The sequence below is a fragment of the Equus asinus genome, chromosome 17 (genome assembly GCF_041296235.1).
Source record: "Equus asinus isolate D_3611 breed Donkey chromosome 17, EquAss-T2T_v2, whole genome shotgun sequence".
NCBI lineage: Eukaryota > Metazoa > Chordata > Mammalia > Perissodactyla > Equidae > Equus > Equus asinus.
Window position 1 is genome coordinate 27,661,833 of NC_091806.1, and position 144,179 is coordinate 27,806,011.

A 144,179-nucleotide genomic window follows, 5' to 3' on the forward strand; every position below is an offset into this window, starting at 1 on the left:
CCCCCATCCCCAGCAATAAAGAATGATCTGGCCCAAAAGGTCAATAGTGCTAAGGTTGGGAAACTCTGATATAAGGGAACAGCAATCACAACAACAAAAAAAAGGTAGCTAAACTCACTAAGGTCAGCCATGAATAGAAGTGTCTCATTTTTACCCTCTCCTCCCCACTCCAACATCAGAGGGAATAGAGAGGAAAGCACCTGCAGTCACTAGGCCAACTCAGGCAAGGTTTTTGGCAGGGTGGGAAAAGATTTAAACTGAATACTAGGTTGATTTTGTAATAGCTTCTTAATTTAAAAGAGCTTAAGACTCGCAAGAATTCCAAAAATTATGGTATAGAGTTCCCACGTACCCTTCACCTAGTTTCTCCTTCTCCCAATAACGACATTACATAACCATAGCACACGGTCAAAAGCATAAAAGTGACTATGATACAAAACTGTTAACTCAGGTACAGACATTTTTTGGACTTTACCAGTATTTACATGCCCTCTTTTTTTTTTTTTTTTGGGTATACAGTTTTTTAAAGTTTTGTCACATGTATAGACTCAAGTAACCACTACCATAATCAAGACACAGAACTGTTCCATTGCCACAATGAAACCCTCTCTCCTGTTACCCCTCAATAGTCACATCCTTCCCCCAGCACTTATCTCTGATAAGCATTGATCTGTTCTCCAACACCACAATTTTGTCACCTCAATCATGTTATGTAAATGGCATCATATAGTATATAGCCCTTTAAAGGTTTTGTTTTTTCCACTGATCATAGTGCTGTTGTGAGTCATTCAAGTTGTTGTATGTTTCAGTAATTTATTGAAATACTTACTTACTGATGCATAGTGTTCTAGTGTATGGATGAACCACAGTTGGTTTAACTGTTTCCTTGTCGAAGGACATCTAGGTGGTTTCCAGTCTGGGGCTATGGTAAGTAAAGCTGCTATGGACTTTTGTGTTCAGGCTTTTATGTGAAAATAAGTTTTCATTTCTCTAGGACAAATACTCAGGAGTGCAGTTGCTGCATCACTCATATGATAAGTGTACATGAAACTTTATAAGAACCTACCAAACTGGTTTCCAATGGATCTGTACCATTTTACATTCCCATCAACAATGCATGTGAGATCCACTTATGAGAATGATGTTTTAAAATGAAAAATGGTACTCACTAAACAAGAAAAAGCTCACATAAGCAACCTCAAACGACACCTAAGAGAACTAGAAAAAGAAGAACAAACAAAGCCCAGAGTCAGTAGAAGGAGGGAAATAATAAAAATAAGAGCAGAAATAAACGATATTGAAACAAAAAAGACAATAGACAGGATCAATGAAACAAAGAGTTGCTTCTTCGAAAGAATTAACAAAATTGACAAACCTTTAGCCAGACTCACCAAGCAAAGAAGAGAGAAATCGCAAATAAATAAAATTAGGAATGAGAGAGGAGAAATCACAACAGATACCAATGAAATACAAGAGATCATAAGAGAATACTATGAAAAACTATATGCCAACAAATTGAACAACCTGGAAGAAATGGACAAATTCCTAGACTCCTACAATCTCCCCAAACTGAATCAGGAAGAAATGGAGAATCTGAATAGGCCAATCACAAGTAAGGAAATAGAAACGGTAATCAAAAACCTCCCCAAAAATAAGAGTCCAGGACCAGACGGCTTCTCTGGAGAATTCTACCAAACATTCAAAGAAGACTTAATACCTATTCTTCTCAAACTGTTCCAGAAAATTGAGAAAGATGGAGTACTCCCTAACACATTCTATGAAGCCAACATCACTCTGATCCCCAAACCTGACAAGGACAACACAAAGAAGGAGAACTACAGGCCGATATCACTGATGAACATAGATGCAAAAATCCTCAACAAAATTTTGGCAAACCGAATACAGCAATACATCAAAAAAATTATACACCATGATCAAGTGGGATTTATACCAGGGACACAGGGATGGTTCAACATCCACAAGTCAATCAACGTGATACACTACATCAACAAAATGAAAAACAAAAACCACATGATCATCTCAATAGATGCAGAGAAAGCATTCGACAAGATCCAACACCCATTTATGATAAAAAATAAATAAAATATATCAATAAAATGGGTATAGAAGGAAAGTACCTCAACATAATAAAGGCCATATATGACAGACCCACAGCCAACATCATACTCAATGGACAAAAACTGAAAGCCATCCCTCTGAGGACAGGAACAAGACAAGGGTGCCCACTTTCACCACTCCTATTCAACATAGTACTGGAGGTGCTGGCCAGAGCAATTCGGCAGGAAAAAGAATAAAAGGAATCCAAATAGGTAACGAAGAAGTAAAACTCTCGCTGTTTGCAGATGACATGATCTTATATATAGAAAACCCCAAAGAATCCAGAGAAAAACTATTAGAAATAATCAACAACTACAGCAAAGTAGCAGGGTATAAAATTAACGTGCATAAATCAGTAGCATTTCTATACACTAACAATGAACTAACAGAAAAAGAACTCAAGAACTCAATCCCATTCACAATCGCAACGAAAAGAATAAAATACCTTGGGATAAACTTAACCAAGGAAGTGAAGGATCTATACAATGAAAACTACAAGACTTTCTTGAAAGAAATTGATGATGACATAAAGAGATGGAAAGACATTCCATGCACATGGATTAGAAGAATAAACATAGTTAAAATGTCCATACTATCTAAAGCAATCTACAGATTCAATGCTATCCCAATCAGAATCCCAAGAACATTCTTCACAGAAATTGAACAAACAATCCTAAAATTCATATGGGGCAACAAAAGACCGCGAATTGCTAAAGCAATCCTGAGCAAGGAAAACAAAGCCGGCGGAATCACAATCCCCAATTTCAAAACATACTACAAAGCTACAGTGATCAAAACAGCATGGTACTGGTACAAAAACAGGTCCACAGATCAATGGAACAGAATTGAAAGCCCAGAGATAAAACCTCACATCTATGGACAGCTAATCTTCGACAAAGGAGCAGAGGGCCTACAATGGAGAAAAGAAAGTCTCTTCAACAAATGGTGCTGGGAAAACTGGACAGCCATATGCAAAAGATTGAAAATTGACCAGTCTTTTTCACCACACACCAAAAAAACTCAAAATGGATCAAAGACCTAAAGATTAGGCCTGAGACAATAAGTCTTTTGGAAGAGAATATAGGCAGTACACTCTTTGACATCAGTTTCAAAAGAATCTTTTCGGACACTATAACTCCTCAGACGAGGGAAACAATAGAAAGAATACACAAACGGGACTTCATCAGACTAAAGAGTTTCTTCAAAGCATGGGAAAACAGGATTGAAACAAAAAAACAGCTCACTAATTGGGAAAAAATATTTACAAGCTACTTATCCGACAAAGGATTAATATCCATAATATACAAAGAACTCACACTGCTTAACAACAAAAAAAACAAACAACCCGATCAAAAAATGGGCAGAGGACATGAACAGACATTTCTCAAAAGAAGATATGAATATGGCCAATAGACACATGAAAAGATGTTCATCATCGCTAATCATCAGGGAAATGCAAATCAAAACTACACTAAGATATCACCTTACACCCGTTAGATTGGCAAAAACATCCAAAACCAAGAGCGACAAATGTTGGAGAGGTTGTGGAGAAAAAGGAACCCTCATACACTGCTGGTGGGAATGCAAACTGGTACAGCCACTATGGAAAACAGTATGGAGATTTCTCAAAAAGTTAAAAATAGAAATACCCTATGACCCAGCCATCCCATTACTGGGTATCTATCCTAAGAACCTGAAATCAGAAATCTCAAGAGTCCGTTGCACCCCTATGTTCATCGCAGCATTATTTACAATAGCCAAGGCGTGGAACCAACCTACATGCCCAGAAACTGATGATTGGATAAAGAAGATGTGGTATATATACACAATGGAATACTACTCGGCCATAAAAAAAGACAAAATTGGCCCATTCACAGCAACGTGGATGGACCTCGAGGGTATTATGTTAAGCGAAATAAGCCAGTCAGAGAAAGACGAACTCTATATGACTACACTCATAGGTGGAAGTTAGTATATTGATAAGGAGATCTGATTGGTGGTTACCAGGGAAAAGGGGGGGTGGGGGAGGGCACAAAGGGGTAGTGGTGTACCCACAACATGACTAACAATAATGTACAACTGAAATCTCACAAGGTTGTAATCTATCATAACATTAATAAAAAAAATTAGAAGAAAAAAATGAAAAATGGTATATCTTAATAGCCCATTGAGACTTTTTGTTTTGTTTTTTGAGAAGCATTAGCCCTGAGCTAACATCCACCACCAATCCTCCTCTTTTTCCTGAGGAACATTGGTCCTGAGCTAACATCTGTGCCCATCTTCCTCTGTTTTATATGTGGGACTCCTGCCATAACATGGCTTGTTAAGCAGTGCATAGGCCTGCACCAGGGATCCAAACCAACAAACCCCGGGCCACCCAAGCAGAGCACACAAACTTAACAGCTGCACCACCAGGCCAGCCTATTGGGACTATTTTAATAACTAAAATGACTGTACATCTAATGCATATAAATGCAATCATATTAATGGAACTCACTGCCTACCCAGAAAGAGAAGTCCCAAAGAGCACAGGAGGTAGCAGTTATTATAGAAAATAAAACTATTTATCTTTATATCTAAACAAGTAGAGACTTCACGATCAAACATTCTGTCAGTAAATGCCATTTTCTTTGAAAGGGAAATTTCTGTTCCCAGTTTTTATTTCTTAAGGACAAACATGACTGCCACTTGGAGGTTCTGGTCACCATGTGACAACTCATAGTATTGTCCAGAGATCAACGAATTCCAGCCAAGCGCAAAGAACTTGGCTTCTTAGTGAGTCTGGTTGACCTTATGTGAAAAATTAGTGCTTTTAATAAACTTGGAAACAACTGGAGCTGCAGTTAATGATATGAGTATCATATCATACAGGATAAGCTATTTAACCTCACCAATCTAACACAAATTGTAACAAACGATAGTTCCCACATCATACTTTTTGGGCAATTTGATAGTGTATAGAAAGCAGTTAACACAGTGCCTCAGACATAGTGAATATTTAATAAATGTTTTCTATTTTCAGGAGAAAATGTCATGTAATAGGGGAGAATAAAAGATTAGAGAGGTTTTGATTCCTGTTAATGAATAATGCATTCATAGTGAAAAAGATGTCAGAACGAGCTGTTTTATAATAGGGTTCAATTAGTTTTGAGGCACATTGAGTATAATTTACTAACTGTTATCTCCAGCTATGAGGAAATAAATATTTATATCTTCACTTATCCAGTGCACTAGCCACTACCCACAAGTGGCGATTTACATTCAAATTTGAATTCACTAAATTAAATCAAAATTTATTTTCACTAACCACATTTCAACACTAGCCACATTTCAAGTCCTCAATAGGCATATGTAGCTGGGACCTACTGTCTTGGATAGCACAGTTATAGAACATTGCTGTCTTGGCAGAAAGTTCTATCGGTCACAGCAGACAGATCCTCAGACCTTTAATCATACTTTTAAATACTTGAACTTTTTAATAATATTATGTATTTTGCTTTGTGTTTAAAAGTATTTCCCAGAAGAATTCCATAGGCTTTACCAGAGTGCCAAATATGATTTAGAGCCACAGTAAAAGATAATAACTAGAGGTAGAGATGTTGACATACCTTTGTGGTGAAATACTGAGAGTCAACACTATTGCACAAGGAGAAAAGGTACAGGCAAAGGAGGCAAAATCTTAGGAAACACTCACCTGATGGGAGGATAAAATAAATGATGGGAGCAGGCAAAGAACCAAGAGTACTCAGTATCCAGAAGCCAGGAGAGGAAAGAATTGGGTGGTTAACTGGGTCAGATGCTACATGGAGATGAAGAGGTTAAATATGGAGCAGGGGCTCCTGGTTTGAACAGCTAATCAGTCATGGTAACCGAGGGGAGAAATTTCTGTGTTTGGTGGGTGTAGTAGCCAGTTTACATGGAAATAAGTGGGTGCTTAGGAATGGAAGCAGTACCTGAAGACTATTCTTTCAAGAATTTGGCAAGAATGAAGGAAAATGAGGAAGGGTATAGAATGAAACATTTTTTAATGGACTTGCAGTTATGTAGAGACAATGGAAAATGTGCTCATAGTCAAGGAAATACCAAGAATGTTCTATTGGAGGTTGGACAGAGGGGAAGAGAGTAGGCTGTGTTACAGCCAATATTTCTCCACTTGCCCCTCATCTTTATGTGAAGGAAGCCTCTGACCTTGGGGCCATCCCTGAAAGATAGATTAGGCTAGAAGCCAGTGATCATGTTCCAATACTAGCTTTACAGGACAAATCTTTCATTTAGGAAACTCCATTTCCAAAAAGTCTGCTCTGAGGCCTTTTCATTCTTCACAATTCGGCTTAGGGTCTCCTCCATCAAGGCTTCCCTGAATTCCCAAAGACAGTTTTGGGCCTTCTCTTTCTGTGATACCGATAACATCCTATAAATGCTTCTCTCTCACCTTGAACCAAGATGCTTGAGAGTTAGTGTTTCGTCTTGTTTTTATTGGTCTCCTCAGCATCCAGCTTGTAGAAGGAGCTTGGCAAATATTTGTTGAATAAATAAACTAATGAACATTATGTCTATATATTTATCCCTTTAGCCTTTCAAAAATCCTTCTTGGCTATTGTGCATAATACCACAATGAACAAGGGGTGCATAAGTCTCTTTGAATTGTTGATTTACAGGTCTTTGGGTAAATACCCAGTAGTGAGACTTATATATAAGTGGTGTACACACACACACACACACAATGGAATACTACTCAGCCATAAAAAAGACAAAATCGTCCCATTTGCAACCACATGGATGAACCTAGAGGGCATATGTTAAGTAAAATAAGCCAGACAGAGAAAGACAAATACCATATGATTTCACTCACATGTGGAATATAAACAAACTTACAGACAAAGAGAATAAATTAGTGGTTACCAGGAGGAAGGAGGGTGGAGGGTGGGCATAAGGAGTAAAGGGGGACACTTGTACGGTGTATGACAAACAATACTGTACCACTGAAATCTCACTATGTTACAAGCTATGATGACCAAAATAAAATATGTGTATATTACCAACCCCTCAAAAAACATATTCCATCTTTGCCAAAGGGAATTCCTTTTACCAACTTGGACTTACTAAGGCCAAGAAGAGGCAATTATTAAATTTTTAATGAAAATAACGAGCATAAATTCTCAAATAGAAATTTGATAAAATGTGTCAGTAGCTTTAAGAACAAATATTTTGATCCATTATTTCTCATTCAAGACATTTCTCCTACAGAAATAGTGCAGAAAAGTACTTACCTAAAAGGATTTCCTTACTTCATCATTAATAATGGGAACAATTTCACAATCACTTAATCAATAATGGGGATATAGCAAAATAAAGAATGTTACATCCTTAGTGTGGAATGCTAGTAGTAATTTAAAGTGCTTCCTTCCAAGAATATTTTACAGAGCTGAAATGATGAGGAAAAATATTCTAAGTAGTCAAAAGCAGGAAACAAAATAGCATACATCATTTAATTGGCCCATTTTTATTAAAAGATATAAATACATATGTGCATATATATGTACATATATGTATGTGTGTGTATATGAGTGTATATAATGATGCATCTAAAAGGGAGATGGCCAGGGCGAGCCTGGTGGTGCAGCAGTTAAATTCACATGTTCCACTTCAGTGGCCCGGGGTTTGCCAGTTCAGATTCCAGGTGCAGATCTATGCACCACTAGTAGAGTCATGCTGTGGCAGGTGTCCCACATATAAAGTAGAGGAAGATGAGCACAGATGTTAGCTTAGGGCCAGTCTTGCTCAGCAAAAAGAGGAGGATTGGCAGTGGATGTTAGTTCAGGGCTAATCTAAAAAGAAAATTAAAAAGTTAAAAGAGAGATAGCCATCTCTGTGTGGTAGAATTAATGGTAATTTATTTTCTTCTTTTTATTTTCGATAGAGTCAGACATCTGCTGTTTCATTCTTTGCTCTACTGGCAATAGTACTCACACATTTTCCTTTGGGTAACTACCTCTCCTGGATTGACATGGTGTGACTCTAGGGAGCTAACTTCATCAGGTGGATTCATGACTTCTTGGGCTCAGTTCATGAGCAGGGTTCGAGATCCAGGTCTGTGGACCTGGTTTCTCTCTTCCTGGTGCCATAGAATGAGAGTCAATCCAGGTATCTTTTTCGTGCTATTGGTAAGGAGCTTATCTTTGTATGGATTTAAAGCTCAAACTACCAAAGAAGTAATATGCCTGAGGGCAACATGGAGAAGAATGAAGTTGGACAATGAAGAACAGAAACAAGGACTAAGTCTTGAAAAAAATTACTTTTTCCCATTAGATCTAATCATGCTTAAAGACATGTGTAGCTCTGGAATTTTCAGTTTTTTGAGCTAATGAATTATCTTTTTTTATTAATTTTGGGGACATACATTCCATTTTTTTAAAATCACTTTGATTTGTGTTTTGTCTTTAAACTCATGGAGTCATTACTGATATGGATACTCTTTTAAGCGTATAGGACAAGTTATTGAATCAAGGGAGACAGAGGTCACTTCCAGCCTGAGTGATTGCTAAAATCTTCTCAGAGGAGAAATCATCTGAGCTGGACCTTGGAGAAATGAAAGAGACAGCAAGTATAAGAAGCAGACGTAAGCTGGGTTTTGTAGGGGTGTAATGTAAGGTGGTAGGTAAGATGTTTCTTCTGAAGTAGAGAATGTGTGGCGGAGCAATAAGAGATAGGGTGGAGCCAAAATTTTGACTACTAGCCTAATGTGTTTAGAAATTATCCTATAAAAAATTAAAGCTCCACTAAATGTTTTTAATAAGGGTATGTGACCTTTTGAAAATTATCCTCCAAGAAAAATAATTTAGTGAGAGTGCTACCTAATAAAAGTGTACAATGGGGGTTTCTCTTTGGCACCCTCGTTCACGCTTCCCTTCAGTCTATGATCTCTTCTCTAGGAAATTTACCAGGTAATCTCCTAGCCTTCAATTTACTCTTTGATTTATCCTCCATACTTTTTTTAGATGGACCTTTTCAAAGGTCTAATTGAGACACCTGAAAAACCAAGATGTTTCTTAATGTATATTCTGCAACATGAATAAATCTCACAATAATTATGTTGAGTGAAAAACAGCCAGACTGCCCCACCAAAAACACATAGTGTATGGTTTCTTTTATATAAAATTCTATAAAAATAAAAGAAAATTGATTAGGGATTGCCTGGAACTGGGATAGGTCTGGGGGTTGTGCTTGTGAGAATGATTACAAGAGGGCATGAAGAAACATCTGGGAGTGATGCACAGGATCACAATCTTGATTGTGGTGATGGTTTCATAGCTGTATACATATGTCAAAACCCATCAAGTTGTACCCTTTGCGTATGTTCAGTTTAGTCTATGACAATTAACTCTCAATAAAGCTGTTTGAAAAGAAAAAACAGCCAAGATGACCATGAGGTCTAGTTTTAAAGCAACAAACAAAAGAAACGCTCTACAACTAAAAATTAATTTTCAAAATAGTTCTTGCATTTCTTGAACCCTATAGCAATAACTCTCTAAAATACTCCTATTCTCTTTTGTTCCCATGTCTTCTGGATCCCTCAGGTGCTCATACAGCTCTTTATTTTAAATTCCCTGAAAATTTCACCTTCAGCCGCCAGTCTAAGTATATTCTGTATTTTTCTAAGTTGTATTAAATCCACTTCCAGACCTCAAATTTTGGCAAGAATGTCCCAAATCAAGCATTTTTTTAGTGCTATTCTTTGCCCTTATATGGCATAAGAATCCCAAGGTTTACTTGCTTCTGATGGAAATGAAATGATAGAGGATGCCCCAGCATCATTTCGTGGCAGTCACTCTCATTACTGTGGAGCATTTTGTTACACAAAACTATTTTTAGCAGTTAACATTTACTGATTCTTCCATTGTGCCATTCACTGAGCTAAATGCATTTTCTTACTCCTCATAAGAACGCATAAGAAAGGTGCACAGTACCTCCCACTCACTTGCTGTGTAACCTACGGCTGGTCTCTTGCCTTCTCTGATCATCAGTTTTCTCTTGTAAAGCAATATGAAACTAGGTATCTCTTCCAATTCTGGCACTGAATTTTTCTCTCTTTACTACAGATAAAAATACCAAAAAAAGAGACTGTAACAAAGGAAGTGGGAGGATTCCATGCTATAAAATGGTCGCGTTTTTCTGGGCTGGCCATATATGGACATTTATTGGTCTAAAGTGACTTCATCACTTGTGCAACATGCAGTGATCCTCTCAGGACAGATTGGGACCACAAGGAATTCTCTGGAACGATAGGCACAGTCACGTTCTTAGAGACTTTCTGATCACTCCAAGATCTTGTTTTCTAAAAACAGTATCATATTAACATAAACCAAATGGTTAATTCCAGGGGAGGGACAGGAAAAGTGAACCTGGTACATCTTTGTATGCCAGGAAGTAAGGATGTGCTCAAAAGTTGATGGGGATATATCAAAAGAACAAGAAGTCAAGTTGAAAGATCTTCCTTTGCCCATAACTGGTAAATTTGCAAGATGAATAATGATAAGAATGGATAAAAGTCCATTGATTTATAAAGAATCCATGAGTTCTTACTCATACAAATAAATTAGATAGATAAATAAGTAGATAGATAGATACATAGATAGATAGATAGATAGATGTGTCCTTACACATGCAGTGTGAAAGAAATAAAGCAAATGTGGTAAAATTTTGACAATTGGTGAGTCTAGATGACAGGTATAGGAGTATTCACTTCTCTATTCTTGGAACTTTTATGTATGTTCCAGATTTAAAAACGTGAACATTTGAGGAGAAAATTAAATCCAGTGATTTTGTTCTTAAATGACTGTGAACTATGGGCTTCAAAAACTCTCTGGAAATGATAACATTTCTTCTCTCTGTAATGCCAAGAGATCCAAGAGATGTAATGATCATTGATCAATAAAATCTCACCCTGATCACCCACAAGTCCTTTCTGAATTTTAATTAACTCTTTCATACAGACAACCTTCCTGCTCCATTTTGCAAAAATGTTAAATTTTGCCATCTTTAATTCTGATAAATTATTTTGTTATGATGATTAGAAAATGCATAGTATGTATCTTAACTAATAAGTTTCTAATTCTATGCCCAGAGTTGATATGATAGAGGTGCTGAAAATGAGGTAAAAAATGTTGAATTCCAAATAACCAATAAATTTATTTTAATTTACATTGTCAACAAGCCTCCATCTATCATATGAATCACCATAATGGATTCCTATCTTCACACACAAAGACCTGTCTAGATTTTGCCTGCAGAGAAGCTGAGTCTGGTCAGTTAAATCTTCAGTCTTCATTGTGAAACACAGACACACACATATACTTCTTACAGATGCACTTAGGGTAAGTACCATTGAGATCTTCAGAAAGACAGTGATAGTTTTCTCTTCACTTGAATAGACATGGTGAAGGGGACATACCTTACTAATCTCTGAAAGGTCCACAGAAAGGAAGATAGAAAGGATAATGAATAAAAGAAGGAGGAAGAGGGGAGGAAAAGAAGGAGAGAGAGGGCAAGGTGCAGAAGGAGAGAAGAAAAAGGTAAGAAACAGGTAAGAAGAAGAATCAAGACCTCACTTGTGTGATGGAGTCTGTTTCAAGAAATCAACATGTTCCAATAATATTTGCACACAAACTTGGCCCCAGGCATCCACAGTGGATATGTAGGAGCGGTGTGAAATACCTCTAAATGTGGTCTACACATTCTAGATGCCAAATGACGTTATGCGACGCTCGTCAACCTGGGGAGCACGAGCCAAGTGTCTAATGAAACCACACGGTATACCTGCAATATCTTCCAAAATTGAGATGAGAATATACTAGCTACTATTGAGCAGGAATCAAACTTGCGATGAAGTTTAAAATAAAACTGAATTAGCCAACGATTTGAAGTTACTTGAAGCTTCACCACCAGGGCATGCGTTTATTTTCCTTGAATATAAGAGTCATTAGGAGAAAAATTAGAAGAGGCCAGCTCCATCTCCACCACTTTTGAGCAATCTGACAAAATATTTAATCTCTCTGAATCTGATTTCCCCTGCCTAAGACTTGGAGCTAATAATACTTATCACATACCAGTATTGTGAGAATTAAGTAAAATGAGGTAAGAACATATGACAAATGCATGCAAATGCTTGAAAGAGTGTCTCTTATTCTCCCTCTTTCTCACTACAAATCAAGTCCCTGAGAGACCAACTAAAGGTCATTGGCAAACCATTGGCAAACCTTAAACTTGGTCCCAGCCCCCGGTCATTCATTCACGCATTTGTTCACTTATTTAACAAATATTTAGGGAGAATCTAATCCTAGGCCAGACTCTACAAATAGGATGACAAACCAAACAGACAAAATTACTGCCCTCTTGGACCTCAGAATTTAATTCCCTGCTCTATCCTCTAACCATTCTCATCTCTTCTTTGATGAGTTCAGCAGAAGAAATCTTGGCTGTTCACATTTTCCTTTTCAGGATTACATCTCCATTTCTCCCTTCTCTACATGAGATAAGGCAGTAGCTGAGACAACAAAAGTAAGTTATTTTGATGAAGCTGTGAGAATATGAGGCCATGCTGCCCCACTTGAATCCTGCTCATGGTAGGACCAGAGCCAGCCAATCACCAGCTGTCAGAGGTCCAGCTGAGTGCTAGGAGCCTCTGTGACTAAAGCAGTCCTTCCTGAATGTCTGCACTGAAACCATGAGACTCTTCAAAGCCAAAGCACCAGTAGCTAGCTGGGGTGCTTTTCAGACAAACATTGTTGAAATGATAAGGTACCTGGGCCTTAATAATGATGGTCATTTAAATGACATTTTTTTAAAAAAGCAAATAAAATCAAGTGAAGCCCAGGGAACTGAGAGAATAACTAACAGACACAGGTAACTACATTCCTGAGCAAAACTTGAAAAATGTACAATAATAATAATGGCAGCTGTTACATCTTGAGTAATTACAGGTATTAGGCACTAGATTAGCTTCTTGCCATATTAACATAATTTAATCATTTCTACAAATTTATGAGTATAGTTTTTGTTCACCCCTTTTTATAGAATAAGAAAGCTGAAGTACAAGGATAATAAGAAGCTGGTGCAAAAATACTCAGCTTAGATATTTCTGGCTCCAAAGTTTATGTTGTTTCTAGTAGTATAAACATCCTCTGCCTCCAGCATAAAGCCAGTACAAATATTTTAAAGGAATGGATAGCTATCTCTGTAGTCTACTTGATATCCAAGCAGGCACAGACAGGAAACTAACAATTACAGAACCCCTGCTATGCACCAAGTGTTGCCAATGGCAACACCAGAGGAGGGATGTGAAGGTCTTTAACTAACTCCCTCAACACACACACACACACTTCCCACCAGTGTGTCTGTGTTTTGTGATATGACAAAAAGACTTTATCTGAAGATTACCTAAATGTCAACCAACTCCCCTGGACAAGCCCCTTACTTGCCCCCAGCAAACTTCCAACCAGATTGTTGCCCTAAAAACTTTGCTTACAACGAAATTCTGGAGTTATCCTGAATCTATGTATTTAACCCACCAAATATACCAAATGTATATATGATGGACTTGTGAGACTCCCATATGGAAGTCATGGAAACTACTGAGGGTTTTTGTGTAAATACCACAGCACTTACGTTAATTTACTGTAATCCTGAGAATTGTGCTTATTCTTTCCTTTTACAGATGGGAAAACTAAAGCCCAAAGAAGTAAGGTAATTTGCATGGTGTTCTATAGTTAATAAGCGGTAGAGCTGAAATAGTAACCCAGACCCATCTAGCTCCAAAATCCATGCTTTTTCTTTCTTTCTTTGGTGCCCTATTTTATATTTTCTTAAAAACCTTGCTTTAGCTAATTATAAAAATGACACATATTCATTTGTAGAAATTCAGAAAATATCATAAAGAATAAGAAGAAAAAACTTCAATACTACTATAGTCCAAAGAGAACTAATGCCAACATTTTGGCATTTTTCCTTCCAATAATATACTATTCAGTATGTAGAATTTTATCAACTGATTTTTTTCACTTGTATTGCAAACATGAGATCATAACATTAAGAATTTTATAAAGCTTTGTTTTTAATATCCATATAATATTCAATACAGACATAATTGATCAGCCTTCTTCCTTATTGTTAGACATTTAGGGCAGTTCTGATTGTTAACAATTATTAATAGCACTAGAATAAAACATTTAGTACATAACTCTTGGCCTGAGTTACTACAGATTCACCTGGCACTGATTCCCAAATACGAGAAAGGGCTTTTTCTATTATTTCATGCTGCCTATTTTCTTCAAATTAATGTAAAATTCTCCTACCTCCCACCCCCACCACTCTGGAATGTCTCCTTCTTCCTCCTTTCTGAACCACTGAGCCAAGCTATTGTTACATGTATATGTCTAGACCCTAGGTTTGGAGGATAGAGTGGAAAGAGTTTGGGATTTGGAATCAGAAAATCTGAATTCATGGGCAAGTTTACTTCTCACCAGCCGGGTGACTCTGGCAGTTGCCTGAGGTTTTCAGCCTATGTTTTCTCACCTGGAAAATGAGACTATAATAGCACCTTCCTGAAAACATCAATTTGAGAATTAAGTCAGATAAATTATGTGACAAGGGCTGTGTAAATCATCATGTATTCTAGCAAATGTCAATTGCTATTACCTTTAGGCATATTGACAGATTTAGTCAGCTTTCAAAGGGAAGTAAAAGAGATAAACTGGTTTACTCTTGATTTTCTTTTTGGATAATGTTTTTAGAGAAATGTTTTTAAGGACATTTAAAAACCCTCACATGTTAAATTAACAAATCTAAATGTCTTCATTCACATGCAGGTCAGAGAGCTGCTGAACCCAAACCAGCAAGACACAGAACAGGCGAGTCATGTGACCCAAGCCTAGCCCCTCCTCCCTGTGGCATGACACAGCATTCAGCCAACTGCCATTGGCCCCAGATCTTTACTAAGGGATATTTAATGATGAAGGAGGATGCTACTAAGAGATCAGCCAGGAGGGAGAGAAGTGAAGAGAGACAGGTGGTCCAATTGCCCAGGAGAAAAGGGGGCACAGCCTCCATCACGGCAGAAAAGATTCAGGACAGACAGAGAAGTTAGAGGCTGGGAAGTTGTTCACTCTCAGGTTTGTGAGGAGACAACTAAGCTAAAAAGTTTTCTGTGGAGGTATAACATGGCAATGGAATAAAAGGAGAGGAAAAGGGTCATTTTAATGTTCCAGTCAGAGGTGAGGATTAGAAATTTCAGGAGTCAACTCAGAAAGCCTTCAATGGAGGTGAAGTTTGAAGAAAAAAATGAGGGCAATGAGAGCCTTGTAGGAAATGGTCGGCCCTACCTGAGTCAGAAGCTGGGGAACTGGAAACCAGAGGCAAATGAGAAAGCCGAGCCTTCTGTAAAGCAGGAGGCAAATGGGAAGTGTTGTGACATGCCCAGAAAAATGCTCAACACCTACAGCTGGCAGGAGATCCAGAGTCACAAACAGAAGGCAGATCAGTGGCTGGTAATCAATCGCAAGGTCTATGATGTCACTGGCTGGGCCAACAGGCATCCAGGTGGGTCCCGGATCCTCAACCACTATGCCGGGGAAGATGCTACGGTAAGGAAATCAAAGCTCTGCCCTCTCTCTCTTCCAGCTGCTGTGTGGTTAGGACCTTGGTTCTCTTCCCAAGAGTATTTCGAGAACATGTTCAAGCTCCACAATCGCTCCTCTCCTCCCAAACCAATTTTTCAGGATTTCTGTCCAACAAGAATTTCAGTGCAAATTAAGCCTGAAGGTCTATCACCAGTGATGGACTCAGATATTGATGTTGGATACTATGTTTGTGTATTCTCAGTTTAGTTCTGTTCTTGGTGTTTTGTTTTGTTTTGAAGTGGAGTCACTGTTTTGTAAGAAGAAGTTTACCAATAGGTGAGTAAAATCCAGACAAATATGTCTGCACACAAGTGGAAATTTCTCAGACTCTTATAATTGGAGTGTCTAAAGCAAAGACAGAAGTTCATCTGTTAGGCATCAAAAGGTTGTTAATAACAATAATGAAAACCTAGAATTACATAGCCTTTTAGACTTTGTAGAGCTGTCTTGCGTCCTGCAGCTCACTCAGTGTAATGCAGATGAAGAAAATGAAATGAGAGACATTAAGTGACTGACCCAAGGTCACCCAGCAGAAGATCTAAGATTCAAAATTTATCTTTCTTAAATTTCAGTCTTTGCACTTTTCTTCACAGCTTCTTCTCATCACCCTCCCCCACCAAAATGGCTAAGAAAAAAAAAAACTATAGATTTATTGGATGCCTAGAATATCCTAGACACATTCAAATGATTCACCTCACTGTGGCCTCACCATGAGGATGGTGGTTATTATCCCATATTACAGATGTGAAAATTAATGTTCAAAGAGGTAAATAGTGTGTCACACAGCAAGCAAGTAATAGTGCCAAATTTTGAAATCAGGTAGGTTTTTTGATCATAGAGGCTTTTATAGCTGAGTCCTTACCAAATTAAATTTCCATTTACTCTTTGATGGGGAGGTCTCTCAAACCCTTAATTCATTTAGGAATCTCTTTTACACTATTCTACAAGTAAGTTTGTTTTATCCCAGTTAGGAATTTTATTCTGCACATTGTACAGATAGAGAAACAGAGAATTAGAGGAGCTAAATAAATAACCCAAACTCAGAAAATAATAAGTGATCAGGCAGAAATTTAAACCTGGATTTCTTTTTAATTTGCTGCCTTTGTTGTTTTCACAGTGTAGTATACAAATTCCCCAGTTGGTTTCAAAGCATGGGATTGAAAACAGCGATTCACTAAGCACTACTCTATAAATGGTACCATGCTAATGATAGCAGAATAAACAATCACCTAGCAAATTTGCAAAGTAAGCAAGATTTTGTCTTTTTATGGTATCAACATCTTTTTTTCCGCAATTGCTCATCTCCTTTCTGAGCAGGATCTTCTTCTAACTTCCTGTCTTGATTCTTTAGTCAGATGTATTCCTCTATGAACATACCTTGCTACTTCCTCACCACTTCTGTCAGATCTGATATTTCTTAAACAAAGTTCAACCTTTTGCTGGGAAAATGAGCATGAGCTTGTAGCCAGTGATAGGAGTATTGTGTCTGTCAGGAAGATATTTTCTGTGTAGGAATCCAGAGAGCTGAGGGTAGAAGAAGCAAGGCAGAAAGCATTTGTGCAAAAGTAATAGGAGAGAGGGGCCGGCCCAGTTGTGCAGTGGTTAAGTTTTCAGGTTCTGCTTCGGTGGCCAGGGTTCACAGGTACAGAATGCGGGCATGGACTTGTACACCTCTCACCAAGACATGCTGAGTCAGCATCCCATCTAGAAAATAAAGGAAGATTGGCACAGATGTTAGCTCCAGGACAATCCTTCTGGCCAAAAAAAAATATTAAAAAACTAAAATAAAAGTAAAGAGTTTAAAAAGAGAGAGAAAAAAATACTACAGATTCCTATCTAGCCCATCCCCTCATTCCCACAACTTGGAAATAATGTGGATAATGCTTTCCTAACACAAGTCCGAGAATAAGTTCAGAGGATATGTTGGCAAAGACATGGCCCTTCAATAAACATGGAGAAAACTGATAGACTCACTCATCTTGAGGCAGCTCAGCTGATAAAACTGTAATTTCCTGATGACTTTCATCTCCCAGAACTTAGGAAAAGACCATGATTCTGCACCCAATTCTAGCCAACCAGGAGGAATTGATTAATAAAATAGAAATCACCAGAACCTTATGGAAAAACTATCCATGGCACTTTAGGATTCATATCTTTAGAATGAAAATTCTGAGCATGGTCAGCCATGTACCTTAGACTTTAAGGATATAAAGCCAAAAATGTTCATAGAAAATATGCTCCAAAGGAACATGGCTCAAGAAGAATGGGAAGGTGCCAGGAAAATTCTGACAAGCACCATACTCCAGGACTACTCAGAGTATGGCGAGCCTGAGATTTGGAATCAGTTATGTGAACCTGGGAAAATTATTGAAATGCTCTGAACCTCAGTTTCATCATCTGCTAAGTGTTAATGATGTTCCCCGTCTAACTGGTTTATGGTAAATAAGGCTAATGCTTATAAAGTGCTTAACATAATGTCAGACACTTAATAAAGATTATTAAATTGTAATTATTATTATTCATATCACTGTCATGTGTAGCCTCAGGATGTGATATTTACTTCCTGTTTACTACCCCTCTTAAAAATCTGATTATATTTTGTATCATCTGATTTGGAACAGAGGGGTCCTTGAGGGGTAGAAGGCATCATGATCTCTACTTAAGGGGGGCAGAACATAAAGCCAGAGGACCTGAGGTCCAGTGCTTACTCTAGAACTTAAGAAGCGTTTACAGGTTGCACCTTGCAAGGCAAATATGGAACAAACTATGGACTCTGTGTGCCAGCCCTGGACCCATGGCTGCATCTGCCCAGAACGAGTACCCTTTTCTTATTTACACAGAAATAGTCTTCAATCCTCCATCCTCATCAAAGGTGAATAATGATACCTAAGTACTGTGTCCCATAGCGTCATTAATTAATTCATTCATGTAGTCACCATTCTAAAATCCTTATTAGGTTTCCAGCCTTGTTAAGCATGAAGAGTAGAGGTTTGGGAATGAAACAGGACTGATTTGTATCTGGGCTCCATCACTAGGAATCTCCTGAGGAGGTTACTAAAGCTCTTGGAGCCTTGGCTCCTTTCTCTGGAAAGTGGGAACAAGAATACCTTTATCTCAGTATTGTTATAAAAATCAGTGGAGATAAAATAAAGTGATCCCTTTGGTGCTTGGCACAGATTAAACACTCAAAAAATGCACCTCTTGTGTTTTATTATTAATTACTTCTCCTGAGATTGGTGGTAATTTTCTCCAAAGACCATGCTGAGGAAAATAAGTTCATAAAACAAAATTGGCACATCAGCTCTTACTATTGCACATATGAGTTATCTGATCTTTTTCAAACTACATGATTTAAAGCTACCAGCCTAGAGCTAATAGAGCCTAGGCCAGGTCTTCCTACCTGGAATAGCTCAACTCAGAAAAGTCAGAAACAACCTATAAGACCAAGAACTGATTATATGGATCACAATATATCCACATGTTGGGCTATTTTGTAATCATTACAATGAGGATCACGAAGCATTTGATGACAGGAAATACATATAAATAAATAGCCACAATAATTTTTTTTTGCTTCTTTCCCCAGAAATGCTTGAATTTAATCAAAGATTTTTTTAAGTGGGATATAATAACGTATACAAAACAGTTGCAGTTTTCTTAGAGAAATTTGGGCCCATGCGTTTCTTTTCCTTTAAGTCATTTTATTGAGGTAATGTTGACTTATAAAATTGTGTAAATTTCAGGTATACATTATTATATGCCAGTTTCCATGTAGACTGCATCACGTTCACCAGCAATGGATAAAGAAACAGATAGATAGTTACCAGAGGGCAAGAGGTATGGGGAAGGGCAAAAGAGGTAAAGGAGCCCATACATAAACTAGCCGCAAGTTTTATATACAGGAATGGTGTGTTCCAGCCTCCCTGAAAGAGATAATTGCAGTCTTGTGATGTGTGTCCATGAGCAGCACGTTTGGAACAAAGGAAGCAGGTTTATGATCCTATGTGCTGATCAGCCCACACCTGTCTCTGGACACCACAGTCAAGGAGGGACACTAAGAAACTCAAGTTCTTTCTCATGACAGCCAAAGCTCAATATAATAGGGAAGGGAAGACAAAAACTTAGAGGAAATACAGCAAAGTCCATTTCAACTATTTGGAGGATTTATTGTGAAGGAGGGTAGATTTGTGTACAGCTCCAAAAAAGAGAATTCCAAATTGCTTGAAATGAGTAAAACCAATAGAGGCAAGACTAGGGCAGTGGGAAGAGAGGATGTGTACAAAGGTGGACTACACATATGATTTGTGTCATGAGTAAGCACACAGCCAAAGTGGGCATCTCAGCTTAGACACTCCCATAAAAGGAAGTTTATGGATGCCACTTTGTCTTAGCACAATATCAGCAAATAGTATGTCCTCAGTGAATGTCAGTGACTGTCATGGTGTGAGTATGAAAAGAGGAGAAGAAGGAGGAGAAGATGAACCGAGGGAAGAGGTGGGGGAAGAGTAAAGAGAAGGAGGCGAGGGAGGAAGTGTCTTGGGTGCTGAGCTAAGCAGTCTGCATTTTATCCTGACTGTATGTCTTCCTCTCCTTCAGCTACACATGACATTTCTCTAGCACAGCATCGCCCCCTCCATCCACAATCATAACAACAAAATCCACCAAGGTTTCTAGGCTGTTGATGAAAGGAAAGCTATAAGTGCATCTCCTCTGGGTTGTCAAAATGTCTTAAATACTCCGATTCTCGTTTGAACAGTGGTTCAAACTGAAAAGTAGGTAGAGCAGTAGAGAGAGAAGTACCAAAGGGCTAATAGGTGAAAGTGAGCCATGAGAAGACGCTGCCTTTCTGACAACGCAGCCTGGCAGTTAAGAGAAGAGTCATTCAAAATGAAGGAAGGAGTCCAGGGAACATGTTGAAGGCCTGAGGAAGGCATGTGCAACAGTAAGGGAGAAGACGGGATAAGTGCCAAGGATATCTAGGAGACATAAATTATAACAAATGATGAGGGAATGGATGAGTAAACAGGCTGGAGGAGTCTAAACAGACATGAATATCTGGCTTAGGTAACTTCACCATTCTAGTTAACCTTATTCACTCTAGGAGCACCTTCTTATGAATAGAGTTGTATATAATTCTTCTTATACCATTTGAAGATGGAAGACTCATTATGTTCACTAAGTCAGAACTCACTCTCCATTAGGCACTCAGGTTTAGGAGTAAAATCTCTGGATTGCTGTATTGAACAGATGGTAGGCAGTGAGTTCTTATCACTAGAGGTATAAATATAAGAAAGATAGCCATTATACAAGGAGAATTTACTATATGCAAATCAGATTCTAATTAAGTCACATAATCCTTACAATAACTTAATGAACTGAATTATTTTTATCATCACTCCCATGTTGGAGAAGACAAAATACAAGCAGGGACAGGGCAAGAGACTCATCCACCATTACAGAGCTAGTAAGTTGCCAAGCCAGATTTTAGATGTAGGAAGGCTGCGCCAGGTTACACTTTCTTAGTATTATGAAACACCAGCACTCCAGAGTAATGTCTGTGGCTTCCACGTACTCCAGTTACAACATTGGTCATATTTCATTTTTAATCACTACTGTCCCCAGTGCCATAATAGCAAGAACTCTAGCATCTTTCTCTTAGAGAATCAGCCTTCCCCCAAAGCCATTTAAATCCATAGGCTGGAAGAGAATTTCTCTTCCTTCCAAACATAAGCAGGAACCACTATATAGGAACCACTGCTGCTTCTCATAAGCCCTTGTTGTTGCTACCTACCATGGGACCTGAGAGAGAAAAATCCTAAATGCAACAGAAATACATGGAAGAGTTGTAAACAACGGAATGAAATATAGTTGGTCAACTGTGTTCTGTGCCTGATTGTCACAAGACCCTGCAGAGACTGCCCTAGTGCTTTTTAGGAAGAGTGAGAAGACTCCCTCAATGACAAACTTAGCCAAGAATGTGCTATTTTGGACAACCTAGAGCTCAAGGGCTTTGCTCCTAGGCTCTCTTATGCATTTGTTTTAAGCTACCATCATCAAATTTAACCTTTCTTCAGAAAGAACTTAATTCAAGAGTCTCATTCCCCTGGGCTTTTAGCAAGACACAAGAAGGAGACTTTGGTGGGAGATATGATTCGCACAGACAGTCTTGGTTGCTGCATGCCTCAGATAGTGTAAGCAACTTCCACACTAACCCTGATGTTGGACGTTGAAGTTTCATCGTGGCCCATTAACTGAAGCCAACAATTTCTTCTGGTGCTCAATAAAATGATCAGTGATCTCTTCTAACACTTGGGGATAACCTGGCTACGTTGGACTTGCCTAGTGAAGCAGTGAATTCAGTAGGTGGATCTCCACCATGAGGTTTTCAGAGAGGGTTTCCAAGGGTAACATTGATAAACTTGAAGCATCAATCTGGAGTGAGAAACAAATCCTCTATAACAGAGCTGGTATTGGTTTCGAAGTTGGGCAGAGGATGAGATAAGGAAGGGGACTAATCTATGGAGCAACAGGTCTCTTTTAAGCCTCTAACAATCCTCTCTGATTTACAGGATGTCTTCAGAGCCATGCACCCGCAGCTTGACGTTGTGCAGTTGTACCTTAAGCCCCTGCTCATCGGAGAGCTTGCCCCTGGAGAGCCCAGCCAGGAGAGAAACAAAAATGTGAGTGAGGTCTAAGGACTCAAGAGTATGGAGAGGATGGGGACAAGGTATATTTCAGGGCCAAGTTATCATTTTCTGTGAGAAATCAGTCAACATGCCAAGGTGGACCTACCATAGCATGAAGGAGTGGATTCTGCATGTATCAAAAACAATGTCCTCTTCCTTAAACCCTCAGAGCTCTTAAACCTCTGTAAAACAAAGGAATGGAATTTTTGGTTCCCAACCAAACAGTAACTGCAGGTCTCTAAGCATCTGCTTGATGTCAGGCAAATTAAGGCTGTATTTTTTCCCATGACTGCTTGTAATTATTTGTTGAATGTTTGTATCTATGTTTTCTGTGAAACGAAGGTCCATGAGAGCAGAGAATATGTCTGTTTTGCTTATATCTGTCTTCAGCATCTATCGGCACAAAATCAGACATTCACTAAGAACTTTATAAATAGCCACTGAATGAAAGATGTGAGTATCTTATCTACAACCCTTTTTACATTTGAGAAATTATAGTTCTGGGGAAATAAATCACTCTATGAAATTCCCAGAGCTGGTGTGTGAAAGAATTGAGACTCCGAGTCACTTATTTCTGGACCAATTCCTTAGATATTCCCAAGGCAGGGCACCACTCTTTCTTTGTCTAACACTTCGGCTACCTGATATACTATCTTTCAAAGGAAAGGGTCATTAGAAGACTAAAAATTCCCTAGGATTGTTTTACATTAACCTTAAAGGGATTTTTATTAATATTGAACATTTCATTTTATAACAATGTGTTTTTTGAATTAGCTTACATTTGTATAATTCTTGTAAAATAATTTTCACAAAGTGCTGATAATATATCACTGTGAGGCAGATAGAATAAAGATTATGTTTCTGCTGTAGGAAATGAGGAAACAAGCTCACACAGGGACAGGAGGCATCGGAGGTCACAGAGCTGGTTAACTGCAGCCCTGAGAGGAACACTCAGGCTCTCTCCTTAGCTCCACATGCATCCCGTTCATCCCGCGAGGCTGTGTGTCAGGAAGCTCAGCTCTATATTTAGAAGAGTGTGCTCTGTGAGTGGACAGCCTGGACTCACAACCCAGCTCAGTCACAAGTTGTGTGGGTTTAGGTCAGCTACCAGACCTCTCTGTGATTCTGTTTCTCTGTCTATAAAATCGCAACAACAATAGCACCAAACTCACAAAAGTTATTGGGAGATTGTTGAAAGAGTTAAAGGCATTTAAAGCACAGGGTCTGGAACATAGAAACTGCTAAGCAGATTTTAGGTCCTGTCAATAACATGAACTCAGTGGTGGTACTAGTTGTCGATAAACCTCTAGATATGTCTCCATCATTTAGGGCAGGTAGTCCTAGGTTAAGAATGGAAGAGGATGCAAAGCATAATTATTTTTCAAAGAAATTTTTTCTATGGAAAAGAAATCCCCACTAGTGGCTGAAAGCTATGAGATGATCATTCATTATCTAAAACAGTGTTGGACTCTGGGGCTAAAAGTCTACCATAAATTTTCTTTAATACATCTCTATATATACAGATAGAAACATGTATATAGAGGGAAAATTACTGTTTGAGCATGCAACTCAGGATCAGGAAGCATAAGTTTAACTCCAGGATCTGTCACTGACTTGTTGATAATTTCAGATCTGTCACTTTTCTGGGCTTTGGTGATCCCCTGCTGTGTACAATAAATGGGTTGGAAAAGATGACCAGGCTGAGAGGCACTCTAGACATGACATTATAATTATCGATGGCCATCAGAATTTCAAGGTTGATGGGGGCTTGAGAGATGAGCCCATCCAGACTTTTCCAAGGCAGAGGATCTTATTAAAGTTCCATCAGTAAATTTTGAAATAAAATTTTTGGCTTCTAGAATTATTTTCATAACTCTTTCTTTTTCTGTTTCAAATTTCTCACCTTTCTTACATCTGAAGAATCCTGCCCTCTTTCTTATACCCTGGTCACTTTCTCAACTGTCCTGATTTTAAACCCATTCTAGTCATTAAGCTAAGAGAGATTTCTTTTCAGCCTTGGCACTGACTCTCCAGTATAATGTGGCAAGCTTGTAAACAAATGCTAGCATTATACATACACACACATGCACATATGCACACTACATGACCACAGGACCAGGACCCCTCCAACCAGCAGACCAACATTACTTCCACTGGTGACCCTGTGTCTTGTTTCTGGAGATCCGTTGAGCAGTTCACGGGAAAGTCATCCTTCGAGCTAATCTAACTGAATTACATTTGTCTTGTTCATCATCTATGCAAGAGCCCTGTGCACATATCAACAGGTGATGACATTGAAAACACTTGTAAACCATACCACTAACTACAGTAACACAGATCCATATAGAGAACAGAGTTCCCCAGAGCATAGCCAGAGATCACTCAACACCTGAAATAATACTGATGATTTTAAAGACAACTGTTAGACTTATGTATGTCTTTACTGACCAACCCCCATTCAGTAAAAGAAACTGATTCTAACAGAATTCTGTAACAGTTTGAGGACGGTTTACAAATCACTGCTCATCTTTCTCTTCTCGAGAGAAAAAAAATTTATTATAACCCTGTGTGCGTGTGTGTGTGTGAGGAAGATTGGCTCTGAGCTAACATCTGTGAGCTCTATCTGTTTTTCAACTAATTTTATTGAGATCATACTGCTTTATAACAATGTGTAATTTGGGGTGTACACTGTTATTTATCAATTTCTGAGTAAACTGCATCGTGCTTGCCCCCAGTAGCCTGATTTTTGTCCATCACGCTACATATGTGCCCCTTTACTTTTTGCCCACTCCGAACCCCCTTTCCCTCTGATAACCACTAATTTGTTCTCTTTATCCTTGTATTTGTCTTCTACATATTGTTGAAATCATGCAATATTTGTCTTTCTCTGTGTGGCTTATTTCTCTTAATATCATAACCTGAATGTCCACCCATGTCGTTGCAAATGGGAAAATTTTTGTCTTTTTATGGCTGAGTAGCATTCCATTGTATATATATATATACGCACCACATCTTCTTTACTCATTCATCAGCCGATACGCACTTGGGCTGCTTCCATCTCTTCACTATTTTTAGTGCTGCAATGAACATAGGGCTGCATAAGTCTCTTTATGTTGTTGACTTCAAGTTCTTTGGATAAATACTCAGTAGGGGGATAGCTGGGTCATATGGTATTTGTATTTGTAATTTTTTGAGAAACCTCCTTACTGTTTTCCATACTGCCTGCACCAGTTTGCATTCCCACCAGCACTGTATGAAGGCTCCCTTTTCTCTACATCCTTTCCAACATTTGTTGCTTTTCGTCTTGGTAATGATAGCCATTCTGACCCATTTGAGGTGGTATCTTGTTGTAGTTTTGATTTGCATTACCCTAATATTTAGTGATGTTGAACATGGTTTCATGGGTCTGTTGGCCATCTGTATATCGTCTTTGGAAAAATATCTGTCCATATGCTCTGCCATTTTCTGGTTGAGTTGTTTGTTTTTTGATTGTTGCATTCTATGAGCTCTTTATATATTTGGGAGATCAATCCTTTGTTGGATAAATGATTTGCAAATATCTTCTGCCAGTTGGTGGGTTTTTTTTTTTTCATTTTGTTCATGGTTTCCTTTGCTTTGCCGAAGACTTTTAGTCTGATGTAATCACATTTGTTCACTCTTTTGTTTGCTTCACTTGCCCGAGTAGACATGGTATTCGAACAGATGTTGCTAGGACCAATGTCAACTTGGGTACTGCCTATATTTTCATCTAGGAGTTTTATGGTTTCAGGTCTTACATTCAAATCTTTAATCAATTTGAGTTAATTTTTGTGTTTTGTGCAAGATAATGGTCTACTTTCATTCTTTTGTAGGTGGCTGTCTAGTTTTCCCAACATTTATTGAAGAGACTTTCTATTCTATATTGTACGTTCTTGGCTCCTCTGTCAAAGATTAACTGCCCATACATATGTGGTTTTATTTCTGGGCTTTAAATTCTGTTTTCTTGATCTGTTTGTTTCTGTGCCAGCACGATGCTGTTTTGATTACTATAGCTTTGTATTATATTTTGAAATCAGGGACTGTGGTGCCTCCAGCTTTGTTGTTTTTGTCTCAAGATTGCTTTGCCTATTTGAGGTCTTTTGTTGCTCCATGTAAATTTTAGGATTGTTTGTCCTATTTCTGGTAAGAATGTCATTGGGATTCTGATTGGGATTGCAATGAATCTGTAGATTTCTTTAGAGTGTGAACATTTTAACTATGTTTATTATTCTGACCAACGAGCATGTGATATCTTTCCATTTCAATGTATCTTCTTCAATTTCTTTCAATAATGTTCTCTAGTTTTGACTGTACAGGTCTTTCACCTCTTTCACTAAGTTAGTTCTTAGATATTTTAATCTTTTTGCAATTTTAAATGGGATTGCGATATTTTATTCTGTTGCAATTGTAAATGGGATTGTATTCTTGATTTCTCTGTCTGGTAGATCATTGTTAGTGTATAGAAATGCATCGAGTCTTTTAAATTGATTTTGTATCCTACAAATTCGCTGTAGTTGTTGATTATTTCTAATAGTTTTCTGGTGGATTCTGTAGGTTTTTCTATAAATAGAATGATGTAATCTGCAAAGAGCAAGAATTTCAGTTCTTCCCTTCCAATTCTGATATCTTTTATTTCTTTTTCTTGCTTAATTCTTCTGGCCAAAATCTCCAGTACTATGTGGAATAGGAGTGGAGTGAGTGGGCACCCTTGTGTTGTTCCTATTCTCAAAGAGATGGCTTTCAATTTTTAAGCATTAAGTATGACGTTTGCTGTGAGTTTCTCATATATGGCCTATATTATGTTGAGGTAATTTCCTTCTATACCCATTTAACTGAGAGTTTTTATCATAAATGGATGTTGGATTTTGTCAAAGGCATTCTTTGCATCTATTGAGATGATGATATGATTCTTATTCCTCATTTTGTTAATGTGGCATATCACATTGATTGATTTGCATATTTTGAAACATCCCTGCATCTTTAGAATAAATCCCACTTGATCATGGTGTACAATCCTTGTAATGTATTGCCATATTCAATTTGCCAACATTTTGTTAAGGATTTTTGCATCTAAGTTCATCAGCAACATTGACTTGTAGTTTTCCTTCATTGTGTCATCCTTGTCTAGTTTTGGTATCAGGGTAATTTCAATCTCATAGAATGAGTTAGGAAGCATTCCATCTTCTTCTGTGAAATACTTTGAGAAGGCTAGCTATTAAATCTTCTTTGAATGTTTGGTAGCATTCTCCAGAGAAGCCGTCTGGTCCTGGTCTTTGTTTTTTGGAAACTTTTGGATCACTGTTTCAATCTCTTTCCTCATGATTGATCTATTCAGATTCTCTATTTCTTCTTGATTCAGTTTTAAGTGGTTGTATGAGTCTAGAAATTTATCCCTTTCTTCTGCGTTATTCAATTTGTGGGCATAAAGCTTTTCACAGTATTCTCTTATGATCCTTTGTATTTCTTTAGTACTGTTGTAATTACTTTTCTTTCATTTCACATTTTATTTATGTGAGGATTCTCTCTTTTTTTCTCGGTGAGTCTGGCAAAAGGTTTGTTTGAGTTCTCAAAGAACCAGCTCTTAGTTTCCTTAATTCAATTCTACTGTCTTTTAGTCTCTATTTCATTTATTTCTTCTCTGGTTTTCATTATTTGCCTTCTTCTGCTGACTTTGGGCTTAGCTTGTTCTTCTTTTTTCTACTTCTATCAGGTGCATTTTAAGATGACTTACTTGGGATTTGTCTTTCTTGTTGAGGTGGCCCTGTATTGCTATAAATTTCCCTCTTATGGCAGACATTGCTGCATCCCGTAAGAGCTGGTATGTTGTATTTTCATTTTCATTTTCATTTTTCTCCAGGTATTTTCTAGTTTGCTTCCACTTTGATTTCTTCCTTGATCCAATGGATGTTCATAGCATTTGTTTAGTGTCCACCTATTTCTGCCTTTCCCAGTTTGTTTCCTGTAGTTGATTTCTAGTTATATAGCATGATGGTTGGGATGATTTCAATCTTCTTAAATTCATTAAGGCTTGCCTTGTTTCCCAACATATGGGAGAATTATCTTCGAGAATGATCCATGTGCACTTGAGAGGAATGTGTTATCTGCGATTTTTGGATGGAAAGATTTGCATATATCTAAGTCCATTTAATCAAGTGTTTCATGTAAATCCACTATTTCCTCATGGTTTTTTGTCTGGATGTTCTGTCCATTGATGTAGTGGACTGTTGAGGTCCCCTACTACTATTGTGTTGCTGTTAATTTCCTCATGAAGTCTGTTAACAATTGCTTTATGTACTTTGGTACCCCTGTGTTGGGTGCATATATATTAACAAGTGTTTTCTTCTCTTGGTAGAATGTCACTTTTATCATTATACACTGCCCCTCTTTGTCTCTCATTGTCTTTTTTAACTTGAGGTCTGCTTTGTCTGATAGAAATATGTAGACATCTACTTTCTTTTTTTTGCCATTTGCTTGGAGTACTGTCTTCCATCCCTCCACTCTGAGCCTATGCTTGTCTTCAGAGGTGAAATGTGTTTCCTGGAGGCAGCATATTTTTGGGTGTGATTTTTTAATCATCCTGCTATTCTGTGTCTTTTGATTGGAGAATTCAATGTATTTACATTAGAGTGATTATTGATATATGAGGGCTTAATACTGCCATTTTATCCCCTGTTTTCTCATTTTTCTATGTTTCCTTTTTTTCTCTTCCTTTCTATTTCTGACTGCCATTTCATTTTTGTGGTTCTCTGAAGAGGTTTTCTCACTTTTCCCTCTTTTTGTGAATTGTAGCTCTGCTCTGATTTTTTCTTTGGTGGTTACCACCAGGATTGTATAAACGATCTCATAGATGAGATCATCCATTTTCTCATAGCCTCTTATCTCCATTAATCTAACCAACTTCTTTCCCTTTCCTCTCCCCTTCTGTGTTATTGCTGTTACAAATTGTTCTGCTTTTAATGTTCTGAGTTTTTGAGACTAAGTTGAAGTGTTTATCCTTACTTTTGATGCCTACTTTCCATTTATCTCTTAACTTATAATGGAATCTTTGCCTCCCTGTTCTGATACAGGGCTGCAGTTTTATGATCATGTCTATTTGTCTCATTACTCAGAGCTTTGTAGACCTTTGCCTTTTTGTTACTGGAGTGAGGGCATCTTTAATTATTTCTTGTTGGTGAAGTCTAGTGGTGATGAAATCCCTCAGCTTTTGGCTATCTGGCAAAACTTTTTTTCTTCATCAGATCTGAAGGGAAGTTTTACTGGATAACGTATTCTTGACTGAAAGATCTATCTTTCAGTATTTTGAATATAACATTCCATTCTCTCTTAGATTGTAGGTTTTTTTTCTGAAATATCTGCTGAAAACTGGATAGGGTATCCTTTGAAGGTTGTTTTCTTTTGCCTTGCTAGACTCAATATTTTTCCTTTGTCATTGACTTTTGCCATTTTTAGTGTTATATGCCTTGCGGAAGGTCTTGTAGCATTGATGTAATTAGGCATTCTATTAGCTTCATGTATTTGTAAATCTGGAACCTTCCCCAGGTTTGAGAAGTGATGAGCTATTATTTCTTAGATCAAGCTCTCTGCTACTTTCTCCCACTCTTCTCCTCTGGAATACCTGTAATCATTATGTTTCTTTTCCTAATTGAGTCAGATATTTCTCAAAGAATGAGTTCCTTTATTTTAAATCTTAGTTCCACCTATCTCCTCCTCCACTTATAGAATTTCTATAATTGTTGTCTAAATCACTAATTCTTTCCTCCATACATCAGCTCTACTTCTTAAGGAATCTAGATTACTTCTTTTCTCATTAATTGTCTTTTTCATATCCAGAATTTCTGCTTGATCTTTTTTTATACTTTCAATCTCTTTGTTGAAGAGGTTCATTTTATTCCTGAGCTCCTTGATCTGTCTTCTTGTGTTCTCTTGTAAATGGTTGGGTTTCTTTATGACAGCTATTTTGAATTCTCTGTCATTTAGGCTGTTAAATTCTGTGGCTTCAGGGTTGGTTTCTGGAGAATTGTCATTTTCTATCTGGTCTGAATTGTTGTTGCTTTTTCTAATGGTGTTTGATGAACTAATATTTATTTGTTTATTTATTTATTTATTCATTTTTGATGAAGTTTAGCCATGAGCTAACGCCTGTCTCCATCATCCTGTTTTAGCTGAGGAATCTTGGCCCTGAGAAAATGGCTTGCCCATCTTCCTCTATTTTATATGTAGGACACCTGCATCTGTATGGATTGATAAGCAGTACATAGGTCCGTGCCTGGGACCTGAACCAGTGAATCCCGGGCCGCAAATGCAGAGAACATGAGCTTAACCAGTACGCCACTGGGCTGACCTCTGAGCTAATCTTTTGTGATGGCATTTGTGGTAGTATTAGGTCACAGATTCCACCTGTTACCACTAAGGGGAAACAGGAGCAGAGTTTCTGGCCTGACCTCATCTGCTTGAAACTATGGGGGTTTTATAGATGCTTGCCTCAGGATGGGGTGTGTTCAGGCACTTGTGGGGACTATCTGTGGTGGGCAGGGCTTCATTTTTGGACAAAACTAGTACCACTCCTGGTGCCATGGGGGCATGCTGGGCTCTACCTCCCTTCCAGGAAAGCAATCACCAGTGGGCTAAGGGCTGCTGCTGCCTCTTCCTTCAGCTACTCTGGGACACATTTCCTGTTTTGGGTCTCAGTGGCACCATGGGTACTCACATAAGCCTAGAATGTGCTTCCTCCAGCATGTGTTTCTGCTGCAGTCTCTGCTTGTGGTCCACAGGGCTGCTATGCTTGGTGGGCAGGGCTTCGTCCCTGGGACCAAGCTAGGGCCACTCTTTGGCACTTTAGGGGCCCAGTGGACTCCCCCTCCCTGTTGGTAAAGCAATCAGAAGTAGGCTAAGGGCTGCAACCATCTCGCCCCCTACAGTTGCCCCAGTGCATGTTCCCACTTTCAGAGCACTCATGCTGGGTTGGGAAGTGTCTGTGTGCATGCACAGGGCCACCAGGGGAGAGTAGGGAGTGCTCACCTTTCTCCACCACTCCCCATGGAGCCAGTCTATCCATGCTCAGATGTATAGCTGTGTGTCTCTGAGGCATCCTGCTGTGCTGTGTGAGCTTCCTCCATTGGTCAGCGAATCTCCGCTTACTTATAATTCAAAAGGGGGAGAGACAAAGGGAACATCTAACTCTGCCATGTTCTTGCAGTCATACCACATGAACTTAACAACTACACCCCCTGGCCAGCCACCACCACAACCTTTTTGAAGGGTGTCTTTGTTAATTGTCTTTTGTTTATACTTCTGCCAAATTAAATTTATTAATATTAATAAGTTTCTATTCACAAAATTAAGGCATTAGTAAGTTAATAAAATAGATTCTTAATTATGTTCATTTGTGTTCCTTCTCCCTTGAAGGCACTAATTCATTACTCAATGTGAATATTCATTTCACAGTCCCAGTTGGTGGAAGATTTCCAAGAATTGCGGAGGAAATTAGAGGATATGAATATGTTCAACGCCAATCTGGGGTTCTTTTTCCTTCACCTTGCCCAGATCTTGATTTTGGAAGCCCTGGCTTGGCTAATGCTGTGGCATTTTGGCAATGGCTGGTGTATTACAATATTCGCTTCCTTTCTTCTCACAATTTCTCAGGTAAGCAAGCATCCTAAGCCCAGGCAATGGCTTCAGGGAAAAGCTTAGAATTTTTCTTCTGTCTTTAGATTGTTGTCAGCTGCTGCCTGATACTTCCTAGCAACCTACTCATCAGCATCTCACACCAGCAAATTACCAAACCTCACCAGCCCCCAGTTCTCTTGTCTGTAAAATGGCTATAGCAAATTATGTTATGGAAGTATGCTGAGGACAGCTAAACAAGATAATGTAGAAAATACCTAGTATGTGGTAAATATTTAATTCATGGCAGTTGCTACTCTTTGCTCAATTTGATCCACACATCTTCAGGAACTGCAGTTCTACTCTCAGCCATGTAACACTCACCTTATATTTCATTCATTTAGCAACCAAGATTTATCAATTCATCAAACCATGAATTGTTCAAGAGCAAAGACATCTCATTATATAAGAATTAAGAATGTATAGATTTTGCCATAAAGGACAACCAGCAGCTGGCACATAGCAGGGTATTTGATAAATCCTTGTTGAATCAAATATGAATCTCTGAGCATGGACTTCTATGAACACAACACGGTGTTGTGGACATAAACCCCAATGCATGTGGTCCCTGCCCTTGGAAAATGAGTCATCCACTGGAGGAGACTGTCATTCAAATATCTAACATACTATATGACACAATGACATGGATGCCAAGGAGGGGAAAGAGCTTGTCCTATTGGAGAGGAAAGAGGCATTTGATTCTGATTGGAACAACTGTAGAAGGTTTTAAGAAGAAGTAACACCAATGTCAATTCCAGAATTTCATATGCTATTTGTTTTTGAAAAGCTAACTTCTCTTATTCCGCGAAAAGCAACTTTTCAAATATGAAAGGAAGCAAACATTTGTTTGGTGTTTAGCATAAGCCAGTCACTGTACACATGTTTAAGCCGCATGAAAGCTCCGTGAGTAAAATGTTATTATCCTCGCTTATCAATGAAGGATTAAGGTTCAAGCTACTAATAACTCACCAAGATTCGTGCAACTCATAAGTGGTGAAGAAGGTTTAGAACCCAAATCTGCCTGACTCCACAGGTCATGCTCTTTCCACTCCACACTGAAAGATTTTGACAGTGGCAAGGAGAGCATTCTCAGCTGGAGAACCATCTGTGCAAAAGCATGGAGGTGGGGAAGAATGTGACACGTGTGGGAAATAGAAAGTAAACTTAGCTTGAGCTCAGAGAAGCTCTCCCACTCTTTTTCTCAGACGGACTCCTGAATCTACTATCGTGCTAATTTATGAATTAGTTCTTGACTTCCCAATTTCTCTAACCACAATTTGGTCTCTTCTAGGCTCAGAGTGGATTTTTACAGCATGATGCAGGACACCTATCCATATTTAAAAAGTCCAATTGGAACCGCCTGATGCACAAATTTCTGATATGTCATCTCAAGGTATGAGATGTTCAGGAAGTATGATGGGATTCCTGAACATCATTTGCTAAGGCACAGGTTTCCAAGTTTCTTTGTTCACTCATCTCAATAAAACTGTTTGTATAAGCCCACAAATAAAAGTAGATATATTAACAATGTATGTATTATATATACATATATTTACATATACTAATATGCAATATAACTTTGTAATATATATGCTAAAGTTAGAATTTTATAAGGATAACATTTATCTCTATTTAAGAAATTCTAATATTTTTCCTTATCCTAGTAAACTATTTGGTACCTCCTTAAGAATCCACCTTACAGGAGAAGGATTGTGACTTTACAAATGGAGATGTGCCTGTAAAATCATGAGAGGGAATATTCTTAGAAGGGGTCTGGACATTTATCGCTGGGAAGCTAGGGGATGCCAGAAAGCCTGATTAATTCCAGAAGGGTGGGACTATGAAGAAATAAAGGAAAAAATGCAAGAAAATAGATAAACCCTGAAGAGAAAGAGAAAAGATGGGCAAGAAATTACAGATGGCTCTGTTCAAGATTCTTGGGTTACCAAACCTAGACTGCTGAAAAAACTGCAGAAAACCAAGGTGGTGATGATGGCAGTTGGTTTTATCCCCCCTAACATAGCTCCAGGAGGGGAAGCACACACTCCTATGCAATGCACACTGGGTGCAGCACCTGGCAGAGTGCCTAGCACATAGGAGGCCTTCAATAAGTATTTGTTGAATGAAGGAATGAATGAGTGAATGAAGAAAGAAACCTAGGTAACAGAACAGGATTGCTAAGAGTGGCTTCTAGCCCTGCCTCTGATAATGCTCATTATGTGACCTTGAGTAAGTCACATACTATCTCTGGCCCTCAGGGTTCCCATCTCTCACATTAGGAGTTAATATTGAGGAGTCATTCTGGCTCCTCCATTCTGGCTCTCATTTACAGTCATCTGAAGAGCTTTTAGAAAACACTGCTGCCCAGGTACAGGTACCCTCTCTAGAGGTTCTGATTTAATTCATCTGTGGTGGGGTCTGGACGTCAGCACTGTATTGAAAGCTCTCCAGGTGATTCTAACCTGCAGCCAGGATTAAGAACTGTGGCTGTAACATCAGACCTGCCTTCTGTAGGAACTCAGCCACTAGTTAGCTGGGTCACTTTGATCAAATTGCTTAATGTCTATGAACCTCAGTTTCTTCAGTTGTAAAATGGAGACAGATGATGGCTTCAACCCGACAGGGATATTGTTAGGATTATATGTCATATACCTGTTTTGTGCTGAACACAAAGCATGACATATGGGAAATGCTCAATAACTTTCAGCTGTTAATAATACTAGGAATAATCTTTCCATAATCAAAATGGGAACCCAGAATAATTAAGAAAAATGTTAAATTGTTATGGTACTAAGAAGATAGGGAATTAGACCATAAATCATGGCATCATTAAATTGGAAAAATCTTAGAATCACCTAGTCTTCTTATATACTCTCATTCTGGTTGAGCAAACTGAGGCTTAAGTAGATTAGACAACACAGGGTTGGATCTAGATTCATATTAGAAATATGTCTGCCACTCAAAATGGTTAAAATGAATAATATATTGTCATTATATGTGACAAGCTTCATTTTACCATAAAATTTATGTAGGCACACTATTCTGCCCTTTATCCACCAGTGTTGGATAGTTGAAGTGTTTCTGGATTCGCTCAAAAATCCTTATGACAGAAATAATGCAGAGATGGTTCCTTACGTCATCGTGAGATTCAGGTAATGGACACTTCCACCCTCTCTCCCCAATTCCAAAGACGTCAGAGGAAAAGTGAGACTCATCTGCCCTGGAGTTGGTTTGTTGACAGTGTATGGCATATTTCAGATCAGCCCCACTCTAGCTGATGCTTTTTTAAAAATCCCTGAGTGTATACACAATTTTAAGAGTCAGTGAGTGGTATGCACTTTGATAGAAGTTTGGAGTGTGGTGGGGCCCCAGAAGGAGGACTGGAAATAGCGTAGCACTTGTTGAGTTTGAAATATCATAAGACATTCAAAAAGAAATGTTTGGAAAGTGACTGCCCATTAAAGCACAAACTTCAACAGAGTGACCTGGGACTGGAGAGAATAAGAGAGAGAGTCCACCGTAAGGGTATTAGAAAATCTTAAAGGTGAGATGAGAATACCACTCCTGATGGATTGGAGTAGGGGGGGTGGGTGCTAAGAGAAGACACAATGAATACTATAGAAAGACAGCACTTACAGATTTTCAAACATGCTCATCCCTCTCTACCATAGATGAATCAACCAACATAGTCCAACAGAAAAATAATGCCAACCACATTTAAATGACTTGTCATTTTAAATTTTCCAGTAACCACATTTTAAAAGGTAACTTTATCATATATATATATATATATATTCAAACATTATCTTTTCAACCTGTACTCAGTATATAAATTATTAATAAGACAATTTAAATTCCCTTTTCATCCAGAGTCCTCAAAATCTAGTGTGTATTATATACTTCCAGCCAATCTTAATTTGGTCACATTTCAAGTGCTCAATAGCCACATGTGATTAGGGGCTACTTTATTAGACAGGCAAATCTAAAACATGTGTAGGCCAGTTATTGAGAGATGTTAAATACTGAATAAAAACTACTGCTACTGCTTATTCTTCTATAAATGATTAACAACAGGAGAAATGAGAGGAACTTAAATATTGCAACGTGCCAACAATTTATGTACAGCCTCTCATGTCTCCCCAAATGACCCATGGATAAAAATGTCATTATACTGTATTTGCTGGAGATGAAATTGAACCTCAAAGAGGATGAGTGATTTGTCCAAACCACGGAGCAGTGTTTATCTGGTTTATGAAAGAGGTTGATGTGTTTCTAAATCCTGTGCTCTATTAAGGTCTGCAGACTTTCATTCAGAGAGAGAAAACCAGAAACGACCTCATCAGAGATGATGCAACCTTGGCATCAACTGTAATAATCTTACTCACATTTATTTTTATATGAGAGCATTGAAGCCTGTTCATTCAATGATCTGAGCCAAGACCCCCTACAAAATCATTTCAGATCTATAATTTTTTGAAATGTTCATTGAAGCAGGATTCTTCAAAAGGAAAGGCCAATTTTTTTCCACAGAACTAATTCAAGCCTTGGAGCCGAGGTTTCTTTATTTGTAAAATAGGAAGAATACTCTCCACCCCATCTACCTTCAGACTTTTTTTTAAACGAGAATCAAAAAATAGACAGATGGAAAAACAATTTATTTCCACAAGTTTTTATGATTTTTTCATTATCAAGAGTTGTTTTAGCCTGAATCAGATGATTATTTGTCTGTAGGCTTTGAGAACTTCCAGTCAGTGAATCATCCTGTGACCTGGTTGTGGGGACAAATTTGAGAATCTCAAATCTCTTATTTTGACTTTGGAGATGCCTGAAGGAATCTGTGATAGTGAAGGATATTTCAGGAGAGAAATCTTGCAGCTAATCAACCCTCTCTTCTCCTCAGGCCATGTCGAGAAACTGGTGGAACAGTGGACACTGGCAGCATCATGTAAAAACGAACATCTACCACAAAGACCCAGATGTTAATTTACTACCACTATTTCTGGTTGGAGATTTGCAACCTGTTGAGGTACATTTAGAAATCATGGGCACCAGAGAAATGTCCCTGGAAGTGGTTCTTGGAAAAGTCTTCAGCCTTGCTTTGGAAACATCAAGCTGGAAGTTCCAGCTTCAAGCATAGTCTGAGGGCACCTCTCCTTTTGCGTCCAGGTTACAAATTTGAAATAACTGAATCTGGGATTGTAAGAACAGGAGGAGATGTGGAGTGTATGACTCTATGACCATAAAGGTCATCCAGTCCAACTTCCTGCAGTAGGAAATGTGATAACCATATCACTCTGCTTCAGCAATCCTGATGGCAGAGGGATCCCCGCTCAGTGCCTGTCACTACTTCTGGACAACCCAAGCTAATATTAGACCATTAAACTAGATGACTGAGGTTGACAATGACTCTTCAAAATTTAACAAGCTTATAGAGACATTCATTAGAGAAGACGTGTCAGTATATTCAAAACTCACTAAATCACAAACAACTAAATAGCTAACTATCTCAACTAATTCCAGCTCAGCTAGAAGATACTATGCTGTTATTTTTAGTTAATGTTCATTTTGATTCATTTACACATGACCCACAGCCCAAGTGCCTTGTAAGACACTTAGAGCCCCCACCACTAATTTGTGCTTCTTAAACAACAGAAAACAAAAGGGAAAAGTCAGCTCTAGAAATTGTCACATGTTGATTTTTTTCCCCCAACTTAAAGTCATCATGTAAAGAACAATTGCTAAATTTCTTAGGAGGTAATCTTTTTTCAACAAAGGAGGTATAAGAACAGCCACAGAAGTCTCTCTCCTCAGGGAGAAATGGTAAATCTTGAGAATCAGGTACTTAGGAAGACAGTGTTATCCCTTTCTAGAAGAATTTAGGAGTTTTGTAAAAACAAAAGAGGATAGTTTTGTCAGTTGCTGCCCAAGTCCTGTGGTACACAAAGCTTTTTGAAAATAGGTTTTCCCAGCTTTGGGGAACTCACCTTCTTCTGCAGCTGAATTAGGAAATGAATATACTGCCTAGACTGAAAAAGAAAATTCTGGCTGTTATCAAAAATCACTTGCTTTTGACCATGGCTCCACAAACAACTTGGACTGCTGTGATGTCTGTGGACTCCTATGCTCATCACAAAACTGTGTCGTTTTAATTTCTCTAGTCCTCCCCCCAGAGAAAGAGAAATTTGTCTCACCGAAGTTCATGAAGCAGCCTGACCCTCTCCAGAAGTGCCTTCTTTAGAGCCATATTCAATACGCCTGTTGCCTCTTCAAAAATGATGTAGGCCACCTCTCCAAGTTTTACAGCTGCTCTTGGGACTTATGCCTTGAAACATAGAGTTCTGTACATTATAGTGTCAAAGCTACCATACAAGATATTGCTTAAAATTATTTAAACTCTAAAATTCAGTTACTTCACATCAAAAAATAGTTCTGAAGAGACTTGAACTTATCCTTTCTTCTCATTTTACTGTGAATCTTTCTACCACTATTTCCAAACATTCAGTCCTTCAACAAGGATGAATTAAATCTTCAATGTGTCAGGTCATGTGCACTGGAAAGACACAGAGTCCTCCTTTGCAATGATATTCACAACCAGTCTTCACCTAGGTTCGCTAACTCCCAAGCATTTTCTACCTATTCTTTCTTCCATGCTTCACACTACTTAAATGTTTGAAAGTTTGAGAGTAACTGAAAATAGCTATTATTACTTCATCACCATGATATTTCTTTTTATTTCTCCAATAAGAGAAGGGTGGAAAAAGTCCACTATCCAGAAGAGAGGAAATCTATATGTAGAAGTGAACTTATCAAGGAAATGAGGAAAGCAAGAGTCAAACACAGCCCACGGAGTTATAACTAACTGAACACACAGCAAAAATACAGAGTGAATGCGAATTATCATTTATTCATTCATTCCTTTAATTAAACATTCATTGAGTCTGCTAGTTCCTGGAGTTATAACCATTACTTCTCCACCTGCTCTCAGGGTATTTGCTGTCTTGTGCACTAAAAGACTAAATTAACTGAGGAGACCCCAAGAAAATGAATCAAATTCCCTGTCATGAGATTATATATAATATCATCATGTCTTAGAAATAGAAAATCACCGCATGAGATCCATGATGATAATGATGGCACAAAGGAGGAAAGATGAGATAAATAGGAGGGGCCATGTCTATATCTTTCCTCGCATGACCATTCATTAAATATCTGTTGAAAGAATAAATATAGATGGAAACTGAGCTTCAAGCAGAATTCTATACACAACAGTTAAAGAAGAGCTGGGAAAACTCATCACAAATGTTCTTCTCAATCACCACTTCACTCCACATAAGTAACAAATTTTCAAAATGGAATCGATGGGAATAAAAAAAAAATGATCGCAATCTCCATGGTCAATTTTAATAAACCATCCATGCAAGATTTGCCCACATTTAATTAAAGCAAAAAGATGCCAAAAAATGTCATCTCATTCCAGTTCTGGTTCTTCTAGTGCCTCTAATTTGACTGCTGGTGAACTTTGATTGGATAGCTCTTTCCATAGAGATTTTAAACACTCACATACACACTCATTCACACACGCAGATGTCTTTGATGTAGTGGCCAGAAGTATTGCCTTTTACCTAAATTTTGTTCTCTCTCCATTCAGTGTGGCAAGAAGAAAATTAAATACATCAATTATGAGAAGCAGCACCTGTACTTCTACATGGGTGAGTCTCCTTGCAGCCACATTTCTTCATCCCATTTCCTTGAGGCAAGCTGTTGTCAAGGCAGAAGGCAGACTGGAACCCTCTGTGTCTTATTTTAACTGGAAAAAGCTGCATGTCTTCTTTCAGACTTTCTGGGGTGAAAATCTGAAAAGGAAAATGGAAGAGCAAATAAGAATTTTTAATACTCATCTCATCACTCTGGGTATAAGGCAGGGAAGGAGATGATCCAAGAAGGATGGAAGGCAGGATGCCAATCAAGGGGATTTGCATCTGGGACTCTCACCATGGATAGACTAAACACCTGTCAAGAACAAAAGAATAGAAATATTTGAATCAGGAGGAAAGACAGATAGGAAAATAATGCCAAAGCATTGAAAGGATGATGCCAGAAAAAGTAGAGGAATGATAATAAAAGACACACATAGATGTTCTGTGTGAAAGAAAGCTGGCTCTTCCCAGAGCTTACACACAGCTGTAGAAGATATCCTGGTGGACAGTTATGTATATATATATTTCTGATATACATATATGTACCTGTTATATATCTATATCTATCTACTGATCAATTGATCAATACATAGATAGGCATACATATAGATTTATATAATAGGTCTGAATGTGGTGCAGATATAAAAGAAAGCAGGGTAGCTGAATGATGCTGGTACCAATAAAAAACCTCGAGGGTATTATGTTAAGCGAAATAAGCCAGTCAGAGAAAGACGAACTCTGTATGACTCTACTCATAGGTGGAAGTTAACATATTGACAAGGAGATCTGATCGGTGGTTACCAGGGAAAAGGGGAGGTGGGGGGAGGGCACAAAGGGGGAAGAGGTGTACCCACAACATGACTAACAATAATGTACAACTGAAATCTCACAAGGTTGTAATCTATCATAACATTAATAAAAAAAGCAAAAAACATCAGCAACAAAAATACTTTGCTCTTAATCAAAATCAAATTCATAACAGCTCACAAAGAAAGGTTTCATAGAACTCCAAAATATGCTCATCTAAAACGTTTGAGAAATAAGCCCCAATCAGGGACAGTCCCACACATTTCCTGTAGATCAGTGGTTCTTGACCAGGAGCAATGTTAACCGAATGGAATATCTGAAAATGTCTGGAGAAATTTTTGGTTATTAAAATGGAGAGGGAGGAATGATAATGGCATCCAGGGGCCAGAAAGCCAGGGACACTGTTATGTAATACAGAGGACAAGCCCTAACAATAAAGAATTATCTCACCCCAAATGCCCACAGTGGTAAAGCTGGGAAAGTCTGTTGCAGATGATCTGATTTGCCCAGATGTTGGTTGCCAGTAGTCATCTGTAACATACCTTATCAGAGTGGCCTGTAGGGTCATATTTTGTGATATGGGAGCAGCTTCCACTGCTGGCCCTGCTTTAATTGGGCAGCCCCTACCTATGGTAGCCACCTGCTCCTTTTGTTGCATGACCAAAATGAGGAAAGAGGACACTGGTGCTCCATTTTGAAAAGCAGCTGACCCCCAGACTAACTAGATGTGTGTTCACATAAGAAAAAAGCAGTTGGAGTTTCTTTTCTGAACTCACCTCCCATGTCTATAGTTCTACAATATGCCCTTAGCTTATGAAGAATGAATGAATGGTGTGGATTCACTGCAGAATGCCCACCTCACAAACCACACTACTCTCAGGAACTCTTTCACTGTGCCCTTTCTCTTCAAATGCCAACTTAGCAACTTGGGTACAAATGAGTCATACTCAAACTGTCAAAGAAAAACAGAGGTGGGCATTTGTTAAAGGTGGCACTACAGACTTTATTCAAGCTATTGCGATAGGAAAGAGAGGCTTCCTTATAAGCTGAGCTCAACTCTGGTGAAACAAAAAGAGGGAGACTTTAAACGCTGGGGCGTGCTAAAGGAAATTACTGAAAGACATTGAAGGGAAGGGAAGCTGGTCAACATGATTAGGAAATCTGTGTTCGGCTCTTACCCTCCCACAGAGACATGGATGAATGGCCCTATCTTTCCTGATGATTATATTTCAAAAGGATGACTCCCAGGTCCTCGAGAAAGATATCTCTGTATTATAGAAGATACATCTCAAAGGGGCATAAAAAAGGTTTATAATTGTAAGTTTTCTAACAGAAATGCTCTAGAAAAGGGAGGTCAGAGACCCATAGTCATGTTTTGGCTTGAAGAAACAGTACCTTCTGTTGACAGTGTTGAACTTTCTCAGGCAAGGACTTTAAGGGGACTGGGGTCACCCCAGAGATGTGGCTTTGAACTGTTAGACACTGTGTTAGTGTTGTTCAAATATCTTAATGTGGAGAGTGGGTGAAATCATTTGTATTGAGGGTTTGCAGAGTTTGAGAGCTTGCAGACCAATGCTGAGGCCTAGGCAAGAAGAGGATTCAGACGACTGGACTAAAGTTTGGTCAAGGAGAGGGTCTGTCAAAACCAAAGGGTCTGCATAAGATGACTTTGTGCTCTAGGCAGCCTCATCGGTGCTAGGAGAGACGCAAGTACATAACCCTCTACCCAGGCAATGAGTAAACCTTCTTTATTTCTGCCACGCAGACATATTGTTACTGGGCTGAATCCTAAACATTGTGAAGGACTGAAGAGAAAACTTGAAAGCTCATAGCAGAAGTTCTTCCAGGATCCAGCATTCCATCAAGAATGACTCAAAGCTTCAAAGCTTCACTAGTCTCCTTGAGGGAGCTTGAACCAAATTCCTAGTTCACTCTCAGAGACTCAAAAAACCCAGTGGAGTCTAGGGTGTGGTCGTGGATATCCACCTTGCATTCTTTCTCAGGGGCAACATATCCAGGGGTGGCATATGAAAAAGATAGACTCCTGCTCAATTGAGGTCATAATCTGCTCATTTATTCTCCATCTTTTCTTTTATTCTTTTCCAGTTCTTCCCTTCACCATGCCTATATATTCCCAGTTCCTAACCGTGCGGCAGATATTCCGCCAAAGGTGTTGGGAGGTGAGTAACTTGACTCATTCTCAGAAGCAACATCACGTAGAAAATGGGAAATGAAAATGCTTGGCCCCTGCCAGACAGATCCTTGAGTAACGAGACATAAGATTTAGCCAGTATGTGAAGGGACCCTAGCCCATTGAAAGGGAATTGAAATTGTGTTCAGAGCATCTAACTTTTGAGCACTTCTTTCTGCAGGATGTGGCCTGGATCAGCACTTTTTACATCCGCTTTTTCATCACATTTGGCCCTTTCTATGGCATCTTTGGAACCCTGTGCCTCATCTATTTGGTCAAGTAAGAAAGCAAGAATATCCTCTTATTCCCATAACCTGGATGGTCCTCTTACCATCCTTGTCTAATCACTTTGTGATTTGAAGAAGATTATGACACTATGCCCCATTCCTTATAACTGAAACATTTCCAAGAAAATGTGAAAAAAAAATTGGTTAAAATAGTTTAATATGAAGAGCTCCCTGGGAATAAAATTACCCAGTCTTCTCTTTTCTTCCCCACTTTCTCCATTCACAATTTCAGTATTCCATCTAATCCCAAATCCTTTAAAATTATAATCCAGTTGGCCTTCATAATCCTTCCCAAAGATAATGGAAGGAGAGGAATTTTTTTAAAATTACTTTATGACTGGAGAATTTCCCAAAACCAAAGTCAGAGAGATTAAATCCCTTTCTCGAGTTTATAGAACCAGTAAGGGCCACTGGCAGTGCCAAACCAGACATTGGAGCCAGCTCTAACTGATGACAAAATTTAGGCTGTCAATCACTTTGTATATTCAGTTAAGTTCTCTAGATATCCTTTGATCCTGCACCAATGTTTACAGCAAATTATTGAGTACTGCTCCCATACATTAGACAGTATGACAGGTTATGTGACTAAATGCTTAAAGTGTCATCTCTAGATATAGAGGGAAACAAATGACCCCCATTCTTTGGGAACTGTTGAGTCTCTTCCATTTCCTCCAATGCTCTGCTAGCTCTTGCAGCCTGGTGATTACCAAAGCACGCCTTAGAGTCATCACTTCCCCTTTTATTCTCTGAAAGGTCTCTTGAAAGTCCCTGGATAATATATGTCACCCAGATGAGCCACCTGTCAATGCAAATGAGCAGAGAAGAGAATCGGGACTGGGTCAGCACTCAGGTAATAATGGAGATCCTGGGAGAGGATACTTCAACCAGACTGATTAAGAGTGTTGTTACCTCAAATAATAATAATTCAGAGTCTGGGCAGGTGGCATAGTGGTTGAGTTTGCATGCTCCACTTTGGTGGTGTGGATTTTGTGGGTTCAGATCCTGGGTACAAACCTACACAGGGCTCATACAGCCATGCTGTTGCAGCCTCCCACATACAATATAGAGGAGGATTGACAAAGATGTTAGCTCAGGGAGAATCTTCCTCAAACAAAAAGAGCAAGATTGGCAACAGAGGTTAACTCAGGGCCAATCTTCTTCACATCCACCCAAAGAATTAATCATAATCATAATCATAATCATAATTCATATTTATCAAAATGCTTGACAAGGGCCTGGCACTGTCTACTTCTTTCTATGCAACTACATGAGGCAGATGTTATGATTATTTCCCTTTCATTGATGAGAAAATTGAGGCATGAAGAAGTTGAGTAACTTGCATAAAGTCACACAGCTAGTGAGTGGTAGAAGCATGTCCTAAACCTTTGCAGTTGGATTTCAGAGCTCTTGCATGCAACCAAAGTTCAATAAATTTCATTCTAAGGGCCAAATCCTCACTGCCTATTTTCATAAGTAAAGTTTTATTGGAACACAGCCATGCTTATTCATTTATATATTATCTATGACTGATTTCATGCAATGACAGCAGAATTGAGTAGCTGTGAAAAAGAATTAAAACATTTTCTGTCTGGCACTTTGTAGAAAATTTTACTGACCCCTGCTTTAAACCTTCAAAACCTTAAAGCCTGTCAAGTGAATTTGAGATTCCTACAATTACAGAATGAATTTTTCACCTAGGAAGACCCTAGAATTCACCTCATTTCATTGTATAGGGAGAGAGGCCCAGAGAGAATACATGACATGCTCTACAAGCCTGCCAGTAATGATTAACAGAGTTGTGATCAAAGCAGAACAACCCTGCCTCCTAAGCCTTTCATTACCATGCCATGATTAACTCCAGAATCCAGCCAATATGCTGCTTCCTCCTCCAAGTTCATGTCCAAACTCAAGGCACCTTCCATGAAGTAAAGAATAGTGGTTCTCAAACCTTTTGGTCACAGAACAACTTTACATTCTTAAAAGTTACTGAGAACCTCAAAGAGCTTTGGTTTTCATAGGTTATATCCATTGATATTTACTGTATTTGAAAATAAAATAGAGAAATATTAAAATATTAAGTTTAAAATAACAAGAATAAAACCAATGCATGTAAACATCAGATTCATGATGCCATTCCATGTTTAGCAAGCTCTGGAAAAATCCATCATACATGGAGAGAATGAGAACGCAAAAGGCAAAAAATATCTTAGAAGAATTACAGGAATAGTTTTGAGACGGCAGATCCCCTGAAAGAATCCTAGGGAACCCCAAGTTCTTCTGAAGTATACTTTGAGAAACACTGAAATAGAACAAACAGAAAAATTGCATTCAAAATGACAACAACCCCAACTGGAATTAAACATTAGAAAGGCATTGAATCAAATGACATTCCTGAGGGTTCTTAATCTTGGCAGTCTGGAGAAGCCTATGAATTCCTTCTCAGAACAATGTTTTTAAAATACATAAAATAAAATGCATTAGACTAAAAAGGAAGCCACTTATATTGGAATGCACAGAACTATTGAATGCCTTACTCCTCATTTAGAAGTCATTAAGTCCACGTAATGGAAATGGTATTCTAACACCTACAATCTGTACCAGAACCTTACAATCCCACTTCCAACTTCCAAAGTCTTCATGAATGACACTTCAGTCTTCTGTATCCAAGGGCTGATAGTAACTTTTAGCCCCTTCACATCCTACATATGTTTTCATATCTATTGCCTTGTATATAGTTCTTAGCAAAATATCTTATTAATTTGTTAAATTGTAAGCTCCTTGAGACCTAGGACTGTGTATATCTTTTATCCCTCGTAGTTTCTTACACAAAATAGGTACTCAATAAGCACTTGTTGACTGAATAAAAGAATAAATAAACATTTTCTTTGTTTGACCTTTGGACTCATTTACATCTAATGTAATCTTTTTCTTTGCAGGTCTTGGCAAGCTGTAATGTGGAACAGTCCTTTTTCAACGACTGGTTCACAGGGCACCTGAACTTCCAAATCGAGCACCAGTGAGTGATAGGAAGAGTGATAATAGTGATCAGAGGGGCAAGGGCTGTCACTTATAACATCACCCCCATACAGTTCAGAGCAGAGCCCTAGGCTCGAGATACCAGAAGGAAAATATGAACCAGAATTCTCTAAAGGCTGCTATATTTCTATTAACATCCACTGTAAGGAAGGGAAGAAATAAAAGATGGACATATAATAATTTTGAGTAAATAGAGTGAAAGTACCAGCGCCTGAATCACAGATTCCTATGGACTTAGGAATTGGTGATTCTTTTCTTTGCATTTGGCTAGTTGGGAAAGCCCATGAAAAATCACACCACTTGGATAAAAAGTTGTGTTAAACTGAATTACAAATTAATTTAATTATCTATCTATATCTATATCTTTAGAGCCAAGGTTACAAAATAATCCATGAGAGAATCCAATCCCTCCTGCAATTTCCAAATCGTACCTGGAAATACTTTACCAATGGGTCAGTTAGGTAGACATGTGCCAAAGAAAGAGAAAATGATAATTCTTTGAGAGTCAGTCAATCTAGAATATTCAGGGGAGGGACTTTCCAGATCCTCTCTGTCTAAGCCATATCTGTGATAGTCAGAGAAGGAAAGAGATCTTATGTCTATGCATGATATGTTCTCATCCTTGCTCTCATGTTAGTCTTTTAAAATTTCAGCAACCAAAGAAAGGATTATTATTCCTATTTTACTGAGAGGGAGGTTAAAACCATAGAAGGTCATCTGGAGATTAGTGAAAACTTTGGGTAAAATCCCACCTCTCCTCACTTCTTACACCTGTCTTAGGACTTTTCTCCACATATCATGACTAGAGCTTATTGAATCCTATTTTCTTGATACAGTAGTTATATGGATAGAGAGAAACAGAGATGGAGATGGAGGGTGGTTATCTCTAATTCTCTAGGTCATTCAAATGGTAGAAAACCCCATGCTTCCATTTGCCCTGGCCAAATAGAAATAATTTCAATGGAGCTAATAGTTATTTTCTTAGCTCTTCCTAAACATTTGCCACCCACCGGGCTCACAGAGGGTTAAGAGATAAAATGACCATGTTTTGCAAAGACTTTTTGAACATCCCAGAACAGAAGTATTGTGCAAGGTCAAGGTTGTGTCTGTATTGCAGATATAATTTTATTTAGTAATAGGAGAAGGACGCCACTCCTTCGAGTCTCTCTTTAGGTCCAAGTTTTATATCTCTCATCTCTGTTTCCCTAGTCTATTCCCCACAATGCCGCGCCATAATTATCACAAGGTGGCACCTCTGGTGAGGTCACTGTGTGCCAAGCATGGACTGCAATATGTGAACAAGCCCTTGTTGAAGGCGTTTGGAGATATTGTCAGGTAATAAAAGAGTCTCTCTCAACTCAAAGCTCTCATTTCCTTCACTGCCAGTCCCCAGTAAATTTCCTAACTAGAGATTCATTCATGCAACAACCATTCATTAAGGTGCACCTGTGAATGCCCACTATGGATATGCGTCTCTACAGGGCACAACATCAACACCAGTAATGATATCGTAATTCCTACTGTTACCTACTGCTTTCTAGGTACTTCCTAGTGAAAATGCCCTGCTGCTCTACTAAACTTCAAGTTTCTTAAAATCAAGGCTGCATATTATTTGTCTTTCTATCTCCTGCTGAACCTCTACCTGCTTTAGACATGAGTGGTGGAAGGGACAGTGAAATCCTCTGGTCCAGGGTTGCAAACGTAGATGCCTGCAGGGTTTGGTGGGACATAAGTGTGTGAATGAGGATGAGGTGACTTATCCGCTATATACTGACTCCAGGGGTGACTAACCAAGGGTGGTGAGACCTGGAGAAACTGGAAACCCATCCTCATCCTGAAGCATTCACAGTTCCCTAGAGAACATTGTGCTGGTCAAATTAACAGCCAGTGATCTGGGTTTAATAACTTTCTCTTTCTTTCAGGATTGAAAACAAAACAAAACATCATTTTGAATGATGCCAACAAGGCCAGGCCCAGTCTGATCTGATCCCTAACTAATGCTCTAGTTTCAGACTCTCTAACACTGCCTTCCTTCTCTTCTGCCCTCCAGATATCCAGTTTCCCTTCAGTTGCTGCATAACTCTTTGCTCTGTGTCATTTTATTTCTTTTGCCACCTTGTCTTCTGCTTAGAGGGTTCCTCCAACTCAGCCCCTCCCTTGAGTTCACCTAGTCAATTTGTGTTGACTCTCCAAGGCTCAAGTCAAATGCCTTTTCCTCATCTCAATCTTCCCTGACCCTAACACTAATACCATCACATGCTCTTGCAGCACCTGGATCTCTTCATTCATGACCTTTATCACAGTTGTGATTAAATAACATATTGGTTAATAAATTATTTAATATGTATCTCCCAATCAAGACCGGGGACTCCATGTGGAGACAAGTCACTTCTGTCCTAGTCATTGCTGTAGCCCCAGTACCAAGAAAAATATTTTTCACAGTATAAAATAGCATGGGTAGGTGGATATAGAGTGGGGTGATTTACAAGTATCTGCTTTATCTTATAATGACTCAGAGAAGCCCTTTTATTGTAAATAGTAGAGAAAAGGATAGGTGAGGTCTTGGGTACATAAGAAAATAAGTGGAGGAAAAGCTCAATCTCATCCATAAAGAAAAGTTGAAATCAACTGCTAAAAACCAATTCAGTGCATATGACTTCCTCCACTGGGAAACAGAAAAAGACGTTTTGCAGATATAGTTGAAAATGACAACATTGCCCTGAACCAGGTAAAAGAACAAATGTTCTGTGGAGTAGCTCCTTTATATTAGAGTCTCACCTTCTGGTGATTTTGTTTCCCCCTCCCACAGGGCACTGAAGAAATCTGGAGCCCTCTGGAAGGATGCTTACTACAAAACAGGGAAACATGATGCAGAATCTCAGACTTAATATGCACGCAATTGCATCTCTGAAGGGGGTTGGTGAATGTGCAAGAGTTCTTTCCTCTTTAACTGTGAGCACCATTGGCATACCTGAGTGTGCCAGGAGTGTGAGTTCCAAGAACACATGGTTACCTCCTTCCCCAAAGATTTTCTCAGCAAATAAGAAGCAGAGGAAACACAAAATGGCTTTGGTCAGGGTGACAAAAGGGAGATAGGAGGCAATGTTTTCACTTTTTCAAAAGGATCTTGAACTTATTTCTACCAGTATGCCTTAGTCAGATTATGTTGGTCACCCGGCATGAATTGAGGGACCAGGCAAAAGCTTTACTGATGAAGAAGGCATAGGCCAAAGTGGGCCAGAGCAGAGACCTCTAATGGGGTACTTTGGAGAACAGTGCAACTGCGTTTAGAAGAGAGTCATGTATTCAAGAATTTCCTACTGAAGCACAAATTTTTGCTTATTCCTGTTTCAAATGTGTCAACTTCATTTTCATTCAAAATTAACTATAATTATCATTAAAGCCTCTTAATATTTCAATATTCACCTTAGATTTTCATTATTGTACATGGCTATGCATAACAAATGTGTATAGTTACATATTTTCTGTTCAAGTTATAAAATCTCTTAAAGGAGCTTTCCACATCCAGGCGCAATAGCAACTGTTCAAGCAGGTCGAGTTTCAATATTTAAAGGTGACTGGTGTTCTGCTAAAGAATAGACTGTTCCTGAGTGTAAGATTTGTTTGCTTAATCTCTACTGACCAGAGCAGAAATATGGTACCTCATTATTTGGTGACCCTAATGAAAGAGAGAGATTTGTTTTCTAGAATGTAGCCCCCAGGCTATGTCAAGGCATTTTGCAAGCTTGGCATCAAATTAGGCATGTCTTAGGATGAGAAGGTTTCAATGCCAGAGCATGAGTGGACATTCTCAGTAGTATACTAATACTGAGAGTCTGTGCTTCTGCTCATGTAATCATGGGGGCATGTTAAAGCTGACCTCAGCTGTACAGAGGGAATGCATAATATCATAAGCTTCCATTCTCATCTCCAAGTGAGCCAACACTATTTGTTTCTCCATGTCTTGCATTCTACCAGGGAGCGTTTCATTCCCTTCCTCCAAACACTGAAATATGCTCTGTCTGTTTGTTTCATAATTAAATCCCTGGACTCAGAAACAAAGACCCTGTGGCAGAAGAGAATGTGATGACTTGAAAGAAGCCACTGGGGCTGAGGCATAGTGCACAAGGGCCAGAGTGGTACAAGGTGGGGCAATGAATGACAATACGTTAAATTGCTCAGCAGTCCTGGGGATTAAGCCATGCACGTCAAAGCTAAGAAAAGAACAACTGTGTGTCTTGGAGAATTGGACAGTGAAATGGTAATAATATCAAATAAAGAATATCAAATAGGGAAATTGAGCAGAGAATGAAAAGGAAAAAAGGCTTTATTGACTTCATGATTGTCATAGTGCAGCCATGTACCACATAATGAAGTTTCAGTCTATTATGGACAGAATATGTGACAATGGTACCATAAAATTGCGATGGAGCTGGATAATTCCTATCACCTAGTGATGTCATAACATTGTAGGACAACATGTTACTCACATGTTTGTGATGATGCTGGTATAAAGAAATCTATGGCTCTGCCAGTCAAATAAAAGTATACCCTGTACAATTATGTACAGTAAACAATACTTGATAATGATAATAAATGACTATGTTACTGGCTTATGATAGTCTACTATACTATAGTTTTATCCTTATTTTAGAGTGTGCTCTTTGTACTTATGAAAGAAATTTAGTTTAAAACAGTATGCCGTGTTATACCAGCAGCAGCCTCATAAGTCTCATGTTGCCTAGGTACAATAGGTTATACCATATAGACTAGGTGTGTAGAAGGCTATACCATCTGGGTTTCTGTAGTACACTCTGTGGTGTTCACACAATCATGAAATTGCCTAATGATGCATTTCTCAGGATGTACCCTCATCGTTAAGTGATAAGGACATTTTAAGGCCTGGATGGATCTGGCGAGAGACGGCATTCCTTCTGCTGGTGGATCTATAGATGACTTCTCCTGCCTATAGTCGAGGCTGCAAGTGGGATTTGGGTACAGTGGTTGGTTTTCTGTCTGATCTGGTCCAATTTCCAGAGATGCTCGAGTATCGTATGCTGTCCTGGTCACTAGATATATCAAGGCGTTGATTCCTCATTGTCAAAGCTGGTCAGCTTTGTAGTTCCCCAAATGGAATAGGTTGTAGGCAACTGAACAATCCTGGGAGATTTCAAAAGATTATGTAGGGGAAATGTGAAATCAGTTAAAAAATATGCTTGGTAAGAATAAAATGTGTATGATGGAGTAAATTTTAACTTGCTTTGTGCTAGTCAATAAGATAATCAGTTTCCTGAATTCACTATCTCGACTGATGTTTCTCTCTCCCCCTGTTGTTACTGGCATTCACACTTGGTGAGGTGTGCAACTGCATTTCTTTGCTTCTACAATAAGCCTCCCAGAGGAGGAGAACCAAGGCCTGTTACTTTCACAACTCCCTAGACCACTGCGCATTGAGTTAGAATTTACATGATCCTTCCTGCAGGTCATTTGATTTCTGCCCTCTGTACTATAGGGCTCTGAATTGTGGTTGTACGAATGAAGGTAGCTTAGTCAGCCAGGATTCTGCCTCATTAAGCTAAATGACTCCTGAGACTTATGCTATGGCCCTACCTAAAACTCTTCAATGGACAAGCCATGAAGATTACCAACAGATTTTGCCTGCATTATTCCTACCCTCTGCACTCTGCCCCACCTGGTACCATTCTGACCCTTGCTTCCTCTATTTCAGTGCCAAAGGCTTCTTTCAAATCATCACAATCCCTTCTGCCACAGGGACTTTGCCCCTGAACCCAGTGTCTGAACTGCTCCTTCACTCTTCCTGCCCTCACTCCTTCTCACCTGGTTAGTTGCCACACACCTTCAGATCTCAGCACCATTATCACACCCAAGGGAAGCTTCCAATGTAAGTCAAGGCCTTCTGTAATTTATGGTGTAGCAATTATTACAGGTGTAATTTTACATTTATTTGTGTGATTCCTTAATTAATTTGTCTTCCACTCTATCCTGCAATATCCATGACAGCAGGGACTGGGTGACATGTTGGAGACACTCAATAAAGGTGTTCAGAGGATAGGAAGGAAGGAAGGAAAGAAAGAAGGGATAGAGGGAATTAGGGAAGGAGGAAGGGAGAGAGGGAGGGGGAAAGGGAGAGACGAATGCAGGAATAGATATATGTGAATATAATTCATTCTAATTAGATACAAAGGTAAATTTTAGCAACTATAGGAAAAACAATTCTATATTCTAACTCAGAATTACTAAATTTCCTACCAATATTTAAGAGCATCCACCAAGCCCTAAGTACTGAGCTGCAGCCCTCATGGGCTTTGTTCCATTTAACCTGTATACCAGACCCATGAGTAAGTCCTATAATTAACCTAATTTTATAAATGAAAACCTTGGGGATTAGGGAGGCCAAGCAACAAGTCGGATGTCCCAGGAAGGAAATGAAGGAAAAGGTTTCAGACCCAGGGATGATTGACTCCATAGTGAAGGCTCATTAATTCCCATGCCAGGAAATTCCAAATAAAGGGGAGTTAAGAGGCATTAGAAGACACAGGCAATTGCTTGTTGGCCTTTTGGCTAAGATGAAATGCAGGAGACATGGGAAGTTGGCATTTCTGGAATATGTCGAATAGCTTCCCTGAAGCTGATAGAACAAGCATTAAGGTACTTATCTTTCCATCTCAGTGAGAACAGGTGCCTGGGGAGGGGAAGATGAGAGGATCCCATGACAGGCACAGCAGCAACTTAGAAACAGTCTCTGTTGACAAAGTCTAGTCAACAATCCTGAAAGAGTATCCCCCTTATAGAAATTTCACTTGGGAGTAGTCAAAGTGAGATTTACTCTTTCAGAAAAGATAGACACTGCGTTAAACATGGAAGAACACTATAAGAAATGGATTTGAGATTTTGTGGTTGCTGAGCAGGAATTCAAATCAAGAAAAATTCACCTTCCCTGTAGCTATTTTTATGAGGTCTTCCTGGACCCTGAATCCTCTAAACCTTCACTCCTCTTCTTAAAATTAGGCTGTGAGAAATTGTGTGCATATTCAGTTCAGTGTTAAGTAATGGTGACTGGATTAGAATTCTGGAACCTAGATTCCAATTTCTGCTCCTTCAGTTAATGCTCTATAATGAAATTGGGCAAACCATTTATACACTTCCTATGGCAATCTGGAAAATTGATATGGGGAAGGATATTACCTGGCCTTTATGCATCAAAGCATGTTTGCAAACCCAAATGAATTAAGGCAAACTGAACAGTCTCATAAGCCAAGACCTCATTCAGATGCCAGTTATTGTTGTTATTATTATAGTGAGGGTTCAACTCATCCTAGACCCACCAAAAGCAAGACAGTCTTTAGCATCACATACACCCAAAGGATGATAAGACACTGGGTCATTTCAACAATGACAGGAGCACTTTTCCACAGATGACAGGCTTATGAGTCACAAGGGAAAAAATAATTTCTCCTGTTACAAGAAGTAACACCCACAGTCAGCTTGCATGTCTGACTGTCTTAAATCTTCTTGAACCAGAGTGCACATTTCATGCCTGAGGGACCGTAGAGAGCCAGGGGTTCTAATAAGCCCAACTTCTGGTTAACCAGGTGAGTGCACAATTCTTACTGTTGGAAATCATACCAAATATAAGTACCGTTTGTTGCATAACCAGTATATTAGAAAGGACTTTCTTGACTATTTCGCTGCTGAGCACCAATCCTAAAGTTGTAGAAAGTATAGTAGTTGGAACTTCAACACTATTGATGGCAGGGCTATACTCAGAATGCACTTGTTCTTTCTCGACTTCATTTGTGAAACTGCAATCACACAACAATGTTGGAAGAATTTTACAATGAACATCTGTATAGCCATCACCTAAATTTCAACTTGAACATTTTGGTAAACTTGTTTATTTCACAGTTCTCCATCTACTTAGCTCTCTATCCATTAATCCCTCTTATTCATTAATGTACTGCAAAGCAAATTTCCAGAGTGTTACTTTTAAAAATAAACCTCAGATTATGCAAACAACATAGCGTATTTCTCCTCTTCAGTAAAGAATTGGTGAAAATTTTGTAACAGCTTCATCTTCCAGGGAATTTTGCTATGTTAAGGGAATATAACATAGGGAACTTTCCACAAAATAAAATATTAAATCAAAACACAATAAACCTTCTCATGCATACACTTATCTTTCATTATTTTTCCTGTATCCTTGGGCACATCTTATTCTCATCCTTCTCTTTCATTGCACAACATTTATTAAGCACCTACCATGTGTCGAACATTGGGCTAAGTGGTGTGAACAAGAAAGGCAGGAGCATGGTCTTTTGGCACTTACAATCTCCTGGAGAAGACAGTCAATAAACAAGTAAATGGAAGAAAAATCAAGATGATCATATATAAAGAAAATAGGGTGTTAGGAGAGAGATTGATAAGTAGGGGACTAGTTTAGATAAGGAGGTCAGGGAAAGACGGATACGAGAAGAAGTTGAAGGAGCCTGCCGTGAGATCCTGAAGAGCAGGATCATCAGGAGCAAGTGCAAAGGCCCTGAGCCAGGAATGAGCTCCTGTTCAAAGTATAGAGCAGAGCATCTGCAGGACTGTGGGATAGTGTGCTAGGTCTTGCCCTCACTGTCGCTTCAACTTCATTTCTTCAGGGTATGGTTCACCTTGGCTTTTCAGCAGCATTCAAAAACAATTTTCTATTATTTCTATGAGCCTAGTTTTCTCTAAGAAGTCTTCCCTGATTTAACCGACCAGGTTAATTCTCCTTTTATAAGCTGTTGTGCCCTGTGCACATCACTTATACAACTTATTTCTGCCTGCACACCCACTAGACTGAAAACTCCATGAGAGGAGTATGTAACCACATACTCCATTTTATCACCAGCCTTAGTCCACTGTGGCACATTGACTTGGTGTTCAATAAATATTTTGATGACTACTTAGATAATTACTTGATTAGAGCAATGCCAGGTAACCTGGAAAGTGAAATTGGGGTTTAAGTTGAAAACATCTAAAATGCCAGACTAGAAATAAAAGGCTTATTAGGTAGATTGCATGGGTCCACAGAGAATCTTTGAGCTGTAGAGCAGCGCAATTGGAATTGGGCTCTGGAAGGACCCTTCTTGAAGCCACACAAAGGGAAGACTGGGAAAGTGAGGGGCATGGAGTTGAGGACACCAGAGTTGACTATTGCAACAACCTGCATGAGAGAGAAAAGAAACCTGAGTTCAGCTGGCTGTACAAATATGAAACGGAAACGAATAAATGGAGACATGTTGTAGAGGCTGGGTCCATGAACACAGTAAGTAATTAAACATGGGGGAAACCTAAAGACAAACCAAAGTTTGGGTTGTTGGTGGTGACATTAATCAGCGGAGGAAAAGTAGAAGATAGAGCAAATGTGAAGGGTTGCTTTTAAATGTCTTGAGTTTACAGTATTGAAAAAAGCCTAAGTGGAGTTGTCTAGCAGGTAATTGGAGAAAATGCCCTTCTGGATCTTGGAAGGGGAATAAGGATAAGAGATACCTGCTCAGAAATACTCTCCAGAGAAGTCATCAAGGAAAAGAGTAGAGGGAGGCATTTGATTTGACCGAGAATCTTAAGCATATGTTCAATGTAGATTTAGGGGGAGAAAAATGAGCCAGCAAAAATTAATCAGATTAGCTGGGTCCTAGCAGGAAACAAGAGAATGTATGAGACAGAAAATGAGAGAGGATAAAGGTTAGAGAGTGACTAATGAAAAGTCAAATACCGAGAGAAGTCATTATAGAGAAAAGCACACTTGACTTCATTTAACTTTGTTCAGTTTGCCAAAGTTGAGTTGGGTTCATCTGAAGAAGGACCTAAACATCCAGGCGGAAGAATGTGTACTTGAACATGTTGCCATCATGTTCTAAAAGTATTATTTTGCTAATGTTTGAAAGTGTGGCACCATTTAAAAAAAAAGAGATAAGGATTTTATATTTGTATACTACCAAAAAATTTTTTGTAATGTCACAAGCATAAAATTAGAATGTTTATATGAAACATAAGTGGAAATGGAATAGGATGCTTATCCACCAAGATGACCCACCCAGGAACTATGGTTTACCCAAACCTCATTCAGCTATAGTGAAAGATGGGGGATCAATATCTTAGCATATCAGGATGTCCCAGCACACAGGTTGGAAAATTCTGGTCCACAGCACCTCAGGGGACATGGCTGGATTTTACTGCTTTCCAACAGGCAGAGATACTAGTCAGCCACTTCAGTTGTATCATTTATTAAAAGATTGAGACACTGCCACTGTTGTTGTTAATGCCATCTTGTCACTTCCAACTCCTAGTGACCCTGTGTACTGCAGAGCTGAAACCTGTCCCGTCTTTTTGCACCATCCAACAGTCTATATCAGACAATACTCTGCTGCTATTCATAAGGTTTTAATAGCCAATTTTTTCATAAGTGGTTGGTCAGGTCTTTCTTCCTAATATATCTTAGTCTACATTGAAACCTGTCTGCCATGTGTGACCCCACCAGTGGCATGACTTTCAGCATCATGCAGCATCATGGCAACCTGCAGCCTCCATAGTATGGCAACCTACAGATGGGTGGTATGGTTCCCTGACTGGGAAACAAACCTCTTCCATGGTGGTAGGACCTCCAAATCACTATACCACCAGGGCTGGCTAGAAACACTACCATAGCAGTTGGCAAATAGCCACTGCCCTCTCTCCTAAGTCCCACAACTCTCTCTCCCTGACACGCCACCCCTTCTGCCAGGACATACCCTCTATGTGCCTGGAATGAGAACGAGTGGGTGGGTGGTAAATTCCCATACCTTTTAAACCCTATTCAATGTACTGAAAAAGCAGCTTATTTACAAAAGACAATTATCCTGTCCAAAATAATATTTAAGCTCTAGGTCTCAGATTATTTGAGCTTGATGATTTTAACAGGATTTACAAAATCTCCCAATTAAGCGTAACAATCAAAGCAACAATGTCACTATCTAGTGATAAAAACAGGAAATAATCTCCCTTCTCATGACCAGCAATCCAAAACTTCCTGGTAATTGCTGCCCAGAATCTGACTCTTATTCTGGTGGCTCTGTTCAATATGGGAACCAAAAACTATGCCTAAGTGGATGAAATTGTTAAAGCCTCTAATTTGTAACTCTTTTCTCAGGCAGTTGCAAAAGGATGCACAACAGTGATTTGAGTCCTCTTCTCAATGGGACAAACCCAATCAGTGACTCACACCAAAAGAAGTTGTGTTCTGACACATGACTTATTGAGACAAGGACTAGGCAGCACTGGAGAGACTGGAAAGTGAGGCTGGCCTAAGCCACAATGGGGAGTTGACAGCCACAGGAATGCACTGACCAGAGCCCTGTTCTTCGGTTCTGTTAATTGTACACATCTACTCCTAAGTAACCATGTGATAATGAGCTTGCCAGTTCTTTGCTAAGACACTACATCCTTTACCCACAGATGATGAATGAAACACAAGGAATAATTTTGAGTTTTAAAAATACGATGTATGTTAAAGTGTCATTATCTTGCCTGGGCGTGGTCAGATTTCACAGGCTACTGCATTAACTTCCTAAATGGTCACTTTCCTCCCCATCTTCTTTCTCATGAACACCCTTGAACTTGATGTTCTCTCTACCTGGAACCCCTTGGATATTTTCATGAGGTGTATTATTTATCATTGTGGTCATCTTCTATGCAAGCCGATTCATACACAGAATCACTGTGCCCTCCCCCACCACAATCGCCTGTCATTCCTTAACCATTACCCTGTTTTATTTCCTTCATAGTATTTAATACCATCTGAAACTATCTTCTTTATTATTCATCTCATCTCACTGGAATATAAGTTTGTGGAAATTAATACAAGAAACATTAACAAAATTGGAGGTGGAAAGGCCTGCAGGGTGAGCTCTCATGCCCTATCACACATCATCAATTACAGCAAACAGGAAGAGACTGGAAGCTTGCATTTTGACAGGAAGTAAAACTGCTTTACTACTGGAGGAAGATTTTTCTCCTCACCCAGCAACAGCCCAGCCAATGGGATGTGCCACAGCTGAGTCAATGAGAAGCCATTGCCACCCTGAACCCTTACTTCTCCCGAGTGAAATTTCCTTTAGAACAACCTCTCCCTACTGCCCCTTTTTCTCTATAAAGGCAGCTCCCTTCCTTTCTTTTCTGGATTTGCCTATGGTTTGCCACAGCATGCATGTGCTGGATTGCAATTCTTTTGGCTGTTCCTGAAAATTCATTTTGAGATAAAATACCGAACAAGTTTGTGTTTAAGCTAACAAGTTTTAATACAGAAACCCAGAAGAGCACGTTGTAAATGAATGAATGAATTTATGTATATCCTTTCATTTATAAAATGGAAGAAAAATGGGAAAAATATCATCAGCTCCTTGAGAGCAGCAATTTTGTCTGATTTGTTTACTGTTATATCCAAGCACTGACCCTGGCCCAGAGTGGGTGCTCAATAAATCACTGTTCTTGAAGGTCTGCTTCATTCCCACCTCAAGCCATCAAACACATCTCAGAGTAGTTCTGTGGAGGCTACAAGGTCCAGGCCTGGCTAGAGTTTCCCAGGAAAAGCCACCAGCAGCATCCAATGGAGTCTTTCTTGGAGAAGAACTGACGCCCAGCTTCAGATAATCCAACAAGTAACCATGGGAAACCTATATTGAGGCTAACATGCACTGCAGGCTCATGAAATATGAGCACATGATTGTTCTTCCCTCAAGGAGTTGACAACTTTATCAAGAAGCCGAGACTAACATAAATTTAAAACGAAGGTACAATTAAGACTCCCCAGGGCTTTGTTAGAAATAACAGTGCGTAGGCAGCTGTACTGATGGGCGCCTGCGCAGTGGTTTCCTGTGTCTACTACTAGAGTGGGTCACAGGGCTCAGGCCCATCTCGCAAGAACAATCTGAGAGGCCAGGCAGTTGCACAGACCCAGGGGGAGGACTAGAATCGCTGTATAGAAAGAAGTGCCAGTGGGCCAGCTCCAGGCCTGGGTGCCCGAATGGAGAAAGCCATCTCCCAGGCTCCTTGCCACTTGTCCTGAAGAAAGTAATGGAGCAAGCCCGTGAGGCGACCCTCCATAAGGAATAGAGAAAGGACAAGCTGCAGGAAGACTAGGCCGCCAGCAGCCGGCCCAATGGCCGCCTCATCTTCCGTCACGCCGCCCATCTGGGACGAGACCTTCCCCTATGATGGCGAGCCGTTCTGCCTGGAGGACATGAACCTGGACGAGCTCCTGCTGCAGAGTGGCATCCCCGCCGACCCCACCCACGAGGCTCAGAACCTGCTGCTGCCTGTGGCCCAGCTGGAGGGAAGAAGTCCAAGGCATCCCCACCATCCTCCTTCACCGCTGCCTTTCAGCCCTCTGCGACCATGTCCAGCACAGGTTGGTGACGGCCCTTTGGCAGGGCCACCAGCCCCATCTGAAGAAGTCCACTTGCCACTGAGGACTGATTGTGTCCACAGACCTAGGGAGCCCCTCATCTCAGGGAAGGTTCTGGTGGGCTTGCAGTGTGGAGAAACCCTCTGCTCCCCACCCTCAGCACAGTCCTCCAAGGCTAGAGGTAAAAATAGCAGTCACAACAGTGGCACTGGGAGCCTTTCTTTTGATTGCTGTGCCGCACGTGGTCAGGAGAGTGGAGTGAGCCCTTCCAGCCTGAGGCTGCACAGCACCAAAATCCTACCATGTTTCCTCAATGCTGTCTTTACCCTCTCGTGCCCTTTGCCACAGGTTTTTTGGAAGCTCAAGCAATAATAATAATACTCACTAACATTTCTTTTGCACCAGGCATTAATACATAATCCTCACAAAAAATGGATACTCTTATCACTGCTTTGTAAATGAGGAAACTGAGGCACAGAGAAGTTAAGTGACTTTCCTGAGGTCACACAGCTGGTACATAGTGGCAGCAGCAGTTGAACCCAGATGTCTGTCTCCATAGCAAAGTACTGCTTAGGCACTGGAATGAGGAAGGCATTCCCACCACCTGCCCAGAAAAAGACATCATCTTTGGGATTCCTCCTTCATCCTCTGGTCCTTTTCTGTTTTTACCTCTGGAAGTTAACTTGTTTTTTTCATGCCCATTGGACATGAGCCCACCGGAGGAGGCAGGACCCTGATTCACAGGGCTCTGCAAAGCTTCCTGCAGGCTCGGTTAGAGCTTTATAAAGATCTTCCTTGACTTCTTATGAGTTACATCCTGATAAATCCATTGTAACTTGAAAATATCACAAGTTGAAAATTCATTTAATATATCTAACCTACCGAATATTATAGTTTAGCCTAGCTTACCTTAAATGGGCTCACAGCACTGACATTAGCCTAAAGTTGGGCAAAATCATCTAACAGAAAGCCTAATTTATGATAAACTGTTGAATATTTCATGCAATTTATTGAATACTGTACTGAATGTGAAAAAGAGAATGGTTGTCTGGGAACAGAGTGGCTGTCAGTGTATCGGTTGTTTACCCTTTTGATTGAGTGCCTGACTGTGGGAGATGCAGCTCACTGCAGCCGTCCAGCATCCTGAGAGAGGATGATACTGCATGTTGCTCGCCTGGGAAAAGATTAAAATTCAAAATATGCAGTATTTCTACTGAATTTGTATAGCTTTCACGCCATCGTAATGTCGAAAAATCACAAGTCGAACCTCTTAAGTTGGGGACTGTCTATAGGCAGGTGGCTTCTGGGAAGGACCCAGGAGCTGGTATGTAACCCAGGGAACCTGTACCCAAAGGACTCTCTTGCTATGTGTGTGTATTTTTATTTTTACTTTTTATTATGGAAATTTTTTCATATGCAAAGTGTGAGACTACTGTAATGAACCTCCGTGTAACCATCACTCAGGTTCCATAATTCTTAACTCATAACCAACCTTGTTTTCTATAGCTCCTTCCATTGCCCTCACCTGATTCTTTTCAATCAATTCCTGGATATCATGTCATTTCACCTGTAAATATATCAGTATGTATGTAAAAATGTTTCAACATGTATGTTCAAAACATGTTAAAAATGCAACAAAATATCCACTTACATCTGTAAGTGACAATAAGCCCATCAACATTCAAATTAAAAACAAAAAGTAGCAGTAGCAACATTTAAAACTAAGAAGTAGTCAGTCGGATCATCTAGAAGAAGGAAGTACTGGCAACATGCCTACTGGGCTTTGGCCTCTGTGCATTGGATTTCTGATGCTGAATTAAATGAGGAATTTAGAAAGGAAGGCGGCTAAGTTTTCATCTAGCTTTGATATTCCAATAGTTTTCATAGCCAGATGGATTATCTTGCACTGATAGGTCTGGATACCCTTCAACATGCCCTCAAATTCTGTATTAATAATTTTGATAGTAATTCCTATATCTCCCCTACAGGAATGTAGAGTTCTTGAGAGTCAAGTACTTATGTCCTGTTCGCTGCCAGATCCTCAGTGCCTAGAACTGTGCCAGAATCAAAGCAGGTACTTGATAAATGCCTGTATAATGATTGAATCATTTAGCCTCTTCCAGCTTTTCTAACAAAACCCCTTGGCTGTATAGAAATCATGAGACATCAATCTTTCTGGACAACAGAAAAATGCAGTGAAGCAGTATCACTATAAATCTTATCTTTCCCTTTTCATAGAAATACTTAAATGATTATGGTGATAGGAAATTAAGAAATGCCCCTATCAAAGGTGTTTTAGGAATTGAGGGCCACAGCATAATAGCAGCTGACATGAAGGGAGTTGACAGGATGAATCAGAGCCAAGTGTCCAGGCAAGCCTCACATCCTAAGTACAGCAGTATGGAGTGGTACTAAATAGGCAGGTGTTTCAAGGGAAATGGATCAATGCACCTTACTTATGCTGCCTCAATAACAGACTATAGACTGTCAGAAAAGAAGAGGTATGGATGTCAGCTCCTCCTGCTCCCGCAAAGCAGTTGGTCTCCTTGTGGGTCACCTGCTCATGTCTAGAGGAGGCTGGCAAAGACTAAGCTCATCTCCCTTGGGGTAGTTAGAGCAGTTAAGGGGTCAGCTGCAATGGGAGCTCTGGTTGTTCGGTTTCTGTGTGCCTCTGCAGTGTGCTGCCTGGGGATTGTTTCTCTGTGACTCAGCTATTGAGAAGTTCTGTAGAGGGACAAAAGGAATCTGTTTTTTGTCTCTTTGGGCCCCCCTGGACCCCTGTTGGCAGATTTTTACCAATTTTAGTTTTGACAAAGTACCTTACAAAGCCTTTTGAAATCCACTGTGTATTTCAGTTATCCTGAGTCTTGTTTTTGTGGGGATTTTTTGGTAATATCTTATCTGATTTACCTGCACTTTGTTTTAAACTACTCCTTCTGTCTTCTCCATCACAGTTAAGTGGCAACACCATTCACACAATTGATCTTAAAAAGAATCTAGAGCCAAACTTCATTTCTCTCTTTCTTTCACTTCCTACTTTCTAACCGAAACCAATTCCTATAAATTCTACCTTCTAGAAGTAGTGCAGTTAAGTATAATTGTCTCCATTTCCCGTACACTACCCTAGTCAAGCCACTGTTATCTCTCACTTGAAAGACTGCATTAGCCTCATATGTGGGCTCCCAACTTACATTTTGCTCTTCTAATCTCTACTCCAGTCAGCAGCAAGGGTAATCTGTCCAGGGCAATGATCTATCTAATGTCACTTCAACTGCTTACCTCACAGTGACTGCCTGTCACACTTAGAATAAAATCCAAACTCCTCAGCAGACCCCAAAGGCCCTATGTGATAAGGCCATTGCCTGGGCCTCTGACCCAATGTGTAACATGTTCTCCTGCAGGCCCTCCTGGCTGCTTTCTTGTGCTTAGAACACACAGACAAGCCAAGCTCATTTCAGTTACCACTTTAAAGATTTTGAACTATCTTTTCCCTCCGTTAGGTTTGCTGTACCCACTGTAGCATCTCTCTAATGAGCCTTTTCCTGACTGAGGTGGTGGCTGCCCTCAGGCACCTTCACTCCAAAGTATGTTACTTTCCTTCTAGCACTTATCCCTATTAGAAATTATCTTGCTTATTGGTGAATTTTCTTGTTGATTCGTTGTTCTCCACACGCACTAGAATGCACATTCCAGGAGAGTCATAGCCATATCTTCCTGTTTCTTATGTGTCCCCAGAGTCTAGGACATTGCCTGGCATGCAGTAATGCTAAAACTATCTATTGCATTAACATAGAACATTTAACATACAATCACTGAATTTATCTTTTTCCTCAAGAAGACAGAAGATTCCTGCGTTTTAGTTCTTTGCAAAGTTGGGTCTGGTCCAGCCTCATGACTGAGATCTTCAATTCTGAATTCCAACTGACTTATGTGAATTCCATCTTCGTCCTCTACTATCCATGTGGTCAGGGCTGACTCCTTTCACTCATGTCTCTGAGCCTCAGCTCCTTTATCTATAAAATGCAGATATAACAGTACTTATGCCATAGGGTTGTGTGCATTAAAGACAATGCATGTAAATCCTTTCAGCCCAATCTCTTGAAATGGAAAGCCTTCAATAAACATTACTGTTATCAGTGTCAGTTTTGTGCTCTCAGTAGTCGTCACCATTATGTAGAAGGGGGAGGTTTCTCTATCAAAGGTCTTGCCTCAGTTCATTCACATTCATTCATTTATTTATTCCAAGAAGATTGGAATACATTCTAGTTCCAGACACCATGCAAGCACTACCTACACAAATACAGGTAAGTATGCTTGCCCTCAAGGAGCTCAACATCGCATGCAAACAAGAGATTCACATTAGTAGTTAGCACAAAGGGACAAAGAATAGATATACACCTATTGGCTATGGTAAGAAAGAAAGAACGATCTGAGTCACAAGGGATGGGGAGGAAGCAGGTGCACATTTCACTGAACATAGAGTCAAACTATGAGTATGAATTAGTTAGAAGAAGGGTGAGCGGTTGGAAAGTGGAGGGAAGCAAGGGACAGAGTCTCTCAAAAGGCATTGCAGGAAACAGCATGGTTTAAAGAGCAGAAGTGATGCATTTGTATATTTGGAGCAGACAGCAGTTGGCCAATTGTGAAGGGTCTCATGTGCTGACACAAAGAGTTTTGAACTTTATCCTGAAAGAATGAGGTGTCGTGGAAAGAATTTAGTCAGAGAAGATGCATCAGTAGATTTGCATTTAAGGAAGATTGGATTTGTGGAAGGTGGGAATGGTGAGTAGGAGGTTGATTAGAAAGTTCGGTTTGTAATCCTGAGCAGAACTAGCAAATGTATGAACTAAGGCAGTGGCTGTGGAGATAGAAAGTAGGCGGCATATGAAAGATAAGTAGAATTAACTGGCCTTTATGAGGCATTCAAAGAAAAACCACCATGAGAAGACCAAGGATGGCCAATGAAAGGGAACCAGAGGCCTTATTAGTTTTAGGATTGAGAACTTTAATTTCCTCTTAGGCGTGCTCTAAGACTTGATGTGAGAGTGACTGTGCACAGCCAATGATCAAGATGTGGTGGGACAGTTGACGAGAGTTAAGTAAGCAGTGCTGGTCACCACTAGCAGTGTTCAATGTGGATTATCCTTCTGGTAGAGTGAGCATTTGTTCAATCAAAGTGCAACTAGAATAATTCTTTCTTTGTTGTTCTTAGTGCCATAAAGTCTGTTAAAACTCCTAGTGACTCTGTTACAGGAGAGCAGAACCAAGCCCTGCTTTTGTGCCAGCCTCACGTCTACCTATGCTGTATCAGATAGTGTTCCACTGATATTCATAGGGTTTTCATAGCCAGTGTTTTCAAAACTCAGTGCCCTGGTCTTTCTTCCTGGTCTGGAAGCTGTCTGAAAGCTCCACTGAAACATGTCCACCGTGGCTGAATCTGCTGGTATTTGAAATATTGGTGACATAGCTTTCCTATTTCACAGCTACTTGCAGCCACCACTGTATGACTACTGACAGATTTGTGGTGTGGTTCCGTGCCTGGGAAATGAAGCCGGGTGTGGTGCTGAGAGCACCGAATCTTAACAGCTAGACCACCAGGGCTGGCTACTGGTAGACACTGATGCCTGCGACTTCATAGCTATTCAGGCAACAAATTCAAATGTATTGAACACTTCAATACACATGGGTTAAATAATCGAATGCGTGACATAGTTCTTAAACCCATGAAACCTGAAGGCTGAAGTCTCCAAGAGGTGAAGTAACTTGTCAGTGTTCAGTCAGTTAATAAGTGACAGAGGCAGAATTTGGATGCAGGCAGAATGAGTCTGAGAGTTCTTCTTTAAACCCTTATGCCACATAGCCTATCGGGTTGCCCATTCTCCTAGGAAAAAGAACAAGCAAGATAACCATTTGATACTTCATGATAAACACTGGGAGATCGCTGAACATAAGAAGAGTAGGCAATAAAATACAAATTTCTGACAACCTTTTGTAGTTTGGCCAGAGTTCCTACCAGGAAGGGCTTCTACTGCCTGGGGTAGAAGGGATTTTTTCAGTTCTTTAGAATCACTTGGAAATGGAGCTCAGGGAGGGTACATAAAGAGCTTTCTGAAAGGATGGTCTTGAACTATAGGGTAATGCCCGTGAGCTTTCGTCAAATAACCACCACAAGGTTAATAAAGTGAGGCATGGAGGTAATCAAGTTAAAAAGGTAAATCAAGCTCAAAAAAACATCTGCTCATGTCGAGGACAGAGCTTCAGTTGAGGATCCTGGCTGTGTAGGGCCCCAGAGAATGCTCGAGGTATGTGACAGTGACTGCAGCTGCAGCAGTGAAAGAGGAAAGAATGGCACCCAGATTTGGAGAAGCCTTCTGACAATGATAATCGGGAAAACTCTCTCATGGCAAAGCCCTTCACAGTTCTAAAGGTATATGCATGTGCATTCTCTCACTTTCTCTTCCAGCACCACTGCGGAAGGCATCTGGTGTCAATAGATGTATTTTACAGATAGAGAAACTGAGGTTTAGAGTGAGTGGAAGATACAAGATGCAAAACCTGGTTTTCAAAATCCAAGATCAGCCGCAGGTTGGAACAGATGTTCCCCAAGCTCATGGAAGTAAACAAGATGTAAAGGCCCTAAAGAACAGAAAATTTGGTTTAAAAAGAAAGTTTTAATGGTCTCACCTGAGAAGCTCAATACTATACACTCAACACAGCTCCCAGTGTCAAAGATTCTCATGGAAATAGGTCTTAATCCCACAGCCCTTAAAGGTAATCCCCCATTTGTAGCAAAAGCAAAAATATTGCCTTGTAACCGGTGAAGAAAGGGATATTATAACATAAATATGACTTTTGAAAAAGTAACTCTTGTTCTCTTTTTCTAAGCAGACACTGGCTATCATGTCTGGAAGGAAAATCCAAGTCTAGAAGTCAGATAAATGCACCAGCAATTTCTCTTTAGTTCTTCACAGGCTCCAGACAATCAAACATGGAAACAGAGTAGCAGGATCTGCTGATGGGGTGAGTTGGGATCCATTTGGACATTCAGTTCCTAAACCAATGCCTCGAATATTGTTAATGCTCAGTAAAAGTTTTGTGACTGAAATAATTCAACTTAATTACCAACTAACACTTTGGGAAAGGGAGAAGTCAGGTCTAGACTCAAAATTTACTTTACTTAAGAATGTCTTTGAGTAGAACAGTGATTGCCAGGGCCCAGAGGGTGGGAGAAATGAGATATTGGTCAAAGGGTACAAACTTCCAGTTATAAGAGGAATAAGATCTGGTGTCTAATGTACAGCATGGTGACTATAGTTAAAAACACTTCATTGTACTCTCGAAATTTGGTTAAGAGTAGATTTTAAATGTTCTCACCATAACAACAGCAACAACATGGTAATTATGTGAGGTGTAGGATGTGTTAACTAACATTGTGATAAACATTTCACTATATATTCATACATGTATCAAATCATCACATTGCACACCTTAAATTTACACAATATTTTACATCAGTGGGATCTCAATTAACCTGGGGGAAAAATTATACCTCTGAAAGAGATACAGGAAAAGTCTGTTGTGATTGCATACAGAAATTTCTGCTAATTAGAGCAAAACTCTTTAATTCCATATCATGTGAGTCCCTGTTGCCTCTTGCCCTTAGCATCTGGTGCAGTGTCACCAAGCTTTTGTTCAAAGTCCTTCCTCTGCTTGGAGTTGCCTGCCCTGGCCATACAGATCACCATTTTATACAATCCCAAACATATTTCTAGAAACAATTTTAAAGCCATGTGCTTCAGGAAAGGTTTCCAGATCCCCTAACAAGATGAGATCATTCCCTAAACTGCACTCAAACAGCCTTTGGTTTGTATCCCCTTGTGGACTCTGTTAACTCTGACTTTTCCCACAGAGACTCACCGTAACAACTGAACCTGAGGACTGTAGGTGTAACATATTCACCTTTTTAGACCCTAAGTCTCTGAACATTATTTTTAACAATTGAGATGCTCAAGTCGCTCTTGGGAGTGAGTTGACCTCTTTTAAACCTTAAAATGGTAATACTCATGTTTCTCTAATGTGTTAAAAAGAAGCTGTGTGTTTTATTGAACTGTGATGCTGTGTGTGGCATCGTTTTGGCTTGCTGAGACATGATATGTCTGTAACCTGTGCTTTAAAGGAAATTTAAGGGTTTAAAATATGCACAAAAATGTTGAATTACAAAAAGTCATATAGAATATACAATGCACACAAGTAACTACCAAACAGCCATTGATACGAAATATCACCAATACCATTGAACCCCAAGTATTATATCATACTCTGATTAGTCAATAAGCTATTCTCCTCAACATTATATTTTTAAGATTTGGGTTGATAAATATGGCTCTTGTGAATTTATCTCCTCTGATGGTTAATATTATGATTTTTTTCTATACAATTATTTCTATACTGTTAACCATTAGTTGTTTAGTTTCTTTTCAATGTTTTGTTTATTATATCCCATGGATTGATTTGTGTTTTTAAAATCTAATTTGAGAATCTTAATGATGAGTTTATTCCATTTATATTTATTTTTCTTACTAACTAATGTGGATTTATTTATACCTTCTCAGGTGATTTCTATTTGTCTTACTTTTTTTTTTCTATTATTTTTTTTATCTCCTTTATTGTATTTAGTGAGATTGATTTTAAAATTCCATTTATTCCCTCCACTTAAAAAAAACTTTTTATCTTTTGTAATTATTGAAATATGTAAATCTAAGTAAAAGGCTAAGGTATAAGAATTATAGGGGCCGGCCCGGTCGCACAGCGGTTAAGTGCAAACGTTCCACTTTGACAGCCTGGGGTTCCCTGGTGCGGATCCCAGGTGCGAACATGGCACTGCTTGGCAAGCCATGCTGTGGTAGGTGTCCCACATATAAAGTAGAGGAAGATGGGCATGGATGTTAGCTCAGGGCCAGTCTTCCTCATCAAAAAGAGGAGGATGGGCAGCAGTTAGCTCAGGGCTAATCTTCCTCAAAAAAAAAAAAAAAAAGAATGATAGAGCTCCTTAAATGTAATGAAACTTGTAATCCTACATTAGTGTTAGCTGATATTTTTAGCTCATTACTTCCCCGTAGACAATATTATTAATAGCTTATACTGCCTTTATCCCAGTTTTTCCACGTTTGCCAGTTTTTAAGTTCAATATTTTTTCTTGCTTCTGAGACTTTTTTCACAAATCATATTGCTCTCTTCTGAACAACAGTCATTAGAATTATCTTTAGTGCACAGCTATTGAGAGTAAATTCTGTCCATTTTTTTCACATGAAAACGGCTTATTTTCTCCATGTTTTTCATTAACTTCTTATTTTTAAATGTAAAACCTTCATAAAAGTTAAAATGATAGTACAATGAACTGGTATATGCTTCACCTACATTAACCAATTCTTTTTCTTTCCAATTCGCTTTATCTCCACATAGACAAAAAGATAAGAGATGTTCAGCATACATCTCCTACAAAGAAATCCTTTGTTATAAGCAACCTTTCACACCAAATGATTTTAATACTGATAAAATAAAATTACCTAACATGTACTGACTATTCAAATTCTTCCACTTGTGCCAACAATATCCCTTGTAGGTGTTTTATTTTCAGGTTCAAGATCCAGGGGAGGATTGCTTATTAAATTTGCTTACAATGACTTCTAGTCTTTTAAAATCTAGACCAGTTCCTTGGTTTGCTTTTTCTTTGTCTTTTATAAAATTGAGAGTTTCTAGTTGTCCAAGCCAGTTGATTTGTAGAATTTGCCATCATAAGGATTTTTTCAAGTTGCTACATCAGGATTAGATTCTGGACAAACATTTTTGGCATTAAAAAAAACATAGGTGATGTTTTTGCCTTCCCTTCTATAATTGTTTGTATAGATATCCAGTTCTAGGTTGTGAATTTGTCTCAGGGCATTCTGAAGATTTTATTCTGCCCTCTTCAGGGTTTTCTTATAACTGTTGGGAAGTCTGCTTTTTCAGACCCTGTCACTCCTTCCTTCCGGCTGGTTTTATGATCTTTTCTTTTCTTGTTCTACTTTTTGTCACAATAGTATTTCTATTTTTATTTTTCTGCTTGAGATTCTTCATACTTTCCAATTTTTTTTTTTATTTTTTGCTGCTTCTTAAAACTTCTCAGCCATTTCATTTTCATAGGCCAATTTAATGCATTCTGTTCTAACTTCCACATTTCTCTTTTTATTTTAATTAATTAATTTTTGGTTGCAGTAACATTGGATTCTAACCTTATATAGCTTTCTGATGTACATGATAATATATTCCGAATTCTGTGTAGATTACATCATGTTCACCACCCAAAAACTAATTATAGTCCATCCCCTCATATGTGAGCCTAATCACCCCTTTTGCCCTCCCCTCCTTCCCGTATGTTAACCACCAATGCTTTCTCCTTTGCTATATGTTTGATTGTTATTAACTTCGACATTTCTTAATGTCTCTTATACTTTCTCTTTTCATTGTCACTATGTCCCATATTCTAAGGAATTTCTTCATATATGTCTTCCAGCTCACCAGTTCTCTCTTGAGAAGTTTTTAATTTCTTGTTTAACTCTTGAATGAGTCTTTCATTTCAATGGTTGTTTTGGGGAAATCTGTAAAGTGCTTTAATAAATCTTCATGGTTTATCCTTTTTTTCTTGCACTAGTTTCAGGTTTTAAATTTCTTTAGAGAATAAAATTTTATTATTCTATATTCCATACCTGATATTTCCAATATCCCAGATCCTATGTTATTCAGTTCTGTTAGTTGTTGCTTCTGCTAAGTTTTGTTCAGGATGACATTTTCATTTGTATTTTTTAAAATTCTTTGTATTATAATGTCAATTTTACTGATTTGGTCTGCAGAAATCTTAAGGAATCTGTCTTATTAAGCATAATATCTCTCCTCAGGATATTACTCTGTTTCAGCCCCATAGTTAAGGTAGTGACAACATAGCACAATTTTCTGTTAATTTTTTATCTAGTAATGTAAATTTAAACTCCAAAAACCTGTGAATTCAAGATGTTAGTTACAAATACTCAGGTGGGAATTTTTATTGTCAAAGCAGAAGCTGTTTTCTGTGAGGTGATATTTTTCTAAGCCATTATGTACTGAATTTATATATTTGGGTGCATCTACACTCTGCTTATCCAAGACATAATCTGCCATCTACCACTTAGGTCTTTAAAGCCATGATGTATGTTTCATGCAATGGCAAAAGTTTTTGTGGCAGCCCAAGCAACATGTCGTAACCACCACTCTGGTTTGCAGGTTCCTTTTCAATCTTCAGTTACTAGGCATTTTCTTTACTTGCCTATGAGCTCAATATGACTTTACAATGATCTTTATTATTTTTGCCAGTATTTTTGGGAGTTTTGTACAGTCTAGTTTTCTCATTATCTATTATATTATGCAGCCTGGAGCAGAAGGATAAGTGGGATTTTCAAAAATAATTCTTGCCACCTTCTCACCTATTTAAAACTATCCGTCAAGGAACAAAAATTTCCACTCTTGCGTTGTGCACAAGAAAGTGGAATTTCAATTCTGAAAATAATAATCAAAGGAGAATTCTCAAAAAATATTTTTCAAAAGTATTATCACTAGCAGCAAATATTTAGCATCTGAAGTACACTGAATATGACAGTCTTCATTTAAATGCAACATTTCTGATAAAATATTAATCATTATTTCTCAGGGATGCTGCATGTAAAATTGATTCTGTTATTTTGCAGCAAAACCCTCACATAGAGTTGCCATTTGACATTTGTGATGGTTAGGTTTAGAGAACTTTTTTAAGTGTTTAATTTCTTTTAACGCCCTAAAAGACGAATGTTACAGTATTCTAAGATAAGGTATAGAGAACAACAACAAAAAATGACATTGAAATCTATCAATTCTTTTATGCACAAAATGTATTATGTACAATATAAAGACTCACAACTGACAAGCCTCAGTTCTTACCTTAGCTATACTCCAAATTACTATATTTTAAAAGACCAAAGGTCACACATGAATAATCAAAGTAATGACTGCAGTGAAGTTTGGTTAAAATAACACTAGCTCTTGTAATCAATCAAAACCAAACTCTCAATGACTTATCACCATAGAACTTCTCAATCACATAAAACGCAGTAGAGGAAAGTCTTGCTGGCAAGGGAACTCTGCTCCTCACAGTCATTTAGGAACACACCCTGAAGGAGACTGCAATAAGCAACACAGGTAGAGTTGCCAGATGTAGCAAATAAAAATACAAGATGCCAAGTTAAATGTAAGCCTCCTCAGATAAACTGGGAAAACCTTTATTAGAATCAATTTTTCACACCAAAGGCATTTAATATTGATAAAAATAACATTGTGTAATAAATACTCAGCATTCAAATTTCCCCACTTTTCCCAAAAGTGTCCATTGTGGATGTTTTATTTGCAGAATCAGCATCCAATCAAGCATTTTTTATTAAGTAATTGTTAATAGAAGTTCATCCCTTCCAATATTTAGATCATGCTTATATATACCTAACAAAGTCTGTTGTGTATCTGCAATTCAAATTTCATTGGGGGTACTATATTTAAACTGGGAACTCTAACACATGGCTTTCAAAGTTTCCATTAATGTCAATATCCAGGCAACAGATGAGGAAGAAAAAGGCTAGGAAGTCATATGGTTCCAGTTTGAGGGGAGGAGGCAAGACCTAGTTCAGGCCTAGAATGAGCATTCATTACATATGCCCATATTCCATGGGCAGAACATGGTATCATGGCCACACATGAGAGACTGATTAAAACTGTGCACTGATACTGGGCTCTGAAGCAAAGACAAATGTATTGATGAGCAGCGAATCACTTTCTACCATACCAATGGTCAGTGATAAATTACTCCAAAAAAAGTAGTGCTCAGCAATATGGAATCGTATTTAAGAGAAAAGCCATTGGAATCAAGGAATTGAGGGCTTACAGTGTATGAAAAATCATAGGTGAAGACATCTGAGCTGTCTACATAATGAGGCACAGAGGTAGCATGACTCAAACTAGAAAACAAAGGGATTTATGACAAAATAAAAAAGCTATCATTATACAGGAATATAATTTTTTACAAGGTGATTCATCCTGCAGCTAGGATAACAAAAAAAGAAAAACAATACAAGGGGAAATGCAAGATTATCTCTAAGAAAACCATACATATATGTGTGTGTATAAAATGAGAGAATTATGTGACTTTTGAAGAACGCCACCTAGATGGCAGTTGCATGCTAAGCACAGTAGCACCAAAACACCCTCAAGGTGAGGTGGGGGAGCGGTCGTGCCGTGGGAGGGGCGGCCCGGCCCCCCCGGGATGCCGGCGTGCCCCCGCGGGAGGGGGACCCCCTCGCGGGGGAGCCCCCCGCGGGGGTGGGCGCCGGGAGGGGGGAGAGCGCGGCGACAGGGAATGAGTGTTTTGGTTTTAACCCCATATATGCTGGGTTTAACGTGGGGAAACTGACATCAGGGTCGGTATCAACTCCCCCCTATTTTATGTCCATCCCTCAATCTTGAGGGATTTGGGGTATGACCAATCTAGCTACTTCTTGCTGAAATGGGGCATAGGTTGTTTCATCTCATTGAACCAGTCTTTTAATAAGGCACTGATGCTGGTGGGCTCCTGAAAGTAGGCCTGTATCATGTAAGTAAGTACCCAGGTATTTAATAAGAAGTTTTTCTAGAGAAACAAAAAGAGAAAAACAAAGTTAATGATTGGGGCAAATTATAAACCAGTTTCTGAGCCCAGGGGCAGCCAATCAAGATTCCTAGAAGTCAGGGTCAAAGCATCTTTTGCAGTTTGAAATGTCTCTGATGGTGTCATTGGCCACTCAGGTAGCTTTTTGAGTGGCTTACACAGCAGTAAACATGAATCTCTCTTAAGTTTATATTGGGTCTTCCAGCTTCAGTTTGTAAGGCTTTAGGGAAAAGGGCAGATTTAGTTTTCAATGACTCTAAATGAAAATAATGGGGGAAAAACCCCTGAAAATGTTAGTTTGGAGGTTTTTAGCCAGATATTTCAGGAGATGAAGAATTCAAGAGCCAGTCCAGTTAACAGAAGTAAAACAAAAATTTTAAAGACAACTGAAAAAATTAAAATTCAATATTTATAAACATGTATTATAGTTTCTATTGAAACATAATCTTCCTCCCTAAAATCACCCTCAATTTCACTAGACATAGCCAAATTAAGACTAAGTGGTTTGCAAAATTAGTCAAGTTTTAATAAATTTGGCATAATTATTTACCTAAGTACAGCAAGAATAGTAATTGATCATATAGGCTCTTTTTAATCTGCTTTGCTGGAACCTTATAAGGAATCTCAGGTTGAACTTTAAAGGTCTCTCAAGGAAAGCCAGGCAAAGGACCTGTTATCACATTCTGCCTGCAGTACCTACAGATTTGGGGGAATCCCTCTCCTCGTGAAGTTCCCCAAAATATTGAGGTTCCTTGTACCTGCCAGAGGGAGTGACATTCTTTGCTCAACCTTACCAGGTTACAAACCCATAAGCACAGTACCAGGCCAATATTTCCAAGTGGCTTTATTCCAGAATGTCAACCTTCATTCCTCAAAAGCTGTCTTGCTATATCCAAGCCTCTATGTTCTTTTAAAATATGATGTTCCAGTCAAAGCCTTGGTAATATAACCAGTGTTTCCAACTGTGTCCTGTTAAAAGAAGAACAGATTCTTATTGGACTTATGCAAACAACTATATTGCCATAAGAATAAGAATACTTACTTAGTGGAAGTTTTTGCATTTTGGGGGACTCAGATAGGGAGGAAAAGACAAATGTTTCAATTTTGTTTATAAATTGCTGCAAGACATAGTTCTTTAAGAGAATAGAGAAAAAGGTCTTCTTAACTCTGAAAAAAAGCAAAATATTAAAAATCAGTAATATCTCAATTAAAAAGTCATAAAAATTATAATCACCCCTATCAGTTTATTCTGTCCTGTGTAATTGGTTCTTGATCTTAATTTTCTGTCGGCAGTTTGTGAGGTCATTAGTTTCTCTGTTGGAGTTCTGTAATTTTTACCCAGTTTGGTTTTACAATCTGAACGTTTATTGGAAACCTGTATTCTAGAGTGTGAGAGTCCTTTCCATGAATTTCTCTGAAAATGAAACGTATTTGCAAAAACATCAGAGTAAAACGGCCACTGTTCATAAATAACAAAACATTCAAAGATGGTAACTGACAAAGGCATTTGACCATGTCTGTGATATATAACATTTTGAGATAATAATCAGGATTATAGCTGACAATCGGAATAGATCAGATAATTTTTAAAATATTTATGTCAATAACACTCATTTACATAATACCATTTAAGAAAGTTTATCATTACTCATTTGACAATGCTTCTCATGTAATTTAACATACAAAATAAGCCTTATTAGTTTAGCATTCTTTTCTTATAGGAAGAGAGCAAATTTCTCCAAGAAGTGCCAGGGGCCCTCTGAAAATCCCCAGAGAAACCTTCCCTCCTGTTCAAGGTCAAAAGAAAGCTTTTTATAGAAGACTTGAATATTTGTATGTGGGGGAAAGCTTGTCAAAAGTATTAAAAGCTTTAAAACATTTTTTCAGATAGGAAACAAAGTTCACTGTAAAACCATGTTCAGGTATCTATTCAAAGTGACAGCAGAAACAGTCAAGGGGAAACAGAGTTAAAATAGTCAAAAAAAGCCTTTTTATAATCTTTTTATCAAGAAAAGTTAAAAAATTTAGGAAAATTAACGTTTTAAGAAAGAGGAAACCAAGTTTTAATTTTGTATTGGTTTACTTTTGACATATAAGTTTATTTACTTAATTGGATATACTTTAATCCTGGCCAACTTGACCATATATAAATCTCTTTAGGGTTTTACTTTTACAAACTTTTGGTTACTTTTTTTACATTCAGAATTTGTCCCAGCACTTTAGGACAAATTTATCTTTCTCAACTCAAGAAACAAAAATATTTCTATTCTTTATATCTTTTTACTGAAAACATATATTTTACTCTCCTTGTATACAGACCTTTTAGAAATATATGCTTTCTCATAGAAAATTTCTCAGCATATATAAAACACATTTATCAATAAACCTAAGCACTTTTTAGTCTCTTTGATATAAGAAACCAAAGGCAGACAAATATATGCTTAGAAGTTAACCTTTAATATTTTATCTTATGTGGAAATTACCTAGCTACCCAATAAATTGTTATTATTTAACTTAACTTAGTAAAGTTATAAAATTTAAGTTTCCAAAAAGATTTTGGAGGCTGTTTTTAAGTATGCAGATTATAAAACATAATTATTATACTTAAAACTCATACCCAGTATTAACAATTACTCTTAAAAACTTTATGTGACATTACAGCAGTTAAGTAGTATCCTCAGTTGCTTTAAATACATAATATAACTTCACAAAGGTGGAGTACACATATGATTGGTGTCATGAGTAAGCACATAGCCAAAATGGGCATCCCAGCTTAGCCACTTCTTTAAAAGGAAGTTTATGGATGCCACTTTGTCTTAGCACAATATCAGCAAATAGTACGTCCTCAGTGAATGTCAGTGACTGTCATGGCGTGAGGATGAAAAGAAGAGAAGGAGGAGAAGATGAACCGAGGGAAGAGGTGGGGGAAGAATAAAGAGAAGGAGGAGAGGGAGGAAGTGTCTTGGGTGCTGAGCTAAGCAGTCTGCATTTTATCCTGACTGCATGTCCCTCTCCTTTGGCTACGCATGACATTTCTCTAGCACAGCATCGCTCCCCATCCACAATCATAACAACAAAATCCACCAAGGTTTCTAAGCTGTTGATGAAAGTAAAATTATAAGTGCATCTCCTCTGGGTTGTCAAAATGACTTAAATAACCTGATTCTCCTTTGAACAATGGTTCAAACTTAAAAGTAGGTAAAGCAGTAAAGAGAGAAGTACCAAAGGGCTAATAGGTGAAAATAAGGCACGAGAAGACACTGCCTTTCTGAAAGCGCAGCCTGGCAGTTAAGAGAAGAGTCATTCAAAGTGAAAGAAGGAGTCCAGGGAGCATGTTGAAGGCCTGAGGAAGGCATGTGTAACAGGAAGGGAGAAGATTGGATAAGTGCCAAGGATATCTAGGAGACATAAATTATAATAAATGATGAGGGAATGGATGAGTAAACAGGCTGGAGGAGTCAAACAGACATGAATATCTGGCTTAGGTAACTTCACCATTCTAGTTAACCTTATTCACTCTATGAGCACCTTCTTATGAATAGGCTTGTATATAATTCTTCTCATACCATTTGAACATGGAGAACTCATTATATTCATTAATTCAGAACTCACTCTCCATTAGGCTTTCAAGTTTAGGCATAAAATCTCTGGATTCTGTATTGAAGAGAAGGTAGGTAATGAGTTCTTATCACTACAGGTATAAATATAAGAAACATAGCTATTATACAATGAGAATTTACTGTATGCAAATCAGATTCTAATTAGGTCACATAATCCTTACAAAAACTTAATGAACTGTGTTATTTTTATCATCACCCCCATGTTGGAGAAGACAAAATACAAGCAGGGACAGGTCAAGAGACCTGTCCACTGTTACACAGCTAGTAAGTGGCAAAGCCAGATTTAGATGTAGGAAGGCTGCTCCAGGGTACACTTTGTTAGTACTATGAAACACCAGCACTCCAGAATAATGTCTATGGCTTCCACGTACTCAAGTCACAACCTTGATCATAGTTCATTTTTAATCTCTGTTGTCCCAAGTGCCATAATAGCAAGAAGTCTAACATCTTTCTCTTGGAGAATCAGCCTTCCCCCAAAACTATTTAAATCCCTAGGCTGGAAGAGAATATCTCTTACTTTCAAATATAAGCAGGATATAGGATCCACTTCTGCTTCTCATAGGTACTTGAAGTTGCTAACCAATGTGGGACCTGACATAGTAAATATAGTTGGTCAACTCCTTCCTGTGTCTGACTGTCACAAACCCTGCAGAGACTGCCCTGGTGCTTTTTAGGAAGAGTGAGAAGACTCCTTCAATAACAAACTTAGCCAAGAGTGTGCTACTTTGGACAACCCAGAGCTCAACAGCTTTGCTCCTAGGCTCTCTTATGCATTTGTTTTAAGCTACCATCATCAAATTTAACCTTTCTTCAGAAAGAACTTAATTCAAGAGTCTCATTCCCCTGGGCTTTTAGCAAGACACAAGAAGGAGACTTTGGTGGGAGATATGATTCACACAGACAGACTTGGTTGCTGCATGCCTCAGATAGTGTAAGCAACTTCCACACTAACCCTGATGTTGGACGTTGAAGTTTCATCGTGGCCCATTAACTGAAGCCAACAATTTCTTCCGGTGCTCAATAAAATGATCAGTGATCTCTTTTAACACTTAGGGATAACCTGGCTACATTGGACTTGCCTAGTGAAGCAGTGAATTCAGTAGGTGGATCTCCACCATGAGGTTTTCAGAGAGGGTTTCCAAGGGTAACATTGATAAACTTGAAGCATGAACCTGCAGTGAGAAACAAATCCTCTATAACAGAGCTGGTATTGGTTTCGAAGTTGGGCAGAGGATGAGATAAGGAAGGGGACTAATCTATGGAGCAACAGGTCTCTTTTAAGCCTCTAACAATCCTCTCTGATTTACAGGATGTCTTCAGAGCCACACACCCGAAGCTTGACGTTGTGCAGTTGTACCTTAAGCCCCTGCTCATCGGAGAGCTTGCTCCAGGAGAGCCCAGCCAGGGGAGAAACAAAAATGTGAGTGAGGTCTAAGGACTCAAGAGTATGTAGAGGATGGGGACAAGGTATATTTCAGGGCCAACTTATCGTTTTCTGTGAGAAATCAGTCAACATGCCAAGGTGGACCTACCATAGCATGAAGGAGTGGATTCTGCATGTATCAAAAACAATGTCCTCTTCCTTAAACCCTCAGAGCTCTTAAACCTCTGTAAAACAAAGGAATGGAATTTTTGGTTCCCAACCAAACAGTAACTGCAGGTCTCTAAGCGCCTACTTGATGTCAGGCAAATTGCGGCTGTATTTTTTCCCGTGACTGGTTGTAATTATTTGTTTGACGTTTGTATCTATGTTTGCTGTGAAACAAAGGTCCGTGAGAGCAGAGAATATGTCTATTTTGCTCATCTCTGTCTTCAGGATCTATCGGTGCAAGATCAGACATGCACTAAGAACTTTATAAATAGCCATTGAATGAAAGATGTGAATATCTTATCTACAACCCTTTTTACATTTGAGAAATTATAGTTCAGGGCAAATAAATCACTCTCTGAAATTCCCATAGCTGGTGTGTGAAAGAACTGGGACTCCAAGTCACTTCTTTCTGGACCAATTCCTTAGATATCCCCAAGGCAAGGCACAACTCTTTCTTTGTCTAACACTTCAGCTACCTGATATATTATCTTTCAAAGGACAGGGTCACTAGAAGACTAAAAATTCCCTAGGATTGTTTTGCATTAACCTTGAAGGGATTTTTATTAATATTGAACATTTCATTTTATAACAATGTGTTTTTTGAATTAGCTTACATTTGTATAATTCTTGTAAAATAATTTTCACAAAGTGCTGATAATATATCACTGTGAGGCAGATAGAATAAAGATTATGTTTCTGCTGTAGGAAATGAGGAAACAAGCTCACACAGGGACAGGAGGCATCGGAGGTCACAGAGCTGGTTAGCTGCAGCCCTGAGAGGAACACTCAGGCTCCCTCCTTAGGTCCCCATGCATCCCGTTCATCCCACAAGGCTGTGTGTCAGGAAGCTCAGCTCTTTATTTAGATGAGTGTGCTCTGTGGGTGGACAGCCTGGACTCACAACCCAGCTCAGTCACAAGTTGTGTGTGTTTAGGTCGGCTACCAAACCTCTCTGTGGTTCTGTTTCTCTGTCTATAAAATCACAACAACAATAGCACCAAACTCACAAAAGTTATTGGGAGATTGTTGAAACAGTTAAAGGCCTTAAAAGCACAGGGTCTGGAACATAGACAATGCTAAACAAATTTTAGATACTGTCAATAACATGAACTCAGTGGTGGTACTAGTTGTCGATAAACCTCTAGATATGTCCCCATCATTTAGGGCAGGTAGTCCTAGGTTAAAAAGGGAAGAGGATGCAAAGCACAATTATTTTTCAAAATAACTTTCTCTATGAAAAATAAATTGCCACTAGTGGCTGAGAGCTATGAGATAATCATTCATAATCTAAAACAGTGTTAGACTCTGGGGCTAAAAGTCTACCATAAATTTTCTTTAATACGTCTACATATATATATACACAGACAGAAATATGTATATAGAGAAAATTAGTGTTTGAGCATGCAACTGGGGGTCAGGAAGCATAAGTTTAACTCTAGGATCTGTCACTGACTTGTTGAAAATTTCAGATCTGTCACTTTTCTGGGCTTTGGTGAGCCCCTACTCCTTACAATAAGTGAGTTGGAAAAGATGACCAGGCTGAGAGGCACTCTAGATATGATATTATAATTATCGATGGCCATCAGAATTTCAAGGTTGATGGGGGCTTGAGAGATTAGCCCATCCAGACTTGTCCAAGGCAGAGGATCTTATTAAAGTTCCATCAGTAAATTTTGAAATAAAATTTTTGGCTTCTAGAATTATTTTCATAACTCTTTCTCTTTTTTGTTTCAAATTTCTCACCTTTGTTACATCTGAACAATCCTGCTTTCTTTATTATACCCTGGTCACTTTCTCAACTGTTCTGATTTTAAACCCATTCTAGTCATTAAGCTAAGGTATAGTTCTTTCCAGCCTTTGCACTGACTCTCCAGTATAATGTGGCAAACTTGTAAATGAACGCTGGCATTATACCTACACACACACACACATATGCATACTACTTGCCCACAGGACCAGGACCCCTCCAGCCAGCAGACACACACTAATGTCATTGGAGACTCTGTATCTTGTTTCTGTAGATCCATTGAGCAGCTCACGGCAAAGGCATCCTTTGAGCTAATCTAAGTGAATTACATTTGTCTTGTTCATCTTCTATGCAAGAGCCATGTGCACATATGATGACACAGGTGATGACATTGAAAACGCTTTGTAAACTGTACCACTAACTACAGTAACACAGGTCCATATAGACAACAGAGTTCCCCAGAGCCTAGCCAGAGATCACTCGACACCTGAAATAATACTGATGATTTTATAGACAACTGTTAGACTTATGTATGTCTTTACTGACCAACCCCCACTCAGTAAAAGAAACTAACAGAATTCTGTAACAGTTTGAGGACAGTTTACAAATCACTACTCATCTTTCTCTCCTCCAGAGAAAAAAATTATCATAACATTTTGTGTCCGCGTGCGTCTGTGTGTGTGTGTGTGTGATGAAGATTTGCCCTGAGCTAACATCTGTGCCAATCTACTTATATCTGTTTTTCAATTAATTTTATTGAGATCATACTGCTTTATAACAATGTGTAATTTTGGGTGTACTTTATTATTTATCTATTTATGAATATACTTCATTGTGTTCATCCCCAGTAGCCTGATTTTTGTCCATCACCATACATATGTGCCCCTTTATCTTTCGCCCACCTCCAAACACCTTTTCTGGTAACCACTAATCTGTTCTCTTTCTCCTTGTATTTGTTATCTTCTACATATTATTGAAATGCAATATTTGTCTTTCTCTGTCTGACTTATTCCACTTAATATCATACCTTGAATATCCATCCATGTTACTGCAAATGGGAAAATTTTGTCTTTTTTATGGCTGAGTAGTATTCCATTGTGTGTGTGTGTGTGTGTGTGTGTGTGTATATACACACATCTTCTTTATCCATTCATCAGTCGATGCACACTTGGGCTGCTTCCATGTCTTCACTATTGTTAGTGCTGCAATGAACATAGGGGTGCATAAATCTCTTGGTGTTGTTGATTTCAAGTTATTTGGGTAAATACTCAGTAGTGGGATAGCTGGGTCATATGCTACTTGTATTTTTAATTTTTTGAGAAACATCCACACTATTTTGCATAGTGGCTGCACCAGTTTGCATTCCCACCAGCACTGTATGAAGGTTCCCTTTTCTCCACATCCATTCCAACATTTGTTGCTTTTTGTCTTGGTAATTATAGCCATTCTGACCCATGTGAGGTGATATCTCATTGTACTTTTGATTTGTATTACCCTGATAATTGCTGATGTTGAACATTGTTTCCTGTGTCTGTTGGCCATCTGTATATCTTCTTTGGAAAAATGTCTGTCCATATGCTTTGCTATTTTCTGATTGAGCTGTTCGTTTTTGTTTTTTTTTTAAATATTTTTTTTCCTTTTTCTCCCCAAAGCCCCCTGGTACATAGTTGTATATTCTTCGTTGTGGGTCCTTCTAGTTGTGGTATGTGGAACGCTGCCTCAGCGTGGCTTGATGAGCAGTGCCATGTCCGCGCCCAGGATTTGAACCAACGAAACACTGGGCCTCCTGCAGCGGAGCACGCAAACTTAACCACTTGGCCACAGGGCCAGCCCTGAGCTGTTCGTTTTTTTATTGTTGAGTTCTATGGGTTCTTTATATATTTTGGAGATCAATCCCTTGTTGGATAAATGATTTTCAAATATTTTCTCCCAGTTGGTGGGTTCTCTTTTCATTTTGTTCATGGTTTCCTTTGCTTTACAGAAAATTTTTAGTCTGATGTAATAACATTTGTTGACTTTCTCTTTGTTTCACTTGCCCGAGTAGACATGGTATTCGAAAAGATGTTGCTAGGAACAATGTCAACTTGTGTACTGCCTATATTTTCTTCTAGGAGTTTTACGGTTTCAGGTCTTACGTTCAAATCTTTAATCAATTTGAGTTAAGTTTTGTGTATGGTGCAAGATAATGGTCTACTTTCATTCTTTTGCATGTGGCTGTCCAGTTTTCCCAACATTTACTGAAGAGATTTTCCATTCTACATTGTTCATTCTTGGCTCCTTTGTCAAAAATTAACTGTCCATATATATGTGGGTTTATTTCTGGGCTGTCAATTCTGTTTCCTTGATTTGCTTGTCTGTTTTTGTGCCAGCATGATGCTGCTTTGATTACTATAGCTTTGTATTATATTTTGAAGTCAGGGATTGTGGTGCCTCCAGCTTTGTTGTTTTTCCTCAAGATTGCTTTGCCTATTTGGGGTCTTTTGCTGCTTCATGTAAATTTTAGGTTTCTTTGTCCTATTTCAGGGAAGAACGTCATTGGGATTCTGATTGGGATTGCAATGAATCTGTAGATTTCTTTAGAGTGTGGGCATTTTAACTATGCTTATTCTTCTGACCCATGAGCATGCGATATCTTTCCATTTCATTATATCTCCTTCAATTTCTTTCAATAATGTTTTCTAGTTTTGAGTGTAGAGGTCTTTCACCTCTTTAATTAAGTTTGTGCCTAGATATTTTATTCTTTTTGTTGTGATTGTAAATGGGATTGTATTCTTGATTTCTCTTTCTGGTAGTTCATTGTTAGTGTATAGAAATGCAACTGAGTCTTTTATGTTGATTTGTACCCTACAAGTTCACTGCAGTTATTGATTATTTCTAATAGTTTTCTGGTGGATTCTGTAGGTTTTTCTAGACATAGAATTATGTCATCTGCAGACAGCAAGAATTTCAGTTCTTCCTTTCCAGTTCAGATACCTTTATTTCTTTCTCTTGTTTAATTCTTCTGGCCAAAACCTCCAGTCCTATGTGGAATAGGAGTGGAGAGAATGGGCACCCTCGTCCTGTTCCTATTCTCAAACAGATGGCTTTCAATTTTTCACCATTAAGTATGATGTTCACTGTGAGTTTCTCATATACGGCCTATATTATGTTGAGGTAATTTCCTTCTATACCCATTTAACTGGGAGTTTTTATCATAAATGGCTGTTGGATTTTGTCAAAGGCATTCTCTGCATCTATTGAGATGATGTGATTATTATTCCTCATTTCGTTAACGTGGCATATCACATTGATTGATTTGCATATTTTGAACCATCCCTGCATCTTTGGAGTAAATTTGACTTGATCACGGTGTACAATCCTTTTAATGCATTGCCATATTCGATTTGGCAATATTTTGTTAAGGATTTTTGCATCTAAGTTCATCAGCAATACTGACCTGTAGTTTTCCGTCATTGTGACATCGTTGTCTAGTTTTGGTATCAGAGTAATTTCAGTCTCATAGAACGAGTTAGGAAGCATTCCATCTTCTTTGAAATAGTTTGAGAAAGATAGGTATTAAATCTTTGAGTGTTTGGCAGAATTATCCTGAGAAGCCATCAGGTCCTGGTCTTTTGCTTTCTGGGAAGTTTTTGATTACTGTTTCAATCTCTTTCCTCGTGATTGGTCTACTCAGATTCTCTGTTTCTTCTTGACTCAGTTTTAAGTGGTTGTATGAGTCTAGAAATTTATCCCTTTCTTCTGCATTATTCAATTTGTGGGCATATAGCTTTTCACAGTATTCTCGTAATCTTTTGTATTTCTGTAGTACTGTTTTAATTTCTTTTCTTTCATTTCAAATTTTATTTATGTGAGGCTTCTCTCTTTTTTTCTTGGTGAGTCTGGTAAAAGGTTTGTCAGTTTTGTTTGTCTTCACAAAGAAACTGCTCTTTGTTTCCTTAATTCAGTTCTACTGTTTTTTGGTCTCTATTTCATTTATTTCTTCTCGGTTTTCATTATTTCCCTCCTTCTGCTGACTTTGGGCTTCTTTTTTTCTTCTTTTTCTTTTTTTCTACTTCTATGAGGTGCATTTTAAGATTACTTACTTGGGATTTTTCTTGCTTGTTGAGGTGGCCCTGTATTGCTATGAATTTCCCTCTTATGGCAGACATTGCTGCATCCTGTAAGACCTGGTATGTTGTATTTTCATTTTCGTTTTTCTCTAGGTATTTTCTAGTTTCCTTCCACTTTGATTTCTTCCTTGATCCAATGGATGTCCATAGCATTTGGTTAGTCTCCACATATTTCTGTCCTTCCCAGTTTTTTTCTTGTAGTTGATTTCTAGTTTCATAGTTTTATGGTCAGAAAAGATGGTTGGGGTGATTTCAACCTTCTCAAATGTATTGAGGCTTGCCTTTTTTCCCAACATATGGTCTGTCTTTGAGAATGATCCACGTGCACTTGAGAAGAATGTGTTATCTGCTCTGCTGGTTTTGGATGGAAAGATCTGTATATATCTGTTAAATCCATCTTATCAAGTGTTTCATTTAAATCTACTATTTCCTCATGGCTTTCTGTCTGGATGTTCTGTCCCTTGATGTAGTGGGGTGTTGAGATTCCCTACTACTATTGTGTTGCCGTTAATTTTCTCCTTTAAGTCTGTTAATAATTGCTTTATGTACTTTGGTGTCCCTGTGTTGGGTGCATATATATGAATTAGTATTTTGTCCTCTTGGTGGAATGTCACTTTTATCATTATACACTGCCACTCTTTGTCTCTCATTGTCTTTTTTAACTTGAAGTCTGCTTTGTCTGATGTAATGATGGCAACCCCTCCTTTCTTTTGTTTGCCATTTGCTTGGAGTACTGTCTTCCATCCCTCCACTCTAAGCCTATATTTGTCTTCAGAGGTGAAATGTGTTTCCGAGAAGCAGCATGTTGTTGGGTCTTATTTTTTAATCTTCCTGCTATTCTGTGTCTTTTGATTGGAGAATTCAATGTATTTACATTTAGAGTGATTATTGATATATGAGGTCTTAATACTACCATTTTATCCCCTGTTTTCTCATTTTTCTATGTTTCCATTGTTTCTCTCCCTTTGTATTTCTGACTGCCATTTCATTTTGGTGGTTTTCTAAGGAGGTTTTCTCACTTTTCTCTCTTTTTGTGAATTGTAGCTCTGCTCTGATTTTTTCTTTGGTGGTTACCATCAGGATTGTCTAAACGATCTCATAGATGAGATCGTACATTTTCTCATAGCCTCTTACCTCCAGTAATCTAAGCAACTTCTTTCCCTTTCCTCTCCCCTTCTGCGTTATTGCTGTTACAAATTGTTCTGTTTTTAATTTTGTGAGTTTTTGAGACCAAGTTGAAGTGTTTATTCTTACTTTTGATGCCTACTTCCCCTTTATCTTTTAACTTACAATTGTATCGTTGCCTCCCAGTTCTGATACAGGGCTGCAGTTTTATGATCATGTCTGTCTGTCTGTCTCCTTGCTCAGAGCTTTGTAGACCTTGCCTTTTTGTTTCTGGTGTGAGGGCATCTTTAATTATTTCTTGTTGGTGAAGTCTAGTGGTGATAAAATCCCTCAGCTTTTGGCTATCTGACAAAACTTTTATTTCTTCATCACATCTAAAGGGAAGTTTTACTGGATGACGTATTCTTGGCTGAACGTTCTATCTTTCAGTATTTTGAATATATCATTCCATTCTCTCTTAGAATGTAGTGTTGGTTCCAAGATATCTGCTGAAAGCTTGATAGGATGTCCTTTGCAGTTTATTTTCATCTGCCTTGCTGGACTTAATATTTCTCCTTTGTAACTGACTTTTCCCATTTTTAGTATTATATGCCTTGGAGAAAGTCTTTTAGCATTGATGTAATTAGGCATTGTATTAGCTTCATGTATTTGTAAAGTTGGAACCTTCCCCAGGTTTGGGAAGTGATGAGCTATTATTTCTTAGGTCAAGCTCTCTGCTCGTTTCTCCCACTCTTCTCCCTCTGGAATACCTGTAATCCTTATCCTGCTTTTTCTAATTGTGTCATATATTTCTCAAAGAATTAGTTCTTTCATTTTAAATCTTAGTTCTATCTCCTCTTCCACTTATAGAATTTCTATATTTTTATTGTCTAAATCACTAATTCTTTCCTCCATACATCAGCTCTACTTCTTAAGGAATCTAGATTACTTCTTTCCTCATTAATTGCGTTTTTCATATTCAGAATTTCTGCTTCATCTTTTTTTATACTTTCAATCTCTTTGTTGAAGAGGTTCATTTTATTCCTGAGCTGCTTGAACTGTCTTTCTGTGTTCTCTTGTAAATGGTTGAATTTCTTTATGGCAGCTATTTTGAATTCTCTGTCATTTAGTTTGTTAACTTCTATGGCTTCAGCGTTGGTTTCTGGAGAATTGTCCTTTTCTTTCTGGTCTGAATTGTTGTTGCTTTTTCTAATAGTGTTTGATGAACTAATCTTTATTGATTGATTGATTGATTGATTGATTTTTTTTTGAGGAAGATTAGCCCTGAGCTAACACCTGTCACCAATCCTCCTGTTTTTGCTGAGGAAGCTTGGCCCTGAGCAAATGGCTTACCCATCTTCCTCTAATTTATATGTGGGATGCCTGCTACCGCATGTCTTGATATGCAGTGTGTAGGTCTGTGCCCAGGATCTGAACCAGTGGACCCTGGGCCACCAAAGTGGAGAACGTGAGCTTAACTACTAGGCCACCCTGTTGGCCCTGAAACCAATCTTTTGTCACAGCATTTGTGGTAGTACTGGGTCACAGAATCCATCTGTCACTGCTAGGAAGAAGCAGGAACAGAGTTTCTTGCCCCACCTCATCTGCTGGGAGCTGTGGGAGTACAATGGGTGCTTGCCCAAGCCTGAGGTGCATTCAGGTGCTTGTGGAGACTGTGATTGGTGGGCAGGATTTTCTTTCTGGACTGAGCTAGTGCCATTCCTTGGTGAGACTGGGCCATGGTGGGCTCCCCCTCCCTGCCATGAAAGTGATCACCAGCAGGCTAAGGGATGCCGCTGCCTTTTCCCACAGCCACAATGGGACCCATTTCCTCTTTGGTGCTCACTGTGGGCACTTGCATGGGCCTGGAATGTGCTTGCCCAAGCATGTATATCTGCTGTAGTCTCTGCTTGCAGTCCACGGGGCTCCTGTGCTTGGCAGGCAGGGCTTACTCCCTGAGACCAAGCTAGGGCCAGTCTTTGGCACTGTAGGGGCCCAGTGGGCACCACCTCCCTGCTGGGAAAGTGATCATGAGCAGGCTAATGGCTGTCACCACCTCCTCCTACAGTCGCTCTGGTGCATGTACCCACTTTCAGAGCACTCATTCCAGGTTGGGAAGTGTTTCTGTGCACACACAGGGCCACCAGGGGAGAGTAGGCAGTGCTCACCTGTCTGTCACTTCCCGTGGGGCCAGTCTATCCATGCTCAGATGTATAGCTGCATGTCTCTCAGGCATCCTGTTGTGCTGTGTGGACTTCCTCTATTGGTCAGTGAATGTCAATTTACTTGTAATTCAAAAGAGGGAGAGACAAAGGGAACAGTTCACTCTGCCATGTTGCTGCTGTCATAGCACAAGAACTTAACCATAACAACCCTGGCTGGCCCCTCTCATAACCTTTTTAAAGGTTTTACTTGTTCATTGTTTCTTGCTTATACTTCTCCCCAATTAAATTTATTAATATTAACAAGTTTCTATTCACAAAGTTAAGGCATTAGTAAGTTAATAAAATAAACTCTTAATTATGTTCATTTGTGTTTCTTTTCCCCTTATAGCACTAATTCATTCCTTGAACATTTATTTTGCAGTCCCAGTTGGTGGAAGATTTCCAAGAATTGCAGAGGAAATTAGAGGCTATGAATATGTTCAATGCCAATCTCGGGTTCTTTTTCCTTCACCTTGCCCAGATCTTGATTTTGGAAGCCCTGGCTTGGCTAATGTTGTGGCATTTTGGCAATAGCTGGACTATTACAATATTCATTTCCTTTCTTCTCACAGTTTCTCAGGTAAGTGGCATCCTAAGCCCAGGCAATATCTTCAGGGGAAAGCTTAGACATTTTTCTTCTCTCTTTAGGTTGGTTTCAGCTGCTGCCTGCTGCTTCCTAGCAAGCTACTCATCAGCGTCTCACACCAGCAAATCACGAAATCTTACTGGGCCCCAGTTCTCTTGTCTGTAAAGTGGGCATTACAATTTTTTTATGGAAATATTCTAAACAGAGCTAACCAAGTTAATGTGTAAAAGACCTAGTATATGGTAAATATTTAGTTCATGACTGTTGCTACTCTCTGCCCAATTTTATCCACACCACTTCAGTAACTGAAGTTCTACTCTCAGCCAGGTAACACTCATTCTTATCTTTCATTCATGTAGCAACCAAGATTTATCAATGCATCGAATCATGAATTGTTCAAGAGCAGAGGTTATATCTCATTATATGAAAATTAAGAATGCATAGATTTTGCCATAAAGGACAACCAGCAAGTGGCACATAGCAGGACATTTGATGAATCCTTGTTGAATCAAATATGAATTGCTGGGAGCCATGGCTACATCATTTGATCGGCTGTTTGACAGGGTCCAGCCGATTAACGCTGAGGGGTGCAGGGTCGCCCCTTGGTGAAGAATAACCGGCCAGCCCCTCACATAGTTCTGAAACCTGTGCTGCTTCTAATTGCCCTTCATTCCTTTTCCTTTCTTAACCCCCCATTTTCACTCCTTTGGGTGGCTGCTTGGGAGGCACTACCTCCTGGGAAAATTAAATATAGTAAGAGAATGTGACCACCTGCAGGTAACTTTCAAGATATTTTTCAGTTAATTAACGGAGGAGCACACAGTCCCATTTGAGACAAGCAGAAAGGAATCCTGTCCAGATAAGATGTCGAATTAGGTTTATGGCCTCTATCTGGTTAATGTTTCCTTCTCCCTCCAGTTCTTTGTCTAAATATATATATGCATCGTCCTTCTAAGTTTGTTGGTTAATTGGATGATCAAGAAGTATCTATATATTACTCTTGACCTTCTGCTTTCTGTTAAAATGTTATAGAGGTTTTCTCCTAAAAGCAATAAATAATAAATAATTGATGAGTAGAAGGGCCGAGGGGTGCAAGGATGCCCCTCAGTGAAGAATGGCCAGCCGACACCCCTGATATTTTCTGAATTATATGCATGCTTTCTAGCAAGGTTATGTCTATACTTATTTCTGTTTTTTATTCTTGAAGATATACAGTTTAGCTTAGCTTTTCAGCCCTTTACTTTACTAACAAAATGATACTTTCTCTGGTAGTGTGCTTAAGGAACTGTTAACTCCACAATCTAAAAGACAAAGGAATGCTTTCACCCCCTAAAGGGCGCAAAAATGTAAAGATGTTTAACTGCCCGCTGAGAATGCAGATAGCCCTGGGGATAAGACACCCTGGAGTCGCCTTTTGTTCCCATTAACCATCTACACTAATGGTGTAAATGATTGAGGGAGGCAGGGATGGCTCCACCAGGATGTAACCAGACAGACTGCTGTCCTGTCCGGAGGCCTGGACCTTCTCTCTTTGATTTAACTTTACCGTGAATCACAACAGATGCCTAGGTACCTATCTCCTTTAGCTTAGAGACAACAAACACTAGTTAATTGCGGAGAAGACTACCATTAACCTTATGCTGTATAGAATAGAATGCTAATAAATATTCTTGTGCTCGTTTTTTACTTCCTTATCTCTCTGAGAATATTTGTGGAACTATTTCTGTACTAATCCTGAAAAATATATAAACGACACTTGTGCACAGTAAAGTCGGACTTGCTAACACCAACCCAAGTCTCACGTCCCCTTTATTTTCCCCTCATTGCGCTGACGCTGTCCATCCCTCAGGAACCTGGACTCCGCCGGGGCGGGACCCCGGCAATGAATCTCTGAGCATGGCCTTCTATGAGCACAACATGGTATTAGGGAAAGAAATACCAATGCATCTAGACCCTGCCTGTGGAAAATAAGTCATCCACTGGAGGAGACCGTCATTTAAATATCTAACATACTATATGACACAATGACATGGATGTCAAAGAGAGGAAAAAACATGTCCTATTGTGGCAGAAAGAGGCTTTTAGTTCTAATCGGAATAACTGTGGAAGGTTTTACGGAGAATTAACACCAACGTTCATTCCAGAATTTTATACGTTAATTTTTTTTTTGAAAAGCTAACTTGCTTTATTCCTTGAAAAGCAACTTTTGGAAACAAGAAAGGAAGCAAACATTTGTTTGGTGGTTAGCATAAGCCAGTCACTTTACATGTATTTAAGTTGTGTAACAGCTCCATCAGTAAGATGGTATTATCCCTGCTTAGCAGATGAAGAACTGAGGTTCAAGCTACTAATGACTTACCAAGAGTCTTGCAGCTCATAAATGGTGAAGAAGGTTTAGAACCCAAATCTGCCTGACTCCACAGGTCATGCTCTTTCCACTCCACACTGAAAGATTCTGACGGTGGCAAGGAAAGCACTGTCAGCTGGAGAGTCATCTGTGCAAAAGCATGGAGGTGGGAAAGAAAGCGACATATGTGAGAAATACAAAGTAAACTTAGCTTGAGGTCAGAGAAGATCTCACACTCTTGTTCTCAAACTGACTCCTGAATCTACTAGCAGGCTGATTTATTAATTACCTCTTGACTTCCCAATTTCTCTAACCACAATTTGATCTCTTCTAGGTTCAGAGTGCGTTTTTACAGCATGATGCAGAACACCTATCCATATTTAAGAAGTCCAAGTACAACCGCCTGATGCACAAATTTGATGTGTCATCTCAAGGTATGAGATGTTCAGGAAGTGTGATGGGATTCTTGAATGTCATTTGCTAAGGCACCAGTTTCCAAGCTTCCTTGACTGTTCACTGATCTCAATAAAAACTGTTTTTACAACCCCACAAATAAAAATAAATATGCTAACAATGTAGGTATTATATATACATATATTTATATATACTAATATGTAATATAACATTATAATATATATGCTAAAATTAGAATTTTATAAGGATAAGATTTATTTTTATTCAAGAAATTCTAATATTTTTCCTTATCCCAGTAAACTATTTGGCCCAATCCCTGGTACCTCATTAAGGAGCCACCTCACGGGAGAAGGATTGCATCTTTACAAATGAAGGTGTGCCTGTAAAATCATGAGAGGGAGTATTCTTAGGACGGGTCTGGACATTTATCGTTGGGAAGCTGAGGGATGCCAGCAAACGTGATTAATTCCAGAGGGCTGGGACTATGAAGAAATAAAAGAAAAAATGCAGGAAAATAGACAAATATGAAGAGAAAGAGAAAGGATGGGCAAGAAATTACAGATGGCTCTGTTCAAGATTCTTGGGTTACAAAACCTAGACTGCTGAAAGAAAGGTGATGATGATGGCAGTTGGTTTTATCCCCCCTAACGTAGCTCCAGGAGGGGAGGCACACACTCCTACGCAATGCACATTGCAGTGCAGCACATAGGAGGTCTTCAATAAGTATTTGTTGAATGAATGAATGAATGAATGCATGAATGAATGAAGAAACTTTGGTAACAGAGCAGGACTACTAAGAATGGCTTCTAGCCCTGCCTCTGATAATGCTTATTGTGTGACCTTGAGTAAGTCACATACTAGCTCTGGCCCTCAGGGTTCCCATCTCTCATATTAGGAGCTAATATTGAGGAGTCATTCTGGCTCCTCCTTTCTGGCTGTCATTTACAGTCATCTGAAGAGCTTTTAGAAAACACTGCTTCCCAGGTACAGGTACCCTCTCTAGAGGTTCTGATTTAATTCATCTGTGGTGGGGTCTGGACGTCAGCACTGTATTGAAAGCTCTCCAGGTGATTCTAACCTGCAGCCAGGATTAAGAACTGTGGCTCTAACATCAGACCTGCCTTCTGTAGGAACTCAGCCACTAGTTAGCTGGGTCACTTTGATCAAATTACCTAATGTCTATGAACCTCAGTTTCCTCAGTTGTAAAATGGAGATAGATGATGGCTTCAACCCGACAGGGATATTGTTAGGATTATATGTCATATACCTGTGTTGTGCTGAACACAAAGCATGACATATGGGAAATGCTCAATAATGTTCAGCTGTTACTAATATTATTAGTAACAATATTAAGCACAATCTTTCCATAATCAAAACAAGAACCCAGAATCATTAAGAAAAATGTTGAATTATGTCACTAAGAAGATAGGGAATTAGACCATAAATCATGGCATCATTAAATTGGAAGAATCTTAGAATCACCTAGTCTTCTCATCTACTCTCACTCTGGTTGAGCAAAACTGAGGCTTAAGTAGATTAAACAACACAGGGTTGGATCCAGATTCATATTAGAAATATGTCTGCCACTCAAAGTGGTTAAAATGAATAATATATTGTCATTATATGTGACAAGCTTCATTTTACCATAAAATTTATGTAGGCACCCTATTCTGCCCTTTATCCACCAGTGTTGGATAGTTGAAGTGTTTCTGGGTTCACTCAAAAATCCTTATCACAGAAATAATGCAGAGATGGTTTCTTACGTCATCGTGAGATCCAGGTAATGGACACCTCCACCCTCTCTCCCCAGTTCTGAGGACGTCAGAGGAAAAGTGAGACTCATCTGCCCTGGAGTTGGTTTGGTGTCAATGTATGGAATATTTCAGATCAGCCCCACTCTTGCTGATGCTTTTTAAAAAATCACTGCTTTCTCATTGGTTCAAATTTGTACACAGTTCTCTCAATCAATTGTATTTTCAGAAATAAGTTTGCTCTGGTTGAAATAAATATGACTTTGATGACTTGTGAACAAAGTAATGGGAAATAGCTCTGAAAGTAAATCAAGTAAACTCTGCCTTTTTGTAGAAAAACCAATGATTCATGAGCAATATGAACATAGGCTTCAGCTATGTGAGGAGAGCAATTACCTGTCAGAAGGAAAAGTGAGCGGAAGGGAGGTATCAAGAAAAATTAACATATAAACATCAACTTCTCTGCCTTATATGCACATCACAATTTCAAATTTCAAAACCTGACTTCGTATCAATTTGCCCTCCCCCTGAAAAACGCACAGACATGGAAATTCTTAAAATTTTCATTCAGTAGCTGTGCAAAAATATGTATGTTCTGTTCTTTGCAGTGTTTACACAATAAAAGAGCCCTTTTGAAAATAAAGCAGGAAACGTCACCCATTAGGAACTTCTGTGCAATCCTAAAATCAAAATGGACTCCCTGTAGCATATTTTTCAAGTCCTCCCCAGTGTGTATATTTCAGAAACTATAAAAATCTATTGTTATTTTAGGGATAAAGAGGCAGAACCTTTAAAATGAACCTTCCTTGAAAATCTGGCCCATACTGTTTCCATGACTACATCCTAAAACATTTTTGGGGGGAGGAGTGTTAAGCATGTCATTTCCTGTAATCCTTCCGGTAACCTCATCCATTTTATCGATAAGGAAATTGCACGAGGCCACGCACCTAGTAGCAGCGATTTAAACTCAGGATGGTTTCAGTCCAGAGTCTAGATTCTTTATACTTTATGAAGAAAGGATCTACCTTGGAAATAAAGAATGACTTAGGGTGATTTCTGCATGGAACTTGGTGCAGAAGCAGCCCATTTTGCATGCAGCTGATAATCCTTACTTCCTTATGGATCACACTCTCCTTGGTCTCCAGCAAGAGTGCCTTCCAGATAGAGGGGCAAGGGTGGGGCCAGCAGCTTTAGATCACACCAATAATTACTCTGATCACTGTTCTAAGCTCCAGGACCTTGAGTTGTCAAGATCTGCTCCCTGACCTATCACGAATCAAAACGTTTTTCTCATATTAGCAATTTCCACAGTTAGTCATTAGCTAAAAGCGTGCAATCAGCTAGTGGAAGAGGCCAAATGATAGCTCACAGAAGATTTAATCGAAAAAGAGAATCATTGCTTATCATACGGTCCTTGTTTAATTGCCTACTACTCCCATTAGATTGAATGTTTCATAAGTGTGGGAACACTATTTTATCATGTCTATATTCCAAATGCCTAGCTCAGTATCTGATGTATGAGACATACTTCAGAATAAATAATGAATGGGTGAATAAATGAGTGAATATGCGATTTTAAGAGTGAGTGTGGTATGCTCTTTGACAGCAGTGTGGAGGGTAGTGGGGCCTCAGAAGGGGGAATAGAAATTGAGTAGCACACGTTGATTTGAAATATCATGAGACATCCAAAAGAAAATGTTTGGAAAGCGACTGCCATTCAAGCATGAGATTCAAGAGAGAGATCGGGACTAGAGAGACAGACATTCCACTGTAAGGATATTAGAGAGTGTTAGAGGTGAGAAGAGAATCCCTCTCCCAATGGATCGGGGTAGGGGGGTGGGTTGCTAAGAGAAGATTCAACGAAGACTACGAAAAGGCAACACTTGCAGATTTTGAAGCATACTCACCATACACTACCATAGATGAATCAACCAACATCAGAAAAATGGTGCCAATCACACTTAAATGACATGTCATTTTAAATTTTCTAATAGCCACATTTTAAAAGGGAACTTTATTACCATATATATATTCAAATATTATCATTTCAATTTGTAATCAGTATAAAAATTTCTAATATGATATTTTACATTCTTTTCTCATCCAGAGACTTCAAAATCTAGTATGTATTATACACTTCCCGGTGACCTTAATTTGGTCACGTTTCATGTGCTCAATAGCCACATGTGATTAGTGGCTACTGTATTGCACAGTGCAGATCTAAAACACATATTGGCCACTTATTGAGAGACGTCAAATCCTCAATAAAAAACTACTGCTACTGTTTATTCTTCTGTAAATGATTAACATAATGGGAGAAAGGAGGAGAAATTAAATATTTCAATGTGCCAACATTTTATGTACAGCGTATCAAGTCTCCCTAAACGACCCAAGGATATAAATGTCATTATGCTATATTTACTGGAGATGGAATTGAGCCTCAAAGAGGGTGAGTAATTTGTCCAAAACACATAGCAGTATTTATACATCTAGTATACAAAACTAGGTTGATGCGCCTCTAGATCCTTTGCTCTATTAAGATCTTCAGACTTTCATTAAGAGAGATAAAACCACAAACAACCTCGTCAGAGATGACTCAGGCTTGACATCAGCTGAAATATTGTTATTCTAATTTATTTTTATATGAAAACATTGAAGCCTGTGAATACAATGATGTGAGCCAAGCTCCCCTAGGGGATCACTTCAGATCCATACTTCCTTGAAATATTCATTGAAGTAGGATTCTTCAAAATGATTGGGCCATTTTTTCCCCAGAACTAATTCCAGTCTTGGAGCTGAGCTTGCTTTATTTGTCAAATGGGAAGAATACTCTCTGCCCCACCTACCTTCAGGCTTTCATTTAAGTGAGAGTCATGAAACAGAAATATGGAAAAACATTTTATTTCAACAGGTTTTTATGATTTTTCATTATCCAGAGTTGTTTAAGCCTGAAATTATGTTCCTGAATCAGATAATTATTTGTTTGTAGGCTTGGAGAGCCTCCGTCTAGTGAATCATTCTGTGACCCAGCTGTGGGGATAAGTTTGAGAAGGTCAAATATCTTATTTTGACTTTGGAGATGCATTCAGAAAACTAAGGTAGTGAAGGATATTTCAGGAAATAAATCTTGCAGCTAATGAACTCTCTCTTCTCCTCAGGGTGTATCAAGAAATTTGTGGATTTCAGCACACCCCCAGCATCATGGAAAACCGAACATCTACTCCAAAGACCCAGATATTAGTTTTCAGCCACTGTTTCTGTTTGGAGATTTACTACCTGTTGAGGTATATTTTGAAACAAACAGCATCAGAGAAATGTTCCTGGAAGTGGTTCTTGGAAAAGCCTACAGCCTTGTCTTGGAAAGATCAAGCTGGAGGTTCCAGCTTCAAGCATATTCTGAGGACGTCACTCCTTTGAATCCAAGTTACAGATTTGAAATAACTGAATCGGGGGATGTAAGAATAGGAGATGTGGAGCGCATGACTCTATGACCATACAGGTCATTAAGTCCAACCTGCTACAGTGGGGAATATGATAACTCATATCACTCTGCTTCAATCCTGGTGGCAGAGGGATGCCTGCCCAGTGCCTGTCACTACCTCTGAGAGAACTCAAGATAATGTTAGATAGTGAAACTAGATGACTGAGGTTGACAATGACTCTTCAAAATTTAACAATCATATAGAAACATTCACTTAGAGAAGACATGTCAGTGTATTCAACAATCACTAAATCACAAACAACTAAATATCTAGTCATCTCACTAATTCCAGCTCAGCTAGAAGATACTGTGCTGTTGTTTTTAGTTAATGTTCCTTTTGGTTCATTTACACATAAACCACAGACCAAATGCCTTGTAAGACACTTAGAGACCCCACCTCTGGACTTCTTAAACCACAGGAATAAAAGGGGAAAAGTCAACTCCAGAAATTATCACATGTTGATTTTTTTTTAAACCTCAACTTAAAGTCATTGTGTAAAGGACAATTGCCAAGGTTGTTAGGAGGTAGTCTTCTTTCAACTCCAAAGGAGGTATAAAGACAGCCACAGAAGTATCACTCCTCAGGAAGAAATGATAAATCTTGAGGATCAGGTACTGAGGACAAGGGTGCTATCTCTTTCTAGAAGAATTTAGGACTTTTATAAAAATAGGAGAACATAGTTTTACCACTTGCTGCCCAAGCCCTGTGGTAGGTACGTAAACCACAAATTATGTACAACTCTTTGAAAATAGGCTTTGTCAGCTTTGGGGAACTCACCCTCTTCCCCAGCTGAATTAGGAGATTAAATATGCTGCCTAGATTTAAAAAGAAAATCATTGGGTGTGATCACAAATCACTTGCTTTTGACCATGGCTCCGCAAACAATTTGGACCAACTTGATGTCACTGGACTCCTATGCACATCACAAAACTGTGACATTTTAATTTCTCTAATCATTCCCCCATATAGTGAATCTGTGAGATTCATCTCACTGAAGTTCATGAAGCGACCTGACCTTCTCCAGAAGTTCCTTCATTAGAGCCATATTCAATACACATGCTGGCCCTTCACAAATGATGGTTACCTCTCCATGTTTTACAGATGCTCTTGGGAGTTTTATGCCTTAAAACATAGACATCTGTACATTATAGTTTCAAAGCTACCATACCAGACATTACTTAAAATTATTTAAACTCTAAAATTCAGTTATTTCACATCAAAAAAATAGTTCTGATGAGTCTTGAACTTATTCTTTCTTCTCATTTTACTGTGAATCTTTCTACCAGTTTCTCCAAACATTCAGTCCTTCAACAAGTATGAATTAAATCTTCAATGTGCCATGTCATGTGCACCTGAAAGACACAGAGTCCTCCTTTGGAGTGATATTCAAAATCAGCCCTTCACCTCGGTTTGCTAACTCCCAAGCACTTTCTACCTACTCTTTCTTCCATGCTTCCCACTTCTTAAATATTTGTAAGTTTGAGAGTAACTGAAATTAGCTATTATTACTTCATCACCATGATATTTCTTTTTGTTTTTGACAATAAGAGAAGGATGGAAAAACTCTACTATCCACAAGATAGGAAATCTGTTCGTAGGAGTGAAGTTATCAAGGGAATAAGGAAAGCAAGATCTCATGGTGTCTTGATGTTGTAACCACCCATGGTGTTGTAACTCAGTGAACACACAGCAAAAATACAGAGTGAATGTGAATTATCATTTATTCATTCATTCCTTCAATTCAGCATTGATTGAATGCCTGCTAGTTACTGGAGATATAACCATTACTTCTATGCTTCCTCTCAGGGTATTTGCTGTCTTGTGCACTGAAAGACTAAATTAACTGAGGAGACCCCAAGAAAACTAATCAAATTCCCTGTCATGAGATTATATATAATATCATCATGTCTTAGAAATAGAAAATCACACCATGAGATCCATGATGATAACACAAAGGAGGAAAGATGAGATAAATAGGAAGGCCCATGCCTATATCTTTGCTGACATTACCATTCAATAAATATATTTTGAATGAATAAATATAGATGGAGACTCAGCCTCAAGAAGAATTCTATACACCCCAGTTAAAGAAGAGCTAGGAAAACTCATCAGAAATTTCCCTTCCCAATCAGCACTCCTCTCTACAGAAGGACAGAAAATTTCAAAATGGCTTCCATGGGAATAAAAAAGAAAAAAATGATTGCAATCCCCATGGTCAAATTTAATAAACCATCCATGCAAGAATTTCCCACATTTAATTAAAGCAAAAGATCCTACAATATTACCTCCCATTCCAGGTCTGGTTCTTCTACTACCTCAAATTTGACCACCAGTGAACTTCGATCAGATAGCTCTTTCCATAGAGATTTTAGACACTCACATACACACTCATTCACACACACAGATGTCCTCGTGTGTAGTGCTCAGAAGTTGTCTTTTATGTTTTCTTCTCTCTCCATTCAGTATGGCAAGAGGAAAATCAAATACATCAACTATGAGAAGCAGCACCTGTACTTCTTAATGAGTGAGTCTTTTTGCAGCCACATTTCTTGTCATCCTATTTCCTTGAGGCAAGCAGTTGTCAGGCCAAAATGCAGACTGGAACCCTCTGACAAAGACCAGCCCATGTCTTATTGTGACTGAGAAAAGCAGCATGTCTTCTTTCAGACTTTTTGGGGTGAAGACCTGAAAAGGAAAATGGAAAGGCAAATAGGAATATTTAATAGTTGTCTCACCACTCTGGGTATGTGGCAGGGAAGGAGATACTCCAATAAGGATGGAAAGAAGGATGCCAATCAAGGGGATTTGCATCTGGGACTTTCATCCTGGATAGACTAAACACCTGTCAAGAGGAAAAGAATAGTGGTATTTGGATCAGGAGGAAAGAGAAATAGGAAAAGAATGCCAAAGCATTGACAGGATGATGCCAGAAAAAGCAGAGGCCTGGGAGTAAAAGATACCTGTAGAGCTTCTGTGTGAAAGAAAACTGGCTGTTCCTAGGGCTTACACACAGCTGTAGAAGATATCTTGGTGGACAGTTGTATATATATAGTTCTGATATACATATATGTACCTGTTTTATATCTATCTCTATTAATCAATTGATAAATAGGTTAATAGCTAGGCATAGATATAGATTTATATAATAGGTCTGAATGTGGTCCAGGTTTAAAAGAAACTAGCGTAGCTGAATAATGCTGGTACCAATAAAGAACATCAGCAGCAAAAATGCTTTCCTCTTAATCAAAATCAAACTCATAACAGCTCACAAATAAAGGTCTCACGGGACCCCAAAATATGCTTGTCTAAAACATCCAAGAGATAAGCCCCAATCAGGGAAAGTCCAAAACATTTCCTGTAGATCAGTGGTTCTTGACTAGGAGCAATGTAGCCCACAATGGGACATGTGACAATATCTGGAGACATTTTTGGTTATCACAACAGAGACAGAGGGATGCTACTGGCATCTAGGGGATAGAAGGTCAAGGATGCTGTTAAACATCCTACAAAACATAGGATAGCACCTAACAATAAAGAATTGTCTGGCCCAAAATGCCCACAGTGGTAAGGCTGGGAAACTCTGTTGCAGACAATCCAATTTGCCGAGATGTTGACTGCCACTGTTCAACTGTAACATGCCTGAACAGAGTGGCCTGTAGGCTCAATTTTTGTGATATGGGGGCAACTGGCCCTGCTGCTCCTGCTGGAATTCTGCAGCCTCTGCCTATAGTAGTCACCTGCTCCTTTTCTTGCATGACCAAAATGAGGGGTGAGGACATTGGTGCCCCATTTTGAAAAGCAGTTGACTCCTAGCCTAACTAGATGTGTGTTCACATAAGAAAAAAGCAGCTGGAGTTTCTTTTCTGAACTCACGTCCCATGTCTATAGTTCTGCAATATGCCCTTAGCTTATGAAGAATGAATGAATGGTGTGGATTCACTGCAGAATGCCCACCTCACAAACCATAGGGCTCTCAGCAGCTGTTTCACTGTGTCCTTTCCTTTCAAATGTCAACTTAGCAACTTGGGTACAAATGAGTCACACTCAAACTGTCAAAGAGAAACAGAGCTGAGTGTTTTCAAAGGTGGCAAGACAGATTTTATTCAAGCAACTGCCGCAGGAAATAGAGACTTCATTATAAGCTGAGATCAACTCTGGCGAATCAAAATGTGGGAGACTTTAAACGCTGGGGCATGCTAAAGGAAACTACTGAAAGATATTGAGGGGAAGCAACGCTGGTCACTGTGATTAGGGAATCTGTGTTAGGCTCCTACCCTCCCACAGAGACATGGATGCAGGGCGCTATCTTTCCTGATGATTATATTTCAAAAGGATGACTCCTATGTCCTTGAGAAAGATATTTCTGGATTGTAGAAGATACATCTCAAAGGGACATAGGAAAGATTTATAATTTTAAATTTTCTAACAGAAATGGTCCAAGAAAAGGGAAGTCAGAGGCCCATAGTCAGGTTTTGGCTTGAACAAACAGTACCTTTTGTTGACAGTGTTGAACTTTCTTAGGCATGATCTTTAAGGGGGCTGCGGTCATCCTAGAAATTTGGCCTTGAGCTATTAGAAACTATGCTAGTGTTTGTTCAAGTCTCTTAGTGTGGAGGGTAGATGAAATCATTTATGTTGAGAATTTGCAGAGTTTGAGAGTTTGTAGACCAATGCTGAGGCCTAGTCAAGAAGAGGATTCAGAGAACTTGACTAAAGTTTGGTGAAGGAGAGAGTCAGTCAAAACCCAAAGGGTTTCCATAAGATGCCCTTGTGCTCCGGACAGCCTCATTGGTCTTAGGGGAGAAGCAGGTACATAACCGTCTACCCAGGAAATGAGTAAACCTTCTTTATCTCTGCCACCTTGGTATATTGTGACAGGGCTGAATCCTAGAGATTGTGAAGGACTGAAGGATTCCACAGACCATGAGAAAACTTGAAAGCTGGCAGAAGAAGCTCTTCCAGGATGCTTCCATCAAGAATGACTCAAATCTTCAAAGCTTGTCTAGTCTCCTTGAGGGAGTATGAACCAAATTCCTGGTTCATCCTCGGAGACTCAAAAAACCCCAGTGGAGTCTAGGAGGTGGTTGTGGATCTCCACCTTGCATTCTTTCTCAGGGGCAACATTCTAGGGGTGGTATGGGGAAAAGGTAGACTCCTGCTCATTTGAGGTCACAATCTGCTCATTTATTCACCATCTTTTCTTCTGGACTTCTTCAGTTGTTCTTCCCTTCTTCATGCCTGGATACATCAGCATGCAAACCGTGCGACATATATACAGCCGAAAGCGTTGGGAGGTGAGTAACGACTCATTCTCTAAAGCTAGATCAGGTAGAAAATGAAATATGAAAATGCTTGGTCCCTGCCAGATGTAGCTTCCTTGAGTAACAGGACATATTATTTAGCCAGTATGTGAAGGGACCCTAGCCCGATGAAGGGGAATTGCAATTGTGTTCATGGCATCTAACTTTCAAGCGCTTCTTTCTGCAGGAATTGCCCTGGGTCAGCAGTTTTTACATCCACTACTTCATCATATTTGGCCCTTCCTATGGAATCTTTGGAAGCCTGTTGCTCATCTATTTTGTGAAGTAAGAAAGCAAGAATCTCCTCTTATTCCCATAACCTGGATGGTCCTTTACCTTCTTCGTCTAATGAATTTGTGATTAGCACAAGATTATGACACTATGCCCCATTCTCTATAACAGTGGCATTTCCAAGAAAATGTGAAAAACATTGGTGGAAATAGTTTAATACGAAGAGCTCCTTGGAAAAAATGTTACCCAATCTTTTTTTTTCCCACTTTCTTCATTCACAATAGCTGTGTTCCATCTAATCCCAATAGATATCATAACCCTTCCCAAAGATAACGGAATGAGAGGAATATTTTAAAGTTACTTTATGACTAGAGAATTTCCCTAAACTAAAATCAGAGAGATTAAATCCCTTTCCCAAGTTTATAGAGCCAGTAAGGGCCACTGGCAGTGCCAAACCAGACATTGGAACCAGCTCTAACTGATGACAAAGCTTAGGCTGTCAATCACTTTGTATGTGCAGTTAAGTTCCCTAGATAGCTTTTGATCCTGCATCAATGTTTACAGCAAATTATTGGGGCACTGTTCCCATACATTAGACAGTATGACAGGTTATGTGACCAAATTCTTAAAGTGTCATCTCCTGATATAAAGGCCTCCTGAGAGGAAAACACATGACCACCATTTTGGGGGAACTTTTGGGTCTCTTCCATTTCCTCCATTGCTCAGCCATCTCTTCCAGCCTGGTGATTGGAACCATAACACCCCAAGGAGTCATTTCTTCCCCTTTTTATTCTCTTAAAGGTTTCTTGAAAGTCCCTGGATAATATGTGTTACCAATTTGAGCCACATACCAATGAAAATGACCAGAGAAGAGAATCAGGACTGGCTCAGTACTCAGGTAATAAGGGAAATCCTGGAAGAAGATACTTCAAACAACACTGATTTAGAATGTGGTTACCTCAAATAATAATAATTCAGGAGCTGACCTGGTGACATGGTGGTTGAGTTTGCACGCTCTGCTTTGGGGGCCCAGGTTTTTCGGGTTCAGATCTCGAGGGTAGAGCTACACAGTGCTCATAAGGCCATGCTGTTACAGCATTCCACATACAATATAGAGGAATATTGGCATAGATGTTAGCTCAGGGTGATTCTTACTCAAACCAAAAGAGCAAGATTGGCAACAGATGTTAACTCAGGGCCAATCTTCATCATCCCTACACCCCCAAAAAATAATAATATGTATTGAATACTTTCCAGGGGCCAGGCAGTGTCTACTGCTTTGCATCTAACTACATGAGGTATGTGCTATGATTACTCCCATTTTATAGATGAGAAAATTGAGGCATGAAGAAGTTGAGTAACTTGCATAAAGTCACACAGCTAATAAGTGGTAGAAGCAGGTCTTAAACCTTAGCAGTTGTATTTCAGAGCTCTTGCACTGAAGCAAAGGTCAATAAATTTCAGTCCAAGGGCCAAATCCAGCTCACTATCTGTTTTCAGAAGTACAGTTTTATTGGAACACAGCCATGCTCATTCACTTATATATTATCTATGACTGCTTTCATGCTATGACAGCAGAATTGAGTAGCTGTGACAAAGGGTTAAAATATTTACTGTCTGGCATTTTGTAGAAAAAGTTTACTGACCCCTGCTTTAAACTGCCACATGACACAGCCTTCCAAGTGAATCTGAGACTCCTAGAATTACAGAATGAATGTCTCACCTAGAAGGACCCTAGAATTCACCTCATTTCATTGCATAGATAGAGAAGCCTAGAGAGGAGATATGACGTGGTCTTCAAGCATGCCATTAATGATTAACAGAGAAGTGACTAATGCACAACACCCCTGCCTCCTAAGCCTTCCACTGGCTGTGCTGTGATTGACTCCAGAATCCAGTCATTATCCTACTTCCTTCTCCAAACTCTTTCCCAAACTGAGTGGACATTTCAGGGAGCATAGAGTAGTGATTCTCAAACCTTTTGGTCATAGAACTACTTTACATTCTTAAAAGTTACTGAGAACCTCAAACAAGTTTTGTTTGCATAGGTTATATAATAACCTATATAAGTACATATATAATATATCCGCTAACATTTACTGTATTTGAAAATAAAACTGAGAAATTTTAAAATATTAATTAATTTTAAAATAGCGAGAATAAAACCATTGCACATAAACATCAGAGTCATGATGCTATCCCATGTTGAGTGACCTCTGGAAAAATCCACTGTATGTGGATGAGAGAATGAGAATGAAAAAGGCGAATAATGTTTTTGAAGAATTACAAGAATAGTTTTGAAACTTCAGATCCCCTGAAAGAATCCTAGGGAACCCCAAGTTTTTCTGAAGTACACTTGGAGAAACATTGACATAGAGCAACCACAAAAATCGCATTCAAGATGACAGCAATCCCAACTGCTAATAAAGCTTAGAAAGGCATTGAATAAAATGACATTCATGAAGGTTCTTAATCTTGGCTGTCTGGAAAAGCCTATGAACTCCTTCTCAGAATAATCTTTTTAGAATACATTAGATTACAAAGGAAGCCACTTGTATTGGAATGCACTTCTTTGCACAGAACTATTGAATGCCTTCCTCTCAATTTAGAAGTCATTCAAGTCCACCTGATGGAAATGGCATTCTAACTCCTACAATCTCTACCAAAATCTTACAACTCCACTTCCGTCTTCCAAAGTCTTCATTCATGACACCTTAGTCTTCTGTATCCAAGGGCAGATAGTGATTTAGCCCCCTTAAATCCTACGTACGTTTTCATATCTATTGCCTTGCATATACTTCTTAGCAAATGTCTTATTGCCTTTTTAAATTGTAAACTCCTTGAGACCTAGGACTGTGTATCCTTTTTATCTGGCGTAGTTTCTTACACAAAATAGGTACTCAGTCAGCACTTGTTGAATGATTGACTGAATAAAAGAATAAGTAAACATTTTCTCTGTTTGACCCTTGGGCTCATTTACATCTAATGTAAGCTTTTTCTTTGCAGGTCTTGGCCACCTGTAATGTTGAACAGTCCTTTTTCAATGACTGGTTCACTGGGCACCTGAACTTCCAAATTGAGCACCAGTGAGTAATAGGAAAAGTGATAGTAGTGATCACAGGGCCCAGGGCTGTCACTTATCACGGCATCCCCATAGAATCCAGAGCAGAGCCCTAGGCTCCAGATCTCAGTAGGAAAAAATGAACCAGAATTCTCTAAAGGCTGCTCTCTCTGTCTTAAGATCAATGGTAAGCAAGGGAAGAAAGAAAAGGAGGTAGAACAGTTTTGAGTAAATGCAGTGAAATCCTGGAAAAATACCAGCACCTCAGTTTCCAGATTCCTATGGACTTAGGAATTGGTGATTGTTTTAATTGCATTTGGTTTGTTGACAAAACCCAAGAAAGATTATACCACTTGAGTAAAAAGTTTTGTTGAAAGTTAATTACAATTTAGTTTCTTTATCTATCTATACCTATATCTTTAGAGCTAAGGTTACAAAATAATCAATGAGAGAATCCAATCCCTCCTGCAAGTTGCAAATGATACCTGGAAATACTTTACCAATGGGTCAGTTGTGTAGACATGCCCTAAAGAAAGAGAAAATGATGATACTTTGAGAGTCAATCTGTCTAGAATATTCAGGAGGGGCACTTTCCAGATCCACTCTGTCTAAGACATACTGCAATAGTCAGAGAGGGAATGAGATATTATATCTATTCATGATATTTTCTCATTCTTTCTCTCATGTTAGTGTTATAAAATTTCAGCAAAAAAAATGAAAGGATGATTATTCAGATTTTACCAAGGAGGAGGTTAAAACCCTAGAAGGTCATCTGGTGACTAGTGAAAATCTTAGGTAAAAACCCACCTCTCCTCACTTCTTATTCATATCTTAGGACTTTTCCGCACATATCATGACTAGAGCTCATTGAATACTCAACTATTCATGATACAACAGTTAGATGGATAGAGAGAAACAGAGACAGAGATGGAGGGTGGTTATATCCACATCTATAGGTCATTCAAAATGGTGGAAAACTGCATGCTTTCATTTGACCTGGCCAAAAATAAACACTTTTAAGGGAGCTAATATTTATTCTCTTAGCTCTTCCTAAACATTTGCCACCCACAGGGCTCATAGAGGGTTAAGAGCTAAAATGACAGCGCTTTTCCAGGAATTTTTGAATTTCCCAGAACAGAAGTATTGCTCAAGGTCAAGATTGGGTCTGCATTGCTGATATAATTTTGTTAAGTAATAGGGAAAAGGCATCTTTCCTTCGAGTTTCTCGTTAGGTCTAAGTTTTATATCTCCTGTCTCTGTTTCGCTAGTCTGTTCCCTACAATGCCACGCCATAATTATCACAAGGTGGCACCTCTGGTGAAGTCACTGTGTGCCAGGCATGGATTGCAGTATGTGAAAAAACCCTTGTTGAAGGCGGTTGGAGATATTTTCAGGTAATAGAGTCTCTTTCAACTCACAGCCCTCATTTCCCTTCACAGCTGGTCCCCAAACTATTCCCTGGCTTAAGATTCATTCACCCAACAACCATTCATCACGAACACCTGTGTATGCCCCCTATGGACATGAGACTCTCCAGGGCACAATATCAATAACAACAATGATAATAATAATTCTTACTGTTACCTAATGCCTTCTAGGTGCTACCTTGCTGCCATACTAAATTTCAAGCTTCTTAAAAATCAGGGCTGTGTATTACTGGTCTTTGTATCCACCTGCAGAACCTCTACCTGCTTTAGATTTAAGTGGTGGAAGAGACGGCGAAGTCATCTGGTCCAGGGTGGCAAACTCAGATGCCTGCAGGGTTTGGTGGGACATAAGTCTGTGAATCAGGCATGGATGATTGACCACCTGTATACTGACCCCTGGGATGACTAAGCAAGAGTGATGAGACCTGGGGAAACTGAAAATCCATACTCATCATAAAGCATTCACAGTTCCTAAGAGAAAAGTGTACTGCTCAAATTAACAGCCAGTGCTCTAGGTTTAATAACTTTCTCTTTCTTTTAGGATTGCAAAATATCAGAACAAAACAATATCTTGAATGGGGCCAACAGGGCCAGGCCCAGTCTGATCTGAGCCCCAACTAGTGCTCCAGTTTCATACTCTCTACCACTCCCCTCCTCCTTCTCTGCCCTCCAGATATCTGGCCTCCCTTCAGTTGCTACATAATTCTTTGCTCTGTGCTATTTTATTTCTTTTCCCACCTTTTCTTCTGCTTATAAGTCTCTTCCAACCTACCACCTCCTTTCATATCATCTTCTCAATTTGGATTCATTCTTCACAGTTCATGTCAAATGCCTTTTCCTCATCTCAGTCATCCCTGACCCCCAACACTAATTCCATCCCATGCTCTTGTAGCACCTTGATCTCTTCATTCATGACTTTTATCACAATCGTGATTAAATAACATATTGGTTGGGCCGGCCCGTGACCAAGTTGTTAAGTTTGTGCGTTCCACTTCTTCAGCCCGGGGTTTCACTGGTTCTGATCCTGGGCGCAGACATGGCACCGCTCATCAGTCCATGCTGAGGCAGCATCCCACATAGCAGAGCCAGAAGCACCTACAACTAGAATATACAACTATGTTCTGGGGGGGGCTTTGGGGAGAAGAAAGAAAAAAAAAGATTGGCAGCAGATGTTAGCTTAGGTGCCAATCTTTAAAAAAAAATAAAGAAAAAAAAGAAATAACATATTGGTTAATAAATTATTTAAAATGAGTCTCCCAATCTAGATCAGGACCTCCATGTTAACAGGACTTACATCTGTCCTGTTCATTGCTGTAGCTCCAGAACCTAGAAAAATATCTTTCACGTTATAAAATAGGATGCATAGGTGGATATCAGATGGAGTGGTTTATAAGTATCAGCTTTATCTTATAGTGACTCAGAGAAACCTTTTTATTTTAAGTGATAGAGAAAAGGGTAGGTGATGATTTGGGGTACAGAAGAGAATAAAATGAAAGAAAAGCTCAATCTCCTCCATAAAGGAAAGGTGAACACATCTGCTAAAAAACAGTTCAGTGTATTTGTCTCCTACCACTGGGCAACAGAGAAAGATGTTATTCAGATATAGTTGAAAATGACAGCATTGCCTTGAACCAGATAAAGGAACAAATGATCTGTGGAGTAACTTCTTTTACCTTAGGGTCTCACCTCCTGATGATTTTTTTTACCCCTCCCACAGGACTTTGAAGAAATCTGGAGCCCTCTGGAAGGATGCTTACTACGAAACACAGAAACATGATGCAGAATCTCAGACTGAATATGCATGTAATTGCTTCTCTGAAGGGGGTTGGTGAATGTGCAAGAGATCTTTGCTGCTTAACTGTGAGCACTATTGGCATACCTGAGTGTGCCAGGAGTGTGAGTTCCAAGGACACATGATAACCCCCTTCCCTGAAGATTTTCCCTACCAATAAGAAGCAGAGGAAACACAAGGTGGCTTTGGCCAGGGTGACAAAAGGGAAATGGGAGCCAACGTTTTCATTTTTTCAATAGGATCTTGAACTTAGTTCTACCAGTATACCTTAGTCAGATTATCTTGGTCACTGGGCATAAATTCAGGGAGCAGGTAAAGCTTTACTGATGAAGAGGGAATAGGCAGAAATGGGCCAAAGCAGAGACTTCTAATGGGGTATTTTTGAAAGCAGTGCAATCATTTTTAGAAGAGAATCATGTATTTAAGAAGTTCCTAATGAAGTACAAATTTTTGCTTATTCTTCTTTCAAATGTGTCAACTTCATTTTCTTTAAAATTGAGTATAACTGACATTAAACTCTCTTTAAATGTTTCAATATTCACTTTAGATTTTCATTATTGTACATGCCGATGTGTAATTAATGTGTATGGATATACACTTTCTGTCCAAGTTATAAAAATCTCTTAAAGGAGCTTTCTACATGCAGGACCAATAGCAACTGATCAACCAGGTTAAGGTTCAACATTTAAAGGTGACTGTTGTTCTGCTAAAGAATAGAGTGTCCCTGAGTGTAAGATTTGTTTGCCTAATCTCTACCCACCAGAGCAGAAATATTGAACCTCATTATTGGGTGACCTTAATGAAAGAAAGAGATTTGTTTTCTATAATGTAGACCCAAGGCTGTGTCAAGGCATTTTTCAAGCTTGGCATCGAATTAAGCTTGGCTTAGGATGAGAAAGCTTCAATGCTAGAAGAATGAGTGGACATTCTCAGTACTATACAGATATATAGTGTCTGTGCTTTTGCTCATCTATTCATGAGGGCATATTAAAGCGGACCTTAGCTGCAGGGAGGGAAAGCACAACAGCACAAACCTCCATACCTAGCTGCAAGCAAGTCAGCATTATGGGTTTCTCTGTTGTCTAATATTCTACCAGGGGAGCATTTCATTCCATTACTCTCAACCCTGCAAAATACTCTTCTTTGTTTGTTTAATAATTAAGTCCCTGGATTCATGAACAAAGACCTTGTGGCAGAAAGGAGTGCAATGACTTGAAAAAAGCCATTGGGGATGAGGCAGAGGAGACAAAAGCCAGAGTGCTACAAGGTGGAGCAATGAAGGAAAATGCATTAAATTGCTCAGCAGTCCTGGGGAGCATGTCAAAGCTAAGAAAACAACAACTGGCTGTCTTGGAGAATTGGACATTGAAATGGTAATAATATCAAATAAAAAATATCAAATAGAGAAACTGGGCAAAGCATGAAAAGGAAAAAAGGGTTTGTTGACTTCAGCATTCTCATAATGCAGCCATGCACCACATAATGATATTTCAGTCAATAATGGACTGCATATGCTGCAGTGGTACCATAAAACTGTGATGGAGCTGAAAAATTGTTATCATCTAGTGATATCATAGCTGTCATAACATGTAGCACAACATGTTACTCACATGTTTGTGATGATGCTGGTACAAACAAATCTACTGCTCTGCCAGTCAAATAAAAGTATAGCCTGTACAATTACATTCAGTACATAATACTTGATAATGACAATAAATGACACATTACTGGTCTATGTATTTACTATGCCATATTTTTATCCTTATCTTAGAGTGTACTCTTCCTACTTAAAAAAAAAAGTTTACTGCAAAATAGCATCCCGTGTTAAGCCAGCAGCAGCTTCATACATATCTTGTTGCCTAGGTGCAACAGGCTATGCCATATAGCATAGGTATGTAGTAGGCTATACCATCTGGGTTTCTGTAAGTATACTCTATGAGGTTTGCACAGTCATGCAATCACCTAATGCATTTCTCAGAAGGTTTCCCTGTTGTTAAGTGATGCAGGACTGTATAGCCCTGGGTGGATCTGGCAAGAGCCCACATTCCTTATGCTGGTGGATCTATACATGATTTCTCCCACATAAAATCAAGGTTGCCAGTGGGAGTAGGGTACAGTGCTTGGTTTTCTTTGTCTCATTTGGTCCAACTTCCAGAGATGGTCAAGCATCGTTTGTTGTCCTAGTGACAAGAGATATCAACCAGACCGCTCCCTGGACAAACTTACCACCTCCAAGGTGTTCCTTCCTCAGTGCCAAAGCTGGCCAGCTTTGTAGCTACCTGAATGGAGTAGTTTATGTGTAACTGAACGAACTTGGGGTATTTAGACAGATTACGTAGGCAAAATGTGAAATCAGTTCAGAAATGTGCTTGATGAGAATAAAAATGTGTGATGGAGTAAATTTTAACTTGCTTTGTGCTACTCGATAAAATAATTGTTTTCCAGTTTCCAACTGATTTCTTTCTCACCTATGGTGACAGATATTTGCAGTTAGTGAGGCAAATGACTGCATTTCTATTGCTTGTTCAATAATCCTCCCAGAGGAGGAGAACCAACGCCTGTTACTTTCACAACTTCCCAGACCACTAAGCACTGAGTTAGAATTAGCTAATCCTTCCTGTAGGTCATTTCATTTCTGCCCTCTGTACTATAAGGCTCTGCTCTATGGTTGTATGCATGAAGGTAGCTTAATCAGCCAAGTTTCTGCCTCTTTAAGCTAAATGACTCCTGAGAGTTATGTTACGGCCCTACCTAAAACTCTTCAATGGATTCCCATGGCTCTGGATGGACCAACCCTGAAGATTGCTGATTGACTTTGCCTGCATTAGCCCTTCCCTATGCACCCTGCTCCACCTTGTACTATTCTGGCCCTTGCTTCCTCTACTTCAGCCCCAAAGGCTTCTTTCAAATCATCACACTCCCTTCTGCCACAAGGTCTTTGCCCCTGAACCCAGTGTCCGAACTGCTCTGTCAGCCTTCCTGCCCTTTCCTTCTCACCTGGTTAGCTGCCACTCACCTGCAGATCTCAGTACTATTATCACACGACCAGGGAAGCTTCTGAACTAAATGAAGGTCTCCTGTAATATAAAATTATTACAGGTATAATCTTACATTTATTTGTGTGATTCCTTAATTAACCTCTTTGTCTTCCACTCTAGCCTGCAATACTTGTGATGGCAAGGACAGGCTGACATATTAGAGACACTCAATAAACACAGGTAGAGGGAAGGAAAGAAGGAAGAGAGGCAGGAAAGAAGGGAAAGAGGAAGGTAGGGAGGGAGAAAAGAAGAGAGGGAGGGAGTAAGAAAAGAATAGATGTATATGAATATAATTCATTCTAATTACCAATTACAAAAATTTACAAAGGTGAATTTTATCAAATATATGAAAAGCACTTTTATATCCTAACTCTAAATTATTAAAATTCTTACCAATACTTAAGAGCATCCATTAAGAAATATGTACTGAGCTACATACTTCATTGGCATGGTTCCATTTAATCCTTATAACAGCCCCGTGGGGCAAGCCTTGTAATTAACCTCATTTTACAGATGAAAACCTTGTGGCTTAGAGAGACCAAGCGACTTCCTGATGTCACAGATAGGAAATGACAGAACAGAGTTTCAGACCCAGGAACAACTAACTCCATAGTCAATGAACATTAATTACCATGCCAGGAAATTCAAAATAAAGAGGAATTAAGAGGCATTAAAAGACAAGGGCAATCACTTCATGGCCTTTTGGCTAAGATAAAATGCAGAAGACATGAGCAGTTGGCATTTCTGCAATATCTGTAATAGCTTCCCAGAAGCTGATGGAATAAGCATTAAGGTGGTTATCTTTCCATCTCAGTGAGAACAGATGCCTGGGGAGGGGAGGAGCACATGACAGGCACAGCAGCAACTTAGAAAGAGTCACCCCATGACTACCCTCTACTCAACAATCCTGAAAGAGTACGCAGCTCAGAGAAATTTCACTTGGGAGGAGTCAAGGTGAGATTTAACCTCTCAGATAGGACAGACACTGCATTAAACATGGAAGAACATTATAAGAAATAGATTTGAGATTTTTGTGATTGCTGAGCATGAATTCAAACCAAGGGAAATTCACCTTCCTTGTGGCTATTTTCAGGAGGTCTTTCCTGGATCCTGTATCCTCTAAAGCTTCATTCCTCTTGGCAAAATTAGGCTGTGAGAAAGTGTGTGCATATTCATTTCACCATTAACTAAGGGTGCCTAGATTAGAAGTCAGGAACCTAGGTTCCAATATCTGCTCCTTCACTTAATACTCCATACTGATATTGGCCAGGCCATTTATACACTTCTTATCTCAATCTGTTAAACTGACATAGGGCATGATATTACCCAACCTCTGTGCATCACAGCACGGTTGGGACAATCAAATGAAGTAAGGCAAATGGAACAGTTTTGTAAGCCAAGAATGCTCATTCTGATGCTGGTTACTGTTGTTATTATAATGATTCCCCCCATCCTAGACAGACCAAAAGCAAAGGAATCCATAGAGTCACACAGACCTGAAGGATGGAAAGACACTGAATCTTTTCAACCATGACAGGAGCGCTTTTCCATAGATGAGAGGCTTATGAGTCACAAGGGAAGAAACAATTTCTTCTGTTACAAGTAACACCCAGAGTCACCCTCCTTGTCTGACTATATTAAATCCCCTGGGACCAGCATGCACATCTCAGGCCTGCCGGACAGTAGAGAGCCAGGGGTTCTAATTATCCAAACTTCTGGTTAACCATGTGAGCTCATAATTCTTATTGTTGGAAATCATACGAAATACAACTATACCATTTGTTGCTTAACTGGTATATTATAAAGGACTTTCTTGAGTATTTCCCTGCTAATCACCAACCACAAAGATGCAGAAAGCATAGGAGGCTGAGGGCAGGACTATACTCAGAATGTACATGTTCACTCTCAACTTCATTTATGAAACTGCAAACACAGCAACGTTGAAAGAATTTTACAGTGAACATCTGCATAGCCATCACCTAAATTTCAACTTGAACATTTTAGTAAAATTGTTTTACTTCATATTTATCCATCTACCTATGTCTCTATCCATTAATCCCTCTTATTTTGTTATGCACTTCAAAGTAAATTTCCAGAGGCTTACTTTTAAAAGTAAACCTCAGATTATGCAGACAACAAAGTATGTTTCTCCTCTTCAATGAAGAAGTGGTGAAAATTGTGTATCAGTTTCATATTTAAGAGAATTTTGCTATGTTAAGGGAATATGTTAGGGGAACATAAAGTAGTTAACTTTCTGAAAAAATCAATTATTAACTCAAAACAGAATAAACCTTCTCATACATACACTTCTCTCCCATTATTTTTCATGTGTTCATATATATATATATATATATATACCTTCAGTCTCTTTCTTTTGGCAACATTAATTAAGCACCTACCATGTGTTAGACACTGAGGCTAGGTGATGTGAAGAAGAGAGGCAGGAGCCCAGCCTTTTGGAGCTTACAGTGTACTGGAGAAGAGAGTCAATAAACAAGTAAATGGAATAAAACTCAGGATGATTACCTATAAAGAAAATAGAGTGTTATGAGAGAGAATGATAAGGAGATCAGGGAAAGATGAATGTGAGAAGAGTGTGAAGGCTCCTGCCATGAGATCCTGGTGAGTATGATCATGAGAAGCAAGTGCAAAGGCCCTGAGGCAAGAATAAGCTGTTCAAAGAATAGAGCAGGAAGCTGTAGGGCTGTGGAACAGTGTGCTAGGTGTTGTCCTCACTGTCTCTTCAACTTCATTTCTTCATGAGCATGTTTCACTGTGGCTTTACAGCAGCATTCAAAAATAATTTTCTGTTACTTGTATGAACGTAGTTTTCTCTTAGAATTCTTCCCTGATTTAACTGACCAGGTTAATTCTCCCGTTATAAGCTGTTGTGCTCTGTGCACCTCACTGGTAAAACTTATTTCTGCCTCTACACCCACTAGACTGAATTCCATGAGGACAGTAGGTGGTTGCTCACCATTTTATCACCAGCCTTAGTCCATTGTAGCACGTTAACTTGGTGTTCAATAAATATTTTTATGATTACTTAAATAAATAATTAATTAGAGCAATGCTAGATAAGCCTGGAAACTTAAATTGGGGTTCATATTGAAGAAAATCTAAAATGCCAGGCTGGAAAGTATATGCTTGATTAAGTACATTACATGGGTCCATAGAGAATCTTTGAGCTGGAGAGCAGTGGAATTGGAATTGGGCTCTGGAAAGACCCTTCTGGAAGCCACACAAAGGGAAGATTGGAAGAATAAGTGGCATGGAGGTGAGGAGACCAGAGAGGTGACCATTGCAACAACCTGGGTGAGAGATCAAAGAAACCTGAGTTTGGCTGGTGCTACAAATATGAAACACAAAGGAATAAATAGAGACATATTGTAGAGTCTGGGTCCATGAAACGATATGTAATAAAACATTTGGGAAACCTAAGTACAAACCAAAGTTTGGATTGTAGATGGTGACATTAACTAGGGGAGGAAAAGTAGAAGATGAAGGAAAAGTGAAGGGTTTCTTTTAAATGTCTTGAGTTTATGATATTGAAAGAGAACCTAAGTGGAGATGTCTAGCAAGTAATTGGAGGAAATTCCCTTCTGGATCTTGGAAGAGAAATAAAGATAAAAGATACCAGCTTGGACATAATCTCCAGAGAGATCATCAAGAAAAAGAGTAGAGGGAAAGAGGCTTGATTTGACTGAGAATGTTAAGGATGTTTTCCTTAAGGATTGTCCTTAAGGATATTAAGGAATTTCCTTAAGGATATTAAGGATTAGGGAAGATTCCTTAAGGATGTTAGATTTGAGGAAAAAGGGGACAGCAAAAATAAATGAGATTAGCTGAGCCCTAGCAGCAAACACAAGATAATGTATGAGGCAGAATAGGAGAGGATAAAGGTTAGAGAGAGACTAATGAACAGTCAAATACTGAAAGAAGTTAATACAGAGAAAAGTCCATTTAACTTCACTTAACTTTGTTCAGTTTGCCAAAGTTGAGTAGGGTTCATCTGAAGAAGGAACTAAACATCCAGATGGAACAATGTGTACTTGAACATGTTGCCATGATATTCTAAAAGGACTATTTTGCTAATGTTTGAAAGTGTGTTATCATTTTCACAAAAAGTAGAGATAAAGATTTTGTATTTGCATACCATCAAAAATTTTTCTGTAATGTCACAAATATAAAATTAGAATGTTTATATGAAATATAAGAGTAAATAGAATAGGATGCTTATCCACCAAGATGACCCACCTGGGAACTATGGCTTCCCCAAGCCTCATCCAGCTAAAGGGAAAGATGGGGGGATGAATATCTTAGCATATCAGAATGTCCCAGCATACAGGTTGGAAAATTGTGATTCACATCACCTCAAGCAACATGTCTGGATTTTACTGCTATTCTGACAGGGAGAGATAATAGTCAGCCCCTTCAGCTGTATCATTTATTAAAAGATTGAGACATTACCACTGTTGTTGTTATTAATGCCATCTGGTCAATTCTGACTTCATGTACAGCAGAACTGAACCCTGCCCAGTCTTTTTGCACTATCCAGTGATCTATATCGGACTATACTCTACTGCTATTCATGGGGTTTCCATGACCAATTTTTTTGTAAGTGGGTGGTTAGGTCCTTCTTCCTAATATGTCTTAATCTGGAAGCCCCACTGAAACCTGCCCACCCTGGTTGACCCTACCAGTGGCACAGCTTTCAGTATCATGGCAGCATGCAGCCCCCACAATATGACAACTTACAGATGGGTGGTGTGGTATCCTGACTGGGAAGCGAGCCTGTTCCACTATGGTAGGAGCTCCAAATCCCTAGACCACCAGGGCTGGCTAGAGACACTACCATATCAGTTGGCAAATAGCCACTACCCTCTCTCCTAAGTCCCACAACTCTCTCTCCCTGACACCCCACCTCTTCTCCAAGGACACACTTACCATCTGCCTGGAATGGGAATGAGTGGGTGGTGGTAAATTTCCATATCTTTTAAACCCTGTTCAATGTACTGAGAAAGCAGCTTATTTACAAAAGACAAGTATCCTGTCCAAAATAAAATTTAAGCTCTAGGCCTCAGATTATTTGAGCTTGACCATTTCAACATGACCTACAAAATCTCCCAATAAAGAGCAACAACCAAAGACACAAAATGTTACTACCTAGTGATGAAAAGTATAAATAATCTTCCTTCTCATGAACAGCATTCCAAAAACTCCTGGTAATTGCTGCCCGGAATGCAACTGTTATTCTGGTGCTCTCTGTTCAATAGAGGAATCAAAAGAAAATGCCTATGTGGATGAAATTGTTAAAACCTGTAATTTGGAATCCTTTGCTCAGGCAGTTGCAAAAGGATGCACAAGAGCCATTTGAATCCTCTTCTCAACAGGGCAAACTCAAACGTTGACTCACACCAAAATAATTTTTATTCTGACATATGATTTATTGACAGAAGGAATAGGCAGAGCTGGAGAGACCAGAAAGTGAGGCTGCCCTAAGCCACAAGGGGGAGTTTATAGCCATGAGGATTCACTGACCAGAGCCCTGTTCTTGGGTTCTGTTAATAGGTACACATCTACTCCTAACTAACAATGTGCTCATGAGCCTGCCCATTCCTTTCCAGAGACTCCCTCCTTCATCCACAAATGATGAATGAAATACAAGGAATCATTTTGAGTTTTAAAAGTACAACGTATGTTAAAGGGTCAGTATCTTGCCTGGCACTGGTCAGATTTCAGGGCTACTGCAATAACTTCCTAACTCTTCGTTCTGCTTCCCCTCTTCTTTCTCATCAGCACCTTTGAACTTGATGTTCTCTCTACCTGAAATCCCCTGGATATTTGCACAAGTGCTACTTACTCTTCATTCTTGTCACCTTCTATCCAATCCAATTCATGCGCAGAATCCCTGTACACTCCCCCACCACAATTGCCTGTCATTCTCTAATCGTTAGCCACTTTTCTTTCCTTCATAATATGGAACACTATCTGAAATTATCTTATTTATTATTCATCTCATCTCATTGCAATATAAGTTTGTGGAACTTAGTAAAAGAAATGTTAACTAAATTGGGGTTGAGAAGGCCTGTAGGGTGAGCTCTCATGCCTTATAACACATCATCAATTACAGCAAACAGGAAGAGACTGGAAGCTTGCATCTTTGACAGGAAGTAAAACTACTTTACTACAGAAGGAAGATTTCTCTCCCCACCCAGCAACAGCCCAGCCAAAGAGAAATCCCACAGCTCAGTCAATGAGAAGCCGTTACCACCCTGAACTAGTTTCCCCCAGTGAACTTTCCATTAGAACAGCCTCTCCCTACTCCCTTAAAGACAATTCCCCTCCTTTGTTTTCTGGATTTGCCTGTGGATTACCATAGCATGCACATCCTAAACTACACTTCTTTTGGCTATTCTCAAATAAATTTATTTTGAGATAAAATACCAGGCAAATTTGCTTTTTAAGTTAAGTTTTAATACAGAAATCTGGAAGGGTGCTTCACAAATTAATGAATGAATTTAAGTATATCCGTGTCATTTATAAATGAGAAGAAAATTGGGAAAAAGACTTCAACTCCTTGAGAGCAGTGATTTTTGACTGATTTGTTTACTACTATTTCTCTGGCACTGAGCATGGCCCAGAGTGGGTGCTCAATAAATAATTGTTCTTGAAGGTCTGTTCTGCCTTTTTCTCCCTTCAAGCCATCAAACACATCTCAGAGTGGTTTTTCAGGGGGTACAAAGTCCAGGCCTGGCTGGAATTTCCAAGGGCGGAGCCACCAGTACCATCCAGTAGAGTCGTATTTGGAGAAGAACTTCTGATGCCCGGCTTCAGAGAATTCAACAAGCAATTATGGAGAACCTATTTTGAGGCTAACGTGTACTGCAGGTGCATGAAATATGAGCTGAAGGGGCATTAACTGACATGCCCCTTTAAAAACCATGTGTCCTTGAGGCTCCTTGTCTGGGCTACATGCCAGCACTCACAATGATAAGTCCTCAGCTTGGCCAAACCAGCTGCTTTCTCTTGGGGTAGTTAGCCCAAAGACCTTCACTGTCTGATGGAACACAGAGGCCTTCCAGGGGTGGGGTCTGGTCCTAGGAATGCAGGTCGTACAGGGACAATCCAACTTGGGAAGCACACAGCCTTTGTTCCTCTGTCTACTTAGGCAAGCTTCTCTCAGGCGGTTGTAGCAGGTGCACATTGCTTGTCCAGCCAGCTGCCGCTGGACCTTCCCTGTAAGTAACTCCCCAATAAACCCCTATGTCTCATTTTCTGTCTCTGGGTCATTTCTTGGTTCTCTCAGAAACCTATCCCACACTGCTCACCCAGATGGGCATGTGGTGGAACACGAGCACGCCATCGTTCTGCCCTAAAGGAGCGGACAATTTCATTAAGAAACCAAGGCTAACAAATTTAAAACGAAGATAAAATTAAGGTAATCCAGGGCTGTTGTTAGAAATAGCAGTGGTTAGGCGGCTGTACTGCTGGGCGCCTGTGCAGTGGCTTCCTGTATTAGGTCACAGGGCTCAGGCCCATCTCTCGAGGCCAGCCTGGTGAGGTGAGGTGCCTGAACAGAACATGGGCAGGACTTGAAATGCTCGGTAGAAAGAAGTTGCCTGTTGAGCCACAGGTGGGCCAGCCCCAGGCCTGGGAACCCTGCTGGGGAGAGGAGTCTCCCAGGCTCCTGCCCACTGATCCTGAAGAAGCTGACAGCGAAACCCCCACCAGGCACCCCTCTATAAGGAAGGGAGGAAGGATAAGCTAGAGGAAGACCATGGCAGCCAGCTGTGTGGCCACCTCAGCCTCCCTCAGGCCGTCCATCTGGGATGAGACCTTCTCATATGAGGGTGAACCATTCCACCTGGGGACCATGGGCCTGGATGAGCTCCTGCTACAGAATGTCATCCCCGCTGCCCCCCCCACAAGGCCCACAGCCTGCTGCTGCCTGTGGCCCCGCTGGAGGGAAAGACTCCAAGGCGTCCTCACCATCCTCCTCCACCATCGCCTTTCAGCTCTCTGTAACTGTGTCCAGCACAGGTTGGTGATGGCTCTTTGGCAGGGCCACCTGCCTCATCTGACGAAGTCCACTTGCCGCTGGGGACTGCTTGTGTCCCCACACCCCGGGAGCCCCTTCTCTCAGGGGAGGTCCTGATTGGCCTGCAGTGTGGACGAACCCTCTGCTCCCCACCCTCAGCACAGTCCCCCAAGGCTGGAGGCAAAAATAGCAGTCACATCAGTGGCACGGGGAGCCTTTCTTTTGGTTGGTGTGTCGCAGATGGTCAGGAGAGTAGAATGAGCCCTTCCAGCCTGAGTTTGAGGCTGCGCAGCACAGAAATCCCATTCTGTGTTTCCTCAATGCTGTCTTTACCCCCACGTTCCCTTTGCCACAGATTTTTGGGAAGTTCAGGCAATAATAATAGTAATAATACCAGCTAACACTTATTTAGTACTAACTCTGCCAGGTGTTAACACTTAATCCTCACAAAAAATTGATACTCTTATCCCTGCTTTATAAATGAGGAAACTGAGGCACAGAGAAATTACATAGCTTTCCTGAGGTCACACAGCTGGTAAGTAGTGGAAACAGCACTGGAACCCAGGGTGTCTGTCTCCATAGCCAAGTACTGCTTAGGCACTGGCACGAAGAAGGTATTCCCACCACCCAGAGAGAAAAAAACATCACCTTTTGGATTCCTTCTTTATCCTCTCATTCTTTTTCTGTTTTTACCTCTGGGAGTTAATTTGTTTGTTTGTTTTCATGCCCCTTGGACATGAGCCCCCCAGAGAAAGCATATCCTCTGTTTCAGGGGGCTCTGCAAAGCTTTTTGCAGCCTCAGTTAGAGGTATATACAGATATTCCTTGAATTATTAGGGAGTTGCATCCCAATAAATCCATTATTAAGTTGATAATATCACAGGTTGAAAATGCATTTAATACATCTAACCTACTGAACATCATAGCTTAGCCTAGCCTACCTAAAATGGGCTCAGAACACTGACATTAGCCTAGAGTTGGGCAAATCGTCTAACAGAAAGCCTAATTTATAAGAAAGTGTTGGATATTTCACTATAATTTAGTGAATACTGTATTGAAAGTGAAAAAGAGAATAGTTGTCTGGGAACAGAATAGTCGTCAGTGTATTGGTTGTTTATGCTCATGATCGAGTGGCTGACTGTGGGAGCTGCAGCTGTCCAACATCATGAGAAAGTACCACACTGCATACTGCTAGCCTGGGAAAAGATCCAATTTCAAAATATGAAGTACAATTTCTACTGAATGCGTGTAGTCACACCACTGAAAAGTCAAAAAATACAAATCAAACGATCTTACGTTGGGGACTGTCTATAGGCAGGTGGCTTCTGAGAAGGACTCCAGGAACTGGGGTACCCAGGGAACCTGTACTCAAGAAATTCTCAAGCTAAATTTTTTTTACTTTCTATCATAGAAAATTTTTTCAAATGAAAAAGTAAGAGACTATAATGTATGAAGTAAGAGGCTATAATGAACCTCCACATAACCATTACTCAGCTTCCATAATTCTTTTTTTTATTATGGTAACATTGGTTTATAACATTATATAAATTTCTGGTGTACATCATGATATTTCAATTTCTGTATAGATTACATCAGGTTCACCACCCAAAGACCAATTACAATCCATCACCACACCAATCCAATCTTAGTTTCTATGTGTTTGTTTGTTGTTGTTTTAACCTCCTATTTATGAGAGATCATACACTCTTTGACTTTCTCCCTCAGATTTATTTCGTTTAGCATAAAACCCTCATGGTCCGTCCATGTTGTCACAAATGGCCAGATTTCATCATTTTATATGGCTGAGTAGTATCCCAATGTGTATATATACCACATCTTCTTTATCTGTTTGTCCCCTCGTGGGCACCTAGGTTGCTTCCAAGTCTTGGCTATTGTGAATACTGCTGGAAATGAACATAAGGGGGCATATATGTTTAAGCATTCATGTTTTCATGTTCTTTGGATAAACCCAAAAGTGGAATAGCTGGATCATATGGTAGTTCTATTCTTGATTTCTTGAGGAAGCTCCGTACTGTTTTCCATAGTGGCTGCACTAGTTGGCACTCACACCAGCAGTGTATGAGGGTTCTCTTTTCTCCACATCCTCTCCAACACTTGTTATTTCCTGTCTTAATAATAGTCATTCTGAGGGGCATGAGGTGATATGTCATTATAGTTTTGATTTGCATTTCCTTCATAGTTAATGATCTTGAACATGTTTTCATGTGCCTGTTGGCCATCCGTGTATCTTCTTTGGAGAAATGTCTGTTCAGATCTTTTGCCCATTTTTTAATTCAGTTGTTTGTTTTATTGTGGTTGAGATGTATGAGTTCTTTATATAGTGTGGATATTGACCCCTTATCAGATATATGGTTTCCCAATATCTTCTGCCAGTTGTTAGGTCATCTTTTCATTTTGTTGGTGATTTCCTTTGCTGTGCAGAAGATTTTTAGTTTGGTGTGGTCCTATTTGTTTATTCTTTCTATTGTTTCCCTTGCCTGGCCAGATATGGCACTTGAAAATATGCTCCTAAGACCAATGTCAAACAACATACTGCCTATGCTTTCTTCTAGAAATTTCATGGTTTAGGGGCTTACATTTAGTCTTTAATTCATTTTGAGTTATTTTTTGTGTAAGATAATGGTCTACTATCATTCTTTTGCATGTGACTGTACCGTTTTCCCAACACCATTTGTTGATGAGGCTTTCCTTCTCCAATTGTGTGTTCTTGGCTCCTTTGTTGAAAATTAACTGTCCATAGTTTTGTGGGTTTGTTTCTGGGCTCTCGATTCTGTTCCATTTATCTATGTGTCTGTTTTTGTGCCAGTACCATGCTGTTTTGGTTACCATGACTTTGTAGTATATTTTGAAGTCAGGGAGTGTGATACCTCCAGCTTTGTTCTTTTTTCTCAGGATTGCTTGCTTTCTGGGGTTTTTGTTGTTCCATGTAAATTTTAGGATTCTTTGGTTCCATTTCTGTGAAAAATGTCATTGGAACTTTGATAGGGATTGCATTGAATCTGTAGATTGCTTTAGGAAGTATGGACATTTTAAATATGTTAATTCTTCCAATCCAAGAGCATGGAATATCTTTCCATTTCTTTGTGTCTTCTATTTCTTTCAACAGGGTTTTATAGTTTTCAGTGTACAAATCTTTCATCACTTTGATTAAGTTTATTCTTAGGTAACATTCTTTTTGTTGCCATTGTAAACGGGATTGTATTCTTAATTTCTCTTTCTGCTACTTGGTTGTTAGTGTTTAGAAATGCAACTGTATGTTGATTTTGTATCCTGCAACTCTACCTCATTCACTTATTATTTCTAAAAGTCTTTTAGTGGATTCTTTAGGGTTTTCTATATATAAAATCATGTCATCTGCAAATAGTGACAGTTTCACTTCTTCCTTTCCAATTTGGATTCCTTTTCTTTTTCTTTTTTTTCTTTTGCCTGATTGTTCTGGCTAAGACTTCCAAGTCTATGTACAATAAGAGTGGTGAAAGTGGGCCTCCTCGTCTGGTTCCTGTTCTTAGAGGGTAGCTTTCAGTTTTTCTCCATTGAGAATGATATTAGCTGTGGGTTTGTCATACGTGGCCTTCATCATGTTGAGGTGCTTCTGTTCTGTAGACATTTTATTGAGAGTTTTTATCATAAATGGCTGCTGTATCTTTCAAATGCTTTCTCTGCATCTATTGAGATGTTCATGTGATTTTTACTCTTCATATTGTTAAGGTGGTGTATCACGTTGATTGATTTGTAGATATTGAACCATCCCTGCAGCCCTGGAATATATCCCACTTGATCATGGTGTATGATCTTTTTAATGTATTTTCGTATTTTATTTGCTAGTATTTTGTTGAGGATTTTTGCATCGATGTTCATCACTGATATTTGTCTTTAATTTGCTTTTTTTGTGTTGTTCTTGTCTGGTTTTGATATCAGGTTAATATTGGCTTCATAGAATGAGTTAGGAAGTTTCCCCTCCTCTTCAACTTTTTGTAACAGTTTGAGAAGGATAGGTATTACGTCTTCTTTGAATGTTTGCTAGAATTCACTAGGGAAACTGTCTGGTTCTGGATGTTTCTTGGGTGGGGGGGGGTAGGTTTTTGATTACTGTTTCAATCTCCTTACTGGTGATTGATCTATTTAAATTCTCTATTTCTTCTTGAATCAGTTTTGGAAGGTTGTATGGTTCTAAGAATTTATCCATTTCTTCTGCATTATCCAATTTGTTGTCATATAGCTTTTCATAGTACTCTCTTATAATCTTTTGTGTTTCGGAGATGTCCATTGTAATTTCTCCTCTTTCATTTCTGATTTTATTTGAGCTTCCTCTATTTTTTTCTTTGTAAGTCTAGCCATAGCTTTGTCAATTTTGTTTATCTTTTCAAAGAACCAGCTCTTCGTTTCATTGATTTTTCTCTATTTTTTTGGTCTCTATTTCATTTATTTCTGCTCTGATTTTTATTATTTCCTTCTTTCTACTGATTTCGGGCTTTATTTGTTCTTCTTTTTCCAATTCCTTGAAGGGCACTGTTAGATTGTTTATTTCAGATTTTTCTTGTTCTTGAGGTAAGCCTCTATTGCTGTAAACTTCCCTCTAAGAACTGCTTTTGCTGTATCCCATACATCTTGGCATGTGGTATTTCCATTTTCATTTGTCTCCAGGTAATTTTTTATTTCTCCCTTGATTTCTTCATTGACCCAATCATTGTCTAGTAACATTTTGTTTAATCTCCACATAACTGTAGCTTTTCTGATTTTCTTCCTGTAGTTGATTTCATGCCTTTGTGGTCAGAAATGATGCTTGATATTATTTCAATCTTTTAAATTTACTGAGACTCATTTTGTGGCCTAATATGTGATCAGTCCTGGAGAGTGTTCCATGTACATTTGAAAAGAATTTGTATTCTGCAGTTTTTCGATGGAATGTTCTGTATATATCTACTAAGCCCATCTGGTCTTCTGTGTCATTTAAGGCCAATGTTTCTTTATTGTTCTTCTGTTTGGATGATCTATTCATTGGTGTAAGTGGAGTATTAAAGCCCCTACTATTATTTTGTTACTGTCTACTTCTCCTTTTATGTCTGCCAATAATTGCTTTATATATATATATATGTGCTCCTATGTTGGGTGCATAGATATTTACACGTATTGTAAGTATTATATCCTCTTGTTGGATTATTCCATTTATCATTGTGTAGTGCTCTTCTTTTTCCCTTGTCACAGTTTTTATCTTAAAGTCCACTTTGTCTAGTAATAAATATTGCTACCCTAACTTTCTTTTCACTGCCATTTGCATTGAATATCTTTTTCTATCACTTCACTTTCAGTTTGTGACTGTCTTTAAGTCTGAAGTGTGTCTCTTGTATGCAGTATATACGAGTCTTGTTTTTTGTTTCCAATCGGCCACCCTATGCCTTTTGATTGGAGCATTTAACTCATTGACATTTAAAATAGCTATTGGTAAGAATGTACGTACTCCCATTTTGATACTTTTTTTCTGAGTGTTTTAGTAGTTCTTCCCTCTTCTTTTCTTCTTCTCTTGCTCCCTTCCCTTGTGGTTTGATAGCATTCTTTAGTATTATGTTTGAGTTTCTTTCTCTTCATATTTTGTGTATTCATTACAGGTTTCTGGTTTGTGATTACCGTGAGGTCCATATATAATAACTTATGTATATAGCAATCTATATTAACTTTATGGTCTCTTTAGTTTGACCTCTTGCTTAAAGCTCTATTCTTTTACTCCCCTCCTCCCACATTTTATGTTTTGGATATCATGTCTAACCTCTTTTATTGTGCATGTGCATCTAGCGCCCTCTTACCATGGAAATAGATAATTTTAGTACTTTTGTCTTTTGACCTTCGTATTAGCTTCATAGGTGGCTGATCTGCTACCTTTACTGTATATTTTCCTTTGCCAGTGATTTTATTGCTTTTTTTGGATAATTTTCTTATTCTTATTCGTAGTCTTCTCTTTCCACTTAAATAAGTCCCTTTAGCTTTTTTTGTAAGTCTGGTTTCTGAGTGATAAAGTCCTTTAGTTTTTGCTTGTCTGGAAAAGTCTTTATCTCTCTTTCCATTCTGAGTGATAACCTTGCCAGGTAGAGTATTCTTGGCTGTACCTTTTTTCCTTTTCAGCACTTTAAATATATTGTGCCACTCCTTTCTAGCCTGTAATGTTTTTTCTGAGAATCAGCTAATAGCCTTATGGCATTTCCTTTGTATGTAACTTGTTGCCTTTCTCTTGCAGCTTTTAGGATTCTCTATCTTTAATTCTTGACATGTTAATTATAATGTGTCTCAGTGCGAGCCTCCTTGTATTTATCTTGTTTGGTGCTCTCTGTTCTTCCTGTACCTGAATGTTTCTTTCCTTTCTTAGGTTAGTAAAGTTTTCAGCTATTGTTTCTTTAAATAGGTTCTCTGCCCCTTTATCTTTCTGTTCTCCTTCAGGGACACCTATAATACAGATGTGAGTGTACTTGATGTTGTCCCAGAGGTCCTCGTTGTTTTTAATTCTTTTATCTTTTATCTGTTCAGCTTCAGTGATTTCCACTAGTCTTTCATACCCAGAGTCTATCAAGTGAGTCTCTTTTCACCACAGGGCTACGCACTTTTCTTCCTGGTGATTTTAGGTTGCTTCCTGAAATGGGTGAATTTGTGCATAGGCCTTTTAAGAGCAGACTTTTTTTCCCTTGTGATTGAAAGCTTTTCTAGGGATATTCCCCACTGTAGTTAATAGCCAGCAAATCCAGATATGACACTTGTCTTGGTTGTGCTGAATTCAAAAGCTGCTTATAGTGGTAACGCTTCCCCTCATGTCCCCCACTCCTGCAGGGAAGGTTTCATACCTTAAGATTGCTCCCAGCTGACCATGAAGCGCCACCACTCAAAGGTGACTTTTTTCTCTCCAGAGGAAAATTTCTGCCTCACCCCACCTCAGTTGTTGTGGGGGTTCTTTTTATCCAGTTTTCAGTTCTTTCTCAGAGGTAATGTTTACAAGAGGAGTTGTAAATTTGTTGTGTCCATGGGAGGAAGTGAGTTCAGAATCTTCCTACACTGCCATCTTGACACATCCCATAATTCTTAATTCATAACCAATCTTCCTTTCTGCCACCCTTTCTAGTCCCCTCACCTGATTATTTTCATACATTTCCTATATATCATATCATTTCACTCATAAATATTTCAATATTCACGTAAAATGTAAGAGTTCTTAAAAACAACAGAAATATTAGTTTTACATCTGAATTTGGCAAGAAATTCATCAGATTTAAAATTTTAAAAATGATGTGATAGCAACAATTAAAACTCAGAGAAGGAGTCAGTGTGGTCTTCCAGAATAAGAAGGCACAGACAACAATCCCTACTGGGCTTTGGCCTCTGTGTGTTGGATTTCTCATGTGTTAAATTTAATGAGGAAGTTAGATGGGGAGATAGCAAAGTTTTCATCTAGCTCTGACACTCTAATAATTTTTATAGCCAGATGGATTATCCTGTACCTATAGGTCTGTGCACCCTTCAACATGCTTGAAAATTTGCATTAATAATTTCAGTAGTACTTCCTATAGCAACCCTACCAGAATGCAGACTTCTTGAGAGTCAAGAATTTTTCTCTTCTTCACTACCACATCCTCAGTACTGTGGCAGAATCAAATCAGGTACTTGATAAATATCTGTTTAATGATTGAATGATTGAGCCTCTTCCACCTTTTCTAACAAAATCACTGGGCCACTTAGGAATTATGAGGCATCAATCATTTTGGACAACAGAAAAATCCAGTAAAACAGTATCACTACAAATCGTACGTTTTCCTGTTCATAGAACTACTTAAATGATTATGGTGATATGAAACTAGGAAATGTCCCTATCAAAGATATATTAGGGGCCAGCCCAGTGGCATAGTGGTTAAGTTAGCATGCTCCACTTCAGTGGCCCAGAGTTCTTGAGTTCAGATCCCAGGTGCAGACATGCACACCACACATCAAGCCATGTTGTGGTAGTGACCCACATACAAAATGGAGGAAGATTGCCACAGATGTTAGCTCAGTAATAGTTTTTCTCAAACAAAAAGAGGAAGACTGGGGGACATGAACAGATATTTCTCTCAAGAACATATACAGATGGCCAACAGACACATGAAAAGATGTTCATCATCCCTAATCATCAGGGAAATGCAAATCAAAACTACACTAAGATATCACTTTACACCTGTTAGAACGGCAAAAATAACCAAAACAAAAAGTGACAAATGTTGGAGAGGTTGTGGAGAAAAAGGAACCCTCATACACTGTTGGTGGGAGTGCAAACTGGTGCAGCCATTATGGAAAACAGTATGGAGATTGCTCAAAAAGTTAAAAATAGAAATACCATATGACCCAGCCATCCGACTACTGGGCATTTATCCAAAGAACTTGAAATCAGCAATTTCAAAAGTCCCATGCACCCCTATGTTCATCGCAGCATTATTTACAATAGCCAAGATGTGGAAGCAACATAAGTGCCCATAAACTGATGATTGGATAAAGAAGATATGGCATATATATATATGATGGAATACTACTCAGCCATAAGAAGGATAAAATCGTCCCATTCACAACAACATGGATGGACCTTGAGGTTATTACGTTAAGTGAAATAAGCCAAATAGACAAAGACGAGCTCTGTATGACTCCACTCATAAGTGGAAGTTAAACATATAGACAAAGAAAACTGATTGGTGGTTACCAGGGGAAAGGGGGAGTCAGGGGAGGGCACAAAGGGTGAAGTGGTGCACCTACAACATGACTAACAATAAGGTACAACTGAAATTTCACAAGGTTGTAAACTATCATAATCTTAATAAAAAGTTTTTAAAAAAAGACAAAGACTGGCAAAGGATGTTAGCTCAGGGCCAATCTTCCTCGCCAAAAAAAGAAAAAAGATATTTTAGGAATTTGGGCTACAGCATAGTATCAGCTGACATGCAGAGGGTGAACAAAATGAATCAGAGCCAAGTGTCCAGGTAAGCCTGACATTCTTTGTATAGTAGTATGGAGTATTAATAAATAGGCAGATGTTTCAGCTGAAATGGATCAATGCACCTTACTTATGCTGCCTCAGTAACAGACTATAGACTGTCAGAAAAGAAGGGATATGGAAACCAGCTATTCCTCCTCCTTCAAAGCTTTTGGTCTCACTGTGGGTCACCTGCTAATTTCCACAGGAGGCTGGAAAGGACTCAGCTAACCTTCCCTAGGGTAGTTTAAGCAGCTAAGGGGTCAGCTGGAATGGTTGCTGGCTATTTGTTTTCTGTTTGCCTCAGCAGTAGGCTTCCTGGGGATTGTTTACTCTGTGACTCAGCTATTGAGAAGTTCTGAAAAGAGGCCAAAGAAATTTAGTTTTTGTCTCCTTGGACCCCTCTGGAACCCTGTTAGCAGCTTTTCACCATCTTCAGCTTTGACAAAGTCCCTTACAAAGCCTTTGAAATCCATTTTATATTGCAGTTATACTGAGGCTTGTTTTTGTAGGGTATTTTGGTAATGTCTTATCTGATTTATCTCCAATGTGTTTTAACCTACTCCTTCTATCTTCTCCATCACACTTAAATAGAACCACCATTCACATAATTAATTAGAACAAGAGTCTAGAGTCAAACTTCATTTCTCTCTTTCTTTCACTTCCTACATTGAAATCAAAAGCAATTCCTATAAACTCTACCTTCTCAAAACAGTACGATTAAGTATCATTGTCTCCATTTCCCATATACTAGCCTAGATGAGCCACTGTTATCTCTCAATTGAACGACTGCGTGAGCTTCATATATGGTCTCCCAACTTCCATTCTTGCTCTTATGATCTAGACTCCAGTCAGCAGCAAGAATAATCTGTCCAGTGCAATGATCTATCTAATGTCACTTTCCCCACTTAGCCTACAATGACTCCCTGTCACACTTAGAATGACACCCAAACTCCTCACCAAGACCGCAAAGGCCATATACGATAAGACCATTGCCTGGGCCTCTGACCCAATGTGTAACATGTTCTCCTTCAGGCCCTCCTGGCTGCTTTCTTGTCCTTGGAACGTACGAAGAAGCCAAGCTCATTTTAATTCCCACTTTAAAGATTTTGAACCATGTTTTCCTTCAGTTAGGTTTGCTGTTCCCACAGTAGCATCTCTCTAAAGAGGCCTCTCCTGACTGAGGTGGTGCCTCCTCTCAGGCACCTTCACTCCATAGTATGTTATTTGCCTTCTAGCACTTATCCCTGCTAGAAATTATCTTGCTTATTAGTGAGTCTCCTTGTTTATACTCTGTTCTCCACACACACTAGTATGCAACTTTCATGAAAGTCATAGCCATTTGTTCCTGTTTCCTGTGTGTCCACAGTGCCTAGAACACTGCCAGGCACACATTAGGTACTAGTACTATCTATTGCATTAACATATAATTTAACATAGAATCACTGAATTTATGTTTTTCCTCAAGAAGACAGAAGATTTCTCCATTCTAGTTCTTCTCAAACTTGGGTCTGGTCCAGCCTGATGACTGAGATCTTAAATTCTGAATTCCAACTGACTTATTTGAATTCCATCTTCATTCTTTGCTATCCACGTGGTCATGTCTGAATCCTTTCATGTCCCTGAGCCTCAGATCATTTACCTGCAAAATGCAGATAATAACAGCACTTACATCATAGGATTGTGTGCAGATTAACAAGATAATACACATAAAACCTTTCAGCTCAATGTCTTGAAATGACAAGTCTTCAATAAACATTATTACTGTTGCCAGTGTTGGTTTTGAGCTCGTAGTAGTCATCACTATAAAGTAGAAGGTGTAGTTTTCTCTATCAAAGATCTTGCATCATTCATTCACATACATTCATTTATTCATTCCATGGAGGTGGGAATTCATACTGGTTCTACACACCATGCAGGCACCACCTACACAAATACAAACAAGTATACTTGTCCTCAAGGAGCTTACCATCCATTGCAAAAAAAATGATTCACATTGGTACTTAGTATATAAGGATAAAGAATAGATATAAACCTATTGGCTATGGGAAGAAAGAGAGAAAGATCTAAGTCACAAGTGAGGAGAGCAAGCAGATGGACATTTCTCTGAACCAAGAGTCAAGCGATGAGTATGAAGTAGTCAGAAGAATAGTGAGTGGTGGGAAAGTGAAGGGAAGCAAGGGACAGAGGTTTTCAGAAGGCATTGTAGGAAACACCATGGATTGAAGAGCAGCAGTGGTTCCTTTGGTATATTTGGAGCAGAAAGCAGTGGAAAAATAGTGAAGAACCTTGTGTGCTCAACCAGTTTGAACTTTATCCTGAAAGAATGAGGAATCGTGGAAAGAATTTAGTCAGAGAAGATAACATCAGCAGATGTGCATTTAAGAAATATTGGATTTGTGGAAGGTTAGAGTTGTGAGTAGAAGGTGCATTAGGAAGTTAGGTTTGTAATTGTGAGCAGAAGTAGCAAACATAGGAACTAAGGCAGTGCATATGGAGACAGAAATTAGGAAGCATATGAAAGAGAAGTAGAATTAACTGGGTTTTATGAGGCATTCAAACAAAACCACTTTTAGAAGCTCAAATATGATGAATGGAAGGGAACCATAGTCCTCATTAGATTTAGAACTGAGAAATTAAATTTCCTTTTAGGCATGCTCTAAGATTTGATGCAAAAGTCATTATGCACAGCCAGTGATCAAGATATGGTGGGACAGTTGATGAGAGTGAAACATGGTAAGCAATGATGGTCACCACTAGCAGTGTTCAATGTGTATTATCCTTCTAATACTGTCAGCATTTGGTCAAAGTGCAACTAGAATAATGCTTGCTTTGTTGTTGTTAGTGCCATCAAGTCGATTACAACTCCTAGTAACCCTGTTTACAGCACAGAAGAACCCTGCCCGGTATTTTTGCACCAACCTCACACCTTCTGGTGCTATATAAGACAATGTTCCATGGTTATTCATAGGGCTTTCACGGACAGTTTTTTCAGAAACGAGTGCCCAGGTCCTTCTTCCCAGCCTGTCTGGTCTAGAAGCTCCACTGAAACCTCTCCGCCATTGCTGACCCTGTTGGTATTTGAAATATTAGTGGCATAGCTTTCCACATCACAACATGCAGCCGCTACAGTGTGACTGCTGACAGATGTGTGGTGTGGTTCCTTGACTGGGAAATGAACTCGGGCTGTGGTAGTGAGAGGCTGAATCTTAACCACTAGACCACCAGGGCTGGCTACTGGTAGACAATGATGCCTGCTGCTTGATAGATATTCAGGCAACAGGTTCAAATGTTTTAAACACTTTACTAAACATGGATTAAATAATAGAATACGTGATACAGTCCTTAAACCCATGAAACCTAAAATCTGAAGTCTCCAAGAGGTTCAGTATTTGCTCAGTTAATAAGTGACAGAACCAGGATTTGAATGCAGGCAGAAAGACTCTGAGAGTTTATGCCTTAAACCCCTATGCCATAGAGCCTATTGGCTTGCCCAGCCTCCTGGGAAAAAGATGAAGGAAGATACCCATTTAATACTTCATGATAAACACTGGGAGGTCACTGAATATAAGAAGAGTAGGCAGTAAAACACAAATTTCTAATAACCTCTCATTGTTCGGCCAGAGTCCCTGACAGGGGATCTACTGCGTGTAGGAGAAGGGATTTAAATTCTGAGAATCACTTGGAAATTGAGCTCAAGAAGGATACATAAAAAGCTTCCTGAAATGATGGTCTAGAACTGCAGGGTAATGCCTGTGAACTGTCTTCTAATAGCTACCACAAGGTGAATAAAGTGAGGAATGGAGTTAATCAAGTTAAGAAGGCATGTGAATGTGTCTGCTGATCTTGGAGCAGAGCTTCAGTTGAGGATCCTGGCTGTGTAGGGCCCCAGAGAGTCCTCATGGTATGTGACAATGACAACAGCTACCACAGTGAAAGAGGAAAAAGTGGCACCCAGATTTGGAGAATCCGTCTAAGAATGATAATCAGGAAAGCCTTTTCATGGCAAAGCCCTTCACAGTTCAAAAGTAATATGTATGTGCATTCCCTCAGTTCCTCTTCCAGCACCACTGAGGAAGTTATGTCTGGTGTCATTAGCCCTATTTTACAGATGGAGAAACTGAGGTTTAGAGTAAGTAGAAGATCCAAGATGCAAAACTTGGTTTTCACAATCCGGGATGAACCCCAGGTTGGAACAGATGTTTCCCAATCACTTGGAAGTAAACAAGTTTCAAAGTCCCTAAAGGACAGAAACTTGGGGAAAAAAACTTTTTTAATGGTCTCACTTGGGCAGCTCTATACTATATAGTCAACACAGCCCTCAGTGTCTGATATTCTCATGGAAGTAGGTCTTAATCCCACAGCCCTATAAAATAAACCCACCATTTATAGCAAAAGCAAAAATATCACCTTGCAGGAGTTGTGGATAGGGATATTCTAACATAAATACAATTTTTTTTTTTTTTGATGAGGAAGATTGGCCCTGAACTATCAGCTGTTGCCAATGTTCCACTTTTTGCTTGAGGAAGATTTTCCCTGAGCTAATGTCTGTGCCAGTCTTCCTCTATTTTGTATGTGGGATGCCACCACAGCACAGCTTGATGAGCTGTGTGTGTGTCCATGCCCAGGATCTGAAACTGTGAACCCCAGGCCACTGAAGTGGAGCATATGAACTTAACCTCTATGCCACTGGGCCCACCCAATAAATACGACTTTTTAAAACAATAATTCTTGTTTTGTTGTTCTAAGCAGACACTGGCTGTAGCATCTGGAAGGAAAATCCAAGCCTAGAAGTCATAGAAATACACCAGAAACTTTATCTTTGGTTCTTTGCAGGCTCTCTGTAATCTTCCTTCAGAAAATCAAACGTGGAAACAGAGTAGCAGGATCTGCTGATGGGGTGAGTTGAGAGAACTCTGGACATTCAGTACCTAAAATAATCCCTCAAATACTGTCAATGCTCAGTCAAAGTTTTGTGACTGAAATAACTATCTTAGTTACAAGCTAAAACTTTGGGAAAGGGAGAAGTCCGGTCCAGACTCAAAATTTGCTTTACTTAAGAATGTCTGAGTAGAACAGTGATTGCCAGGGCCCAGAGGGTGGGAGAAATGAGATATTGGTCAAAGGGTACAAACTTCCAGTTATAAGAGGAATAAGATCTGGTGTCTAATGTACAGCATGGTGACTATAGTTAAAAATATTTCATTGTACACTTGAAATTTGGTTAAGAGTAGATTTTAAATGTTCTCACCATAACAACAGCAACAACATGGTAATTATGTGAGGTGATGGATGTGTTAACTAACATTGTGATAAACATTTCACAATATATGCGTGTATCAAATCATCACATTGCATGTCTTAACCTTTCACAATGTTATACATCAGTTATATCTCAATAAAGCTGGGGGGAAAAGTATGTCTCTGAAACAGATACAGGAAAAGTCTGTTGTGATTTAATACAGAAATTGCTACTAATTAGAGCAACACTCCTGAATTATATATCATCTGAGACCCTGTTGCCCCTTGCTCTTAGCATCTGGAGCATCATCACCATGCTTTTGTTCAAAGTCCTTCCTCTGCTTGGAGTTGCCTGCCCTGGCCATACAGATCATCACCTTATACAATCCCAAACATATTTCTAGAACAAATTTTAAAGCCAAGTATTTCAGGAAAGGTTTCCAGATCCTCTAACAAGATTAGATCATTCCCTAAACTGCACTCAAACAGCATTTGGTTTGTGTCTCCTTGTGGACACTGTTAACTCTGACTTTTCCCACAGAGAATCATCGTAACAACTGAACTTGGGGACTGTGGGTGTAACTTACTCACCTTTTTAGACCCTAAGTCTCTGAACAATATTGTTAACAATTGAGATACTCAGTTTTTTTCTTTGGACTGAATTGATTTCTTTTAACCCTAAAAATGTTGATACCCTTCTTTCTCTAATGTGTTATAAAGGAGGTATGGGTTTGATTTAATAAAACTGGCAGCATTTTGACATGCTGAGAGATGGTATGTGTGTAACTTGTGTTATACAGGCAATTTATGACTGTAAAATACATACAAAAATATTTAATACTTATAAAAAGGCATATAGAATATACAGTGGACACATGTAACCACTGAATAGCCATGGATATAAAATATCACCAATATCATTGAAGCCCAAGTATTATATCATACTCTAATTAGTCAATAAGCTCTTTTCCTCAACATTATACATATTTTTTTAATTTTTATTTTTTTCGGATGTACACCATATTTCAAATTCTGGATACATTACATCATGTTCACCACCCGAACACTAATTATAGTGCATCCCCTCACATGTGACCCTAATCACCCCTTTTGCCCTCCCCCCTCACCCCTTCCTCAATGGTAACCATCAGTCCAATCTCCAATGCTATGTGGGTTTTTTTTGTCGTTTTTATCTTCTACTTATGAGTGAGATCATATGGTATTTGACTTTCTCCCTCTGACTTATTTCACTCAGTATAATACCCTCGAGGTCCATCCATGTTGTCACAAATGGCTGGATTTCGTCATTTCTTATGGCTGAGTAGTAGTCCATCGTGTATAAATACCACATATTCTTTATCCATTTGTCCCTTGATGGGCACCTAGGTTGCTTCCAAGTCTTGACTATTGTGTATAATGCCACAATGAACATAGGGGTGCAAGTATCTTTATGCCTTTGTGTTTTCAAGTTCTTTGGATAAATACCCAGCAGTGGAAATAGCTGGATCATATAGTAGATCTATCCTTAATTTTCTGAGGATACTCCAAACTGCTTTCCATAGTGGCTGCACCAGTTTGCACTGCCACCAGCAGTGAACAAGGGTTCCCTTCTCGCCACACCCTCTCCAACATTTGTTGTTTCTTGTCTTGTTAATTATAGCCATTCTGACCAGAGTGAGGTGATACTTCATTGTAGTTTTGATTTGCATTTCCCTGATAGCTAATGATGTTGAGCATCTTTTCATATGCCTGTTGGCCATCTGTATTTCTTCTTTGGAGAAATCTTGTTCAGATCCTTTGCCCATTTTCTAATTGGATTGTTGGTTTTTTTGTTGTGGAGCTGTATGAGTTCTTTGTATATTTTGGATATTAACCCCTTATCTGATATGTGGTTTGCAAATATCTTCTCCCAATTGTTAGGTTGTCTTTTCGTTTTCTCAACATTATATTTTTAAGATCTTGGTTGAGAAATGTAGCTCTTGTGAATTCCTCTTCACTGATGCATAATATTCTCTTCCTTTGTATACCATTATTTCTATACCATTAATCATTAATTGTTTAGTTTCTTTTCAATTCCTTGTCTATTATATCACATGGCTTGATTTATATTTTTCAAATCTAATTTGACAATCTTTAAATTTCAATGATGAATTTATTCCTTTTATATTTGTATTCCTTTTATATTTATTTTTCTTACTAATTAATTTGGATTTATTTATGCCTTCTCAGGTGATTTCTATTTGTCTTAAATTTTTCTATTATTTTTATCTCCTCTTTTGATTTATTTTAAAATTCCATTTATTGCCCTAAACTTTAAATAAAACTTCATTTTAATCTTTTGTAATTATTTAAAATATATAATCTAAGTAAAAAAGTACGTGAATCTTAGAGAATTTTAAGTCTAAAGAACCCTCCAATCCTATATCAGTGTTAGGTGATGTTTTTTGTTTATCACTTCCCCATGGACAATATTATTAATATTTTATACTGCCTCTATTCCAGTTTACTGAAATGCTGACTAGTTTTTAAGGTCACCATTTTTTGCTTCTGAGACTTTTTTCAGAGGTCATTTTCCACTCTTCTCAACAACACTCCTTTCAAGTATCTTTAGTGCACAACTATTGATGGTAAACATTATTCATCTGTTTTCATGTGAAAAGGTTTTATTTTCTCCATTGTTTTCATTAACGTCTTATTTTTAAATGTAAAACCTTCATAAAAGTTAAGATGATAGTATGGTGAAATGGTATATGCTTCATCTAGATTAACAAATTTCTTCGTCCCATTTTGCTTTATCTCTACAAAGAAAAACTGACAGAGAAGAGATATTCAGCATACATCTCTTACAAAGAAAATCTTTGTTATAACTAACTTTCACATCAAAGGAATTTAATATTGATAAAATAACTAATATATACTCACCATTCAAACTCTCCCACTTGTCCCAACAATATCCTTTGTACATATTTATTTTCAGATTCAGGATGCAATCAAGGATTGTTTATTAAACAGTTATAATGTCTTTTAATCTTAAAATCTGGAACAGTTTCCTGTTTTATTTTTGCTTCGTCTTTTACAAAATTGACGTTTTTTAGGTGTCCAAGCCAGCTGGTTTATAGAATTTCCCATCATATGGATTTTTTCAGGTGGCTTCATCATGATTAGATTCAGAATAAACATTTTTGGCATTAAAACAACATAGGTGATGGTTTTGCCCTCCCTGTATAACTGTTTATACTCATATACAGTTCTAGGCTGTGATTGTTTTCTCACAACACTCTGAAGATTTTATTCTGTTCTCTTCAGGCTTTTATTCTAAGTATTGGGAAGTCTGATTTTTTAGATTCTGTCATTTTCTTCTTTTGGCTGCTTTTATGATTTCTTTTCTTTTGTTCTACTTATTTTCACAATGGTATTTCTGTATGTGGACAGTTTTTATTTTTCTGCTTGAGTTTCTTCATACTTTCCAAATTTTATCTTTTGCCTTTTCTCATAACTTGCCAGCCATTATTTCCTAAAACATGTTCTTTCCTTCTGATAGTCCAATTTAATGCATTCTATTCTAATTTCAACATTTCTTAATCTCTCTTTTATAGTTTCCATCTCATCACTATATCCCGTATTCCAGAGTATTTCTCTTTTTTCTTTTTTTTTCCTGAGGAATATTTTCCCTGAGCTAAAATCTGCTGCCAATCTTCCTCTTTTTATATGTGAGCTGCCACCATAGCATGGCCACTGACAGATGAATGGTGTAGGTCCATGCTCCGGAAATGAATGCATGCAGGTCACCAAAGCAGAGTGTATCAAACTAAACCATGAAGGCACTGAGGCTAGCCCAAGAATTTCCTTATATATGTCTTCTAGCTCACCAATATTCTTTTCAGTTGTTTTTAATTTCTTGTTTAACTCTCTACTGAATCTTTCGATGATTTTTTTTTCCAGGAAATCTATGAAAAACTTATAAATCCTCATGGTAATTTCTGATAGTCTTTTTTCCTTGCCCTATTTTAATTTTTAATTTCTTTAAATAATAAAAATCTATTATTCTATATTCCATCCCTGATAATTCCAGTATCTGAAATACTATGTTATTCAATTTTGCTATTTGGTTTTTTTCGTCTAAATTTTGTTCAGACTGACCTTTATCTTGGAAATTTGTTAAATTTTTGGAATTATCATATCATTTTTACTGATCTCATCTGCAGGAACCTTAAGGAATCTGGATTATTAGTATATTACTTCTCAGGATTTTACTTTGTTTCAAGCAGATAGCTAAGATAGTCACAACCCAGCACAATTTTCTGTTAATTTCTTATCTAGAAATGTAAATTTAACTCCAAACCCATGTGAATTCAGAACGGTAGTTACAAATACTCAGGTGGGACTTTTTTTTGTCAAAGCAGAAGCTGTTTTCCATGAGGGTGATATTTTTTTCTAAGCCATTATGTACTGAGATTATATATTTGGGTCCATCTACACTCTGCATATACAAGACATAGTCTCCCATCCCCCACTTAGCTCTTTAAACCAAAGATTTGTGTTTCGTGTAATGGCAAAGTCTTTGTGGCAGCCCCAGCAACATCTTGTGACAACTACTCTGGATACAATGTTGACCTAAGATAAAATATTGACCTAAGATAAAATATTAACCTTAATATTTTGTTGGGATGCTGTATGTAAAAGTGACTCTATTATTTTGCAGCAATAACCTCACTACAGTTACCATTTGACATTTGTGATGGTTAGGTTTAGAGAACTTTTTTAAATGCTTAATTTCTTTTAATGCTAGAAAAGACAAATGTTACAGTGTTCTAAGATAAGGTATAGAGAACAAAAAAATGACATTGAAATGTATCAATTATGTTTTCATTTTTGCAGGATAATGTATTCTAAACAATACAAAGGCTCCCAACTCACAAAACTCAGTTCTTACCTTAGCAATACTCCAAATTACTATATTTTAAAAGACTAAAGGTCATTCATGAAGAATGAAAATCATGACTGCGATGAAGGTGGATTAAAATAACACTAGCTGTTGTAACTGATAAAAACCCAAATCTCACTGACTTATAACAATAGAAGTCCTCAATCACATAAGGTGCAGTAGAGAAAAGGCATGCTGGCAAGAGGACTCTGCTCCATACGGTCATTCAGGAACATGCCAGCTTTTCTTATGTGTGGCCATGATACCATGTTCTGCCAATGGAACGTGGGCAAATGCCATGAATGCTAATTCTATCCCTGAACTAGGTCTTGCCTCCCCCCCCAAACTGGAACCACATGACTTTCTACTCCTTTTCTTCCTCATCTGCTGCCTGGATATTGACATTCAGGCAAACTTTGAAAGCCATGTGTTAGAGTTGCCAGATAAAATATAGAAGACCCAATTAAGTTTGAATTGCAGATATATGACAGGTAACTTTTAAACAACAAATACATTTATAAGTGTGATTTTACAGTGTCCATACCCTTTGACTCAGAGACTCCTTTCCTAAATCTCTTCTAATCCTAGAGATACAGTCACACTTATGCACACTAATATTTATGGTAACATTGTCTATAATAGTGAAAGATTGGAAATCATATAAATATCTACCAATAGAGAAGAGAGTTTGATTAAATATTCAGCAATGCAGCTGTTCAGTAGAATATAATGCAATGATTAAAAAGAATGAGAGTTCTTTTTATGTATGGAAGTACAAAGATCACCCAGAATTATTAAGTGGAATGCAAGCTTCAGAAGATGTCAATAATGCATTGCCATTTGTACGGGCGAGGAAGAAAGAATATAAGTATTATTATGTTTGCAAATGCAATACAAGGCTTACATCTGGAAGAAGACAGAAGCTTATAACAGGAGTGATCACCAGGGAAGAAATATAGAGATTTAGAATCAAGAAATAGAAGGGGACTTTATTCCAACTCCATGCACTTGCATGCTTCTGAATTTTAACGATGTGAATGGTTTGTTATACACACACTTGCACACACACAATAAGAAAGCAAGGAGACAGTCAGGAAGGATGGGAAGGAAGGTAATTTGTCAATAGGAGGGCAATTCTCAAAACTGAAAGTAGGAAGTCCCTAAAGCCAGGAAAACAAAAATAAATTTCATCCCCTCTGGAAATCAAAACTTTTCTTCAGCAGAGAATAGCTAATGAATGTTGTTTTTTTTCCAATTCCATCTCATCCCAGAACCCCAGATTCTCAAGGGAGCAAGTATTTATCCCTTAGGCCCTAGCTATAAAATCCCCAATTAGAACAAATCACACAGAGAGACATTGGAGGGCAAACAGCCTGCATCAGTTGCCCAAAGAGAATCTGGAGGCAATATTAGCGTGAGTAAAACAAAGAAAATCTTATTTTTCAACATCAGCTGTGTATTATCGCAGTGTGTGCAAGAAGTGGCAGAGCGAAAGGGTCAGGGCCACAGTTAGACCATTTTTTGCCCCAAGACCAGAAGAAATCCCTTCATAATTGGTGATGTAATGGAAATAAAGTCAGGGAACTCAGCTGGGATGAGTGTTGCTTGGGAAAGGATATGAACGAACCAATAATTGAGTGAATGAATAAACGAATCAATCAGTCACTATTATATGCCCTTAATGTATTATTTGCCTGTATTATTATGGCCATTTGATGAGCATTGATTCAATACCTGGCCCTGTGCTGGCAAGATTACATAAATTTGTTCACTTGAACCTCACTCCACTGCAAAGCAAGTTTTACATTTTCTTCTTCTACTTCTTTTTTTAACTTCTTATTTTGAAATAATTATGCATTCACAGAAAGTTTCAAAAATACTGCAGCTATGTCCCATGTATCCTTCACATAGTTTTTCTTCAATGATTATATCTATATGTAATTTTACTATGACACCAAACCAGGATTTTGATATTGGTGTGTGTGACAATGTGTGTATGTAGTTCTATGTCATTTTATCACAGGTGTAGATTCATGTAACCACCACTACAATCAAGATTCAGATCTATGCTATCACAGATGTCAGATTTCATGCAGGCCTCCCTGGTGGTACCCCTTATGGTCACACCAGTCCCCTTGCCCTATCACCCTGACCCTTGGAAATCACTAATCTGTTTATTTCTGTAATTTTGTCATTTGGAGAATGTTAGATGAAAGGAGCAATACACTGTCTACCCTGTTGAGATTGGCTCTTTTTCAGTCAGCATATTTCCCTGACATCCTTCTAACTTATTGCATATATCAATAGTCTGCTCCCCTTTATTGCTGAATAATGTCCCACAGTATGAATGTACCATAGTTTCTTTAACCACTCACCTATTGGAGAACATATTGGTTGTGTACATTTTTTGACTATTATAAATGAAGCTGTTACAGAAATTTATGTACAGGCTTTTGTGTGGACAAAAAGTTTTGTGCAAACATAATTTCCCAGGAGTGCAATTACTAAGTGGTATGTTAAGTGTAGGTTTGTTTTTTTAAGACACCGCCAACCTTTTTCCAGTGACTGTACCATTTCACACTCCTACCGGCAATGTATCAGAGATCCAGCTACTCAGTATCCTCACCAGCATTTCATATTGCTACTGTTTTTTTATTTTAGCCTTTCAGGTTGGTGTGTAGTGATATCTCATTTTGTTCTTAATTTGCATTTCCCTAACGCCTAATGATGCTGGACATCTCATGTGCTTATTTACCATACATATAGCCCTTTTTGATGAACTGTCTAATCATGTCTTTCATCCATTTTATAATTTGATTTTTTAATGTTGAGTTTGTGATTTTTTTATATATACTAGTTATAAGTCTTTTGTCAGAAAGGTGATTTGACAATATTTTCTCCAAGTCTGTAGCATGCCTTTTCATGCTCCTAACCAGATCTTTAACACAGCAAAATTGTTCATCTTGATGGAGTCCAATTTATTGACTTTCTTTGTCTTTTATGGATTGTGTTTTCACTGTAATGTCTAAGAACTATGCACTAAGTCCTGGGTTCTGAAGGTTTGGTCCTATATTATCTTTTAGAAGTTTTATATTTTGCATTTAAATATATTATCCATTTGAGTTAATTTTTGTAGAGGGTGTATAGGTTCATTCTTTTGCTTATGGTTATCCAGTTGCCTTGGCACTATGTATTGGAAACACTATCAATCTTCCATTGAATTGCTTTTGCACTTTCATCAAAAATCGGTTGACTGTTCCTGTGGGTTCTCTATTCTACTCCATCTTTGTGTCTATTTCTCTTCAAATTTTAGAGTGTTGATTACTAAAACTATATAATAAATCTTCATATCAGGTAGAGTAATCCATCCTGCATTCTTCTTTTTCAAAATTGTTTTAGCTATTCTAACTACTTTGTCTTTCCATATACATTTTAGAATAATCTTGCCATATCCAAAAAGTTTTGCATAAATTTTTATAAGGATTTCATTAAACTTGTTTATCTATTTAAGGAGAATTAGATTATATTATACTGGATCTTCTAATCTATAAACACAGTATGTCTATTTATTTTGAACTTATTTGATTTCATTCATTGGCATTTTGTAATTCTCAGCATATAAGTCTTGTACAGGTTTTTTCAGATTTATGCTTAAGTATTTCATATTTTGAATGATTGTAAATGATATTACATTTTAATTTCAGTTCCCATTTGTCATATGTCCATTGATAATATAAAAATGCAATTAATTTTTCTATGATGATCTTGTATTCCACAATTTCATGAACTCACTTATTGGGTCTAGATGATTTCAGTAGTTTTCTTGGGATCTTCATACTCATCATGTCATCTGCTTGAGGGACAATTTCTTCCTTTCTGATATATATGACTTTTATTCCTTTTCTTCTTTATCCCACTCACTAGAACTTCCAGAGCCATGGTGAATAAAACTGGTGAGGGTGTGTATCTTTAGCCTTGTAGCTGATTTTAGGGATCAAGCCTTCAGTCTTTGACCATTAAGTATATTAGCTGTAAGTTGTTTTTAGATGTTCTTCATCAGCTTAAGTGTGTTCTTTCCTATTCCTAATTTTCTAAGTATTTTTTAATCATGAATAAAATTTGGTCAAATTCATTTCCTTCTTCAATTTATATAATCCTGTGATTTTTCTCCTCTACACTGTAAATATGGTAGATTACCTTGGTTTATTCCCAACATTGAATGAGCATTTCATCCCTGTAATTAACACTACTTGGTCATGGTGTATAATTTATTTGTATATATATAATATATGTTATATAGTTTATGTGTATAAAAGTATACAAAGATATACAGTAAAAACACTATAAATGAATCAAAATGGAATTCTCAACAAAGTTCAAGTGATCTACAGAAAGTCAGGGAGAATAAAACACAGAAACAAAAAAGACAGAAAACAATAATAAAATGGCAGATGTAAGCCTTAGCATATCAATAACTTCATAAAATGGTCTTCTTCATTTTTAAAATGATAAAAGTTATGAATTCCCATTTTTAAAGTGAAAGTAAAAGTGCAGAAGTGTGTAAGTTTAAAAAGAGAGGTTCTCTCTCACCCAATCTCACACCTGTAGATAACTTAAGTTTTATTACTTAAGTGAGTGTTATTTCTTAGACTTTGGTATGTATCTAACCTGAACTTTATCTGAATAAATAGAGAGTGGAAGCAAGAGGGAGTGGGAGTGAGAGAAAGAGTTTGATTGTTAAAATGGCCCACGATCTACCTATCATTCTACAATTTATTTTTCTCATTTGATAATATGACAGGGACACCTTTTTATAAGAGTCTATATTTCTCTCATTCGTTGTGGACTGTGTATTGATCCATAATGTGGAGCTACTGTGATCTATTTAATGTTATTTCCAAATGTTTGTTATTATAAATAGTGTTTAAAGGACATCATTAACTTCTAAGTTCTATGATCTCCATTTTCCAGAGGAAGGAACTGAGGTTGAGGTGGTTATGTATTTTGTCTCTTTTAACTTGTGGTACAAAAATTCAAACCCAGGTCAGCTGGTTTCCTTTCTACTGCCCAGTGCTGAATATGCATGAAGCTGCCAAAGCACTGAGACTCAGTGCAGGTCAATCACATTTAAAATGCTCAGGTAGTTGGGAGTTTTCTTCAGAAGTTTCTGTTGATTAGCAAATACCTTCATCATAGACGAAACAAAGAATTTCATACTGAGCCAACCTGTCTTTAACGTACGGATTTTGTGTGTGGAGGTGGATGCTTGTCCTGAGCTTGTCCTGATTTCTTTAGCTCTTGAAATAAGTCCCCATGTCATATAATTAAGACATATTATTGAATCAGAATGATTAAAATCAAATTGATATAGTAAATGTAATTATAATTACTCTATCAAGGTTCTGGGTTAAGTGGACCCCTGATCTCTTCTAGCTTCCTGTGATAAGTGCTTATACTCAGTGATGAACACATCCTTGAAAGGGCTGGATTTCAGTTATTTTACAGCAGGTTAACCTGAGGAAAGAACTTGCACTAACTTATTTCCCCTCTGCCCTCACTAAATGTTGAATTGAAAAGAACTGTTTCTTGTTCTGTTAGTACAACATTATTCCACTGTGTTTATTTCTCAAAATATTTAAACAATGAGAGAAGCCCATATCAACAACAGACTTAGGCTGGTACGTTCTTACCACTAAAGGTACGTTCTTACTGACCATCTTTTCTTCATGGGTATATGGCTCTGCTAGGAGTTATTGACATCAGAGGAAAGAACTCTTCTAATGATGGACTAGGGGTGTGAATTTTTCAACTATGATAAATTTGTTTTATT

At 38.7% G+C, this 144,179-nt stretch overlaps 1 protein-coding gene and 1 pseudogene across 1 annotated transcript; both read left to right on the forward strand.

The window, feature by feature from the left end:
* The first annotated feature begins 15,428 nt into the window (after positions 1-15,428).
* LOC139040589 (fatty acid desaturase 2-like protein FADS2B) lies at positions 15,429-49,064 on the forward strand. Its single transcript, XM_070487348.1, has 12 exons — positions 15,429-15,755; positions 22,361-22,471; positions 31,940-32,137; positions 33,450-33,551; positions 37,059-37,184; positions 39,807-39,867; positions 42,769-42,842; positions 43,020-43,132; positions 43,894-43,990; positions 46,077-46,156; positions 47,386-47,511; positions 48,986-49,064. Exons 1-12 carry the CDS (start codon positions 15,429-15,431, stop codon positions 49,062-49,064), a joined length of 1,494 nt encoding a protein of 497 aa, XP_070343449.1.
* Positions 49,065-59,362: 10,298 nt separating this feature from the next.
* LOC139040590 (fatty acid desaturase 2-like protein FADS2B) lies at positions 59,363-118,070 on the forward strand (annotated as a pseudogene).
* The last annotated feature ends 26,109 nt before the right edge of the window (positions 118,071-144,179 follow it).

Excerpts from the sequence above, each read along its gene's own strand:
- LOC139040589 (XM_070487348.1), top strand. The coding sequence starts at position 15,429 with ATGGAGGTGAAGTTTGAAGAAAAAAATGAGGGCAATGAGAGCCTTGTA. Across the intron at positions 15,756-22,360 it reads ATGCCGGGGAAGATGCTACG|GATGTCTTCAGAGCCATGCA; the intron begins GTAAGGAAATCA and ends TCTGATTTACAG. Across the intron at positions 43,991-46,076 it reads GGGACTGGGTCAGCACTCAG|GTCTTGGCAAGCTGTAATGT; the intron begins GTAATAATGGAG and ends TTTTCTTTGCAG.